Below are 144,179 nucleotides of genomic sequence, written 5' to 3'. Positions count from 1 at the left end.
ATTCTCCCCAATAATTCTCTCCAGTATACCTTCTGCTCCCCTCTCTCTTTCTTCTTCTTCTGGAATCCCTATTATTCTAATGTTGTTTCGTCTTATGGTGTCACTTATCTTTCGAATTCTCCCCTCGTGGTCCAGTAGCTGTTTGTCCCCTTTTGCTCAGCTTCTTTATTCTCTGTCATTTGGTCTTCTATATCACTAATTCTTTCTTCTGCCTCATTTATCCTAGCAGTGAGAGCCTCCATTTTTGATTGCACCTCATTAATAGCTTTTTTGATTTCAACTTGGTTAGATTTTAGTTCTTTTATTTCTCCAGAAAGGGCTTTTATATCTCTTGAGAGGGTTTCTCTGATATCTTCCATGCCTTTTTCGAGCGTGGCTAGAACCTTGAGAATTGTCATTCTGAACTCTAGATCTGACATATTACCAATGTCTGTATTGATTAGGTACCTAGCCTTCAGTACTGCCTCTTGTTCTTTTTTTTGTGTTGAATTTTCCCGTCTTGTCATTTTGTCCAGATAAGAGTATATGAAGGAGCAAGTAAAATACTAAAAGGGTGGCAACAACCCCAGGAAAATATGCTTTAACCAAATTAGAAGAGATCCCAAATCGTGAGGGGTAGAAAGGGGATAAAAAGAGGTTCAAAAAGGAAGAAAGAAAAAAAAGGAAAAAAGAAAAAAAAGAAAAGAAAAGAATTACAAAAAGAAAACAAATAAAGAAAAATATAAAAAAGAAAATATATATATATATTAGATAAACTAGTTTAAAAACTTTAAAAAAGAAAAAGGTAAAAGTTAAAAAAAAATTTTACCAGAAGGCGAAAAAGAAAACAAAAAATGAAAAAGAAAAAAATTAAATTAACTGCAAGACTAAAAAAAAATCACAGGGAAAAGCCATGAGTTCCGTGCTTTGCTTTCTCCTCCTCTGGAATTCTTCTGCTCCTCTTGGTATGAAACCGCACTCCTTGGTAGGTGGACTTGGTCTCGGCTGGATTTCTTTTTTTTTTTTTAATTTTTTATTTTTTTATAAACATATATTTTTATCCCCAGGGATACAGGTCTGTGAATCACCAGGTCGGCTGGATTTCTTATTGATCTTCTGGGGAGGGGCCTGTTTTAGTGATTCTCAAGTTCTTTGCCCCAGGCGGAATTGCACCGCCCTTACCAGGGGCCGGGGTGAGTAATCCGCTAGGGTTTGCTTTCAGGAGCTTTTGTTCCCTGAGCGCTTTCCGTAGAGTTCCAGAGGACAGGAATACAAATGGCAGCCTCCTGGTCTCCGGCCCGAAGAAACCGAGAGCCCAGGGCCCCACTTCTCAGTGCGCCCTCAGAGAACAGCTCCCAGTTACTCCCGTCTGCCTGACCTCCGGCCGCGGTCCGAGCTCACCGAGCCTGCGACCGGTTCAAGGTAACACCGAGCTGTGAGCTTACTGTCGGCTCTGTCTCTGTAGCCGGCTTTCCCGTTCCAATACCCACAAGCTCTGCGACACTCAGACACCCCCTTCTGCGGGACCTGAGGCCATGCTGACCCCACGTGGGCTTTGCCCCGGTTTAGCCTCTGGAGCGATGTCCCTCAGCGGAACAGACTTTTAAAAGTCCTGATTTTGTGCGCCGTTGTTCCGCCACTTGCCGGGAGCCGGCCCCTCCCCCCGGGGTCTATCTTCCCGTCGCTTTGGATTCACTTCTCCTCCAGTCCTACCTTTCAGAAAGTGGTTGTTTTTCTGTTTCCAGAATTGCTGTTCTTCTTCTCTTCGATCTGCCGATGGATTTTCAGGTGTTTGTAATCTTTAGATAAGCTATCTAGCTGATCTCCAGCTAGCTGAAGTAGTCTCAGCCTGCTACTTCTCCGCCATCTTGACTCCTCCCCCATAAATAAAAATCTTAAAAAAAAAAAAGAGTGGAAGAGAAGGAGACCCTAATTTTGAGTAGTGCCTAAAATTCAACTAGATAGTTATCAGATAATTCTGAACACCTACAAAATCAGCCAAAGATCTGAGAAAAGAACTGTTGCTATTCTACAAATAGAAAAGTGACCACTTTTTGTAGGAAGTATGGAGAAGTGAATCTGAGGCAATATATCATAAGATAAATTACAGGGGCTGGGTGTGGGGAGACTCCATAACCCAGGTACTGGAAAGTACTATGAACAGTGCAGTGCAAAACCCGAAATTTAAGGAGTCTGCTTAAAAGGTGCTCAGGTGGCAAAACAGGGTGGAATTCCAGGTAGGACAGCATGGACTTGAAAGAATTCGATAAATACAAAGAGAATGGGGGTGTCTGAGTGCAGCAGAGACCCCAGGCAGTGGAGCAGGGAAACCAGCTGAAAACAGTGAGTCCAAGTGAGGGCTTTCTGCTTGGTGTTGCCATAAACCATGAAATGCTACCAAGCTGGGAGACCACTCTCTGACCAGGGGCCCAGAAAATAGAACATCAGCAAGAGCCGCCTCCCTCCCCAGGGTGTGGGTGCCCACCTCAGGAGTTCATAAAGTTTGGAGAGTCCAAATGGAGTCACATGCCCGAGATAAGGATGCTCAGTCACAGACTGGGTGAACACAGAGTTAGGAGAGAAACCAGGAAGCCTAAGCAATTGAATGCTTTTCTGTGAGGGTATGTGAACTTTCAGCTCCTGGGCTAGAGATCGGAGCACCATTTTCATCCCCCCTATTAGTGCTAAAGGCCTTCAGGCACCAAAACAGAGCCACATAGTGCAATCCAGAGTCCCATACACTGAGCTGGCACTCTTGGCAAGGATGGTGCAACTCCGCCCAGGGAAAGACGCCTGAGAATCCCTCAACAGTCCCCTCCCCCAGAAGACCAGCAAGAACATCAGGCTAATACCAAGTTCACAGATCATAGAGAACTGCAAAACTCCAGTTCTTGGGGAAAACACTATATAGCATTTACGTTTTTTTCTTATTATTCTGTAGTCTTTCAGTTTTATATTTTTTTCCTTTTCAGCTATTTTATTTTAGCAATTCTTTTTAAAGCCTTTTTTAATTTTCATTTTTACATTTACATTTCTTTTTATTTTTGGCTTCCTTCATTGTATTCAATTGTGTGTGTGTGTGTGTGTGTGTGTGTATAAAGTTTTTCTTTCTTTCCTATTTTGGAATATAGTTTCTTCTAACACAGAGACCAAAATACACCCAGCATCTAGTTTATTGTTGTGTTCTATTCTACTTCTTGTTTGATTTTTTTTCTCATGATTTCTTTGGTTTCTGTTTTCTTCTGATTTGTTCTGTATTTTTCAGGTGTTGCTGTTGCTATTTTTACATTTTCTTTCTCTCTCTCATCTATTCATTTCTGGACATATTGACAAGATAGGAAAAAACTCACCTCAAAAAAAATAACAGGAGGAAGTACCCACTGCCAGGGATTTAATCAATTTGCATATAAGTTACCATATCAGAAAAGGAATTCAAACCAACAATTGTAAAGATACTAACTGGGCTTGAAAAAAGCAGAGATGACACTACAGAATCCCTTACTAGAGAAATAAAAGAACTAAAATCTAATCAGGCCAAAATAAAAAAGTGTGTGTGTGTGTGTGTGTGTGTGTGTGTGTGTGTGAAATATATATATATATATATATATATATATATATATATATATATATAAAACTAGAGGGCATTATGCTGAGTGAAATAAGTCAATCAAAGAAAGACAATTATCATATGATTTCATTCATATGTGGAATTTAAGAAACACAACAGAAGATCATAGGGGAAGGGAGGGAAAAATAAAATAAGACAAAACCAGAGAGGGAGACAAACCATAAGAGACTCTCAATTAAAGGAAACAAACTGAGGGTTGCTAAAGAGGAGGTGGGTGGGGGGATGGTATAACTGGATAGTGGGCATTAAGGAGGGCACATGATGTAGTGATCATTTGGGGATATATGCAACTGAAGAATCACTAAACTCTACCTCTGAAACTAATAATATACTATATATTAATTAATTGAATTTAAATTAAAAAAATAAAAGACCAATAAAATTGATAAGCCTATAGCCCAGCTAACTAAGAAAAAAGAAAGAGGACACAAATTATCAATATCAGAGATGAAAAAGGAGACAACACGATAAATCCCATTCACATTAAAAAGATAATAAAAAATACTATGAACAACTCTATATCAAGAAATTTTATAACTTAGTGAAATGGACTGATTCCTTGAAAGACTCAATCTGCCAAAACTCACACAATAAATGGACAATCTGAGTATGCCTACATCTATTAAAGAAATTGGATCAGTAATTAATAACCTTCGAAAACAGAAAGCACCAGACCCAGAAGGGTTGGCTGGTGAATTCTACCAAAATTTAAGGAATAAATTATACCAACTTTCTACAAACTCTTAGAAGATAGAAGTAGAGGGAATATTTCCTAATTCATTATATAAGAAAAGTAAATCACACACCAATTTATCTTATGAACATACATGCAAAAATCTTCAACAAAATATTAGTATGTCAAATACATCATTCGTAACATATAAAAAGAATTATACACCATAACCAACTGGGATTTCTCCCAGGTATGCAAGGCTGTTTTGAACTCAGTTAATGTAATCCATCACATCAATAAAAAAAAGAAGAAAAATCACATTATCATATTAATTGATATGCAGAAAAAGCATTTGCAAACTCCAACACACATTAATGATTAAAACTCTCAGTTAACTCAAAATAAAGGAGAACTACCTAAATGTGATAAAGAATGTCCACAAAAAAACTTATAGGTAACTTTATACTTAATTGTGAAAAACTTGAAGTTTTCTCACTAAAATGAAGAATAAGGCAAGGATGTCTACTTTTACCACTGCTTTTCAACATCTAACTGAAAAGTTCTAACTAATGCAGTAAGACTAAAGAAGGAAGAACTAAAACTGTCTTTGTTCACAGATGACATGATCATCTATGTAGAAAATCTGAAAGAATCACAAAAAGTCTCCTGGAACTAACAAACAATTATAGCAATGTTGTAAAATGCAAAATAAACATAAAAAATTCAATAGCTTCCCCATGTGCCAACAAAGAACAAGTGGAATTTGAAATTAAAAACACAAGAATATATATATTAGCAACCCCAAAAAGGAAATACTTAGATATAAATCTAATGAAATATGTATAAGGTCTATATAGGAAAACTACAAAACTCTGATAAATGACCAAAGAACTAAATAAATGGAAAGATATCTCATGTCAATGACTAGGAAGGCTTGATAGTGTCAAGATGTCAGTTCTTCCCAGCTTGATCTACAGATTCAATGTAACCCCAATCAAAACCTCAGGAGGAAATTTTGTGGAAACCAATACATTGATTCTAAGGTTTATGTGGAGAAGCAAAGATACACAATAGCTGATACCATACATAAGGAGAAGAACAAAGTTGTAGGACAGACATTACCAGATTTTAAGGCATATGATAAAGTTATAGTAATCAAGACACTGTATATTAATGAAGGTATAGTCAAATAATCAATAGAACAGAATAGAGAGCCCAGAGATAGACCCAACATAAATATATTCAACTGGGCCACCTGGGTGACTCAGTTGGTTAAGTGTCTGCCTTCAGCTCAGGTCATGATCTCAGGGTCCTGGGATTGAGTCTCACATCAGGCTCCCTGCTCACAGGGGAGTCTGCTTCTCCCTCTGCCCTTTCCAACTCTCATGCTCTCTCTCTCTCACTTTCTCTCTCAAATAAAATCTTAAGATAAATAAATAAATACATTCAACTGATTTTGAAAAAGGAGCAAAGGCAATACAATAGAGCACAGATACTCTTCAACAAATGGTACTGGAATAACTGGATATCAATATGCAAAAGAATGAATCTAGATATAGGCCTTAAACCCCTCAAAAATTAACTTAGAAACAAAAGTTAGAGTGGAAAAAAGTGTTAGCACCAAGAAAAGGAACTGAAAAGAATTTGTAAAGAACGAAGCTTTCTCTCTATGTAAGTAATTTCATATTAATCCTTGTTACTATGTTCCTCTGAAAGTCACATCCATTCCTTGAGGGGCACCAGCTTGCATTTGGGAAATAACAACCATAGCCAAAGCCAGTGGATTAAAAATAAAATGATTGATTAAAATGAAAAAAAATTAACTTAGAATGGATGGATGATAAACCTAAATATAAAGAAGGTAACATAGGAAAAAACCTAGATGACCTCGGATATGATGATAAATTTTTATTTACTCTTTTAAAAAAAGATTTTATTTATTTATTTGAGAGAGACAGAGATAGTGAGAGAGAACACAAGCAAGGAGGAGAGGGAGAAAGAGCCTCCGCCCTGAGCAGGGAGCCTGACGCCAGGCTTGATCCCAGGACCCTGAAATCATGAACTGACCTGAAGGTAGATGCTTAACAAACTGAGCTAGCCAAGAGCCCCTGATGATAACTTTTTAGACACAAAACTAAAAGCATGATCCATAAAGAAATAATTGACAAGCTGGATTTCATTGAAATGAAAATCTTCTTCTCTTAAAAAGACAAGACACAGATTTGGAGAAAATTTGTGTAGAAGATACATCTAATAAAAGGACTGTTAACCCAAAATACAAAAAGAATTCTTAGAATTTAACAATAAGAAAACAAGCAACTCAGTTAAAAAAAATGGGCCAAAGACCTTAACTGACACCTCACCAAAAAGATATACAGATTGAAAGTAAGCATGTGAAAAGATGGTCCATATCATATATCATCAAGGAAATGCAACTTAAAACAAAATACCACTACACACCTATTAGTATGGCTAAAATCCAGAACACTAACAACATCAAATGATGCTAAGGATGTAATGCAATAAGAATCCTCATTTACTGGCAATGAGAATACAAAATAGTATGGCCACCTTCAAAGACAGTTTGGCAGTTTCTTATAAAACTAAATATCCAACTACCATGCAATCCAAAAATCATGCTCCCCGGTATGTACTTAAAGGATGTGAAAAGTTATGTCCTCACAAAAGTCTGCACACGAATGTTTATAGAAGCTTTAGTCATAATTGTCAAAACCTGGAAGCATCCAAGATGTCCTTTACTAAATAAATTGACAAGCAAACTGTCATACATCCAGACATTGGAATGTTATCAGTGATAACAAGAAATGAACCATCAAGCAATTAAGACATGGGGGAACCATAAATGTATGTTATTAGATGAAATAAGGCAATCCATAAAAGCTTTATACTGTATGATTCCAACTATATGACATTTTGAAAAAGACAAAATATAATGATAGTAAAAGGATCAGTGGTTGACAGGGTTTAGAAAGGGGAGAGGGATGAATTGGTGAAGCACAGAGGATTTTTAGGGCAGTAAAAGTACTCTGTATAATACTATAATGGTAGATACATTTTTCCAAACCCATGAAATGCACATCACCAAGAATGAACCATAATACACCATAAACTATGGCCTTTGGGTGATAATGATGTGTTAAAATAGCTTCATCAATTAAAACAAATGTACCACTTTGATAATGTGTGGAGCATGGCATACATGGGAAATCTCTATACTTTCCACTCAGTTTTGTTATCTGCCTAAAACTGCATTAAAAAATAACATATATATTCTTCTACCCACTTAAGCCTCCATGTTGCATCACCACTTCAAAAAAAAAAAAATAATAACATATATATATATATATATATATATGTTATGTTACATATATATATGTATATATATATATATAACATATATATATATATGTTATGTTACATATATATAAAATAAATATTTATGGGATACATGCATTGAGAATGTCAAGAAACAATGGCTAACCAAATAGCAATGAGCACCTCTTGTACTCTGACTGAATCCTCTGAAATCATTTCCCACTAAAAGGAACCAGGCTTCCGTGGAGAAATGGCTGATTCCAGGTCTGGAAAAGGAATTACATCATGAATTATGGACCAAACTATCCTGTAGGAAAGTAAATTAAAAAGATTCAGAAACCATTCTGAAGGAACTTCCACTGGCCAAATGTAGAACATTTTGAAGACCAAAATAATTAATGATGACAATGGTTTTAGATAGAAAATATAAAGGTCTATGATTTCATGATGACATTCTAATAAATAGCCAAACAAAATAAAACAAACTCACTGTTCAGCTTTGGAGGATTCTAGTAAAATTTTCAAAATCATTATTTTGAAAAATGGAAATACTGTGAAAGAATTACACATTCATCCTTACCTTCCTGTGCAAACCAAGTTTAGCACAACCTAAAAGTTGATGAGCTTAAGTTTCTTTATTAAAAGAATTTTAGCTAATGAATGCAGATGAAATCAGAATTAAAATATCACTATTTTGCAGTCTTTAATGAAATGCAGAGCCAGGCAACAATATTCAGAGATTGCATAAAACATGAGATGAAAAGCACATGGGAAATTTTATAATCAATGGATCAGGCTAAGAATACTTCAACTCAGTGATGAATCTTAACATCATCCCAGGAGACAGCTAGACAAAATGAGCTTCACAGTGTAATACTATAGAACTAAACAACACCACATCTAAGGTACTCTTGCCAAAAAATCTTAATCTAAACAAGTCTCTAAATCAAATTATCAATTTAAAGACAATAAAAAGGACCAGAAGAACATAATAAATAACACAATAAGGATATAACTGGCAGAACCCCAGATTTAAATTCCATAGCACAAAAGATCCAGTTTTTTCAGCAAATAAATTAGAAGGTTAAAAAATGGACCTTCTTTAGATTAAAAGAAATGAAACACTTCAGATAGAGTTAAAGAAAATTTAAAACAGAGAAACTGAAGTTAAAGCCACAGTGACATACTACTTCATGCGCACCAGAACAACAAAAATGAAAAAGATGTTTTTCAGAAAAACAATCTGAGGGTTTTGAAGGGGCGGGAAGTGGGAGGTGGGGGGAGCCAGGTGGTGGGTGTTATGGAGGGCACGTATGGCATGGAGCACTGGGTGTGGTACATAAACAATGAATTCTGTTATGCTGAAAAGAAATTAATTTAAAAAATTCAATAGCTACAAAAAAAAATAAAAAAGATGTAAAATACGAAGTGTTGACAAAAATTTGGAAAAAGTAAGACACTCACACACTGTTGGTAGGAACACACACCGGAACAGCCCCTTGAAAGACTGCTTGGCAGTGTCTACTGAACTCAACATGAGCATACCCTATGACTTAGAAATGTTGTTCTTTAGTATATGTCCAAGAGAAATGAAAATATATATGTCCATCAAAAAAATATGTAAAAGAACATTCATAGCACCATTACTCAAAATAAGTCAAAAATGTAAAAATACGTAAATTCCCAAAACAGATATATTATGAAATATCCACATCATGTACTTCTTACTATACCCCAATGAGAATGAAAAATTTACAACAATGGACGATGATAATGTAAATACACATTATGTTGACTGAAAGATCTCAGTCACAAAAGAGTACATGCTGCATGCATAATTCCAGGAATTTTTCTTCCCATCTCCTTATTTCTTTTTATTTGAAGAGACTTAGTGTCTTTGTATATTACTTGCAGGTTAACTTTATTATTTTTTATTTTTTATTTATTTATTTTTTTACTTGCAGGTTAACTTTAAAGAAGCACATATCCTTTGAGCCCTTAGAGTGATTCACTGCACATAGGAACAAGGATAGTGTTATGTCTGATGTACAGAAACCTACCAGACAGGAGACAAACCTGGCCCCACAGGCTAAACTAACCCACTAACTCTAGGTGACCTCGGGTAAGTCACCACACCTCCTCTAGCTTCAGCTATCAAAAGGGGTCAAATCAGTCCTGCTCTCCATCCAATAAATTCTAGAGCACAGTGCAACATGATTACCATCTGAAAAGCACTTGGAGTTCATAAGAGGGAAAAAAAGTTCTCCATGAAAATCCAAGGAGTTATTTTAACAGCCAATTTGTCTAATGCATAGTAACCATCATGATTATTCCTCTAGACACACTCTTCTTAGCCCTGTTCTTGCCTATACCTCAACCATGGCCAATTAAGTCTTGAACTAAACACTACCATAATCTCTAACAGCTGAAATCTACATCCCTAAGATGACCCTAAATCCCCTTAAAGTGATGGCCTGAGAAAACTCAGGTTGCCAGAAAAATTTACTGTTTGTTCCAACCAGCACCAGAAGATACGGCTCCTCCCTCCAGCATCTGTGAGAGAGTAGAAATCTAACTTGAATAAAGGCCGGTTAGCAAACTCAGATGGGCAAAATTCACATCCTTATTTTTGTAATTTTTTTTTATTTCCTTGACTCTGCTGAGCCCCTACTTACTCACTCTGCTCCTTATTCCCTATACTCCCTTTAAAATGCTCAGTCACCTCTGTACAAATTGAAGTTGTGTTGAGTTTACACTTGACTCTTCCCTGTTGTAAAAGTATATTACTGATTAAGATATGTCCTTACCACTTTAACCAGGGTCTACCTTTGTTCATCATCTATGACACCCTTTTGCTTCTATAATTATTACCTTTTTGTTTTTCTTAAATAAATACCATCTGGAACATTGCAAATGCCTATTGAAGCATAGTTTCTACTCAAAGCGTTACGATGGCCCTGACCTAACATCACCCATTTTAGGCTGACATAGTGCAACAAATGTCTTTTTCTTCTTCCTAAATGTTCTGATTAGGAATGTGGCTTCTGGAGACAGACCAGGCCCAAATCCTAGTTCTGTTGTGAGTCTGAATAGTTTTACTTCACCTTACCGTCACTCAATTGCCTCATGTATAAAATTAGGATTATGCAGTACTGTAGAAGACACAACATTCTTAAATAAATATTGCTTTGTATCTGGTCTTTACAAGGATAAATAGTCCAGAATTCTATTGTTTAAAAAATTCTACTGCAAAGACAGATCAGGAGACCTGGATACCTGGATCTCTGATCTTAGGAGATTGAAAGAAACTGTGCCTCAATTTCCTCTTCTTCTTTTTTTATTATGTTATGTTAGCTACCATACAGTACAACATTAGTGTTTGATGTAATTTTGCATGATTCATTATTTGTGTATGACACCCAGTGCTCATTACAACTCATGCCTTGCTTAATACCCATCATCAGTTTCCTCTTCTATAAAATGGAGAACACAATCACCCCTATGTCATGGGTTGTTTTAAGAATTGAGTTAATACACAAAAATACTTAGAACACTGCTAGGTACACAATAATAGCTCAAAAGGGGTGCCTGGGTGGCTCAGTGGGTTAAAACCTCTGCCTTTGGCTCAGGTCATGGTCCCAGGGTCCTGGGATCGAGCCCTACATCAGGCTCTCTGCTTGGCAGAGAGCCTGCTTCCTCCTCTCTCTCTGCCTACCTCTCTGCCTACTTGTGTTCTTTGTCTGTCAAATAAATAAATAAAATCTTTTGAAAAAAGAGCTCAAAAATGGTAGCTACTTTAAACAAATACAATATAAAAGATTTGTATAGTTTTATAGTTTTCATGTGTATTTAATAAATCATAATTTTTTACCCACTGAATCCTATTTATCAAATGGTGCATCTCGTAAATCAATTTCACCATAACCACTGTTGGATACCTAACTAACTATCATGAGAACATCTCAAAAGCACTTGGAACAACACACATCAAGAAACAGCACCACCATTTCTGCACTTGACTGAACAAAAAGCCAAGGGCTCATCCTTGATTCAGCCTTATCCTCACATACCCCCACTGATGATCACTGCAGATCCCACCTGTCGGATCGCCAACATGCCCTATCCAAGACCAGCCCTGTCCTTTGGACACTGTGGCAGCACTGGGCCAATCCATCTTCATCCCTCCCTTAGACTACTGCAAAATTTTCTTAATATTTATCCCTACAGCCATCTCATCCTGTATAGTCCATTCTCATCACAGCAGCCAGAGTCACCCTGTAAGCACATGAATCAGATCACGTAACTCCCATACTGTAACACTCCACCATTAGAATGACTCTAATTTCCTTATATGGCCCAATTGATGTGGCTCCTATCTGTCCTTTGACCTCATCTCTGACCATCTGCACTTTGCCAAGTTCTTTCTACTCAGGGTCCTCATCTGCTCCTGGCATAACTGGTACCATGCACATCACAAACCAAAGGACCAGCCCAGGCCTGATTTACTTTTATTGTTCAGGACTCAACTCATGTCACTTCCTAAGAAAGAACTTCACTGATCCATAATAAGCCCTGTCCCCATCATTTCCTATTAAATGGATTCATTTATTTTCTTTAAAACACTCACTCCCACATGAAATTGTCCTGTTTGATTTGTTTACCTGTTTATTGCCAGTGACCCTGCCTGTCTTGTTCTGTGCTACATCCTAGTGCCTAGTTCAGTGTTTCATATGTAAATCTCAGAATAACTATTACTTACATGAAAGAATTGTTACTTATTTGACACACAAGAGCAGACACAGATATTTAAAAATGAGTTTCAGGAGAAGCTGACAAGGAAATTAGACATCAAAGGATTAAGAATTTTAAGAAGAGGTTGCTCCAAATTCACAGCAAGACTACTTTTTAAAAGATTTTATTTATGGTGCCTGGGTGGCTCAGTGGGTTAAAGCCTCTGCCTTCAGCTCAGGTCATGATCCCAGAGTTCTGGATCAAGCCCCACATTGGGCTCCCTGTTCAACGGGGAGCCTGCTTCCTTCCTCCTCTCTCTCTGCCTGCCTCTCTGCCTGCTTGTGATCTCTGTCAAATAAATAAATAAAATATATTTTTTAAAGATTTTATTTATTTATTTGACAGAGAGATAGAGAACAAGCAGAGGGATGGGCAGAAGGAAAGGGAAAAGCAGGCTCCCTGCTGAGTAGGGAACCCAATGAGGGACCTGATCCCAGGACTTTGGGATCATGATCTGAGCCGAAGGCCATTGCTTAAACATCTGAGGCACCCAGGTACCCTCACAGCAGGGCTTTTTAAACTTAGACGAGTACCAGAAACAACTGGAGATATTACTCAAAATATCCAATTCTACCTTCCTGTTTTCAATTCAGCAGACCTAGAGTGGGCTCAGGAATCTAGAATTTAAACAAGAACTCACTGATGATTTTGATGAACTCTGAGGACTACAGTTGGAGAAATCCTGACCTAAGCATCTAACATTTGTGTACCATTAATTTTTTTTTAAAGCTGCATTTTTTTTTTAGATTTTATTTATTTATTTGACACAGAGAGATCACAAGTAGACAGAGAGGCAGGCAGAGAGAGAGAGAGGAAGAAGCAGGCTCCCCGCTGAACAGAGAGCCCGATGTGGGACTCGATCCCAGGACCCTGAGATCATGACCTGAGCCGAAGGCAGTGGCTTAACCCACTGAGCCACCCAGGCGCCCTATGTACCATTAATTTTATAACGACCAGAGTTCAATGATATCTGAGTTGTCTCTGTTAATATAATTACTCAAAAGTACACGGTCCTGGGGCGCCTGGGTGGCTCAGTGGGTTAAATCTTTGCCTTTGGCTCAGGTCATGATCTCAGGGTCCTGGGATCAAGCTCCACATCGGGCTTTCTGCTCAACAGGGAGCCTGCTTTCCCCTCTCTCTCCACCTGCCTCTCTGACTACTTGTACTCTCTCTCTCTCTCTCTGTCGAATAAATAAATAAAATCTTTAAAAAAAAAAGTACATTGGTCCTTCCCTCCCACCTATGACTACAGATTGCTTTCCCACATGGCATCACATTTACAGACCACAGTATTACCAGGTGATTGGGAGAATTGGATATTGTTATCCTGTTGTATAGAAAACACTGAAAGAAGGATAGTGACTTCCCTAAATGGTCACAATGATAGGATATTAATCTCTTCACTCTTGGTCTAGGAACCAGTCTAGCATACTCAACATCACACTTGGTTCTGTGGACTCCTATTTCGGGGCTGAAAATCCATAGCCTTGTCTGCTGCTCCACTAGAAGGGAAAGTCAGGGGATCATACAACACGTGGAATACAGAAGAAAGTGAAAGGAAGGGAGAGCATATGAAACACAGAGGCCATGGGTGAGTATGTGCTTGCCTGTCCCCATTCAGGTCACTGGAAGTTGTCCAGTGATGCTGTGCCACTTCCTCAGATCCATTCCATAACCCCCTCTCACACAGCAGTGACACGGAAGCTCTCACATCACAGAAGTGTGGGCTCATCTCTGCTTACTGTTCCATATCCAAGTATTGTCTCTGGTACTCATGCTATAATGTTCATGTCAGAAACATTGCCCTGGGGCACCTGGGTGGCTCAGTGAGTTAAGCCTCTGCCTTTAGCTTAGGTCATGATCTCGGGGTCTCAGAATCAAGTCCTGCATCAGGTGCTCTGCTCAGAAGGGAGCCTGCTTCACCCTCTCTCTCTGCCTGCCTCTCTGCTTACTTGTGATCGCTGTCAAATAAATAAATAAAGTCTTAAAAAAAAAAAAAAGAAACATTGTCTTGACAGAATTGGAATGGAGAAGTAGCATTTACTGAGGACTGACTAGATCCCACATGTTGTAGACATTTTCTCCTCAATTCCTCAAAGTCATGCTCTAAATTGGGCATCATAATTTTCTTTCTGCAGATTAAAAGATAGCCTCAGGGAACAAAGTAAATGTTGAAAGAATTCTAGGGGTGCCTGGATGGCTCAGTCAGTTAAGCGTCTGCCTTCAACTCAAGTTATGATCCCAGGGTCCTGGGATTGAGTCCCACATCAGGCTGCCTTCTCAGCAAGGAGTCTGCTTCTCCCTCTGCCTGCTGCTCCCCCTGCTTGTACTCGCTCTCTCTCTCTCCCTCTCTCTATCTCTGTCAAATATATAAGTAAATACAATCTTTAAAAGAAAGAAAGAATTCTAAGGAAGTGTCAAAGGGACACAGGAGTCAACTTGAAGGGGATTTCATCGGCCAATTCTGAGACATTTGAGCCTAAAAATAAATAATTATAGAATCAGATGGTAACTCTTTCTGAAAAATTAGGAATCTATGAGTTATTCTGATATAAATTTTAAAAACAAATAAATAGGCAGAAGAGAAAGCCCTACTTCTAGCCAAATTTCAGTTAATAAACCTGGAAGGAATGAGGAAATTAGAAAAACAACACTTGACAACCATGATCTTAATAAGGGATTCAGGCTAGAATTATAAAACAATGCTTAATCTCCACCAGATCCCACAGCAGTCATGGAGTCGCCATAGTAACCATGCTGGCCAAATGAAGGTGGAAAAAAACAACCACTGTGATTTGCTTCCTATTATGTGCTATGAAGTGAACACGACTGACATGACCACAGTAAATTAACCTGAAGTATTGCTCACAATAAAGACTCCTGGCAGCTTCCACAATATACACATACATATAAACATACATACTCATATATGTACATGCTCTCTCCTTTCTCTGTGTCACCACTCAAGAATCCAGAATTCATCAGTTCTAAAGAAAATAAAAAGAAAACCTCACTATTCAACTGGTTCGATTCTAACCACACATATAAAGTTGAAAGCTACTATAACTATTTTCTTTTAGTGACTGATTTTTCTGAAGATGACCTGTAGAATTGTCCCTATAACATTGTTCTCCCCAGCTTCAGTACATTGTCAATGATGTTGAAAAGCTGACATAGAAACACAGTCAAATGTTTGTTAGCCATCAGGTAGCTTTTTCATCTTAGAGTAGTCTGTCCTTTCAACCAAAAATACCCTGCAACAGCTATTATTAAACATTGGGTTGCTGACAGTTCAGTGAAAGTATAATATTGGGAATTATATTTACAAAACAATGTCTTTTAAAATAACTTGAAAAAGCATGAAATACTTACAAATCATCTGTCCACAGAAGTGCAAAGTCTGTTCACTAAACACTACAAAACATTGCTCAGAACAATTAAAGAATACCTAAATAAATGGTGAGACAAGTGTCTTCATGGGTTGGACAATTCAGTATTATTTCAATGTTACATCTCCCTAAATATAGATCCATATATTCAATGTATCCAATAAAAATCCTGGCAAATATTTTTAAAGAAATTGGCAGGCCAATTTGAAGTTTATATGGAAATGCAGAGGATCTAGACCATGAAAAACAACTCTGAAAAAGAGTCAAGTTAGAGGATGGACACTTCCAGATCTTAAGACTCTGAAACCTACCATAATCAAGACAGTGTGCTATTGGAATCAAGGGAGACAAGTAGATTGGAAAGAATAAAGAGTCCAGAAATAGACCTGCACATATACAGACAACTGATTTTGAAAAAGGGGCAAAAGCAATTCAGTGGAGAAATGGAAGTCTTATCAACAAATTGTGCGGAGACAAGTGGATATCACATACACAAATAGAATTACGACCCATATATCACACTACATACAAAAGTCCACTCAAAATGGATCACAGATCTAGTTATATATCCTTATATATCCTAATGCTATCAATCTTCGAGAAGAAACATAGGGAAAAGTCCTTGTGATCTTGAGTTAGAGGATTTCACAAAAGAGACACCAAAGCTACAATCTGTAAGTGAACTAATACTTAAATTAGACTTCCTCCAAGTTAAAAAAAAATGCTCTTCTTAAGACACTGTTAAGAGAAAGAAAAAATGAGGTACTAAGTGGGAAAAAATACTTGAAAATTACATATCTAACAAAGGACCTGTATCTAGAATATAGAAAATCTATATAGAAAGTCAATTAGAAAAAACATAGACACTATAATAAATAAATGGAGAATAGACACTTCAACAAACATGTAGACACTTCACCAAACATGTAGAAATAGCAAATAAGCACACAAAAATATGCTAAACATAATAAGGGAATAGTAAATTAAAACTATGATTTGATACCGTTACACCCCATGAGAATGGTTATAATTAAAAAGATTGACCACGCCAAACACTGGCAGGGTTGTGGAGTATGAAATGCACATACACTGCTGGTGGGAAGGAAAAAATGGTACAAGCAGTTTGGTAGTTTCTTAACAATGCCTATCAAATCTACCATCTGATCCAGCCATTGCACTCTTAAGTATTTACCCTGGGAGAAATACTAGAGAAAGAAAGCATATATCAATGTAAAAACGTATACAAAATGTTCATTTGTATACTAGGATATTACTCATCAATTAAAAATTAATCAACTATTGATATGTGCAAAAAAAAAAAAAAAAAGAAGGGGGGTAAATCTAAATAAATGGGCTCAATGAAAAAAGCCAGACCAAAACCAAACAAGCAAAAACAAAACAAAAAAACTTTATGATTCCATTTAAATAAAATTCTAGGACATGAAAACTAATCTATAGTAAGAAAAGATCAGTGCTTGCCTCGGTACATGGATGAGGGGCAGGCTAGGCGAAGGCCAAGTAATAAAGAACTGAAACTGTTATATACTTGGAAAGTATACATAACTATATTTGTGAATACTTGGTTATTATAACAGATATGGCTGGATATAATAAATATTCAATAATAAACACTCTGAAGTATTTTTTAAAATATAAATTCTTATAACTGACATGTTTAATTATTTAAAAAATTTCTGGTTTCTTAAGTGTTTTATTATAAAATGAATAAAAAAGTAGCAGGCAGTTAACTATATTACATTCTCAATCTATATTACATTCTCAAATTGCTAAGAAGACCTTATAATCCAATGTATTTTTCAACACCCATATGGGAGAAACATGAGAATCACTGAATAATATTTCCCCAGGGAGAATAACTTAGGTATATTTATTCCAAATGCACGTTAAAGATCGCATTCCTTCCTCAAGTTGGATAATTCAGTGCTTTACGGACAGAAGACTTCTCCAAGATGGGCCTCAAGGGCTACTACAAACCATGTAACTGCTGAAGGAATGACACTCCTCCTGCTAAACCTCTTCTCTCATGATCAGATCAAAGTAGCTTCTCTAGTTCTAGGCTAGTTTGTGAACATCGCAGGAGCTATTGCACAACATGCTTTTGTTCAGATCTATGAACTTGCTTTGATCCAGGCATCATATTCCACCAGGAATGTGAGGTGTTGGGGTCTCCTGAGGACTGCTGCCCTTGAATTTGGAGTAGAAGCTTCAGCAGCCATCAGAACTCACTCAGGTCCTCAAAACCTGCCTCCCTCAGGCACCTGACATGAGCAGGGCCACTGGTATGAAGAGTTACACAGGAAGAGACAGATACAGCTACCACTATGCTTTACTTGTGTAACTAGGTGCCCTGTACCATGCTCGGTACTAAGTTACTGACAATGACACTGACACAACTGGGCGGAGGGCATAACAACCACATGTTTTAATGGGCTCTCACCAGGGCCCTTTTCTCCTCTTTTTCTTGCCTATCTCCTAACAACAAAATTGAAAAGGAATAAGAAATGGCCTGAATTCATACAGGCATTCCTGACCCTCCTCCCCACTGCCCCAGTAACCACTGGGCTACGGGTTTGCTCAGTTATATCACTGACTGTTCTCAGTGGTCCTGTGGATAAAATATCCTCATCTCCATTGTACAGAGGGGGAAGATGGGGAATTGGGCACAGAATCTTTTTACCTGTCTTCCCTCCCTAGCCCCTGCCTTTTGAGCAAAGCAACTCCAGGACACCCCTGGAGAAAGACCCACGCACATTGGGCAGGACTCCAATGGCTTTACCTATGAGGTAGCCAGGTTAAGCACCCCAAAGCGGGGAAGAGTTGGACCGGGATTCCTTTGTCTCCTCATACCCCCTGGCGGTTCAGCCCCCAGGGCGAGGACCCCCAACCTCAGCTGAGTCTCAAACATCTGAGGGCGGGACCTGTCTCTATGAAAAAATCGTCACGGTCTCCCCGTGACATCAGTTTTCTATGGCAACTGGGAAGCGCAGGCTTCTCCACTCTGGAAATGCTTCTGCAAGACTCACCCACCCCCTGGAATCTCGCTGAATGTAAAAACACCTTGATATTAGAGAGGGCACGGATTGCATGGAGCACTGGATGTGGTGCAAAAACAAGGAATACTGTTATGCTGAAAATTTAAAAAAAAAAAAAAAAGAAAGAAAGAAAAAGAGAAAAAAGCACCTTGATCTTCGGGAAGCCATAGGAATTAGAGGCTCTAGACTGAAAGTAGGGCAGTTGTCGGAACTCTGCCCAGGATGATAGAACAAGGAATATTCCTGTCGTGAGAAATTTTGTTTGCTTTAAAGAGAGAGTAGGGGAACATTATCAGCACACCCACCCCAGGGAGGTATCTTAGGGTTCTTGAAGATGAGCTAGCCCTGTGAGGGTGAACATGTAAAGCTACTCGACATGCTAAGCAGTTAACCGTCTGTGGCAGAAAACTGAAAGATTATCTATAATCATGTGACTGAATTATCAGATACATACACAAAAGATGTCATAGGGTAGGTCTATTTTTAACTTTTATAAATTTTATAATTTAAATTAATTATATTTTAAATTTAAATTTAATTAATTTTATTTGATTTATAAAATTTTTTAAAAAATTATTTAAAGTTCAATTAGCCAACATAGAGTTCATCATTAGTTTCAGATGTAGTGTTCAATAATTTATCAGTTGTGTATAACTTTTCTAAGATTTTGTTTTTATTTATTTGACAGAGAACACGAAAAAGAGCTATCACAGAGGGAGAGGGAGAATCAGACTCCCTGCTGAGCAGAGAACCTGACATGGGGCTCGATCCCAGGACCCAAAGAACATGACCTGAGGTGAAAGCAGACACTTAACCAACTGAGCCACCCAGGGACCCCTACTTTTAACTTTTTGAGGAAGCTCTATACTGTTTTCCAGAGTGGGTGCACTAGTTTACATTCCCACCACCAGTGTAAGAGGCTTCCCCTTTCTCCACATCCTCACCAACACCTGTTATTTCTTGTGTTGTTGATTTTAGACATTCTGGTAGGTATGAGGTGGTATCTTACCATGCTTTTGATTTGTATTTCCCTGATGATGAGTAATGTCGAGCATCTGTTTCATGTGTCGGTTAGCCATCTGGATGTCTTCTTTGGAAAAGTGTCTATTAATGTCTTCTGCCCATTTCTTAACTGGGTTATTGGCTTTTTGGGTGTTGAGTTTGATAAGTTTTTTATGAATTTTGGATGCTAACCCTTTATCAGAAATGTTGTTTGCAAATATCTTCTCCCATTGCATAGGCTGCCTTTTAGTTTTGTTGATTATTTCACTGTGCAGAAACGTTTTATCTTGATGAAGTCCCAATAGTTCATTTTGGCTTTTGTTTCCCTTCCTTCTGGTGACATGTCTAGTATGGCAGAAGTCAAAGAGGTTTTTGCTTGTGTTCTCCTCTAGGATTTTGGTTTCCTGTCTCACATTTAGGTCTTTTATTGATTTTGAATTTATTTTTGTGTATGGTGCTCCAGTTTCATTTTTCTGCATCTTGCTGTCCAGTTTACCCAACACCATTTGTTAAAGAGACTCCCCCCCCATTGGATATTCTTTCCTGCTTTGTTGAAGATTAATTGACAAAGTAGTTGTGGGCACATTTCTGGGTTCTCTTTCTATTCCATTGATCTACCTGTCTGTTTCTGTGCCAGTACGATACTGTCTTGATGATCACAGCTTTGCAATATAGCTTGAAATCTGGGATCATGATGCCTCCAATTTTGTTTTTCTTTTTTCAGAATTGCTTTGGCTATTTGGGGTCTTTTCCAGTTCCATACAAATTTTGGGATTGTTTGTTCTAGCTCTGTGCCTTGTTCTATTTTAATACTCACCGGGGAATGTTCTGAGGATATGGCTTTCCAGGTTGCTCATTGACATTTTTAGCAACAGCATCTTAGTCATCTTATCTTAGTCAGATAAGTTTGACAAGGAGGCTCATCTTATAAAGGAGGATTGCAATTAGAGTCTAAATTCCGAGAGTAGGGTGAAAATCATATATTGTGAAAATTTCCCATGGAGTTTTCTTCAAGAAGGAATTGAGGAAATGCTAAAAAAAAATCAATATCTGCACATAAACCTATATGCAGACAATAGCCAAAATTTTAACAGAATCCCACTAAGCCTTTAGAGATAAAAGAATTCCTATCTTATCCAATGATAATAAACCACAGAAAAACAGGGAGAGTTCAACAAAACTGCATGTTTTGTATATCCATTTTGCTTAAAAGATCACCCCCAAAACAGTAGCTATTTTTATCTCTCAGGATTCTGTGGGTTGACTGGTCTCAGCTGGGTATCTTTCTTCTCTATCTGGTGTCTGTCACCGGGGGCTGCAATCATCTGGAAGCTTCACTCAGCTGGGACATGCAAGAGAGCTCACTCAACAAGGATGACGAACCATGCTGGGATGAGGGCTTGGCTGGGGCTGTTGACTAGAGCATCTTGGTTTTACCCCACATAGCCCTCCATATATAGGGTTGCCAAATTAAATTTAACTCAAATAAATTTAAATTTCAGATAAACAGTAAAGACTTTCTAATGAAAATATGTCTCATGCAATATTATTTTGTTTGTCTGAAATTCAAATTCACTTAGGCATCCTATTTTATGTATGTGTATTTACTAAATCTGACAACTCTGGGGGACAAGCCTGTAAATCTATAATTTTAAAGACCATCTGATATGACTCTTTCAATGGGGAAAGTCAGGGGAACACAAATACATTGAAGATAAAGACATAAAGTCATAATACCTCATGCTGGTGGAAAGAAAGGGCAACAATCACTCACATACACTGTTGGTGTTAAATGGGTGTATCTGTTTTCTGAGGCCTATATTATTATAACTTAATAATTTGAACGGTCTTTGATAGAATCCCTGTTCCCTTTAAAAAAAAAAGATTTTATTTATTTGTTTATTCATGAGAGACAGAGAGAAAGACAAAGGCAGAGGAAAAGGCAGCCTCCCTGCTTGATCCCAGGACCCTAGGGTCTCGATCCCAGGACCCTAGGATCATGACCTGAACCAAAGGCAGACGCTTAACCATCTGAGCCACCCAGGTGCCCCTGATAGCAGCCCTGTTTCCACCAAGGAGGTTTCACGTGATGGTTTGGGAAAGGATCCCAAAGTTGGTCCTGACCTCCATTCAGGTTAATGGGCCCTGCTTGAGGGAGAAATTCAAGGAGCCACATGAGTTTCCTGCTCTGGAGAAGAAAGACTGCTATTATTTATGAACCAGATGGTTGAACTGGGCCCAGGTCCATATTCTTCCCTTAATGGCTGGATTCAATATTCATGACAATCCTGGTAGTGAGGTACCACCATCCTCTCTTCATGATGTATGTCAGTACAAAGCATGTGCTCCTGAACACAGGCACATACAGCAAAGAGGTTGCTCTCCACACCTACTACAGGAGCCAGGGGTGGAACCTGGTATCCTGGGCACCTTTAGTTGCTGCTGGCAGAGCTTTAGCAAAGATATCAAGACACATACTGCTGAGGTGTATAATCTCTGTTCTGCTTTTTTACCCTCCCTGCAGTAGATAGCCAGGTTTGTGCCTCTTTCCCTTACCTCAGTGTATGTAGAAGGTGTCGGAAGCCCATGTTTCTTCCATGCTTTGTGAAAACTTAAGTTTATGGAAAGGATTGGGCTTCTTGTGCCTGGTAGAGAGAAGAAGATGTCTGAGGACCCAAGAATGAGAGGAAGGAAAATTTTACTTAGACAGGGGTAAGATTAGAGATCAATACGTCCTTCTAGGAGGAACCTGAATGCTGTTCCATATCAATGCTTAAAATAGGCTCCATGAATGGTCCACCCAGGCTGACAGCCAGCTATGAGACAGATTGTCCTGTTTGAATTGAGGAATGGATGGCACAGGGTCTGCGGGACTGAAAGTACAGAACCAGATAGGCAATGATCAACTCAGCCCTGAGCAGTGTGGACAGATGAGTAATGATGTAGAGGCCTCTCCACCTACATCAGGAGGATAAGTTCCATAAGTGAGACTGCTTTGTCAAAGAGCATAAACATTTAATAATTTTTAATACCTAACTATCTAGTTGAACTTTGAAATCTATTTACTAATGTGTATTCCAACCCACTTCAAGATGAGGGCACCTGGGCAAATCTGTGCAAACAATGGGTTTCATGGAATTTTTACTACTTGCTAATCTGGTACTTGTTAGAATGTTAGATTATATTTTTGTCTATTTCCTTATAAATGGTACATTTCACATGTCCATTTCTAAGTGCTCAGTTTTATGCTTACTTTATGCTTCCAAAAATATATTGAAATAATTATTGAGTTTCAAAAGAAAAGCTGGTCATTGACTTTGTATTTTTTTCATTGACTTTGTATTTATACTGCATCCTTTTTACACTAAAACTGTGAAGTCATGAGAAATCCATGCACTGCTGGGGGAGAACACAGTGGTACAACCTCTTTATGGAGATATTTGGAAATATCTATGAGAAAAGGTCATGAGGTCTTGTCAGTTACTGCACTCTTCAGTCTGAACTGCAGAGTCCAGGGCACATGTGCAGGTGTCTCATGCTTAAAAATATCAAAACAGTCCCAAGGTTACATTATTAGAGAAATCTTAGAAACACTATTTTCAGAGAGAAAAATGTTTTTAAAAATCTCAATAAACAATACATAAATATATTACTTATATAATTAGATCTAAAAATATATAAAGCAGTTATGTGTTTTGTTTAAGGATGTATTCACATCCCTGGATAATGGCTCTTCCTGGGGGTGAGGCATTCAGAGAGTTACATAGAGCTTCTACTTTCTGTAATGTTTTACTTCATAACTTTGGTTATATACATGTTTACCTATCATAGTATTTATTATAGCTGTTTAAAAGTCTGAAATATAACATATTTGGCATGAATAAAGCTCTAATGGGCTTTATTTCTAGTTAGCAAGTAATGCATCATGCATTTAGAAATGCAGAATGTGCATTCAGATACCAATGTGAATATATTCACAACCTTCAACCACACCATGCACTATAAAAACTGTTATCATGGTAATGTATTTTTCTCTAGTTATCATCTACATCCATACTTCATAGCTTAAACCTATACTCATTTATTAGCTCACAAGTCTGTAGCTCAGAAGCCTAGTACAGGATGATTGTGATTTCTCCTCAGGGGTTCAAAAAGCTGGAATCAAGGTGTCCGTGTAGGTTGGCTTGAGGTCTTTGGAGATTCTGGGGGAAATCCATTTCCAAGATCATTCTTGTTCCTCATAAGTGTTGGACTACAGTCCCAATCTGCTTGATGGCTGTCAGCTAGGGGTGCTTTCAGATCCTAGAGGCTATTCTAATTTTGTGGCACATGAATCCTTCCATATTTGAACCAGCAACAGCGAAGTGAATTTTTCTTGTGCTTTGATTCCCTTACTTCCCTTCATATAAATAGCCAAAGAAAGTTTCCTGCTTTTTTTTTTTAATTTATTTGACAGACAGAGATCACAAGTAGGCAGAGAGGCAGGCAGAGAGAGGAGGAAGCAGGCTTCCTGCTGAGCAGAGACCCCAATGCAGGGCTCGATCCCAGGACCCCGGGATCATGACCTGAGCTGAAAGCAGAGGCTTTAACCCACTGAGCCACCCAGGCGCCCCAGAAAGTTTTCTGCCTTTAAATGGTTTAAGTCAGACCCACCTAGATACTCTCCATTTTATCATATAATATAACATAATTACAGAAGTGATATCTCCTCATATTCATTGATTTCACCCACACTCAAAGGGGAGAGGATTACCCAAGAATGAAAATCACTGGAGATTGTCTTAGAACTATGCCTACCACATGTAGTTTCAGACAAAAAAAAATAAAACAACACAAAATATCTTTCAACCTTCAACTAGTGATGCCCATGCTTAAACTGGGTGTTTCGATCCAAATCTCAGACCACTGTTATAGAATTATAGAGAATCATTGTGTTAGGGCTGAGATCAGCATAGGGAGAGTGACTTCTCCAAGGTTCTGTGGTCAGTGATATGTCTGTTCTCCTGACTCCAGTCTTCCATCCAGCATCCATGTTATTTTGCTTTGTACTGTCTCTTCTGCCTGAGAATCAATGGGAAACTATTCCTCCAGTATCAAAGTAGATGATAAGCTAAAGGTACAAGAAAGCATGTGATTTCTTTTTCTTTATTTATTTTTTATTTATATTCAGCATAACAGTGTTCATTATTTTTTCACCACACCCAGTGCTCCATGCAATCCGTGCCCTCTATAATACCCACCACCTGGTACCCCAACCTCCCACCCCTCTGCCACTTCAAACTCCTCAGATTGTTTTTCAGGGTCCATAGTCTCTCATGGTTCACCTCCCCTTCCAATCTCCCCCAACTCCCTTCTCCTCTCTAACTCCCCATGTCCTCCATGATATTTGTTATGCTCCACAAATAAGTGAAACCATATGATAGTTGACTCTCTCTGCTTGACTTATTTCACTCAGCATAATCTCTTCCAGTCCCGTCCATGTTGCTACAAAAGTTGGGTATTCATCCTTTCTGATGGAGGCATAATACTCCATAGTGTATAGGGACCACATTTTCCATATCCATTTGTCTGTTGAAGGGCATCTTGGTTCTTTCCACAGTTTGGCGACTGTGGCCATTGCTGCTATAAACATTGGGGTAAAGTTGGCCCTTCTTTTCATGACATCTGTATCTTTGGGGTAAATACCCAGGAGTGCAATTGCAGGGTCATAGGGAAGTTCTATTTTTAATTTCTTGAGGAATCTCCACACTGTTCTCCAAAGTGGCTGCACCAACTTGCATTCCCACCAACAGTGTAAGAGGGTTCCCCTTTCTCCACATCCCCTCCAACACATGTTGTTTCCTGTCTTGTTAATTTTGGTCATTCTAACTGGTGTAAGGTGATATCTCAATGTGGTTTTAATTTAAATCTCCCTGATGGCTAGTGATATTTAACATTTTTTCATGTGTCTGATAGCCATTTGTATGTCTTGATTGGAGAAGTGTCTGTTCATATCTTCTGCCCATTTTTTGATATGCTTGTCTGTTTTGTGTGTGTTGAGTTTGAGTTCATTATAGATCCTGGATATCAACCTTTTGTCTGTACTGTCATTTGCAAATATCTTCTCCCATTCCGTGGGTAACCAAAGAGGTAAAGGATCTGTACTCAAGGAACTACAGAACACTCATGAAAGAAATTGAAGAAGACACAAAAAGATGGAAGACCATTCCATGCTCTTGGATCGGAAGAATAAACATTGTTAAAATGTCTATACTGCCTGGAGAAATCTATACTTTTAATGCCATTCCAATAAAAATTCCACTGGTATTCTTCAAAGAGATGGAGCAAATAATCCAAAAATTTGTATGGAATCAGAAGAGACCCTGAATTGCTAAGGAAATGTTGAAAAACAAAAATAAAACTGGGGGCATCACGTTACCTGATTTCAAGCTTTACTACAAAGCTGTGATCACCAAAACAGCATGGTACTGGCATAAAAACAGACACATAGACCAGTGGAACAGAGTAGAAAGCCCAGATATGGACCCTCAACTCTATAGTCAATTAATCTTCAACAAAACAGGAAAAAAGACAGTCTCTTCAATAAATGGTGCTGGGAAAACTGGACAGCTATATGTAGAAGAATGAAACTCGACCATTCTCTTACACCGTACACAAAGATAAACTCAAAATGGATAAAAAAAACCTCAATGTGAGACAGGAATCCATCAGAACCCTAGAGGAGAACATGGGCAGTAATCTCTTCAATATCAACCACAGCAACTTCTTTCAAGATATGTCTCCAAAGGCAAAGGAAACAAAAGTGAAAATAAACTTTTGGGACTTCATCAAAATCAAAATCAAAATCTTCTGCACAGCAAAGGAAACAGTCAAAGCATGTGCTTTAACAGGAAATAGTGTAGTGACCTTTTCTCCTCTTTCTCCAACTTTCACAGGTAACTCATTCTGTAATTCAGAACTAGCACCAAAGCAAATATATTATATTCGGATATATTTTGGTTCTTGCTACTACCTTTCCAGATGCCCTCTATGTCAGTAATGATCTTCGATGGGGTCAGTGTCATCTCCTCTCTAGGAGGGAGGAGGCAGGTGGGGCAGCACTGATATATGCTGAAGTCCTACTACAGCCCATATGTATTTCATATGTTTTCTCATTTGCCTCCCAGGACAGGGTTGTGAGAAAGATATCATAGCTTCTATAATACAGATAACCAAGTTCAGGTGCATAGAATCTAAGTCACCTCTTCAGATAAATGAAAGGAATGGGCGAGGTTCTATCTCTTGCCTTCCCCACAGTATAACAAGCACTGTCCCATTTAGAAGGTAATAGATTAATACTTCCCCAGTATTCTGTCCTCATGAGTATGTACTCAACAACCCCTTCTTGCTGAGTAAGATGATGGTGATTAAACTCTGCCCTTGGGCTAAAAAGTCTGTCTACGGTGTCACATGTCACTTCCCTTCCAGGCAGAAGTGTTAAGAACCACTGAAGGGTATTTGTCTTTCTCTTACCAATTTATTTCACTTAGCATAATACCCTCTAGTTCCATACATGGCATTGTAAATGATAAGATTTTTATTCATTTTGATGGCTGAGTGATATTCCATTGTATCTATACATATATACACCGAATCTTCTTTATATGCAGAATTTAAGAAACAAAACAGATAAACGTAGGAGAAGGTAAAGAAAAATAAAATAAGATGAAAATGGAGGCAAACAATAAGAGACGCTGAACTCTAGGAAACAAACGGAGTGTTGGTGGAGGTGGGTGGGAAAAGGATAATTGTGTGATGGGCATTAAAGAAAGCACTTGATGTAATGAGCACTGGGTGTTTTATGCTGCTGATGAATAATTAAATTCTACTCTGAAGCTAATAATACAATATATGTTAACTAAATTGAATTTAAATAAAGAATTAAAAAATAACCATTGTCAGTACTTTTTTCCCTCTGCCTCAGAAATATCGCAAAAATTTTTATAAGTCAATTTAATTCACCCAATTTTCCAGTAATGCTAGAATGTGATAATCAAGTGATAATATGAACGCTTAGGAAGAGGAAGTTATATAGTTTATACTTAAATTTGACTTTCTGGAAGACCAATTCAAATCTCATGCTCTAAAACTGAATCAGTACCCAGGAGAAGGTGCGAACTTAACTAACATCATGCAGAAAATAGTCAGTCAACAGTTCCTTCTTTTTGCTCCATAGTGTTCTTCAGAAGATCCTTCATCCTTCTTTGTGCTTTTCTGGGAATTTGTCTTTACTGAGTGACAAGATGAATCCAGATACCCAGTTTGTGTGCACCCCTGATGTTAACTCTCCAAGAGACCAAAAGAGGTTAGTAAAGGTATATTGATTTTATGAAAATAAGAAAAGTTGGGGTACCTGGGTGGCTCAGTCTGTTAAGTGTCTGCTTTTGCTCAGGTCATGATCCCAGGGTCCGAGGATGGAGCCCCGTGTAGGGGTCCCTGCTCAGCAGGTAGTCTGCTTCTCCCTCTCCCTTTTCCCCTCCCCCTGCCTGCGCTCTCTATCTCCCTCACTCTCTCTCTAAAATAAATAAATAAAACCTTCAAAAAAAAAGAAAATGAGAAAACAAGTTTTTCCCTATCCCACCTCCATAAAACAACTCTACAACACAGAAGTGGCATTGACTCTTACACATATTGTGGGTCTCTATGAGTTTATTTTCCTTCCTATCAACACATTTTCAGAAGCCACTTAGGACAGACACATTTATGCTGGTTAGGACAACGTAGTTTTGGTTAAAGTCACCTCAAAAGTAAAAGCTAGGAAGTGGGGTGCAAAGAAAACTAACACTTCAAGGGCCTATTACTGGTCAGACATCATATTAGGAACTTTGCATACTGTATCTCTAACTACTTACAACTATTACAATTCTTTAAGTTAGGTGTCAGTATTCCCTGTTAGAGCTCATTCCTCCCCCAAGACATGCTCTACTAATGGTCATAAAGGTTAAATACATTTTTAAAGGTCACATGCCTGGTAGGAGGCAGCATGGTTATTCTAATCCAGGGTTGTTGGTCTTCAAAGTTTAGTTCCACCTTGAATATTTGTTAAATAAATGCAAATGGTTTATAGAATTTAAAGTCATCAAGTCTTTTTCCATCTGCATATCAGTTCAACAACCTGAAGTAGGATCATTCTTATAAACTTCATCAAAATCTGCATTTTCAACCCAACTTTTATTGCTTAGGTTTTGCTTCCTTTATAAAAGGAATACATTTGAAGTGGTAGAACATGCAGACACTGGTTACACTACCACCAGGTATAGCCAGACCCAAAAGTAGTTTCAACATCAAGATAGCTAAATAAAGAGTGAATATCCATAAGAGTCTACATTTCTATGCAAGATACCTTGCTAAATACTTCACTGACATTGACATATTTGATCTACACAGCAGCCCTTTAAGGTTCTTACCATCATTTTTGGATCTTCATCATTATGGGTCAAGGTACAGAGAGTTTAAGAAACTTGTCAAATGTTACAAGACTAGTAGGTAACAAAGGCAGGACCCTAGCCAGGACTGTGTGGTATCAAAGCCCACTGATACTAATCATGAACATATCCTACTGTATAACAACAGATATCTCTAGAGCCCACCCAGGACCTGGAAATCATGAATTTTTGTTTAACTGAACTGAACTTAATATGGCAAATGAATGAAGAATTCCAGTGAACCTATAGTATGAATCTTAAAATAATTCATTGGACTTACATGGAAAAGTAGTTCCCTTCTATAAACTCAAAGTGATTTTCTGGACACGGGTGGCTTTATTCTATGGCCCCAACCTAGCTGGCTGATAAAAAGGCTTATCCTCTTCGATAGGTAAGGCCGCATAGAGTGAGGTCACTAATGCAAGGTCATCCCAGAATAATGAATTATAGTCTGCCACCAGGACCCAAGAAGATATGGCTGTAGTTCAGGGTCCTGCCCAAAATACACAGAAATATCTTTTGACCCTACACAATTCCTCATCTTTCAAGGATTCAGTGGACAAGAGCTCCTCTGATGTTATTTACAGGGAGAAGTAAGGGAACATGACAGCACACGGAACAAGAGAAAATCAGGTGATGATTTTCTTTCTTTTCCCCAATTCCTCCAGGGGAAGAGAGTAGAAATTGTATGTTTTCCAGAGTTCTCTCTCTTTGCTCCCTTTCCTACCTTTTGACCCCATGCTTTGTGAGAGTAGAGGGATGTAGACAGAAGTCAGGAATATGGGGTGCCCTGAGAGGGGAACAGAAAATTGGGAGATGCCTGACAGCCAGAATGGCAAATCAGGAAACAAAAGCACTGGATTCCCATGCTCTAGATGTTGGTTTATTCACCAAGCTCTCAGTCTCCATCTGTTTCTCTTTGCAATGCCATCACTCTACCACATAGCAATGAAGCACACACATGACAAAAATGCCTTTCCAAGGAAGCGCACACATGACAAAAATGCCTTTCCAAGGAAGGCAGACAGGGTGAAGTGACTGACCCATGAGACATGAACATCACAGAGTTATTATTTGAGGTCTGGCATTGGGACATAAGGAGATCTCCTGTTTCTCTTGCTCTGGTGTGCTATCTAGCAGACACAATATTAGGTTTTGAGTTTATCCATCAGGAGCTCAAAGAAACACTCTTTTATACAACAAGTGGGTAAGATAAAGGACTAAGAAAACACAGGAATGGGGTGGGTAGTGTCTTCAGTCCCTTACCCTAAATTCCAGGTGTGAGGTTACAGGACTCAGTTGAATGAAAATGTAATTGTCTTATGCCCTTCCTCCAACTCATCAGAGTACTCATTCCACCACATAGAAATGACACAGACTCACAGTTAACAAAAATAGAAACATGTATGTATTTTTCTTCTTTTCTCCACATTCTCCAGATCATGCTACTCTTTAAATGTATTCACACTGTAAGGGCCTACTAATCAGAGGGAGCCATTTTGTTACAGTAAACTTAGATTGATCCTGTGTAGTGAACTTTGATTGACCCCGCCCCTCCCAGAGGAACTTCCTTGCAAAGCCTAGATACAAGGGCAGGTCAGGTCAGGTGAAAACATCCAATCAGTGGGGCACACATATATCTACTAGGGTAAATTGAAATTCAATTGGCCACCCATGTGTTACCTAGCAGTTTTTTTTCTGTGAGTGGCAGACTTAGCATGACTGTGCAGTGTTCTCTGTATATTGCGATCTCATTGGCCACCTGTGTATACCCCAGCTAAACTACCTCTATAAAAGTCTGTGAGGCTGGGAGGGGTCACCTCTTCGCAAGAGGTGGCCCTGACCAGTCGGTTTGATTCTCGATGCTTGGCGTGAAATAAAGCTTTGCTTGACCTTCGCTTTGTATCAGTCTCTCTTCTTTGATTACGGACCCTAACAATATCTGTAGGCCACAGTCTCCTGCCTCCTCCGCTGCTAGTATGGTAAAGCTCTGCCAGACTCCTAACTCTCTGCAGATCCACCCCCAGAAATTATGAGTCCCCCTTCCTTTTCCTTTCCAGTGTACCACTCATTTTCTGTCTGCCCAGGCCCACTGAGGCTGGAAGGAAAAGAGGCCAAAGCCCCATGTCAGGAAGTGACTGCACTGTCCCCACTGGACCATAGAATGCCACTAGATGCTTCCTGGTGAACATTTTTCTGAGCCCAGCGGATAAAATCCAGAAGAGCAGGGAGGTGGCAAAATCCACCTATGGGAGAAGGCTGTTTCTGGGCAAGAATATGAAATCACAAAATTTGTTCAGTCCAGCAGTTTTAGACATGGAAAGGGTTGGTCAGAGAGTAAGGTGGTTCGTGCGGGTAGATTATTTTTCTAAAATAATTAATTTAAGGTCTTTAAGATCCTAAAAGAATTAATTTAAGGCCTCCTGGCAAAGAGAGGGGAGTTATCTTTATTGAGGGCTGCGCAAAGGGCTCCTGAGAAATTACCCCTGCTCCCTGTGAGCAGTTGTGGAAGCAGATTGGAAAGAGGGCCCTTGGATGAAATCTCTCCTCAAGGGTCCTGAGGCAAGGGGAACCTATGTTCAGCATAATCCACCCAAAGCAAGAGTAAGACTCTGTGGTAAAGCCGAGAAAGAAATAACTGCATGTGGTAAGGCAGTGGTTGGACACTTCCGATGAAAGCTGCAGCACTCCTGATGTGCTGGCAGGAAAGAATCACAACTCATTCTTCAGTACACAATGAGGAACACTAAATAAGTCAGCCAGTGAACATGGTTGTTGTCAAATTAGCAGTAGCTCCTCCACCCAAGGCTGAACTGAAAGCTCTGAGTCTGAGGAGCAGGTCTGAGTGCTAGGGTCATAAGGGAGGTTTCAGGGTGAACACAACAGGCAGGTAATAATGAAGCCCCCCTGTTGCCAGGCCATCAGACATTGAACTCCTCTGGTCACACGCCCTTTAAACCTCTGGCCCAGATCACCCATCACTGTGAATTTAGACTGAGTGAAGAGGGGACAACAACCTTAAGGGTTTGTGGCTGTGGGAAGACTCCTCTTCTAGCACAAAATGATGAACTCCCTGATGCTGGTGAAGTAAAGAGAGCACCTTCTTTGAGTGAACTACCCATCTATCACAATGGGTGGTTGGTCAGATATGATTCCCTATCACTGTTTCATGTTGCAGCTGATTCTTTCTCTTCTGCTCCTCATCACCTTAGCGTCACGCATGGCCTTTCATGTTTGGAAACAACTTTGGACAACTTAACTCCAGGAGAGGCAGCCTCTTTAAGATGAAAGATTCTCAAACTCAGTTGTCATCTGCCACTTTCAGAAGAACAAATAACATGCTGAAAGGGAGAAGATTATGTAGTTCCTTAACATCACCTTTTGGTACTGAATAGCTGGCTCTGGTTTTGCTCACAAAACCATGGATCTCCTCACCATCTGACATAAGAGCAGAAAACATAAAGAAACAGCAGATTTATTTGTCTCTGCCTCTGCGTATTTTTGTCATTATCTACTTAAAAGTTTCTCATTTTGTACAGGTGTTGTAAGTAATTTTTACTGTAAATACTCCTTACTGTGTGACAGGGATTGTGTTAAGTGCTCTTCTTCTATCATCTAATCTTCACCACAAGCCTATGAGGTAGGTACCATTTTTATGCCTGCTTTACCCAAGAGGAAATGGAGTCTGGAGGGCTTGTCCACAGCACAGCTAATTTTAAGTGGCAAGGATGGGACTCATACCCAGACCATATGACCCCCCAGATACACACTCCCAATCCTTGGGATATTCCCTGGTGGGCAGAGTGTGTGACAGTCTTCTGTAACCCTTCGGTGTACAAACTGGGGACATAGGATGATTTCTCTGGCTCCCTCAGCTTTCCCTTAGCTTAACATGAACTCCTTTGGGGCTGTAACCTGGTGCAGACTCAACACAACCAAGCCTCTTAGCATTTCATAAGTAGCCTCATGACACTTGTATAGAGTAGATGAATCCTTTACACATCAGCAAATAATGTTTTATTTTATTTTTAAGATGTTCTTTGGAACATGTTCCTTTGCAAATTCTTGTGGAAGTTTCTGCAACGATAGGGATGGAACTAATAGAGGGTATTATGCTAAGTGAAATAAGTCAATTAGAGAAAGACAATTATCATATGATCTCACTGATATGCGGAATTTAAGAAGCAAGGCAGAGGATCATAGGGGAAGACAGGGAAAAAAATGAAACAAGATGAAACCAGATAGGTAGACAAACCGTAAGAGACTCTTAATCTCAGGAAACAAACTGAGGGTTTCTGGAGGGGAGGGGGGTGGTGGATGGGATGGCTGGGTGATGGACATTGGAGAGGATATGTGTTGTGACTGCTGTGTGTTGTGTAAGACTGAAGAATCACAGGGGTGCCGGGGTGGCTCAGTGGGTTAAGCCTCTGCCTTCAGCTCAGGTCATGATCTCAGGGTCCTGGGATTGAGCCCTGCATCAGGCTCTCTGCTTAGTGTGGAGCCTGCTTCCTCCTCTCTCTCTCTGCCTGCCTCTCTGCCTACTTGTGATCTGTCTGTCAAATAAATAAATTTTAAAAATCTTTAAAAAAATAAAAGACAGAAGAATCACAGACCTGTACCCCTGAAACCAATACTATATAATATGTCAATAAGAAAATAAAATAAAAATAAAATGATAAATGGATAGCAGCAACAACAAAAAATAACAAAATGTAAGTTCTTTCAGGTTTTCTGCATAAGCAATCATATCACCTGCAAATAGAGACAGATTTTATGTATATATATATATAGATAGATAGAGATATAGAGATATTAATACATATACAAATGTATACAAATGTATATGTATAAATATCTATATCTGTATATAAATATAGATATATATATAATTTATATTTAGATATATCTAAATATATATCTATATTTAGACATATCTAAATCTATATATAGATATTGATATCTCTATAGATAGATATCTAGAGATATATAGATATATCTATATATCTCTATAGAAATATGTATATATGTATGCATATATACATATAAATGGATATATAGATATATCTATAGATATAGATATTTATATATACTTAGATATATCTATATCGATACATATTTTATATTTATATACCTAAATATATATGTATATTTAGATACATCTATATCTATATATAGATATAGATGTATATAGATATATCTCTAAAGATATATATGTGTATATATACACATATATATACATATATATACATGTATATATGTATATCTCTATATATGTATATATCTAGATATATGTATGCATGCATGTATATATTACATATATATACATGTATATTTACATATATAGAGATATATCTATATCGATACATATTTTATATTTATATATCTAAATATATATCTATATTTCGATATATCTATATCTTTCTAGAGATATCTAGATACATCTATATATATATTGATATATCTATAATTACATATTTACATATATAAATATAAATATAAAATATAATATAAATATATATCATATATCATATATATCATATATGATATATGATATAAATATACTATAATACATAATAAAAATATAAATATAAAATATGTATCAAAATAGATATATCTAAACATATATAAATATATCTAAATATATATATCTAAATATATATAAACATATATAAATATCTGTATCTATAGATATATCCATCTATATCTAGATATATACATATACATTTGTATATGTATAAATATACATGTATAAATATATATGCATGTATATATAGGTATATATATAATATAATAAATATATAATATATAATTTATAGTATATAATATATAATAAAATATACCAGAAAATTATGATATATATGTATACAAGTATATATTATATATTCATATATATTAATATTATATATTATAATAATATATTATTAATAATATTATATTATAATATATAATATATTATAATATATATAATATGAATATAATATATGCATGTATAAATATATATTATACATATATGTGTATGTATTACATATATATCATATATACATATATATTATACATATATGTATACACATATACATATAATATGCATATACTATTACATATATGTATACATATATGCATATAATATACAAATATGTATATATTATTATATATTATTATTATATTATATGTGTACATAATGTATAATGTATATATGTACGTTTATATACATATATAATAAAATGATTAATTAATAATTAATTATTATTAATGATAATTAATCAATAATAATTATATAATAATAATATATTATATATTAAATATAATATATATTTATTCATGTATAAATATATATTATGTATAAGTATATATTATATTTAATATATATTTATATTCTATATATATAGAATCATATAATAAAATTATATAATTAATTATTATTTAATCATATTTAATTATTAATTAATCATATAACTATATAATTTTATATATAATATATGATCATTAATATATAATAAATAATTAATGATATAGTATATATTAGTATATTATAATTAATAATTATATATTATATAATTAGTGATTAATAACATTAGTATATATTATATACAATTAATAATAAATGATATTAATATTAATATTGATGATATAGGATATATTAATAATTAATAGTTAATAACACAGTATAGTTAATTATATAATTATAATATAAATATAGTAGAAATATATAATATATATATATGATTATATAATTCTCTAATTATAGAATTATATATTATAAATATACATTTATAGATTTATATTTATACATCCATATATAAATGTATATTTATTTATAGATGTATAAATATATATAAATGTATATATATCCATATCTATATCTAGATATAGATATCTATATATCTATATCTATATCAATAAGCCTTTTTTAAGAGAAGTAGAGGTGGGGGGAAGGAGGAACAGAGGGCAGAGGAGAGAAAGAATCTTTTTTTTTTTAAATTTTTTCAATTTATGTATTTTCAGAAAAACAGTATTCATTATTTTTTCACCACACCCAGTGCTCCATGCAATCCGTGCCCTCTATAATACCCACCACCTGGTACCCCAACCTCCCACACCCCCGCCACTTCAAACCCCTCAGATTGTTTTTCAGAGTCCATAGTCTCTCATGATTCACCTCCCTTCCATTTTACCCCAACTCCCTTCTCCTCTCTAACACCCCTTGTCCTCCATGATATTTGTTATGCTCCACAAATAAGTGAAACCATATGATAATTGACTCTCTCTGCTTAACTTCTTTTACTCAGCATAATCTCTTCCAGTCCCATCCATGTTGCTACAAAAGTTGGGTATTCATCCTTTCTGATGGAGGCATAATACTCCATAGTGTATATGGACCACATCTTCCTTATCCATTCATCCGTTGAAGGTCATCTTGGTTCTTTCCACAGTTTGGCGACTGTGGCCATTGCTGCTATAAACATTGGGGTACAGATGGCCCTTCTTTTCACGACATCTGTATCTTTGGGGTAAATACCCAGGAGTACAATTGCAGGGTCATAGGGAAGTTCTATTTTTAATTTCTTGAGGAATCTCCACACTGTTCTCCAAAGAGGCTGCACCAACTTGCATTCCCACCAACAGTGGAAGAGGGTTCCCCTTTCTCCACATCCTCTCCAACACATGTTGTTTCCTGTTAATTTTTTGCCATTCTAACTTGTGTGAGGTGATATATCTCAATGTGGTTTTAATTTGAATCTCCCTAATGGCTAGTGATGATGAACATTTTTTCATGTGTCTGATAGCCATTTGTATGTCTTGATTGGAGAAGTGTCTGTTCATATCTTCTGCCCATTTTTTGATATGTTTGCCTGTTTTGTGTGTGTTGAGTTTGAGGAGTTCATTATAGATCCTGGATATCAACCTTTTGTCTGTACTGTCATTTGCAAATATCTTCTCCCATTCCGTGGGTTGCCTCTTTGTTTTGTTGACTGTTTCCTTTGCTGTGCAGAGGATTTTGATTTTGATGAAGTCCCAAAAGTTTATTTTCGCTTTTGTTTCCTTTGCCTTTGGAGACATATCTTGAAAGAAGTTGCTGTGGCTGATATCGAAGAGATTACTCCCTATGTTCTCCTCTAGGGTTCTGATGGATTCCTGTCTCACGTTGAGGTCTTTTATCCATTTTGAGTTTATCTTTGTGTATGGTGTAAGAGAATGGTCGAGTTTCATTCTTCTACATATAGCTGTCCAGTTTTCCAAGCACCATTTATTGAAGAGACTGTCTTTTTTCCACTGGATATTTTTTCCTGTTTTGTCGAAGATTAATTGGCCATAGAGTTGAGGGTCCATATCTGGGCTCTCTACTCTGTTCCACTGGTCTATGTGTCTGTTTTTATGCCAGTACCATGCTGTTTTGGTGATCACAGATTTGTAGTAAAGCTTGAAATCAGGTAACGTGATGCCCCCAGTTTTATTTTTGTTTTTCAACATTTCCTTAGTGATTCGGGGTCTCTTCTGATTCCATACAAATTTTAGGATTATTTGCTCCAGCTCTTTGAAGAATACCGGTGGAATTTTGATCAGAATGGCATTAAAAGTATAGATTGCTCTAGGCAGTATAGACATTTTAACAATGTTTATCCTTCCAATCCAAGAGCATGGAATGGTCTTCCATCTTTTTGTGTCTTCTTCAATTTCTTTCATGAGTGTTCTGTAGTTCCTTGAGTACAGATCCTTTACCTCTTTGGTTAGGTTTATTCCCTGGTATCTTATGGTTCTTGGTGCTATAGGAAATGGAATCGATTCTCTAATTTCCCTTTCTGTATTTTCATTGTTAGTGTATAAGAAAGCCACTGATTTCTGTACATTGACTTTGTATCCTGCCACCAAAAAGGAGAATTTTAGACCACTATCACTGATGAATATGGATGCTAAGATTCTCAACAAGATCCTAGCCAACAGGATCCAACAGCACATTAAAAAGATTATCATCCAGGATCAGGTGGGATTCATCCCTGGGCTACAAGGATGGTTCAACATTCGCAAATCAATCAATGTGATAGAACAAATTAATAGGAGAAGAGAGAAGAACCACATGGTCCTCTCAACTGATGCAGAAAAAGCATTTGACAAAATCCAGCATCTGTTCCTGATTAAAACACTTCAATGTCTAGGGATAGAGGGAACATTCCTGAACCTCATCAAATCTATCTATGAAAGACCCACAGCAAATATCATCCTCAATGGGAAAAAGCTTGCAGCCTTCCAGTTGAGATCAGGAACAAGACAAGGATGCCCACTTTCACCACTCTTGTTCAACATAGTATTAGAAGTCCTAGCAACAGCAATAAGAAAACAAAGAGAAATAAATGTATCCAAATTGGCAATGAAGAAGTCAAACTCTCTTTGCAGATGACATGATTCTTTATATGGAAAACCCAAAAGACTACACCCCCAAACTACTAGAACTCATACAGCAATTCAGCAAAGTGGCAGGATACAAAGTCAATGTACAGAGAGAAAGAATCTTAAGCAGCCTCCAGGCCAAGCACACAGCCAACCTGGGGCTCAGTCCCACAACCCCGAGATCATGACCTGAGTCGAAACCCGACACCCAACCAACTGAGCCATGAAGGTGCCCTGGGACACTTTTCTTTCTTCCTCCATTTCTTCTTTACCAATTTGCATGCCTTTCATTTCACTTTCTTGCCTTCCTGCAATGGTTAGAACTTCCAGCACTAGGTTGAATAATATGAAGAGAGCAACATTCTTGTCTTGCTGCCTATTTTAGGAAGACAACATTAGGTCTTTTACCTTAAGTTCAGTCTTATCTGTATAATTTGTCAATATTCTGTATAAAGTGGAGGAAGTTTTCTCTATTCCTAACTAACAGAATTAAATGGTTTGAATTTTGTCAAATGCTTTTCTGTGTCAATTGAAACAATAATATTTTTTTACTTCATGGATTACACTAATTGCTTTTTGAATGCTGGGAATCAGCCTTGTATCTCAGGAATAAACCCCACTTGGTCCTAGTGAATACACATCTAGACCCCACATACTTTTATGTATTGTGTCTCAGTTTATTACTCTGTTCTAAATATTTTATAGTTCCATTTGTGAGGCCTTCACTGATCCATGGATTATTTATAATCATGTTTAACTTTCAAATATGAGGATTTTTCTGATATTTTTTGTTATTTATTATTAAATTAATTCAGTTGCCTAGAGTGACCACACTCTAAGATTTTAATCCTCTTATTTTTTTGAAACTTATTTAAAAAATACGTTTGAATGTTATTTAATGTTCCATGTTCAATTGTAAGTAATATTTTTTCTGCTGTTGTTGGGTGGATAGTTCTATAAATTTCAATTAAGTCAAGTTAATAGTGTTGTTCAACTTTTTTTTTCCTTAATGGATTTGGAACAGTTTTAGATTTATAGAAATAGTAAATTGAAAGTATAGAATACCCTTATACATCCTACCCACTCCCAAGATTCCACTATTATTAACATGTTGCATTAGCATGGTACATTTGTTAAAATTGATGAACTAATACTAATACATTATTATTAACTAAAATCCAGAGTTTATATTATGGTTCACTCTTCAGTATTATACAGATTATTCATTTTAACAAATGTATAATTCACCATTATGGATACAGAATAGTTTCACTGTCCTAAAAATCCCCTATGCTCCATCTTTTCAACTTTGCTTTCTTTCCCCTGAGTCCTTAGCAACCACTGATCTCTTTACTGTCTCCACAATTTTGCCTTTTCTAGAATGTCATACAGTTGAATCATATACTGCAGACCTTTTCCAAATTGGTTTCTATCACTTAACAATATGCATTAAAGTAACCTCCATGTCTTTTTGTGGCTTGATAGCTCATGTATTTCTATTACTGAATAATATTCTATTTATGGAGAAAGCACATTTTGTTTATTCATTCACCTATTGAAGGACATCTTGGTGGCTTTCATGTTTTGGCAATTATAAACTAGTATAAACATTTGTGTGCAAATTTTTGTGTGCTGATATTCAGATTTTTATATCCTTATCTTTTTTGATCTACTTGTTCTAACAATTATTGAGAGAGAAGCATTGAAATCTACAATAATTGCAGATTTGTCTATTTTTCTTTTCAGTATTATCTTTGAGCATTTGAATCTATTTATTGGGTGCAACATATTTAGGATATCTATGAACTTTTGATGAATTAATTCTTCTGTCATAAAAAATGTCTTTGTTTTCTGTAGTAATATGGCTTGTTCTGAATATACTTTGTTTAATATGAGTATAACCACTCTGCCTTTCTTATGATTAGTGTTTTCCTTGGAATATACTTTTCTATCCTTTGAGTTTAGCCTGTATGTGGCTTTATATTTAAAGTCCATTTCTTGTAGAGCGCATATGTTTGGGTCTTGCTTTTTATCTGGTCAGACAAATTAGCTTTTTAATTGGTGTGTTCATGACACTTTATGTTTAATGTAATTTTCAACAGAATTTGGTTCAATTTTAACATTATGTTCTTTTTTTCTATTTGACTGTGTCTCTTTTTTCACATTTTCCCTCTTTTCCTGACTTCGTCTGAATTACTTAAACATTTTTAGTATGTTATCTCCTCTATTGGCCTGTTATTATGCTGTTTTATTTTTACTAGTTTCCCTGGTGTTTACGTGCTGTATTTCTAACATATTACTATCTACTTCCAAATAATAATTTTGTACTTCATTTATAAATGTTAAGAATCTTACAATAATTATATTCTGTTTTCTTGTCTTTTATTTATTTTTGTCATATATTTTTTGATATATATATTCTACACTGTATTTATACTATTTCAGTTTTTAAAATAATCATTCAAATATTGAATATAGAGGGACACCTGGGTGGCACAGTCAGTTAAACTTCTGCCTTCAGCTCGGGTCATGATCCCAGGCTTCTGCTTCTCCCTCTGCCAGCCGTTCTCCTTGCTTGTGCTCTATCTCTGATAAATAAATAAATAAATAAATAAATAAAATCTTAAAAAAATAAAATTCAAATACTGAAAATAGAGAAAGAATATATTTACACATATATTTGGTGCTTTTTAGTCCTTTGCACATATTCAAGGTTCTGGCATTATTTTCCTTCAGTCTTAAGTACATTTTAAAAAATATTTCATGTATTGCTGGCTTACAGGCAACAAACTGTTTTAAGGCTTTGTTGAATACTAAAGCATTTGTTCATTATTTTGTTCATAAACATTTGTGATATTTACACAGAATATCTAATTTTAGTTTGACAGTATTTTTAGCACTTCAAATATCTTCCCAATGTACTCTGGCTTTCTATTGTACTTTTAAAAAATATTTTATTTACTTATTTGTCAGAGAGAGACAGAGAGAGCACAAGCAGGGGGAGCAGCAGGCAGAAGGAGAAGATTTCCTGCTGAGCAAGGAGTGCTATGCAGGACTCAATTGCAGGACCCTGGGACCATGACATGAGCGGACGGCAGATGCTTAACCAACTGAGCCACCTAGGCACCCCACCGGCACTGTTTCTAATAAGTAATTTTTTACTTTTCTGTTTTTTACTTTTACTGTTTCTGATAAGTGATTTTTTCTTTGTCTTCCTTCACATTTTGTGTCATATTTATCCAGCTTCTTTTAAGATTTTATCTTTATTACTAGTTTTCAGATATTTCATCATTATACGCTTCAGTGTGGTCTTATTTTTATTTGTGTTTTCCTACATATTTTCAGAGGTTTTCTTAGATCTTTGGGTTTTTCATTTTCCTTGAACTTGGGAATAGTTCTGTCATTACTTTTTTCAAATATATTTTCTGCTCCCTAATTATAGATACATTAAACATCTTGATATTGTCCCACTGAAGAAGTTCTTGATTTTTTCTATTTCTATGCTGCTGACACAATGATCTTTTTTTCTACAGTGCTAATATGCTGTTAATCTGAACAAAAAAATTTTATTCAGAAACTATTTATTTATTTATTTATTTATTTATTTTTATTGACATATAATGTATTATTTGCCCCAGGGGTACAGGTCTGCGAATCATCAGGCTTATACATTTCACAGCACTCACCATAAAACATAACCTCTCCAATGTCCATAACCCAACCACCCTCTCACTAACTCTTCTCCCCCCAAGAACCTTCAGTTTGTTTTGTGAGATTAAGAGTCTCTTATGGTTTGTCTCCCTCCTGATTCCATCTTTAGAACCTGTATTTTTTAATCTCTAAAAGCTTCATTTGTTATCTTTTATATCTGCCATTTCACTCCTCATTATATTAATATTTCCTTCACATCCTTGGGCATATCTATAGTAGCTGTTTTTGTTGATTACTTTTTCTCTTGATTTTGGTCATATTTTCCTACCGCTTGTGTATTGCTAATAATTTTTTATTAGATACTGGCCATTGTAAATTTTATGTGGTTGATTAACTGAATTATGTTTTGTTCATTTAAAGGGTGCTAGATTTCACTCTGGCAGGCAGATCACCTTAACAGCAGGTTTCACTCCATTATAGTATTATTAATGTTGATATAATTTGTATAATATACTTTCAATATTCTCTTAGGTTCACCCTTTCTCTTCTTATATTCAATGTGACTCTTACATAACCATCTTATAGGTTTGCTTTTATTTAGAATAGTGGACAGAGCAGAGATTTAAGTACTAGTACTAACAAGTTCCAACATCTGAACTCTTGGAACTTGAGCTATATTGCTTCCCTAATTTTGCAAATACTCTCTTTTTAGTCTCCATGTTCAAAAACATTTAAGGGATCCACTTACCTTTTATCTCTCCCATAAAATATTCATTCATTCAACAAATATCTATCTTCTCCCCATAGGCTGAGTAGGATGTTAATTTTCTACTGGATAGCTTTTCTCTGTGTTTTTATTTCTTCATAGTTTTTGTTCCCCCCTAATTTCATCTTTCTTATAAAAGATTGACTTACAATGATGACCTCTCTAGTCCTTAGTACCAGAGACTACATTTTTTCCCTTTGCTTCTTTCCTTGTTGGTTTCCAACATCGATTGCCCGATATCTCCATTATGCTCAGTTTTTTTCAATATGAGAGAATGTATGATTCCTTTTAGAAGAAACAATGGGATTAGGATTTGCCACTAATATATCTAGAAAACAAAAAAATTAAATTATATTTCAGAAAATAGCTAACAGCATCCAGCTATTCCAATAATCAATTTGATGGATTTATTACTTATTTTATTAAGAGCATGACAGCACTGATTCTGGTGCCCAACAGTTTTGGCCAACTCTAGGTTTTGCAACCTAGTAGGTTTTGCAACTTACTAGCTATACAAACTCAGGTAATCTGCTTCATCTCCAAGTGGACACTGGGCAATGAGATCTGTGATCCCTAAGAGACTGGAACAAATGAGGTTATTCTTATGATTGCCCCAGCCTACTTCCTAGAGAAAGTTTTCAGGCTGCAGTGCAAGGAATGGAAATCCAGGGAGAGACCAGTGGTATACCATAGATCAACATAAGAAGTTAGGAACTAGGGAGGCCAAAGTGCTAGAGTTTGAAGGGCAGAGTATCAAAAAGAAAAGAGCTCACAGAGAAAGAATTCCGATGATCGGCTCAATGTCCTATTTGAATAATTATCTGAGTAGTCTATAGCCATACAACCTTGAACCACCCAATCTCGTCTGAATAATTATCTGAGTATTCATCATTAAATGGCTGTGAGAAAACTACCCCACGCCAAGAAAAGAAACACCCCAAAATGATTAAAGGGAACAATTTAAGTTCACACATGTTTAGGAATAGTGTTACATTCCTAATAGCCAGACATGAAGACCTCATAATTCATGGGACATCAGATAGAGTACTCAGAAGGATTTTCCTCATTAGTGGAGTACAATTAACCCTAAACACTACTCTGGTGCAGCCTTACAAAGATTAAAATCAAGAACCTAAAATATCAAACTGTTTACATGTAATTTAACTGTCGCCCAGAATAAAAACCAATATATTTACAGGGATCCAAAAACATCTCGCACTCAAAAATTAAAATTAACAATGTCAGGCATCCAAATAATACCCAGGCCTGCAAAGAAGCAGGAAAATCTAACCCACCATGAGGAGAAAAATCAATCAAAACTAAGATATTAAAAAGATGGCAAACTTAGACAAGGGCATTAAAAGCGATATTATAACTGAATTGCATATGTTCAAGAAGCTGTGGGGCACCTGGGAGGCTCAGCTTGTTAAGCTTCTGCCTTTGGCTCAGGTCATGACGTCAGGGTCCTGGGATTGAGTACCACGGGGGTTTCCTGCTCAGCGGGGAATCTGCTTTTCCCTCTCCCTCTCCCCTCCCCCACTCCATTCATGCTCTCTCCCTCAAATAAACAAATAAATAAATAAAGTCTTTTTTCTAAAAAGCTAGAGGAAAGTCTTAATATGTTTAGTAGAGACATGGAATATAAAAATATATGAGAGACCCAAACTGAACATCTAGAGATTAAAAACTACAATGTCTGAAATGGAAAACATATTAGACCTCGTTAAAGGCATATTAGACATTGCAGAAGAAAAGATTAGTGAAGATGAACACATAGCAATAGAAATAATTGAAAATGAAGTATAGAGGGAAAAAGACTGAAAAAAATGAACAGAGCATTAACAGGTTGGACAATATTAATGATTAATGCTCTAAATGAATATGGTCTAAGCCCTCTAATCACATGACAGAGATCATCACAATGGATGAAAAACAAGACTCAGCCTCTAATATCTGAATATCTGAAGAGAGGACTGGTTGCACACACACAAAACCACAAACACATATTGGAATAAAAAAAGCCTTTTTGTTAAAAATATACATATACCATGGTCCAAGCATCACTAAGATAGTACCCACATAAACTAGTCCTCTAAATCAAGTAGATAGTCTTCATGTACACATCCGTAGGAGACAAACTGGGATATTGCCACGTTAAGCCATCCAGAGAAATCTATAGTGATGTGGTAGGGTAAGGTGTGTGTGTGGGGGTGGTATATGGCTCACCCCAGCAGAGGAAGAGTGTTGGTTTGTGGCACGTACTTTGGATGCTACTTCCAACAACCAATAGGAATCTGAAGGACTTGTATCACGCATGGGCTGATGAACATAAGAAGCAGTTAAACACAGCTCACTCACATGCTCTTTACCTCTTTTGGTTCTCACAGCAGCCCTGGAAATTATCATCTCCATTTTACCAATGAACAGAGTAAAGTGAAATGAGGAATTGTCATGGTACTAACTACTAGGTTTATATTACTAGCTAGATAATCCAGAAGTAATTTGATATTTATTATTATTGTTGTTTTTCAACAGTTTTCATAAAGTTCTTCACTATCTTTGATTGACATATTTAGTTGCTTCCCCTTTTAAAAATTAAAGCTTAATATAATTAGAAAGTAAGGAGTATTTATTAGAGGAAATAATGAAAACCTAAAATTGATTTATACTCATGTAATCTCAGTAAACAGGATGTTGAAAATAAGATTTAAACTTTTCCTTAATACATTTTCTCTTCTGTTCCAAAGCAACAACAACAAAAGCCACTTTAGAATGCATATTTTACAATCCAAAACACAATAAAGCTCTTTTCATTTGTGGGAAAATGATTATTGACATACATCTGAGGATTTCTCTCTTCATACAAAATTAACTAAACTATTTTTTGTCAGCTTGTGCAAGGAAAGAGTAATTCTCTAAACACACAAATTGTAAGTTTTCAAACAACATTTGGGAGAAAATTTAAAATACAAATAAATGTTAAGATTTTTGAATTGATAAGGATGTCATATTTATTTGGTTATGTATATTTATATATCTTAGAAAGCATTACAACTGATTATACATGATATAGTAACTCCATTACATGCAAATTGCCTTAAAATTTTAAAATGGAGCCCTTCTAATAAAAATCAGCATGTTTATTACATGATATATGGAATGTCAGGAAAGGAGACAGAGATTAGACATGGGATTTTGTCCATTTCATTCATGTATGCTAGTCCTTTTTCCACTCATGGGACTTTTAAGTTTCATAGATAAATAGTTCTGTCCTGTTTTATTAAATATATTCACTCGATGGTCCTAAATTTGCCAACTGAGAGTGGACCTGCTAAAATGTGATGACTTATTTTCACAGTTTTGAAAAACAGAAGCTAATTGAAAGTTGGTCAAATGTGATCCAATTAGTTTTGATGAGCGAAGAAAGATGAAAAAATAAACATAAAAAGCTAACTGTCTCATTAGAGGGCTTTGAAAGAGGAAGTATTCCTCTTAAGAGGCTGTGAGCCTGACTTTATCAGAAGTAAATATAATAGTAAAAAAATTTACAAGTATTTTCCTTGGATAACTGACTGACTTATGGTTTTGTTTATATTCTTCCTTGTATTTTCTGCATAATCCAAATATGTATAATGACCTTGTATTACATAAATTATAGAAGTAGTACATTTTTTTAAAGTTTTTATTTATTTATTTGACAGAGAGAGAGATCACAAGTAGGCAGAGAGGCAGGCAGAGAGAGAGGGGGAAGCAGGCTCCCTGCTGAGCAGAGAGCCAGATGTGGGGCTCCATCCCAGGACCCTGAGATCATGACCTGAGCTGAAGGCAGAGGCTTAACCCACTGAGCCACCCAGGCACCCCTAGAAGTAGTACATTTTTAAATGTTCCTCACAGAAACTTTTAAAACATGAGGGTGCAAAGAAATAAATCACCCATATAGATCAAATAATTGTTAGTACATTATATTAGATAAATTACAATTAAGTAATTTAATATTAATAATCAAATTAACAAAAGAATAATTAAATGATTACTATTAAATATTTACTATAGGGGAACCGGTGGCTCAGTCAGTTAAGCATCTGCCTTTAGCTCAGATCAAGATCCCGGACTCCTGGGATGGAACCCTGCATGGGGCTCCCTGCTCAGAGGGAATCTGCTTCTCCCTCTTCCCTGTCCCTCCTCCCCACCCCCGCTTGTGCTTGCACACACTCTCTCTCTCGTTCTCAAATAAATAAAATCTTTTTAAAAATAATAAATAAAATAAAATATTTACTGTATCAGGGGCCATACTAGAAACTGAGCTCCAGGTTAAGATAAAATCAGTGGTGTAAAAGGGCACAGGCTTGCACAGAAATGATAATGCCTAGCTTATTTAATAATTTATTACTTGTTAATAATAGATTCATGATAATGCATTAATTTAATAGGATATTTGGAAATATAAAAAGCAGTACTAGAGGGACACCTGGGTGGCTCAGTCAGTTAGGCAGCTATCTTCAGCTCATGTCATGATCCCTGGGTCCTGGGATCAAGTCTCATATTGGGCTCCCAGCTCAGTGGGGAGCCTGCTTCTCCCTCCACCTGCTGTTCCCCCTGTTTGTGCTCACTCCCTCTTTCTCTCTGCCAAATAAATAATTTTTTTTTTAAAAAGCAGTACTAGTTTATAGATACATATTGATTTTTTAATGCAATTTTTGGAATTATATTTTAGAAAGGCATATTCATTGTATTATCAAATAAGCAAGGTAATTTAGATCACAGTTTGTAAAATGCCGTAATCACTGTTAGTATTTCCCTATCCTATGTTGTCATAACTCTGATGCATCAGAATCACCTGAGGAACTGTCAAAACAGTAGTTCGTGATCAGGTGATTCAAGAGGTGATAATGGGGGTTGAAAGTGGGAAGAGCACCCAAGTGTCAGCATTTTTAACATTTTCCCTAGGTAATTATGATGCAAGTAAGGGGTCTGTGTTTACATAAATACGGGTATATAAAAGATTTTTAAAAATAAATTACAAATCTTGGGGGTGCCTGCGTGGCTCAATCAGTTAAATGACCAAGTCTTGGTTTTAGTTCAGGTAATGATCTTGTGGTGTGAGATCAAACCCTGCATTGGGGGGTGCCTGGGTGGCTCAGTGGGTTAAAGCCTCTGCCTTCGGCTCGGGTCATGATCCCAGGGTCCTGCTCAGCGGGGAGCCTGCTTCCCCCTCTCTCTCTGCCTGCCTCTCTGCCTACTTGTGATTTCTGTCTGTCAAAAAAATAAATAAAATCTTTTTAAAAAAAAGAGAGAGAGAAAAAAAAAAAACTGCATTGGGTCTCTCCGTCCCGCTCTGCCTCTCCTCCTGGCTTGCTCTTGCTCTCTAAAATAAGTAAAATCTTCTTTTTTTAAAGAAGAAATTACAAATTTTGGTGGATCTCTTATTTTATTTTATGAGAGAGAGAGAGAGAGAGAGAGAGCGCATGTGAGAGTGAGCAGGAGGAGGAGCGGAGGGAGAGGGAGAAAGAGAATCCAAGCAGACTCCATGCTGAGGTCAGAGTCCGACGCAGAGCTCCATCCTGAGACCATGAGATCACGCCCTGAATTGAGACGAAGAGTTGGACAATTAACCGACTGCACCAGTGAGGTGCCCCAGAAATTACAGATTTTGGTTTAGAGACTTTTCTTGCCATGTTTCTCTGGAAATTAAAAGTAATAATTTCCAGTAACTACTTGCCTTAGTACACTTAATTAAGGATAGTCCGTTAGGAACAATATTAAGCTGGGTTCCTAACTCCACTATAGTTAACCAGTCAAAATGAATAATTAAGTATCCGTTATTTCAGGCACTACACTAGAAACTGAGCTCCAGGATGTTTAAGACATAATTGTTGTCTTAAGTAGGGCATGCACTCACTTAAAAATTATAATGCCAAATAAAATATTTAATATAATGCCAAGTATTTAATAGTTCTTAAGAACTTACAAAGCAATTTCATGTTTCAGGTGTGGAACAGATAAAACAGGAGTGTTTCAGCTGAAAAAAAATGTGTCCGCCTAATGTAATTTGTGTATCTTCTGGGTAAGTCTGTTAAACTGGTTGGGTAGGTCTGCCCAGATTCTCTTTTGAGAAAATCCCCCCAAAGGGTAAAAACACAGGAAAAACAAAGCTTTCAGCCTGTTTGTGTTTGGGAGGTTTGAAGTAATGTTAATTCCAGACACACGATGGTGGGACATCTAGATATATCTCTTGAGCTAGGGCCCAACACATTCATGTCTGAGTTCTCTGAAGAGGAAGAGCAAAAAATACCAAAAAGGGCTATTTTATTAAGAACCAACAAAAGACCAAGAACCATAGGAATGGTACTCTCTTGAATATAACTTTAAAGGTGGGGGAGAAAGACATTCTCCAGACTTCTATAGGAATGAAAGGGGCAAGGTTTAGCTTACCAGGGACTCAAGAGAAATCAATGGGTTTTTATTACCTTGAGGACTCATATCAGCAATGGAAACAGAATCAGAACCCAGAAGGTTAAGTATGCTTCACCTACATGGTACTAATTAGGGGAGAAGTATAGCAAATATCAGAGAAATGACAAGGTGGAAGCCATCTATTTTTGCCCTTTGGACTTCAGAGCATAGGTGAAAACTCCCTTTATTCCTTCCCAAGTACCTGATGGAGTTACATAGCAGGCAGCCCAACAGAGTTCCACAACTCATTTATTCCACTCAGCTGCCCTGTAAGGCAAGCATTATTCCCCATTTCACAAAAAAGATCGATTTTTAAAAGGAATGTATCTCGGGGCACCTGGGTGGCCCTATCAGTTAAGCATCTGCTTTTGGCTCAGGTCCTGATCTGAGGATCCTGGGATGGAGCCCCCCCACCAGGCTTCCTGCTCAGTGGAGAGCCTTCTTCCCTCTCTCCTTCTGCTGCTCCCCCTACTTTTCTCTCTCTGTAAAAACATATAAAATCTTTTTAAAAAATAATAAAATGAATAAAAGAAATATATCTGTAATAAAGGGAGGGTTTATTCTTTCAATGAAAACTGGAAAGTTCTTAAAGTTCACTCAAAGTTTTTTGAACCAGTATTATATACCTGTACTATATTTGGACTCCCTGAAAATGTTTTTGCTTCTAAAACTCCAGATAATAAAAGGAAAAAGTCACATATTATCCAACTATAGAGAAATGGGACCTAATTAACATCTGAGATATCTTAATTCTGATGGGGGGGTCACAGAATATATACAGATGCTTTTAAATGAAACAATAATAAATGTATAGATTGCTTTTTAATTGCTTTATTAACTTGACACTTTTTCATGCAATTGGGTAACTCTACTGTTGACAGAAACTTAGACTGGGTGCCAAGGCAATCTTCAACTGGAATCTGGTAACACAGAATCCACCTGACACACGGAAATTACATAAGGTTCACAGCAAACGGATCAGTAAAGATATCAGGAAAATGCAAGGAAAAAGAAAACGGTGCTGAATCACAGTATTAATCCCATGGAAAATGGCAGGAATTAAGGCATAAGGCAAAATTCATCATGATGGTCATGGTGATTAGAAAGCTCCCCCATCAGGATACGCAGACAATTCCTCAACTGCAGCTCCCTAAGTTTTCTCCTGATTTCTCTCATCTCCTCCATGAACATTTCCATATCATCTCCATCTCCACCCATCCCATCATTGACCTGCCTATTGGGTATGGCCCATCGGAAATTAGGGGCAAGTCGGCGAGCCTGTCCCCGTCTATTATTTCCTGCAGGTTGGTGTCCTTCTCCCCCTCCCAAAGGGCGGTCTTCCTCTCCATTCTGCATGGGCTGCTCCATTTCTTCGTTTTCCTGGTGGATATTTGCCATGAGATTTTTTTTTCCTGGTTGTTTTTCTTTGAACACAAGTAAGACAAAGGCAAGGAGAGAGACTGAATGCTTGGTGCACTGACCAACAGAATTCAGAGCTCTGATATCTAAGGTTTTGTAAATTTTTATTTTTTTCCCACCTTAGGAGCTTCAGGCGTCCTCTAGGAGGCCTCCGAATCGAGCCCCTCCCTCCAGCTCTCTCCTTTTCCCCTTCCCCCAAAGCCCACCATTTTTCCTTTCCCAAGATTCTTTCCCCGAGCTCCGCAGGCACCAAAATGGAGGACGGGGTGGCGGGGAGGAGATGGGGTAAATGGAAGGGGGGTCTCAAACTGGGCTCTGCACCTGCCCCCCACATGTCCCCCGCACCGACCTGGGCCTATCCGTGCTGCCTCCTCCTTCTCCCGATTCTCGCAGTGAGTGTGCCGCCGCGACACTTGACACTTACACCCGCAGACCTGCAGAGGGCCGACGTGGAAAGAGCGGAGTGTGGCCAAGCGCTTGGCGCCGACCCGCCACCACCTGGTCCCTTCCGGGTCCCGGGTCCCCCTGGCACCCCCAAGTGCATCTCCCGCCCTCACCCCTAACCTCCCCCCCGCACCCCGCCCCGGAGGTTCACCATTTTCCTGTAAGAACTCGGGGGGTGATTTCCAATCGCTTTTAGTTGCTCTGCTGCCCTCCCGGCCGCCCCAGCACCTCCACCCCAGGGGTCCACTACTGATGTTCCCCAGAATGCCAGGTGTGGAAAATGCTGGTAGGGACCCGCTGCGCCAATCCCCTGCGCTGGCCTCCGAGGTAGGCCGATCACAGCCGCCCTGGCCTCGGCGCGCGGGCTCCGGAGCCCTTACCTGCTCCGCTTTCCTCGGGCCCAATGCCAGCCCGTCAAGCGCAGGACAGCGGGGAGTCAAGCGCAGGACAGCGGGGAACCGATACCCAGACGCGAGTGACGACTGCATCGAAGGTTGCGTCGCTCTGCAGCTCCAGGTCACGTGAGGGCCCCGCGTCACCAAAACGCTCGCCCCCCCAACTCCAGCGGCTTGTGCAGCGGGAATACCCGCCCCTTACCCTAGCCTCGCGCACCCGCACAGGCAACCCCCTCCGCCTGTTTCTGCTCAGCTGCACCGCGCACTGCCTCGTCACTCAGCTTGGTCGTCTCCAATTTGAGGGCCTGCTAGTGCCTCACCTCCCGGCGCTTGGAGTCTACCCTTCTCCGGTTACCGGGGAGGGTCTGCAACAACCTCTACCCCTCCCGCTCCTGCCCCGGACCTTGAGTTTGGACTCTTCTGGTTTCTCTCCCCTTTCGCTGGCCGCCCTCATCCACCCTCGAGTGCGCCGCCACCATTGCCATTGCGTCTCCTGAATTCAGATCCCTAGGAAATTTAGAATGGGGGCTGGGGTGGGGTGAGAGCAGAAGACTTGTCAGAAAGAGAGGCCAGGAGATAGAGTGAATTCTTCCAAAGAATTTCTCTTTTATTTCCTTTAAAAAAATCAGCATGCCTCAAAAAAAAAAAATAATTGTGAGATTGCACTTTCGAAAGAAACGCTTCCTCTTGCAGGATGAAAAAGCCTCATTTTTAACCCCCAGTTATATTCACCTGTATCACACAGAAAATATTTTCTGAGTTCCACACATTAACATCCCTTTTGAAACATGCTAGCTTGTTTCAAATTTCTATTTTGAAAAAAGAGGCATCTTTATGTAAACAGTTGGTATTTTCAAAACGATCTGTAAAGTAAATCTTTAGGGAGAAGTCCAATTGTCAGATATTCGCCATTTAATGTAAATCTGTGGTGTTTTTGATGCCATAGTCTTTGGAGAAAAGGAGCCTTTTTACTCCCTGTTTTCCTTTACAAACTTTCCAAACCAGCCCTACAGATATCTTCTTACAATGATCAGAAGTATACAATATGCAGAAGTTAGTTTCACAGCCATCTGCCTTTTGATGTAAATGTAATAAATATTAGAAATAAGCAAAGGATTATGATCTTACTGATACGTGGAATTTAAGAAACAAGGCCAAGGATCATAGGGGAAGAGAGGAAAAAATGAAATAAGATGAAACCAGAGAGGGAGACAAACCATAAGAGATCTTTAATCTTAGGAAACAAATAGGGTTGCGGGAGGGGAAGGAGGAAGATGGGGTAACTGGGTGATGGACACTGGGGAGGGTATGTGCTGTAATGAGCACTGGGTATTGTAGAAGACTGATGAATCAGTCTGCTGTACCCCTCAAACAAATAATAAATTATATGTTAATTAATTAAATTTAAATTTAAACAGAAAGAAGCAGGGGTATATGAAGCAATTGAATTTGAGACTAAAATTCACCTTGAGTGTAAATGTTCCTTTCTCCACCTTGAGGTAACTTAACAAATTTTATTACAGTTAGAAAACAAATGTCTTTAGGAAAGCAGCATTTATTATTAAAAGAATATTTAGTAGGTGTTTGTTGTGATAAAGGAACCAAAAGAGTTACATGCACTGAGACCAGACAGGCCTATTTTAATAAACAAAAGTGACTAAAAATTTGGGGAACAGGATTGAGATGTGGTTAAAAAAATCTCATTACCCAGTAGAAAAAGGGGGAGGAGCTTGACAGAAAGAGTACTATTGGGACAGCTACTGGGGGAAAAAAAACCTGTTGTGTAATTTTGCCTTAACTAGTTATCCCTTAATCGAACCGTGGAGATGTCAGATTAGTATCCCATCAGAGGAAGCTCTTCGCTGAAATCTTTTTCCATGTCACCATCATATAGCTTACATGTATTTGGCTAGAAATGCGCCAATTGTATTCTAGTTATTATCCTATTTTTCTCTCATTATCCCCTCCTGCATGAATTCCAGGTTTGGGAGATGATGGGCTCTGTGTGGGTATCTCTGTTCCAGCCTAGAATAGTTCTCTGTGTGTCTTCTTGAGGCTTTGTTGCTGCAATCTTACTATAGTTCTCTTTTTCTCTAAATTTTAAGCAATTACTGTTAAATTGAAACTAAGTATTAATAATATAGGAAATTACTCCTACTCTAACTTGTCTGAAATAATAACAAACCTATAAGACTAAGATGTCTGAATGTGAAAGCAACTAATATTCAGCACTTCATTACCTATTAGAGAGCTTTTCTTTATTTCAAGGACTACAAATATCTTGAGACACCAGAGACCCATGACCATTCACTCTTGTTGTTTAAGACTCTGGTGGAAAAGAAGTTCTGTCCTGTATAGTATCCTAAAGTGATTAATTGAGCTGGACTATATATGGGCCAAGAGCATTCCCTTGACACTCCTAGCTTCATATTTTAGCTAGTACCTTTTCTACCTTCCCTTAGACTTTGGGATGAACTTAGAGGAATAGTAGGAGACTTACTTATCATTGTTGATGAGATGACTTTACCTTGCCTTACTTTTGCTAGTCTCATGTAAATTCCACTGATAATACAATTTTAGCACTCACATGGTCCTAGGGCGCAGTAGACTCTTTTAGCTCAAGGATTGTGACTCACATGTCACGGGTAACATATATGTGAGTGAAGCCAGCTGAGCAGTAATCTGGTTAAACTGGAGAGCACATGCTCTATCAATATGGGACAGTCTTATTTGTTTTCTCACCTTTTCTCACACTTGCCCAGTTCCATTTGGCTGACTTGATAACACATTGGCTTCATGACTATTGTGTGCCTGTGGCTGTCATCTGCAGCATAACATGTAGCTCTTCCAAGTTTCTACTGATAGGTAAAAGCTTTCCCAAAATTCACTGGTGTAAACTACAAATGATGTTTATGCTTACAGATTCTATGAGTCAGAAATTCAGAAAGTACATATCAGGGACTACCATTCTCTACTTCAGGACATCTGCAGCCTCAGCTACAATGGCTTGGCTGAGGATACCTTGAAAGGATATAAGTGACTCAAACAGCTGAATCCTACAACAGCTGAGACTGAGATGGCTTAAGGACAGTTTCATTTGGGACTATCAGCCAAAGTTCCCATACATAGCCTGTCCAACATGGCCATTGAATGGCTTTTAAAGCAAGTCTTCCTGTAAACGAGGTGGAAGCTATATGGCCTTTTATGACCAAACCTTGGAAGTCTCATGGGATCAAGTTTGATACTCCTCTGGTCAAAATAATCATAAGTCCTCTTCTAAGATTCAAGGGGAAGGACTATAGATTCCAACTTTTGATGAAAGGAGTGCCAAATAACTGGTATCCATGTTTTAAAACCATCACACACCTTATGGTTATGTGCCTCTTACAATCCTTTTTTTACCCTCCAGCTAGACAAGGCAGTCAATATGTTAAGAGACACCCGTTTGATTACAGTTATTAAGTATAAAATAATTTTTGAGTAGGACTTAACATGGAATTTCCACAGCCTTTTTCCACCCATATTTTCCTACCTTAAGGATTTCTAAGAAATTAATTTTTTAAAAAGATTTTATTTATTTATTTATTTGTCAGAATGAGAGAGAGAGTGCACAAGCAAAGGGAGCCACAAGCAGAGATGAAGCGGGCTCCCTGACAGGCAAGGAGCCTGATGTGGGACTTGATCCCAGGACTCTGGGATCATGACCTGAGCCAAAGGCAGTGGCTTAAGCAACTAAGTCACCCAGATGTTCCCTAGGAAATTAATTTTTACTAGAAAAAAGTTTAAGATGTTTGTCTACAACTATCCACCTGTGTACTGATTGGATATTGATGTACAAAGTCATCAGAAAGGATTGGAAATAGAACAAAATAAACTGTGAGGCCAAAAGAATGGATTAACCAATTTACAGAACATTAGATTTTATAGTCATGTTTTCTATGCCTTTGCCTAATTTTGGATTTACAGAGTATGATTCATAGTATCACTGGCAGTCCTAAGCTTTCACAGATTATGTATTGTTAAAGCTTGAATAACCTCGGAGCACCTGGGTGGCTCAGTTGGTTAAGCATCTGCCTTCGGCTTAGGTCATGATCCTGGGGTCCTCAGATGGAGCCCCTGCATTAAGGCTCCCTGCTCAGCAGGGAGTCTGCTTCTCCCTCTCCCTCTGCCCCCCATCCTCTCTCTCTCTCACTCTGATCTCTATCTAAAATAATTAAATAAAATCTTTTTAAAAACCTACAAAACCTTAGAATTATTTTCATTCATGAGGCTATTTTAGAAATTGGGAAACTGAGAAAAAGTTAGAGTCTTGCCTAGATTTACCAAAGAAGATAAGTGGCAGAACTAGAAATAGAGCCACCTATGCTTTCTTGGCTAATACTGTTGATTTGTTTGTTTATATCTGTGTGTGTGTGTGTGTGTGTGTGTATCACATACCTTGTAGGTTTATGCATATTGCATATAAAATTAAAGAAATTAAAGGAAATGCACTAATATTTTATTTATAAGTGCTCTTGGCTTTTGTGGTGATGGATGATAAGCTATAATAATAAATCTTCTAATTTATGATTATCCACATTTTCCAAATATTATTCTACAATAAATAAAGACAATAAATAAGATCTGAGAATAAGAAGAAATTATTTTTAAAGACTAGTAAAACCAGTAATTTTTATGTGTTGGTAGTACAGTTGATTTTTATGTATCTCTAACAAAAGAGTAAACTCTGTCACACACACATGGGCACACCTCTTCTCCTTCTCCCTTCTTCCTCCTCCCCTTACACCCTTACTCCAGCTCCTGAGTCAGGGGCTACATTTCCTATCATGTCTCTGAGACTCAAGCATTAGTCACATGATAATATCTTGTACCATATTTTATACTTAAAAACCTGTGCCTAGTGACTTGATGCCCTTGCTTCTCACTCATCCCTTCCCATTTAGCTGTCCTCATCTTTGAGATGAAAAATGCATTTCTGATGCTGGTCATCAGGTGTTGATTACCCCTATCAGCTAAATCATCTTCAAGGAAAATGTATCCTTTTTGTAAGTAGAAGAAAAAATAATTATTTTTTCTTTTAAATTCAAGTTATGAAATAGCATGTACAGAATTAGCCCAGTTTTTTAAAACATATATAGTGATGAAAATAAACAACATGACCTAGCAGTTGCACTACTGGGTATTTACCCTAAAGATACAAATGTAGTAATCCGAAGGGACACATGCACCATAATGTTTATAGTAGCAATGTCCACAATAGCCAAACTATGGAAAGAGCCTAGATGTCAGTCAACAGATGACTAGATAAAGAAGATGTGATATATACATCTCTCTCTCTCTCTCCCATATATATATATATATATATATATATATATATATATATATATATTGCAGCCATCAAAAAACCCTGAAATGTTTCCATTTGCTACAATGTGGATGGAACTAGAGGGTATTATGCTAAGTGAAATAAGTCAGTAAGAGAAAGACAATTATCATATGACCTCACCAATATGAGGAATTTGAGAAACGAGACAGAGGATCATAGGGGAAGGGAGGGGAAAATGAGACAAGATGAAACCAGAGAGGGAGACAAACATAAGAGACTCTTAATCTCAGGAAACAAACTGAGGGTTGCTGCGGGGTGTGGAGGGGAGGGATAGGGTTGCTGGATGATGGACACTGGGGAGGATATGTGCTATGGTGAGTGCTGTGAATTGTGTAAGACTGATGAATCACAAACCTGTACACCTGAAACAAATAATACACTATATGTTAATAAAAAATAAAAATAAAAATAAAATAAACAGCATTGGGATGCCTGGGTGGCTGAGTCAGTTAAGCATCTGCCTTTGGCTCAGGTCATGATCCTAGGGTCCTGGGATTGAGTACTGCATTGGGCTCCTTGCTTAGCTAGGAGCCTGCTTCTCCCTCTGCCTGCCACACCCCCTGTTTGTGTTCTCTTGCTCTCTCTCCCTGACAAATAAATAATAAAATATTTTTTAAAAAAGAAAAATAAGCAGCACTTATATAAATGCTGATATATGCCTTGCATTTTGTGTATGTGTGTATATATATATATACACACACATTAATATATACACATATATTATTGTATTATATTATACATATACACATATAATATATACATGTATGATGTATGATAATATATGTATATATAATAATATATATTATATATACTCATTATTGCATTTTATTCTCCCCCAAATCCTATGAGATAGGTGCTAAAATACTATCCTCCCATTTTATAAATAAGAGTATAAGACAGCAAGGGTAAGCAATAGATAGGAAATGATAGAACAGCAATTCAAATTCATATAGTGTGGTTCCTAAGTCCATGCTCTTAACCTCTACTCAGTTTCATTTATTAATAAGTCCCAAATCTATATCTCATTCATTCTTTTATCCATCCATTGTTTAAGCCCTTTTCTGTGCTAAGCACTGCCTGCCCATTTCATATCTCAGCTTCACTACCATATTTAGGAGTGATTCTAAGAACATAAGACTTTCCATTTAATAAAAATGTAAGAACTATACTTTCAGTTCAACCATAATTGATTGAGCATCTACTACATGCCAGGCAAGGCCCTGGAGATATAAAAGAGAACATAGTAGATATAGCTTTTGTATTCTTTTGGAGTTCATGATTTAATGGGAGAAATCCAGAGAAAGAGTATAATAAGCACTTAAGGGGCAGTTGGAGTACTTAAGAGAACTTAATCCATTTGCCAAGGAAGTCTTCCAGGAATAAGCAATGTGAAGAAGGTCAATTTCTGGAGTGACAGTATGAGGAGTTCTATAGACTTGCTCTCTAGTGAAAACTGTTAAAATTACAAAAACAAAACAAAACAATTTAAAGCTTCTGGAAATTGTCTTAAGGGCATATATCAAGTAGAGAAACATCTATTTAAGAGAATCTATTAAAATTCCATAAGACGGGTGCCTGGGTGGCTCAGTCGTTAAGTGTCTGCCTTCGGCTCAGGTCATGATCCCAGGGTCCTGGGATCAAGCCCCACATTGTGCTCCCTGCTCAGGGGGAAGCCTGCTTCTCCCTCACCCATTCCCCCTGCTTGTGTTTGCTCTCACTTTGTCTTTCTCTGTCAAATAAATGAATAAAATCTTTTTTTAAAAGTCCATAAGAAAGTGAGAGTCTGTGGTATTTGAACTTAGACCTCTCACTACCTTCTCACTCCCAGGTCAGGGAGGCATAAACTGCACTCCTCACCATCAGCGAAGAACATAGGGCATCCTCTTCCTACAGCACCCAGGTATGGATCTTTCTTCCTGGGAACAGGAGAACATCAGCATTTCTCATCCTGTCCTAACTACTGATATTGTAAAGTTAAGCTCCAGGTGAGTGCATTTGAGAGGTGAGTGCTCTCTCCTTCCAGCAAGCCCCCACTGATAGAATGGAGGCTGTCTTGTAAGTGTGACATCACTGAAAATACTGGGGCACTATTCCCTTCTGGCTTAGCTCATAAGGTATGGTTTCACACTATGAGAAGCAAGCTGAGAGGACATCAGGCTGCTGTTTCCTCCCTACCTCAACTGAGAGGGCATTCTTGAAAAGAATAGATGAATCAGTCGGCCATTAGAGGAGCCTAACATCTGGGTCCAGTCAGGGCTGTGGCCTTTGTAAGTACTCCTCAGTCCCCCACCCCACCCTTAGGTGAGACATGATAGCTAGTGGGGCTTGGAGTTGGATATTTCCCTTCCTCCAGATCAGCTGGTCTGTGATAAAATTCTAGTAGTTTAGACTTCATGAAAGTTTCTCTTGAGTGGAAAGCCTTCATAGGAGACTAGAATGTTCCAGATGTATTTAAATACAGTGACCTTTTCCCTCCCCATGCCAGAAACATGAAGGAATTTTCTAGAGAATATACTCTTACTATGAGAACCTCATAGGGCTCCTGGAGGTAAAAACTCATAAAAGTGTGGGAACACCCTCCTAAGACCAGCCTATCTGGAGTTTTAACTCTAAGATTTGTCCCCAATGACCTTCTGGCAATTTGTAAATTGTAGTTTAGGTTTTTCTAATAATTCAACAGTAATAGATAATTCAATAAAAATAAAATAAAAGATAATTCAACAAGAATATCTGGGAGACTTTAATACCATCCTTTAGTAAAAATAGACCAAATGGGAAGAAGATCAACCAGGAAATAAAAGACTTGAGGATACTCTGCACTAACTAGACCTAATAAATATGTAGAATATCCCACCCAACAACAGAAGAATGGACATTCTTTGAGTACACATGGAATGTATCATGGTAGACCATGTGGTAGTCCGTAAAACAAACCTCAAATAAATTTAAGGGTTAGAAATAGTATAAGATATGTACTTTGAACACAGTGGAATAATATTTCATATCAATAACAAAAAAATTAGAAAACCCATGAATATCTGCAAATTAAGCAAAACACTTAAATGGACAGTGCATCAAAGAAAAATCAAAAAGGAAGTCCTTTTTGGCAGGCAGAAAATACTTTGAAATGAATGAAAATGAAACATAACATATGACATAGCAAAACTTATGGAATAGAATTTTGGTATCTTAAGATACAATATACCAGATCTTATGGGATGTAGCTAAACCTGTGCTTAGAGGGAAATATACAGCTTCAAATGTCTATATTAAAAAAGAAGAAAGATTTCAAATCAATATCTTAACTTTCTACCTTAAGACACTTGGCAAAAAGTTGAAATAAACATAAAGCAAACAGAAGATAGGATAATAATAAGGAGAACATAAATTAATGAAATGGAAAATGGAAAAAGAGAAAACTAGTGAAACAAAAGATCAACAATATTGACAAATCTTTGCTAGACTGATGGGGATGTGAGAGAGAGAGAACTCATTTTACTAGAATCAGAAATGAAAGGAGTCATTACTACTGACCTTATAGATATGAAAAAGGATTATAAAGGAATAATATGAAATACTGTATGACATTACATTAGATAACTTAGATGAAATTGACAAATTACCCAAAAATCACAATCTGCCAAAACCATATCAAGAAAAAATAGGCAATCCGAAAAGACCTATAACAAGTGAAGAAATCAAATTAGTAGTAGTAGTAGTAATAATAATAATAATAATAAAACTCCCCATAAAGGAAAGTTCAAGCCCACATGGTTTCACTCCTGAATTCTACCAAACATTTAAAAAAGAAGCTTTCACGGACTCTTCTAAAAAATAGAAAATAAGAGAATACGCCTCTCATTTTATGAGACCAGTATTACCTTAATACCAAAAGCAAACAAAGATATTGTAAGAAAAAGCTGTAGACCAGAATCTCTTATAAACATGGATGCAAACATCCCCAACAAAATATTAGGAAGACAAACCTGGCAACATATAAAAACAATTGTACATCATGACTATGCAGGAATTCTCCCAGAATGCAAGGTTGGTTTAACATCCATAAATCAGGAACTTCCTCAACATGATAAAGGGCATTACTTAAAAAATGCTGCTGACATCACACTTAATGCTGAAATACTGATGCCTTACCTTTAGGATCAGGAACAAGACAAAGATGTGTATTCTTACCACTTCTTTTCCACATTGCTCTAAAGGTTCTAGCCAGAGCAATTAGGCAAGAAAAAGAAATAAAAGCCATCCAGATCGAAAAATAAGAAGTAGAACTATATTTACAGATGACATGATCTTGTATGTAGAGAGTTTTATGGGATCCGCTCATACACTAACAGAACAAACAACTTCAGCATGGTTATAGGATGCAAGATCAATATACAAAACTCAGTTGCACTTCTATACACTTGTAGTGAACAATCTGAAAAGGAAATTAAGAAAAGAATTCTATTTGTAATAGAATCAAAAGAATAAAATACTTAGAAATAAATTTAATAAGGGAATTACAAAATTTATACTCTGAATACTGTAAAATACTACTGAAAGAAATTAAAGAAGATGGGGCATGTGCCTGGCTCAGTAAGAAGAGCATGCAGCTCTTGATCTTGGGGTTGGGAGTTTGAGCCCCATGTTGGGTGTGGACATTACTAAAAAAATAACATAAACCTTGGGATGTCTAGCTAGTTCTGTCAGTAGAGCATGTGACTCTTGATCTCAGGATCGTGAGTTCAATCCCCATGTTGGCCATAGAGCTTACTTAAAAAAAAAAGAATTAAATCAAAAGAATCTCATGTTCATGAATTGAGAAATTTAATATCATTAAAATGGCCATACTCCCCAAACTGATCTATAGTTTCAGTGCAATCCCTTTCAGAACCCCATCTGATTTCTTTGTAGAAACTGATGGAATGATTCTAAATTTGTATGGCACTGCAAGGGATTCTAAATAGCCAAAACAATCTTGGAAAAGAATAAAATCCATCAACTCTCATTTCCTGGTTTTGAAACTTACTACACAAAACAATGGTAATCAAGACAGTGTGATACTGGAACAAGGTAGACATATAGGTGAGTGGGATTGAATCACGAGTCTAGAAATAAAACCATGTGTCAACTGACTTTCAATAAAGGTACTAAGATCATTCAATGAAAAAAATCATCCTTTCACAAATAGTGCTGGAACAACAAGATAGCAGTAGCAAACTAATGATATTAGATCTCTACCTCACACTGTATACAAAAAAAAATTAACTAAAAATAAATTAGAGACCTAAATGTAAAAACTAAAATAATAAAACCATTAGAAAAAAAAGCATAGGGGCCACCTGGGTGGCTCAGCCAGTTAAGCATCTGTCAAATAAAAATCTTAAGAAAAAAAAGCTTATGGGTAAATATTTATGACCTTTGATATGACAAAGAGTTCTTAGATATGATACCAAAAACATGACCAACAACAACAAAAAACTACATTGAACTTCGTCAGGGACACCTGGGTGGCTCAGTGGATTAAGTGTCTGCCTTTTGCTTGGGTCATGATCCCAGTGTCCCAGGATCAAGTCCCACATCAGGCTCCCTGCTCAGTGGAGAGCCTGCTTCTCCCTCTCCCTCTGCTGCTCCCCCTGTTTGGGCTCTCTCTACTTTCTGTCAAATAACTAAATAAAATCTTAAAACAACAACAAAAAAAATGGAACTTCATCAAAACTAAATTCTTTTGAGTATCAAAGTGCACCATCAGGAATGTGAAAAGACAACTCACAGAATGGGAGAAAATATGTACAAATCATATATCTGATAAGGAGCCTGTACCCAGAATAAATAAAAACTTACAGCTCTATAATAAAGAGGCAGATAGCCCAACTTAAAAGTGGGTAAAAGATTTGAATAGACATTTCTCCAAGTAAGATATACAAATGGCTAATAAATACAGGAAGAGATATTCAACATCATTAGTCAATAGGGAAATGCAGATAAAAACCACACTGAGATACCATTTCATCTCTGTTAAAATGGCTAGAATCAAAAAGTCAGATAATAAAAAGTGTTGTTAAGGATATGGGGAAACTGGAACCCTTACACACTGCTGATTGGAATGTCAAATGGTCAACCAGTTTGGAAAACAGTATGGCGGTTCCTGAAACAATTAGGCATAGAGTTACTATATGACTCAATAGTAATTCAATTCCTAGATACCTACCCAAGAGAAATAAGAACATGTGTCTTTACAAAACCTGTTCATAGTAGCACTATTCATAATAAGCAAAAGATGGCAACAGCCCCAATATCTATCAATGGATTAATGGATAAACAAAATGTGTCATATCCATTCAATAGAATATTGTTTAGCCATAAAAAGAAAGAAGACCTACTTGTTACGCAATTGATGAACCTTGAAAACATAAGCTAAGTGAAGAAGCCAATCACAAAATACTACATTTTATATGAACACACTCTTATGAAATGTCCAAGAGAGGAAAATCTGTAGAGACAGAAATATTAGTGTTTGCTTAGACCTGGAGGCCTGGAGGCATGGAGGATGGGGCATAGCTAAGGATATGGTGTTGGTTTTGACTTGAAAATGTTCTAAAATTAACTATGGTGACAGTTGCAAATAACTGAAGAGAATAAAAATAACTGAATTGCACATTTTAAGTTGGTAAATTGAATGGTATTATGTGATTTATATCTCAATAAAGTTGTTTTAAAAAAAAAAGAAGTAACAGGGGCACCTGGGTGTCTCAGTGGGTTAAAAGCCTCTGCCTTCGGCTCAGGTCATGATCCCAGGATCCTGGGAATGAGTCCCTCATCGAGCTCTCTGCTCCATAGGGAGCCTGCTTTCTCCTCTCTCTCTGCCTGCCTCTCTGCCTACTTGTGATCTCTGTCTGTCAAATAAATAAATAAATAATCTTTAAAAAAAGAAGAAGAAGAAGTAACATCCCTGAGGTGGATGAGTAGGGGTTATTCACACTAAGTGTGTGAAGAGTGATTAAGAGAATGTTTCAGTCAGGGGGAACTGTAGGAACCAAGATCAGGACCCAAAAGGGCATGGAGCTTTGAAGAAACAAAGGGAATTCTTTAAAAACGATGTTGTTGTTATTGTTGTTACTATTTAGTAAATATCAACTGTTGCAGAGTAGAGATTAAAAGCAAGAGCTTTGACCTTAGGCAGGCATTTCATTTAATACCTGGGTTGCCTTGACCAAGACACTTAATTTCTCTTAGTTTCACTTTCCTTTTTTATTAAATAGTAGGCTAACAACTGGTGCAATCACTCTGGAAAACAATATGGAGTTTCCTCTGAAAGTTAAACATAGAACTACCCTATGACCCAGGAATTACACTACTACATATTTGTCCAAAGGATACAAAAATTCTAATTTGAAGGGCCCCAATGTTTATAGAAGCCCTATAAAAAATAATCAAATTATGGAAGGAGCCCAGATGTCCTTCGACTGATGAACGAATAAAGAAGATGTGGTATATGTATACAATGGACTATTACTCAGCCATCAAAAAGAATGAAACCTTGTCATTTGCAATGACATGGAAATTCAGTCAGAGAAAGACAAATACCATATGATTTCACTCATATGTGGAATTTAAGAGACAAAACAGATGGACATAGGGGAAGGGAAGGAAAAATGAGATAAAAACAGAGAGGTAGGCAAAGCATAAGAGACTCTTAAATAAAGGGAGCCTGGGTGGCTCAATTAGTTAAGTGTCTGACTCTTGATTTCAGCTCAGGTCATGATCTCAAGGCCCTGGAACTGATCCCCAAGTCTGGGTCAGTGCTTAGTGCAGAGTCTGCTGGAGAATCCCACTCCCTCTGACTCTGTTCCTCCCCCTGCTCGCTCGCGCTCTCTCTCTCAAATAAATATTTTTTGAAGTATTTTTTTTAAGAGTTTATTTATTTGTCAGAGAGAGAGAGAGAGAGCACAAGCAGGCAGACAGAGGCAGAGAGAGAAGCAGGCTCCCCACTGGGCAAGGATCCTGATGTGGGACTTGATCCCAGGACCCTGGGATCATGACCTGAGCCAAAGGCAGTGGCTTAACCAACTGAGCCACTTAGGCGTCCCTCAAATAAATATTTTTTTAAAGAGACTCTTAAATATAGATAAAAAACAGGGTTGCTGGATGGGAGGTATGTGGGGGTTGCTAGAGGGGAGGTATGTGGGGGGATGGGTTAATGGCTGATGGGCATTAAGGAGGGCACTTGTGATGAGCACTTGTTATTACATGGAAGTGATGAGTCGCTAAATTCTACTCCTGAAACCAATACTAAACTCTATGTTAACTAACTTGAATTTAAATAAAATCTTAGAAGAGAAAAAACAGTAGGCTAATGATACAATACCTGGAAAAGGACTAAAAGTTCATTGAAGGGAAAAAGGACTCTGTAAGTTCAAGAAAATATTTTGACAGTTACAAAGCAAAAATAATAGAATTATCCATTAGGAGAACATTTTTTAAATATTTATTTCTTAAACAACCAGATAGCAGGAGGTATGGTGAGATATCAAAATGCCACTTAAAGATCATTTTCTTTAGTGAGCTAAAGGGAATTTATTATTTAATTATTTGTGGGGATGGGTATGTATTTGTGTGTACATATTTTTATACTATACCTCTTGTCTTTCATTTGTCTTTTAATCATGGCTGATTAAAGTGTAGTACGTATGGATCTACCTTATTCCTTTAAATATTCCTTACCCACACTATACTGAAAATATTGATGGGGGTACAGGCAACATATTTGAATAGACATTTCTCAAAGTAAAATGTAAAAATGGCCAATAAGCACACAAAAAGATATTCCATACCCAATTAAATTATCCATCCAATGGTTCAGCTGTTTTTGCTAAGGCTCTTGCAAAACACTGGTGTCAGAGTATCAAATAACTGCTTTTGGACACTGTTATGAGAGGCCCCACCCTCCATCAACCATAACCCTACATTGAACTTTCCTTGTAGAGGGAACAGATCAGCTTTTCTCTTGGCTTTTGCCTTTTCCTTTCATAGAGGTGTGGTGACTATGTGTGTATGTGATCTGAGGCTAATTTTCAAACACACACTCTTCCTGTCAGTTTCTCAGTGAAAAATTTTGCAAAGGATTACTCCGTCATTAGCATCATGATAAATAATCTTGCTCCTTTTATTTTGTTCATCATGGTAGCTATGTCTTATTGTAACTTTAAAGTTCTTCATAGACGATTTACTTTTAGTTTCTTAGTTTTCTTTTAAGTTTATTAGAATTCGTTCAAAATCCTATGTATTAAGTAAAAGCTGGAAAGTTACAAATGCCCTGTTTACACTCAACCATATAATGCATTATCTATCTTTTAAACTTGGAATTATAAATCCAAATTTGTGCTGTTAAGAAAGGCTTACCATTCACATTAGGATTTATTGCACAGAGAAAACTGTTACTGGAAGTCAATCCACCTTGGATCTTGATCATCCCTGCACATTTTTATTGCATATACAAAGAATGTAAGACCCTGACCACTCTTTATGCAGGCAGGCCATGTCTCAGAGTTGTGTTTGCCACAAGTAACTTTGATAAATGAGGTAACATCTTTCCTGGATACAGAGCAGGCTTGCTTCTGTTTACAATAAAAGCAATGAATTCTCCAAGCACAGGGTTTCTTTCCTGTTACACAATGCCCTACATGTGCAGACATCCATAAAACGGCCTGTGTCACCCCATAGGATTTGAGGATCATGGAGAAATAATACAAACCAACATGAAGCTCTGGCTATGACTCTTGCCATGAGTAGTAATGTCCTTTGTCTCTGACCCAGGATTCTAGTGTCTTCTGCCAGTGTCCATTAAACAATAGGAGGTTAACTTGTTGAGTTTATGTAGGGTAAAATCTCAGATCACCTAATTCTTTTTTTTAAGATTTTGTTTATTTATTTGACAGTCAGAGATCACAAGTAGGCAGAGAGATGGGCAGAGAGAGACGAGGAAGCAGGCTCCCCGCTGAGCAGAAAGTCCCATGCGGGGCTTGATCCCAGGACCCCGAGATCATGACCTGAGCCAAAGGCAGAGGCTTTAACCCACTGAGCCACCCAAGCACCCCAGATCACCTAATTCTTGACAAGTTCCAGGTATTACCCCTAAATCAGTTATGTGAGAGCAATGTTTCCCACTAGGATTTTTGCTGTCTGTGTACTGCCTGTGCTCTTAGTATTGTGTTTTACTTCATGTCTGTCTTCAAATTGACTTGGTGACTTAATTGAATACTTTTTTGAGAAGGGAACTTTATACTGTGCTATATCTATACTATCATCATTTGCCTGCAACAGACCATTTATTCACATTGAAATAAACACATGAATATCACAATATTTTGGGGTACTCTCTAAAATCATCCCCACCCACCATCAGGCCCTCTGATTAAATCCCAAACTGACTGCATCCACAGGAGTTGTGGCAGGGACAGACTATCTCAACCAATGTTTTTAGTTAGTCCACTTTGAGGTCTTACCTTCTCTCCCATAAAAAATTCTCATCAAGCCCCCTTGTGAAGGAAAAAAAGGGAGAAACTAAGTCTAGTGCTCTGACCTACTACAGGGATAGTTGTCATCCTCCAGGTTAAGTGTGTCCAGGACAATTTGGCCACCAGCCTCAGAGAGTCTGGTGCCTGCTGCAGGCTAGAGCAGAGAAACCAAAGAGAAATGTAACTTGGATGAGCCTTTACACATACTACTTGAGCACTGCCCCTCTGAGCACGGGGTGCAGGGGGGTGGATTCACCCTGTCTTGTCAACTGGCAGTGAGCTGCTGCAAGCTTATCTCACTCCAGTCAGAATCCAGCCCGACCAGCATCCATCAGGCTGTTGCAGCCCTGAAGAATAGTCTGGAGTCATGAATTGACCCAGAAAGAGTATCAGAGGAAAAATAAAATAACACACAACTGAGAAAACTATGAGCCATTGATATGTATAGGTAGATACATATACAGATTTAGGCTTCAATAGCACTTTTGCATTTCCAAGCAAGGAGGGCAGTATCCCCAAATCTGACTTGAACCTCCCTTTAAAATTTACACAGGTCTAGAGGCATCTGTGGAACTGGCAAAGAGGGCTGCCACCAGTCATCTGGGAGATCACTCACCCTAAGGAAATCATCAAAAGATAAAACCATAATCTTTAGGCTCAAAGTGAAGCAATTCTGACTAAAGCATAATGTCTGTTACTCAAATTTGCCTTCTGGTCCAATCCCCAAATTGACCCATCTTGTCAGTCTTATGGGGGAAGTTCAGGCTTGTGGCTAAAATTCCTCACTGTCGAGATATCTTTAAGATATCATGGCCCAAGTTGCCCTTCATAACTATCTATCTAAACTGAAAAAATGGACATTCTTCCCACTTCTGTAGGTCATAGGTCAGTCTGAGGATTCACCCAACTGGGCTTCACTATTTGAGAAATCCAGAACATCATGAGCAGATAGGTAGGGGCCTGGATGAAGGGGACAAGCTACCCAATATACATGATAGTAACAAGGGGAGAAGAAAGGGAGGTGGAGCAGGCACCACAGGAAAGAAACAACGGGGCACCCACCTAACAGCTGCCTGGATTTTTTTTTAAGATTTTATTTATTTATTTGACATTGAGAGAGATCACAAGTAGGCAGAGAGTCAGACAGAGAGAGAAGGGGAAGCAGGTTCCCCGCTGAGCAAAGAGCCTGATGTGGGCCTCAATCCCAGGACCCTGGGATCGTGACCTGAGCCGAAGGCAGAGGCTTAACCCACTGAGCCACCCAGGCGCCCCTATCTGGATTTATTCTTAAGCTCGGGTAAGAACTGCTTTATCCATCGTTCCAAATAGCTGATACAAAGCCCTTGGCAGTTGGGATCCTATCTGGGCAGATGGGGGAAATAACCTGTTAAAATAGAGCACACAGTCATTACCTTATTTGGTCCTCACATGATCCCTTAGAGATTATTATCTCTATTTTATGGATGAGAAAAGATAGAAAAAATTTATTCTTCTAAGTAGTGGTCTAGTGGTAACTTGGAGTTCACGTTTGCTTCTAAAATTCTGTCCACATATATTAAGTGCCCCAGTACCTTTAGAAATAAATTGATTGAGTCCTGAAGATCACTTCTTTTTTGTTATAAAACTTTTATTATTTTAGCAATAATGTGTGTACATTCTAGGAATAAGGAAAAATACAAATAAGCAGGATAAAAAATTACTCATAATCCTACCACTGACTATACTTTTTGTCTTTCATCCTTCACAATTTTTTTCTGTGCATATATGTAATATACAGATGTAGTCTTCCTTTCAAAAATGTGACATTTACATATTACCAAGTAACCTTTTTTTTCATTTTATATCCTGTTAGGAACCTCTTTTTGTACAAATGAGTAAAGCTCTCCTAAAATAAAGACTTGTATATTGGTTCAAAATATGATAAACAATGAGATGCAGATTAACAAGAGATACATCTAAAATCACTAATAGCAACAAATTAAAAGTAGAAAGATGGACAAAGGTATATCAGGAAAATGCAAATCAAAAGAAAGCTATATGACAATGTTAATATCAGAAAAAATTAAAATCAAGGCAAACTACATTAAATAGGGATAAGGATGATTTCGGTTAACCTTCCAACGCATGACTATAAGTTTGTTTCTTACTCTCCTTATCTCATCTATTTCATTCACTTCTCTAAACATATCTTCCTTGCTTAAATGCCTGTTGTGTATATCTTCTTTAAATTCCTGGAGAGACTGAATCAGCCTCTCTCTAAAAGTTCCTTCTGTTTTTTCCTCCTCCTGGGGCTCTTCTTCCTCCTCTGGCTTTTCCTCAGGCTTTGGCTCTTCCTCAAGCTTTGGTTCACTCTCATTTTCTGGTTTTCCTTCAATTTTTTGACAGGGTTTCATCTTGTGAGTTTCTCTTTCTTCCTTCTTTCCTTTCCTCTTCCTTTCTTTTTTCCTGCTTTATTCCTCTTTGAATACAATTACTTCTAGAAAGCAAGGTGACCGTTAAGTCAAAGGCTTGGTGAATGAACCAGTGCTCTGGACAGAAGTCTCTCATCATTTACTTTCTTCGATTCAGAGCTATCATTAAATATCTTCCACTTGGGAGACTTAATTAGCAATCAGGGCTTCCCTGAGCCTGAGGTTCTAACCTCCACGTTCCACCTCCTTCCCTCTCTCTCCTCCCTCCCTCCAGCCCTTTTCAAGGCCCTCCCCAACAAGTTTCTTCGCACAAGGCAAAACGCAAGATCCTCCTAGAACGGAATGGGTAGGGAGAACAGGCGCGGGGTGGGGATGGGGTGGGGGTGGGGTAGAACAGTGGAGCCCACAACCTCTGTCCCACTCTCGCCCCACTCCACCTCAAGGGTCTTTAAAATATTCCCCTCACCTACCTGTACTGATCCGATCGGTTTCTTCCTCCCCTTTTCTAGCCTTGTGTAGTGCTCGGAACGACAGACCTGCAGACCTGCGGACAAACGGGAAACGCTAGGGGTAGAGGGAGGGTTGGAGAAAGGGGGAGGGGGAGGGAGGGGCGAGCGCTTGGTGGGCCCACCCGCACCTCGTACCTTTTTCCTTATTAAGGTATTTGGTTATGAAAACTTCCCCACTTTCTGTTTCTCCCACTTCTCTCCTCGACCCACAGTGCAAGTTAGCTCGAATTTCCCATCAGACAGGGAGTAGGAAAAACAGATTATTTCCAAACTATCTTTAAGACTGAGGCGCGGGTTGGCGGGGGAGGGTAGGTCTTGGGAAAGCGGCAGAGGATGATTATTTTTTAAACAATCACAGGTCTCCTTGTCCTTCTCCCGGGACTCCTAGTCCCTTTCCCAAGAGTCACCATTCCCTGCAGACTTGGAGGAGGGCGGTGGAGGGATGGTTTTGACCAGGGTTCCCTCACAAGTTTCTGCGCTAGGCCACTCCCACCCTAGAAATCCCCAAGCAGTACCTATTTTGACACCAACCTGCAAAATTCCGAGAAGTTGGCTCCTCTTTTCCCTGGCGTCAGGCTCCACCGTCTGCACTGCTAAAGGAAATCTGGTACCCAGACGGGAACAAGGACCAGACTAGCAGGACTTCTGCACACGTCGACTCCTGGTCACGTGAATTGTACGTCACCAGTGAGCTCTGGTCCCCAATCTCCACTCCCACCAAAAGCGCGGCAGAAGTGGGCCCGCCTATACCACCCACCATACATCTGACTTGTCATTCTTTGTTATTGTTGCCTATCCCGGAGGGCAAAATGTTATTCGTCTTTCTGTGACTACTAGGGAGGGGCTGCATCTTTTTTTCTGGAGCTACTAAACTTTTCTATTTCTTTTAAGAATTGTCACTTCGGTGCCTTCAGCTCTCAGGACAGAACTCCTACATCCGTCGCCCCTCCCCTAGACTCCATTTCATCTGTAGCCTGGTTCCTGGCTGTTGTGGAACAGGGTCGGTTTGGCAGCGGGGTGTGTTAAAAAAAAAAAAAAAAGAGACTGGGACAGGAGTGACATTTTTAAATTTAGTTTTCACTTTATTCTCAATACTTGTACGTTCTTTTCTTAAACAAGAGTAACATTTTTGTTATAGTCAGAAAAGACTAAAGCAAAATTACTTTAGTTAAATGACTTAACACACGTACAGTCCCAAGAATAGTTCCCTGGCCTGTTGTAAGGGTTCTAAAAGTGCAAGCTATTTCTTTAAAAAAAAATTTAAAAATAAATAAAAAATAAAAGTGCAAGCTATTATTATAATTATACTGGGATTTCATTTGGGGAAAATGATACAAAACTTTTTTTTTAAGATTTTATTTATTTATTTGACAGTGGAGCACAAACAGGAAATGGCAGGCAGAGGGAGAGGAAGAAGCAGGCTCCCCTTGAGCACAGAGCCTGATGTGGGTTTCCATCCCAGGTCCCTGGGACCATGACCTGAGCTGAATGAAGGCAGAGGCTTAACCCTCTGAGCTACCCAGGCACCCCGATATAAAACTTTTTAAAAAACAAAATATGTTTCACTTCCAAGTCCTGATGGCAGTATTTCCTAGGCAGCTGCACTGCCTGCAGAATGGTCAGCTGTCAAATTACACATTAGGATCCCAAGTTTCCTCATGTGAAAGGACATAATAAGGGTACACCTCATAGAACTGACTTTTGGGAATTCTAAATGATACCTGGCTCATATTATCTTCAACAGATACAGATTACCTTTCAGCCTCACTTCAGTCTTTTCAAATTCACAAATTTGCCAATACAAATTACATAGTTCTCAGAGGCAACATTTAAAAGATAACAGGAGACATACATGTATTTTTGTTTTGTATCAGTTAGAGTGCCCCTTTGTGAGGCAGAATAAAGAGCTCAACAGATTTTGTAGAAAGAAAAAAACCTTAACCCCATGTTGTTTTTATTTCACTTGCCCTTCTGTCACATTTTCTCTAACTTCTGGGAAGAGTATGTATTTGAGTAACAGAAAACCCAAGATAAAATGGTTCGGACCTGCCAAACAGAATACCGGTGTGACAGATGTTAGTCCCAGTGCCAGACCTAGATTGTGTGACCCTTACTAAGTCACTCTCCCTGCACTGGCCTTACCTACCAAACAGGAGAGCACAGGCAAGCTCTCAGAACTTTAGAAAGAAGCTTGTGATTGGTAAAACGTTTCAATATATTGTCCGTAGGAAAACTGAAACATCCTGAATATCAGCTGCTTTCCTTTAGCTTGAAGAAAATAGTTCCAGAAATCCTTAGAGTGTCCTGAAAAGTGAAAGATGCTTTACTGCCATTATCTCATTTTATATTCTCAAACCAACCAACCACAAGGAAAATATTTTCATTTCTATTTTATATAATTCATTTCCATTATGTATACATATACACACATTTCTTATTCTAAACAAAGAATTAAAACAATATGCCCAAAGGCATTGTCTCCTTATATCTGAGCAGAAAAGGCCTCAGCCCAAGGGCCCACTTTTAGAGGGTCAGCATCTGACCCTCTTCTGGATGGCTTCTTCCCCAGGTTAGTGAAGAGTCAGTGGGGCAAGATGTTTTTACCTGGAGCCCTCATTTATTTCCTTCTAGACCACACTCTAGATACCTAAGACCCTAGAATATCCTGCCCAAAGGACCTGGAGTGCAAATCCAAGTCCCACTTGTGCCTCTTCTCTAAGTCTATCCTGAGAGTGGGTCACATTCCCTGTGGGTTCACACTAAAGGTAGAATCAATGAGATAGCTGAAAAGTCTCCTTCACACAAGGCTATTTCAAGAAATCTAAAGGAAAGAGTGGATGGCCAGGCCAACAGGAACTCAGAGAAGTCAATGACCAGTTAGCCCAAAATAGTCAGAGAAAGCTTCAAGCAGGGAAAACAAAAACAAAAACAAAAACAAAAAAAATATGAAAAAAACAAACAAACAAACAAACAAAAACTTGACCTGAGCCTCAGAGGGTGGGCAGGACCTAGATGGAGGGTGGGCAGGAAAGAATAGCAGTCGGACTGAACCTAGGCCTTGTGGTCTTATCATCACCCTAGCCTGTCTCTTGCTGCCTTGCTGGGTAGAAGTCCTCTTGCTCCTCCTTAGGGGGGTTTAATTCTATTGCCAGTGGCTATCATCTGAAAGCAGGGTCAGTGTAAGGACTTTCTGACATGTTCTGCACTTACCCCAAGGATTTTCTCACCTATTTCCAGGTCATGGAATCTGAATTGGTCAACATTTCTGGACAGGAGTTAGTTAAGCAATTGCTAAGTATTTGAAATACGCATTCTCTTGACCCTATAAAGCCATTTTTTGGTACCCATCCTAAGAAAATATTTAATGGTACTCACAATGATTTGCCACACCAAAGTCCATAGATCTGAATTCCTAGCATCAGTCCTTTGACTTGGACTTGGATAAACAAAGAGAAGCCCCAACTGAAAAGCAGCAATGAAGGAACACAGAGAGAGAATTGTTCTAGGCAATAGCAGATATGTACCCAAGCATGTGCACGTGCACATTTACACACGTGTGTACACATTCTCATGAGCCAAAGATTTTCCCAGATTATTTTGATAGGGGATAAAGAAGGCAAACATCATGGATTCTGTTAAAACAATTCAAACTACACCAATGGTATGTACCAATTAGAAATGGAAAGTAACCATTATATTGTGCATACATATAAATAAAAAAAGATGAATTAAAAGTTAAGATATCTAGAACTGCATTTCTATCACAACATACATATATTTATTTGGGAGCATTTAAAATACAAGCATATAGGGGCGCCTGGGTGGCTCAGTGGGTTAAGCCTCTGCCTTTGGCTCAGGTCATGATCTCAGGGTCCTGGGATCGAGCCCCACATTGGGCTCTCTGCTCAACAAGGAGCCTGCTTCCCTCTCTCTCTCTCTCTCTCTCTCTGCCTGCCTTTCTGCCTACTTGTGATCTCTGTCTGTCAAATAAACAAATAAAATCTTCTTTTAAAAATAAATAAATAAATAAATAAATAAAATATGAGCATATAATTAAATTGCACCATAATATACGTATAGTCCACAAAATTAATTCCTATAAAATTTCAGGTTGTGTTATTAAAAGATGAATGAATGATGTGAGCCTCTTTGGTTAGCTGGGTGCAAAATCCAAATCCCTCAGGGACTCCACTGAGTTCTGAGGCCACCTTGTAACAGTTGTTTACTCTACACTGGTGCTTAAATGTCATCCTTCCATTTCTGCCTTTCCCCATACCCCATCACCCACCATATTATATCCAATGCCATCTTATTGTGGGGTCTTATTGTGTTTCTATATCATAGTAGAAATGCGAATGAATATACACTGAACTATTCCCACAGGATATATTTGAGAATGAACATTTAATATAAAGGCAACTTTTACTTTCTAAGTGTTGTATTTATATATTTAAATTTTCTCTTTAATAGTCATGTATTAATTAATAATATTCAGAAAAATTAGAGAAACCTTTGTAAACATGCAGAAGAAATAAAATACCTTGTCAACCATAGTTTATTGAAATGGAAGTGTTTTTATAATATATTGGTGTGTGAGAAAGGCAGGTTACAAAATATAACTTGCAGAGGATCTAATTTTAAAAAGCAATATGCGTGTAGCTACTTATATGTATGTATGCATAGCAAATATTATGGAACAATATACACCAAAATATTAAAAGTGGGTACGATTGGATGATTGGTGGGCTTATGGGTGATTTGTGCTCTCTTTTTATATACTTCTTTGTGGATTCTTTTACATTTTCTCAGTGGGGGTGTGTAACTTCTATAATAAAGAGTAGTCTGTAAACAGTGCAATCTTATTTCATAGCACATATTTCACATATATACTTCTTCTGTAGTGGAGTAGGATCTGATATAAGAGCTCCACTACCTTTTTAAGGCCCTTGCAATGGTTGAATTCTTCATATTTGGTTCCCTTGCCTTGTTTGTGAGTAATATACATTAAAATGAGACTCTTCTTATTTTTCTGACTATGCCTTCTCCAATCTAAGTTTGAGATAGTCAAGCTGTAACACTAGTCATACATAGGAAAGGGAGGAATCTCTTCCCTAAATTTTACCTGGTGAGAAACCTTTCTTCCTAAGATAGTGTTTTGCCAGAAAGAGTAATATTGTTAGCAATAATATATTTTGAAAAGTTTTTTAAAAGATTTTATTTATTTATTTGAGAGAGACACACACAATGAGAGAGGGAACATAAGCAGGGGGAGTGGGAGAAGGAGAAGCAGGCCTCCCGCTGAGCAGACAGCATGATTTGGGGCTGGATCCCATGACCCTGGGATCATGACCTGAGCTGAAGGCAGCCGCTAATGACTGAGCCACCCAGGCACCTAGCAATAATATATTTTAAGCAGATTATAAAATAGTTTTAGTTACCAGTTCACCAATTCAATTCTTTTTTCTTTTTTTAAGTAGGCTCCATGCCCAGTGTGGAGCCCAGCATAGGGCTTGAACTCACAACCCTGAGATCAAGGCCTGGGATGAGATCAAGAGTCAGACGCTTAACTGACTGAGCCACCCAGGCACTGCCCACCCGCCTGGAACTCAATTCTTTTAGAAATACACTTGAATAGAAAAAGAAAATATTTTATTTTTGGCTCTGCTTGACAAATAGCATTTATCTATAGTTCCCCGACTTTTTTTCCAATGAAAATTTTTTTACTTTTACAAATACACACAATAGGGACGCCTGGGTGGCTCAGTTGGTTAAGCAGCTGCCTTCGGCTCAGGTAATGATCCCAACATCCTGGGATCGAGTCCCACATCGGGATCCTTGCTCCGCAGGGAGCCTGCTTCTCCCTCTGATTCTGCCTTCCACTCTGTCTGCCTGTGCTCGCTCTCACTCGCTCTCTCTCTGACAAATAAATAAAATCTTAAAAAAAAATACACACAATAAATATTATTATTTAAAAGCAGGCTATAAAACAATGTGTATAAAATTATCTTAGCTATATTCAAAAATACATTTGGAGGAAAACCCTCAAAAATCTACACTCAATTTCATTTATCTGATGACTCTCAAACATATATCTTATTCCCTCATTATCAGTAAATATTAATTAGGTGCTTACTAGGTGTTGTCAACCCAAATCCACAGGTCTCTTCCAGACTTTTCTTCTCAATTATCATCCCAGATTGGATGTGTTAGTGCAATGAAGTTGCAGCTGGCTGGATTCTAAAGTCAGCATAGGTCAGTGAAATCCTACCTAGTCAAATTTACCTATGAAATATTTAGATCCCTACTTCATAGCATATTAACATAAGTTGCAATGTTAGTGGGGGAAAAATCATAACAAAGTATTTAATCTTATCAGTATATAAGTTTTATGATAATGTGGATTTTTAAAATTTTATGTCTATAATTCTTAAATATTTTCTAAATTCATTTGTTTATCTGGATTACACACACAAAACAATGAAATACACATTTTTAAGATAACTCAACTTGTTCTTACTGTATTTCATCATGTTAAAATTAACAGTAATTAAGTCAATTCTCTGCTGCTTAATATTTAGGTTTCCTCTACATATTTTTTCTATCATAAGCCAAGCCATCACTGAAATCTTTGCACAAAATCATAGTTACTCCCTAAGGAAAAATTTCAAAAATTGAAATTGCTACGTTTAAAGGTTTGAAAAATCTTACGAATTTTAAATGTATATTGCGAAAGGGCCTACAAGTTAATTTAATCAATTTACAAGTGTACTGAGAGTCCATATGCATAACCTCACATAAAATAGCTAGTATGATTTTTAAAAAAATTCCTCAGTTTGACAGGTGAATAAGAATGAAGTTTTCATTTGTATATTTTGACCACTAGGGAGTCTGAAAAACTTATACTTGGTTCTCCACATAGATGTCTTCTTTGGTCAATAACTTTTTGATGTCTTTTCACCAGTTTTCAGGTAGTGATAACTACTGTTATTCTGTTGAGTTTTTTAAAGAACATTTTATTACAGAAAACTATTGTTTCAGTTCGTCTCATTGGTTGTAAGGAATAGATACTTAGGCTAGCTCAGCTGAAACAGGATCCATGATAAGTATTTATGGGGCAGTAAATAGCACTATGATGTTAAGGGAATCTGAAAACAAATAGTCAGTTTCTAGTGGACCTCTAGGCGCCAGAACCAGCACACTATAGTGCTCTGCCATTAACTTGGCTCAGCTGCTGTCTCATTCCCCCTTCCTCTAACATCCCCTTCCCCTTTCTGTGTCTTGGCTCTACCTCATAGTTTCAGCTTCCTCATAATGCCACCCTGCTCATGTATTAGGCTTTCTCAGGTTCCTATGGTACAACAATTTCCCCCCAAAATTTCATGTACCTCACTAGCCCTAAACATGCACAAACTTGTTTAGAATTTTAAGCCATCCATAGACCTCCTGGGTTGAGAACACTTGGTCTAGGTTAATTGATACAGTCAGTGAATGGGGGATGCCTGGGTGGCTCAGTCTGTTAAGTGTCTGCCTTCAGATTGGGTCATGATCTCAGGATCTTGGGATGGAGCCCTGCATCAGGCTCTCTGCTAAGGAGGAAGCCTGATTCTGCTGCTCCCCCTGCTTGTGCTCTCTCGCATTCACTCTCTCTCTCAAATAAATAAATAAAACATTTTTTAAAAAGCCTCTCAAAAGTGGAAACATTAGATCATTTCTCTAAAACAGGACAAAAAAAGACACTTAAGCTCTATAGACATTAATTTACTGAACATGTACAGTGTGGATTTGTTTTTGAAAAATTTAGGTTTAAAATTGTCTAATTAGTCTGTATTTTCAAAAAAAATATTTAGGAAGCATTATTAGAACATTTTCTAATTGACAAATACAAACATGACCAAGTTATGAAGGACTTCCTATTTAATAAAAAAATTATTTTTTTAAATTATTTTTTTAAAATTTTATTTATTTATTTGACAGAGAGATCACAAGTAGGCAGAGAGGCAGGCAGAGGGAGAGAGAGGAGGAATCAGGCTCCCTGCTGAGCAGAGAGCCCGCTGTGGTGCTTGATCCCAGGACCCTGGGATCATGACCTGAGCCGAAGGCAGAGGCTTTAACCCACTGAGCCACCCAGGCACCCCCAAAATTTATTTTTTTAATTCTAAATTACTTTTCTCCCCAAAGAGTCATACTGTCTTAAACATTATGAACAATTAGCTCTTTCATTTGTAGCTGATGCAAAATATTTTCTATTGGTTATAAGTTAATTTACTCAAATAACAAGGCACTCCTGCGAAAAGAGAAATCTTGGGATACTCATTCTCTCCCTCACCCAAAATGTAAGTATTGTATTTCTATAATGTAAAAAACCAAAGAATTTTAAATTTTAAAAAATGGAACAGAAAAGTACACAGAAGAAAAGTTAATGTTCCACTTTCCACTCCCAGCCTCCTTTCCTGATACCTAACTTTATGTCCATTTAGGTGCAAGCAAGGGCCTCAGGAGAAAAATAATGACAAGGGTGAGAGGACACCAGGAGAAGGAACTGGTTGGGGGGCAGGGGAAATGAGGAAAGGGCTAATTCCACAAGAATTGCAAATGGACAGTGACTCAAGAGAAAACGCTGCCTCTTGCTGATGATTAGAGAAAGCCAAAGACTCTACCTGGCCTCCTGAAATGCCAAAGTGGAAAAAGAGACATTCCAGATCCAGTGTGACAGGAGAAGGAGGGGATGAAGTTTTCCCACCGCCCTGCTTGAGTGGAAGGGAGGACTGGAAGTCTATACCCCCACTGTGACGTGGCTGTCACATGACTGGAGTCTATCTGGGCCCAAGTCCCTTTCTTGCTTTGTATCCTGAGTAAAGACTCCTGTTGCAGAGGAGGAAAAACTTCAAGTCAATGAATGGGGGCAAAACAATTGTCCAGGAACGCCCTGGATTTGTGTTCTGGCTTGAGCTGATTGGACTAACTCTGGCACCAGGATGGCTGGCAGCTGAAGGCAGAACCACTAATTGGGATAGCCTTCGTTCTTGACACCCCCTACTTACCCAAAGTCCACTGTGGGTTGTCCTGGGGGCAAGCAGTGTATGAATATGGATACACGGGTACACTCTGGAAAGCTTTCAACTTACACAAGCCCCGCTCCCTGTGTCCCATGCCCTTTTGGTGCAAAACATTTTGGTAATAGAGGAGTGGAAATGAATCAGAGCAGAAGGCAACAGAGATACACAGAAGGTAAAAGTTCTGTTTTAAGTAGTATACCCTCTTCCACCATTGTGGATATTTAAAAGACCAGGAATACTGGAGGCTAGGGTGGCTTTGGAGAAAGAAGTAATATAAAAAGTGACAAAACTGGGACACAAGGTGCTGGGAGGTGAGGGGCGAGTGGAAGGTCTGCAGCGAGCTCTTGGCTGCAGTTGCCAGGGATCCTCCCACCCCGTTCCTCTGCGGGTCAGCGGTCAGGGCTGCATGCCTCCCAGCAAGAATGCGTACATGAAAGGGGAAAAAGACAAGGATAGGCTCGGGTCGGTGCGAGGAACAGTGGTGGAGATGGGAAACACACCCTTTCTAGGGCTCCCCTCCGGGTCTTCCTTTTTGGTGAATGCAGTAAGTCCCGGGGAAGGTATCTACAGGAAAGACGGTGAGCTTCAGAGGAGGGAGGAAAAGAGGAGCGAGCTGGGAGAGGGGTGAGTGGAGGAGGGGCTGTGACTGGATGTCCACTAGAGGGCGCAAGAGTCCTCTCAGGTGGGAAAAATTGAATTGAAAACAAAACAAAACAAATCCCTCCTGATATGGGGACATTGAAAGGCACACAGTAGGGCCCCTGTCCTGGGTCCTAATCTTTCCACCAAGCATTCAGTCCTTTCGTTTGCCTTTTGTCTCCTAGGAGTAATGGAGTCTAAAGAAAATAAGCGGGCGGGTCCGGGGAGGGATTTCAACATGGAAAACATCCTCCAGGAAAGAAAAGGGAAAAAGGAGGAGAAACAGGTCTCTCTGCAGAATGGAAAGGAAGACACCACCACCACCCCCGCCCCCATGAGAGGGAATGAAGACAAAGAGCCTGAAGGCAATAATGGAGTTGGGCTCCACTTTCCCCAGGTTTTAGAATAGGAGTGCCCAATTGTTGTGTCAATAACATCAACATGGTAGATGTAGATGACATGGAATGGTTCACGGAAGGGATGAGAGAGTTAAACTCAGGTAAATAAAGTTAAGGTAGAGTCCACATGGCCTTAATGAAATTACTCTCAGCATCACCACCATGATGAGTTTTTCTTTATGCTTTAAAAACTAAGGTTTACTCTGGAGTTACTACTTTTCAAGTATGGCTTTCTGTTTCTTCACCTTTTCTTTCTTTCTTTTTTTAAAATATTTTATTTATTTGTTTGACAGAGATCACAAGTAGGCAGAGAGGCAGGCAGAGAGAGAGAAGAGGAAGCAGGCTCCCCACGGAGCAGAGAGCCCAATGTGGGGCTTGATCCCAGGACCCTAGGATCACGACCTAAGCAGAAGGCAGAGGCTTTAACCCACTGAGCCACGCAGGCGCCCCCTTTCACCTTTTCTTGATATTATTTTGCTGATTCAATTACTTCAGAGCTTTTAGTATTGCCAACTCCTATTTGAATATTGCATTCCGAATAAATCAAGTCAGCAGAGGTGTTTCACACATTTGAATAGAAAGATGGTCAATATTTATTTATTTGAGTATAGGTGACACACAATATTACATTTGTTTCAGGTGTACAATTCATTATTGATTTTATTTTATTTAAGATTTTATTTATTTACTTGACAGAGAGAGACACAGAAAGAGAGGAAACACAAGCAGAGGGAGAGGGAGAGGCAGGCCTCCCACAGAGCAGGGAGCCCAAAGGGGAGCTCAATCAAATCAAGACCTGAGCCAAAGGCAGCCACTTAATGACTGAGCCACCCAGGTGTCCCTCATTATGGATTTTTTAAAAATTTTTTATTTTTTATAAACATATATTTTTATCCCCAGGGGTACAGGTCTAGAAGAATCATTATGGATTTTAAAATGAAAAAGTTACAGAGCAATGTGTAAATTTATTGCTACTTATTTTTAATTATGTATTATATATATATGAACAGTCTTAAATGTATCTACTAAAATGGGGCTGTTTATCTTTATATGTCATACTTATAGATGGTTTAAAATTTTTTGTCTTTCATACTTTCCAAGGATTTGTATATATTACTTGTATCCTTAAATATAATAAAAATAGTTAGGGTTAGTAATGTGTCAATCACCTTTTTTAGTGCCATTTAATATAAACTTGTTGAAAGAATTTTAAAAGTGCATTTCAAATTACTTTTTTTTTAGAATTTACTTAGCATTATAACTCCAGTACTTATTACCATAACTTTAAAGGGTCACTCTTGTGACCTGTGAAAAGTGTTGGAGGCTACCGCATGGTTTGGGGCTACGGCATGGCTGGAGTCAAGGATCAAACCAGGCCCTGACTTGTGTCTCCTTCAAAGTCTGGACACCTTGACAAGGTTAAGAATGGGAAAGTTGAGTAACACTGAGAAAGGGTCTGTGCTATGTGTCCTGCGCTCCCCTATGTGACTTCCCACACACTCTCCCTATAAAAGGGAACAATGTGGTCAGGGTCATGAATTCTTAGTTGGTCCTTGTTGTTCCTGTACCTCCCACAACCCACTCCCTGGTTGATTGTCTTGCTAATGTCTTTAGCTGAAACTACCTGGCATCAAGAGGTTTGCTTGTAAGTTGATGTAAACTTGTTGTAAAAACTTGCGGTCATCTGACTAGGTACCCATGTATTACTCCTCCTATTGTGGTTTGCCTTATAAATGATTGTAAGATGTGGAATAAAATCCGTACTGTTGGACATCCTCCTCAGTGCTCCTCCTGCCCCCATCTCTTTGTCTCTTAATTCTTTTCACCATCCTCTTAACCCTCACGTTTTCCTGGTCAATTTGTTGCACTGGCCGTGACAGAAAAGGAATACTATTTGCCTCCTAGAGCTGCTGAGTAAATCAGATGTGGTACTGAATGTGTGAACTGTGTTGACTTAGACCCTACCCCGTGTGCTTGCCTTTTCAGAACTGTAAACCCCAGAGATACTCATGGAGGGTTGAGAGATATCTAACCTGTGTCCAGGAACAAGTTCAGGTAGCTGAAAAGTGGGTGCCACCCTTCCCTGGATTCTGCCATGTCTTCTAGACTCTACTGTCACCTCTCATTCATCTTTTTCCATATGCTAACAGTGGTTGATGTTAGGGTCTTCAAGGTGACAAAACCCCACTGATTTCTATGAGATCATTGTCACACTTATGAAGGTGGGTACCACAAAAATGTGCCTCAGTAATTGAACATCTTAGTCAAGATCTTAGTAAAAATAGGCCTTTTCTGTTTTACTTATGAGTCCTCTGCTCTCCAGAGACTCAGACATGATTCCATTTGGATGGAGAGTGTTGGGTCAACACATGAATATGAGACTTCATTAATAAAGTAAATGATGAATAAAATAAAATGATAGCTTAAACAATTGGAGCCAGTCATTTATTATCTTAATTATAATAAAGACTATGTTGGTTTTCTATACATTTTAGTAGTGGAAATTTCAAGAATAACACAACATTGGCTTTTTATGCCTCCCACGTTCTTGCCACAGTTGACTTCTGGGCAGATCCACCCACTAGGGCAACAGGCATACATGAAGTATATAAATTCCAGGCATTTTCACCTTCTTACATCAAAGCAGAGTAATACCCCCAAAACCTGATCTTGTCCCTACATGAAGGAGTTTAAAATATTTTATAAGATTAAAAAATCCATAAAAATGTTATCAATTAATCCTCTGCAAAATTGTGTCATTCTTAGCAAGTAGAGTTTCTTAATCAGCCTTATATTCCTAGTGCCTATTGTAATGTTTGACACATTGTAAATGTTGAATAAATGTTCACTATGCACATTATGACTCTGTGGGGATCCTTGTCCTTGAGGCAGTTCTAACTCTTAACTAAAGAACAGCAAGTAAGTAATTTTATTTCTCTAGAGGCCAACTTATATTTCCTAAGAAGCCTAGTAGGGTCTGGATGGCATGCCAAATTAAAACATGAATAAAATTTAATTTGATTTACAAATTAAATGTGTCACATAGACTGCCTGCTTTAGAATTTTCTCTCTCTCTTGCTAACAATGTAGACTTTAGCACCCCTTCCTATATTCCATGATTTAAACACACTTCTAACTGGGCCCCAAAACATACATTATTATCATGCTTCTCTGAGAGAATCTAATGTGGACTAACACTGGAGAACCATGGTAGTGCAGTAGAAATACAATTATATTGAGTATTGACTTAGTCTGTTTGGGCTGCAATAACAAAAGTACCATAGACTGGGTGGCTTAAATAACAGAAAATTATTTCTCGTAGTACTGGATGCTGGGAAGTCCAAGATAAGGCCCTGGCATCTTGATTTGACGTCTGGAGAGGGTCCATTTCATGTTTCAAGTCTCCTTGCTTTCCATATCACATAAAGAGCAAGGGAGCATGCAGAGGTCTCCCTTATAGGGGCACTAATTCCATTCACAAGAGGTCCACCTTCAGGACCTAATCACTTCCCAAAGGCCAAACCCCTAATTACTACCAAGGTGGGGATTAACTTTCAACATATTAATTTGGCAGGGGGACACATTTAGTCTATGGTAAGTACAAATATGCCTAGAAAAAGACTGCAAGGAAATACCTCAAAATGTCAGAGATCCTAGCAATGCATATATCACATGACCTAAACTGTTTTATTCTATTATTAGTATCTGTTTAAAAAAAATCATTCAACATTTTTCATATTATAAAACATAATAAAATATGTATGTAGATTATATGTGATGGTTTTATTTTTTTCTCAAAAAAAGTGTTTCTGAATCAATGGTATATGTTGCTGATGCTGCAATCTAATAATCAAGAAAGTTAGGTATATAAATATATAGAGAAGTGTGCATACAAATAAGACCTAAAGAAACTCACCACTGGTGATATTTGGAATGGATGTGTAATTGAAGGCAAAATTTTTGTTGTATGTACGTCAATGTCAGGTTCTTTTTTTTTTTTAAATATTTTATTTATTTATTTGACAGACAGAGATCACAAGTAGGCAGAGAGGCAGGCAGAGAGAGAAGAGGAAGCAGGCCCCCCGCCGAGCAAGCAGAGAGCCCTATGTGGGGCTCGATCCCAGGACCCTGGGATCACGACCTGAGTCAAAAGCAGAGGCCTTAACCCACTGAGCCACCCAGGCGCCCCAATGTCAGGTTCTTATATTTTATTTTTTTCTACAGTTCCAATCGTATTGCAATTAAAACAATTCTGACTATATGTCATCATATTAGTTCAGAATATGCAGAAAACAATGGTAATAATAACAATATTCATAATGCAGAAAAAGCATTTGACAAAGTACAACATCTATTCATGAAGTAACCCTCAACAAAGTAGGTTTAGAGGGAGTATACCTCAACATAAAAAAGGCGATATATGAAAAACCCACAGCTAATATCAACCTCAATGGGCGAAAACTGAGAACTTTTCCTCTACAGTCAGGAACAAGACAGGGATGTCCACTCTCATCGCTGTTCTTTTTAACATAGTGCTGGAAGTCCTAGCCACAGTAATCAGAATATAACGAGAAATAAAAGGCATCCAAATCAGCAAGGAAGAAGTAAAACTTCCATTATTTCCAGACAACATGATACTCTATATAGAAAACCCAAAAGGCTCCATCAAAAACTGCTAGAACTTACCAACAGATTCAGTAAAGCTGCAGGATATAAAATCAATGTACAGAAATCTGTTGCATTTCCACACACTAATAATGAAGCAGCAGAAAGAGAAATTAATGGAATCAATCCCATTTACAATTGCACCAAAAACAATAAGATACCTAGTAATAAACTTAACCAAAGAGGTGAAAGAACTGTATTCTGAAAACTATAAAACACTGATGAAAGAAATTGAAAAAGACCCAAAGGAATGGAAAGACATTCCATGCTCATGGATTGGAAGAAGGAAGAACAAATGTTAAACTATCTATACCACCCAAAACAATATACATATTTATCACAATCCCTATCAACATACCAACACCAACAAACAATCCTAAAATTTGTATGGAACCAAAAAGTACTCTGAATAGACAAAGTTATCTTGAAAAAGAAAAGCAAAGCTGGAGGCATCACAATTCCAGACTTCAAGTTATGTCACAAAGCTGTACTAATCAAAACAGTATGGTACTGGCAAAAAATAGACACATTGATCAATAGAACAGAACAGAAAACCCAGAACTAAAGGCACAGTTATATGGTCAATTAATCTTTGACAAAGGAGGAAGAATATGCAATGGAAAAAAGACAGTCTCATTAACAAATGGTATTAGGAAAAATGGACAGCTACATGCAAAATAAGAGTTGTAAAATTGAACAACTTTCCATTTTCTTATGCCATACACAAAAATAAATAAAAAATGTATATATGTAAATGTGACACAGGAAACCATCAAAACCCTAGAGGAAAACAAAGGCAGTAACCTCTTTGATATTGGACAGAACAACTTCTTTCTAGATATATTTCCTGAGGCAAGGAAAACAAAAGCAAAAATAAACATTGGGACTTCATCAAAATAAGATGCTTCTGCACAGTGAAGTAAACATCAAAACTAAAAGCCGACCTACAGAATGGGAGATGATATTTGCAAATGACATATGTGATAAAGACTTAGTATACAAATGATATAAAGAACTTCTAGGGGTGTCTGGGTGGCTCACTTGTTAAGCATCTGCCTTCTGCTCAGGTCATGATCCCAGGGTCCTGGGATCGAGCCCCGTTCAGGCTTCCTGATCTGTGGGAAGCCGCTTCTCCCTTTCTCATTCGCCCAGCTTGTGTTCCCTTTCTCGCTCTCTCTCTCTCTGTCAAATAATTTTAAAAAAGAGTTTCTACAACTCAATACCCTAAAAATGAACAATCAAATTAGAAAATGGGGAGAAAGCATGACGATTCACAGACCTGGGGATAAAAATATATGTATATAAAAAATATATGTTTATAAAAAATAAAAAATTAAAAAAAAAATAAAGTTAAAAATTTTTGAACATTTTGAAAAAAAAAAAAAAAAAAAAAAAAGAAATTTCCCCAAAGAAGACATCGAGGGACCCACAGACAAATCAAAAGATATTCAACATCACTTATCATCAGGGAAATGAGAATCAAAGCCACAATGAAGGATCACTTCACACTTGTTAGAATGGATAAAATCAACAATACAAGGAAGAACAGATATTGGTGAGGACATGATGAAAGGGAAAGGGAAGCCTCTTGTACTGTTGGTAGGAATGCAAGCTGGCGTAGCCACTCTGGAAAATGGTATGGAGTTTCCTGAGAAAGTTAAAAATAGAACTACTCTATGATCCAGCAGTTGTACTACTAGGTATGTACCCAAAGAATACAAAAATGCTAATTCAAGGGGATACATGCACCCCAAAGCATATAGAAGCATTATCTACAATAGCCGAATTATGGAAATAGTCCAAATGCTATTGACTGATGAATGGATAAAGAAGATGAGGTATATGTATATAATGGAATATTACTCAGCCATAGAAAATAATGACATAATGCCATTTGCAAGGACATAGATGGATCCAGAGAGTACAATGCTACCCAAAGTCAGTCAGTCAGAGAAAGACAAATGCCATATGATTTCACTCATATGTGGAATTTAAGAAACAAAACGAACAAAGGAAAAAAGAGAGAGACAAACCAATCATATGATACCTGTCAAGAAATAGGCTCTTAACCATAGAGGACAAACTGATGGTTACCAGAGGTGGGCAGGAGGATGGGTGAAATAGGTGAGGAGGATTAAAGAGTACACTTATCATTATGAGCAGTGAGTAATGTATAGAATTGTTGATTCACTACAGTGTATACCTGAAACTAATGTAACACTGTATGTTAACAATATTGGAATTAAAACTTAATTTAAAAAGGTATATTATGCAAACTGTGTCTATAAAAAAGCTGTTGTTGCTTTTTAAATATCAACCAAGATAGAATTTAAGGCAATGGAGATTTATAAAAAAGGATATTTAATAAAGAAAAAAAGACCAATCCACCAGGATTGTATTATGATACCTAATTTATATGCACCTAAAGACATAAAGCAAAAATAAAAACCAAAATAAAAGGAAGAGTAGAAAAATCCACAATCATAGTGAGAAAAAATAACAGAAGTTTCTTGGTAACTAATTGTACAGTCAGAAAAATATCAGTAAGGATATAAAAAAAATTACCCATGATAGCCTCAGGATACTTGTAAGAGTCCAGGCATTGGAACAAAATCCACGCACTGCCTCTTACTAGTTGTGTGACCCTCACTATTTTTATATCATAAACTCCCTTCCTAAACTAATGAGAACTATAGACTCTCTTCTTAGCATATACATACACCTTGAATAAATGGATTCATCCATCCCTACGCACATATGTGCATTTAATTTTGAACACAAGTTTAAGGGGATCCACAAGTAGCCTTTATTAAGGCTTTGTAGTCCAGTTTAATCAGTAGGAACCTAGATAGGAGGGTCAGATAGAAAACAAATAGTAAGATGAAAGACATACACACAGATCAATAATCAGAGTGAATATAAACAGACTAAACACTTCAAATCACACTTGATAGAAGTAATAAATCAAATGCTGCTGCAAGAGACACAACATGAATTTAAGGACACAGAAAGACTGAAAGTCAAAGTAAGCCATAAGCCAAGAAATATTACTATATATATATATATATATATATATCAAATTAATTAATCAATTAATATTTATTATTTATTTATTTATTTTCAGCATAACAGTATTCATTACTTTTGCACCACACCCAGTGTTCCATGCAATCCGTGCCCTCTCTAATACCCACAACCTGATTCCTCCAATCTCCCACCCCCCGCTGCTTCAAACCCCTCAGATTGTTTTTCAGAGTCCATAGTCTTTCATGGTTCACCTCCCCTTCCAATTTCCCCCAACTCCCTTCTCCTCTCTAACTCCCCTTGTTCTCCATGCTATTTGTTATGCTCCACAAATATGTGAAACCATATGATAATTGACTCTCTCTGCTTGACTTATTTCACTCAGCATAATCTCTTCCAGTCCCATCCATGTTGCTACAAAAGTTGGGTATTCATCCTTTCTGATGAAGGCATAATACTCCATAGTGTATATGGACAACATCTTCCTTATCCATTCGTCCGTTGAAGGGCATCTTGGTTCTTTCCACAGTTCGGCGACCATGGCCATTGCTGCTATAAACATTGGGGTACAGATGGCCCTTCTTTTCACGACATCTGTATCTTTGGGATAAATACCCAGGAGTGCAATTGCAGGGTCATAGGGAAGTTCTATTTTTAATTTCTTGAGGAATCTCCACACTGTTCTCCAAAGAGGCTAAACCAACCTGCATTCCCACCAACAGTGTAAGAGGGTTCCCCTTTCTCCACATCCCCTCCAACACATGTTGTTTCCTGTCTTGCTAATTTTGGCCATTCTAACTGGTGTAAGGTGATACCTCAATGTGGTTTTAATTTGAATCTCCCTGAGGGCTAGTGATGATGAACATTTTTTCATGTGTCTGATAGCCATTTGTATGTCTTGATTGGAGAAGTGTCTGTTCATATCTTCTGCCCATTTTTTATATGATTATAGAGAGATATATTTTATGATGATTAAACTGTCAATCTTATAGGAAGGTACTAAAATTGTAAGTCTGTATCCTTCTACTAACATTGCTTCAAAATATACAATACAAAAAATATCAGACATAAAAGGAAAATTAGAGAAATGTAAAGTTGTGGTGGAACATGTAAATATACCTCTCTAAATAACTAATAGGATAATTAGAAAAAATCAGCAGAAGTATTAAAGATTTAAGCAATAAGACTAACAAAGCTGACCTAATTTACACATATAGAGCAATACAAACTACAATTGGAGAATATACATTTTTTTTCAAATGCAAACAGGAGACATTTGCTAAAATCAACCTTTTACTCAGTCTTTTAACCAAGTAGTGACAAATTTTAAAATATTAAAATAATTAAGAATATGTTCTCGGATGACAAATAAACCTAATAATGACAAATGGAAACAACAAAAATCTCAAAGTGTTTGGAAATTAAGCAATACATTTCTCAGTAATTCATGAGTAAAAACAAAAATTACAATCAAATTTAGCATTACCTTTATTGAATGATAATGAAAACACAACAAATGGAAACCCGTGGGAGGCAGCTATCTGTGCTTAATAAAATATTCTATGGCTTTAAATGAATATGTTAGAAAAAAGAAAGACTGAAAAATAATCTTAAAATTTAAAATCTTAAAATTAAAGAAAGACTTAAAAATTATCTTATGTTTGCCTTAAAATAAATTTTTTGGGGAAAACAAATCCACATGATTCTTAAAACAAGAAATAATTAAGAATAGAAATTAATAAAAAAGAAATGAAACAAAAAAAGAAGCACACAAAAGTTAATTGCATGTAAATACTAATGAATCAAAAATTGTCCAAGAAAAAAAGAGAAGACATAATATAAGTCCCAAGGATAAAAGAAAGAAGAACAGTACATATTCTACAGATTTTAAAAATATAATAATAGAATAATAAGAAAAATGTCATTCTAATAAATTTAAAATTTAGATTAAATCCATGAATTTATAAAAAACACAACTTACCAAAATGGAAAAAAAGAAGAAATAGAAAATCTAACCAGTCCTATATCTATTAAGTGAAACTGCATGGCAATTTAAAAATTGACATAATTCCCACTTTTATGGTGACAACAGGAAGAGCTATGAAGACCCACTCAACAATTAAACATTTAACCATTTAATAAGTCTTTAGGAATTATCCTAAAGGAAAATAGCCCATGAAGAAACATTCATTAAAGGAAAATCTACCAAAACTTGGTAAAAACAATAAGGGTTCCTGGCATTTGAACCAAGACCTGCTGCCTCCTTCCTCTTCACCTCCAGCTCAGCTTAACAGAAACTATACTCTGGAGGCACAGCCAAAATTACAGAGCTTACTTTCCCCCTCAGTTCCCAATCAAGGTTTATGTCTCACTGGGAGGGCAGGTCACCAGAATTTCTTACCTCCTCCAAATTGGAGTTGAAGAAGCTAAATTCTTAGTGAATGTGACCAAGAAGTCATGGGTTCCTTTCTAGTAACCAGTCACTACCCAAAAGACGGTTGTTTTACCCAACAAGGCAGACCAAGAATAAAGGGGTCCTAAATGCCCTCATCATAGATTCCTCTTAGAGCAGAGATTTCATACCAGGAAAAGCAATCAAATAAATAAATAAACAAATAAAACCAGAGGCTACAGTCCTGCCAAAAGTAGCAGTTCACAGTTTTTGCCCGGGGAGAGAAGTAACCCATAAAAATAGCTTCTCAGCTATCCCCAAAAGAGAGGACTCAATTTGAAACACAATCTGGGGAAGATAAAGCTTAAACTTACACTAGAAAACATTAGCTTTCCTTAAATAAAAGCAACAAGTTAAACTAGAGGCCAGCTAGTACACCAGAGAAAATTAGGGGGAGAGTTAATAAATAAGAGTCTCCTGAGGGTCAGAATAAACTTGAAAGACTGGCCTCAAAAACTATACCTGATTGAATTTAATTGGATCAGACTTTTAAGCATTTTATCCCCCAGGGCTTTGTTGAAAACAGATCAATCAGCCTATAATTAGCGGAGCCTAATAGGCCAAGTGTAATACCAAATGAAGCAAACAGCTTAATACAGAGATCAGAGAAAGAGACAGTCAAAAAGTGTGTTGGCAAAAACAACTGTAATTCCAGGATGCCTGTATATGTGCCTGTTTGCACCCTCTGAGGAGTGATACCCAAAATGTTCACACAGTGGGGGAAACAGCTTCACTAACATAACCTAGTTAAGTCACAAAACAAGCAAGCAAACAACAACCAAACCAAAGAATGCAGAAGGTGGGGGAGTGTTAATTTGTATTCAAATATGTTAAAATATACTACCTAACCTGTGCAGATTTCAACAAAAGTTACAAAATACTCTATCAAGAAAATTGCATTGTACAGAGTAAAATATGATAAGATTTATTCCTTGAGATTGAACTTAATTCCAACTACTATAACAGGGGCAGCAGGGGATTTTTATAATCAATACACAAGGAGAAAAAGTCATTGGATTAAAATTACTAACAGGAACTTGATTAGATATCAAGGGTGGAGGAAGAGGAACTTAATTGACTTTCAAGGGTCGAAGGATTCTTACTAAACTAGCTTACCAGGATTCTTGCTAAAATGAGGATGAAACTAATCTTGACAAAACTAAAACTAATCTTGACAGTCCAAGGACAGGGCCTAATCAAGAAGAAGGCTTGGGATGCCTGGGTGGCTCAGTTGGTTAAGCATCTGCTTCCGACTGAGGTCGTGATCTCAGGGTCTTGGGATTGAGCTCCATGTTAGGCTCCCTGCTCAGCGGGGAGCCTGCTTCCCTCTCCCTCTACCCCATCCTCCTCCCTGGCTTGTGCTCCTGAGCTCTTTCTCTCTCTCTCCCTTTCTCTCTCTCTCTCAAATAAAGTCTTATAAAGAAAGAAAAAAGTCCTTGCATATAAAGTCAGTACAAAGAAAGAAGAATATGAGACCCATGTACAGGAAAAAGGAGGCAACACAAACTATGCTGTGAGAAGTACCAGATGTCAGACTGAACATACAAAGATTTTAAAGTAGCCAATATAAATATCCTCAAAGAACTAACAAACAATGCTTAAAGAAATAATGTAAGATATGAAGACAATGTTTTATATCAGAGATATAAATAAAGAATATCAATATATAGAGAATATCAACAAAGATTTTTAAAAATAAGAAAAACAATGGAAACTCAATCAGATGAGTATAATAATGAAAATGAAAAATTCACTAAAGGTGCTCAACAGATTTCAATAGAAGAAAATATAAGTGAAGTTGAAGAATGACATTGTGCAATCTGAAGAACAAGGATAAAACAGAATAGAGAAAAATGATCAGAGACTCAAAAGATGTAAGACACACCAACATATGTGCAATGGGAGTACCTGAAAAAGAGGAAAGAGAAAAGAGTAGAAGAATATATTCAAAGAAATAATGGCTGTGGATGCCTGACTGGCTCAGTCAGTAGAGCATACAACTCTTGATCTCAGAGTTTTGAGTTCAAACCCCAAGTTGGACATAAAACTTACTTAAAAAAAAAAAAAAGAGTGGCTGAAAATTTCCCAATTTGCTAAAACAAAAAACAAACAAAATCTGGAAAAAGAAGAGCAAATTCAACTGAAAGCAGCCTGAAGGAAGAGTATTCTAAGGATTACAGAAGAAATTAGTGACATACAGAAAAGAAAATATAGAGAAAATTAACAATATTGGTTCTTTGAGGAATGAAATTGACAAAACTTAGGTAGACTGAAAAAAGAGAAAAGACAAATTACTACAACGAAAAATAAAAGAGGGGACAATACTATCAACTTTACTGTTATAAACTGGGTTATAAGGGAATATTATGAACAACTAAATGCAACAAAGTCAATAACTTAGATTAAATGGACACATCCATATAAAAGACAGAAACTACTGAAAGTGACTCAAGATGAAATAAAAATAATGGCCCAAACTACTTAACTTGGTGAAAAACATTAAATCTCCACATCAAAGAATCTCAACAACTCCAAGGATAGAGCAAAAAAGATCTACACCAAGACATAAAATTGAACCATTGAAAGAAAAAGAGTCGAAGTCAATAAGAAGAGTGACTTATCACAAGTTAAGGATACTCAATAAGATTATCATCTAATTTCTCACTAGAAATCATGGGGATCAGAAAGCAGTGCAATGACATATTGAAAGTACTGAAAAGGGGCACCTGGGTGTCTCAGTGGGTTAAGCCTATGCCTTCCACTCAGGTCATGATCTCAGGGTCCTGGGATGGAGCCCTGCATCAGGCTCCCTGCTCAGTGGGGATCATGCTTCCCCCTCCCACTCTTCCTGCCTCTATGCCTACTTGTGACCCCTCTCTCTGTGTCAAATAAATAAAACCTTAGAAAAGAAATAAAGAAATGAATAACAAAGTATATATATATCTCTTTAAATTTTGTATTATTTTATTTTTTCAGTGTTCCAAAATTCATTGTTTATGCACCCCACCCTGTGCTCCATGCAATATGTGCCCTCCTGAATACCCACCACCAGGTTCACCCACACTCCCACCCCCTTCCCCTCCAAAACCCTCAGTTTGTTTCTCAGAGTCCACAGTCTCTCATGGTTTGTCTCTGATTCTGATTTCCCCCAACTTACTTCTCCTCTCCATCCCCAATGTCCTCCATGTTATTTCTTATGCTCCACAAATAAGTGAACCATGAGTTCTATATCTGGTACAACTGTCCTTTTAAAATAAGGGAGAAATTAAGACACTCTCAGAAAAGCAAAAGCTAAGTGAGTTTGTTACTAAGAAAACTGCCCCACAGGAAATGCTAAAAGGTATTCAAATGAAACGACCTCAGTCATATAAGAAATAAAGATCTCTGGTAAAGGTAAATGCATGGGCAAATATAAAAGCCAGTATTACTACACTTTTAATTTGTAACTCACTTTTTATTGCCTGCTTGACATAAGAAATATGCATAAAAATAATTATAAGTTTATGTTATTAGATACACATGGGTAAAGACGTAATTTGTGACAAAACCACAAAAGAGGTAGACAAAAGAATACCAAAGGAAACTGAACACAGGTACACATATATTTGCACATGAATATTCATTGCAATCTTATTCACGATAGGTAAAAGGTGGAAAATCCAAGTTCTCATCAACAGATGAATGTATAAACAAAATGCAGTATATATATCCAATAGAATAATATTCATTTATAAAAATGAATGAAGTTCTGAAACATGCTGCAATATGGATGAATCTTCAAAAAATTATATTAAATGCAGTCAGCCAGGCACAGAAGGACAATATCGTATGATTCCATTTATATAAGATATCTAAAATAGACAAATTAATAGAAACAGATCGTAGATTTGGAGGTTACCAAAACTGGTGGAGGGAAAAATGCAGAGTTATTGCTTACTGGATACAGTTGCTGCTTGGGCTCCTGAAATAGTTTTAGAAATAGATAGGAGTGATGCTTGCATAACTTTGTGAGTGAAATTAATGTCACTATTCTGTACACTTAAAAATTATTTAAATGGAAAGTTTTATGTTATATATGTTTTACTAAAATTTAAAAAAACTACCGAATTGACATGATCTGAAAATCTGTTGTGACTATGTTGCTTCTCCCAGTATTCAATCTCTTGACTGAAGCTTTGTTTGTATTCTCCTTTTTTTTTAAGATTTTATTTATATAGTTGACAGACAGAGATCACAAGTAGGCAGAGAGGCAGGCAGAGAGAGAGGGGAAGCAGGCTCCCTGCTGAGCAGAGAGCCCCATGCGGGGGGGCTCAGTCTCAGGACCCTGGGATCATGACCTGAGCCCAAGGCAGAGGCTTTAACCCACTGAGCCACCCAGGCACCCCTGTATTCTCTTTTGATCATTAGCTCACTCTTAGTCATTTTACTTAATTGTATTTAGTTCTTAGTGCCCCTCCCTGGGACATTCATTATCCTTTCTCTGTTTACCAGAAAGGGGCTACAATTCCTTTTAAGGCTATTGGCTATTAGCACGTCGTCTTTGACAAATCTTTATTTCCTTTGCATCAAAGATATGTGTGTGTGTGTGTGTGTGTGTGTGTGTGTTATAAGCACGAGTGTTGTATTTTTGTAGTGGTGTCATTCTAGTAAAAGAACATATGCAGATATTTGTAGTGATTTAAAAAAAGAAGTTTTACTATGATTCTGGATCTTCAGCCAGCCCCACTTTGTGCTGCTACTTCTAAAATGGTAAAGGTATATCTTGTTTTATTGTGCTTTGCTTTATTGAGCTTTGCAGATATTGTATTCTTTACAAATTAAATGTATGTGGCAACCTTGCTTTGAGCGGGTCTATTGGCTTCATTTTTCAACAGTATTTCCTCACTTTGTATCACATTTTGATAACGTTTGTAATATTTCAAACTTTTTCATTATTATATTTGTTATGGTGATCTGTGATTAGTAATCTTTGCTGTTATTGTTGTAATTGTTTGGGACACCACAAACCGTACCCATGTAAGACAACAAACTTAACTCATAAATGTATGTGTGTCCTAACTACTCCATCAACCAGTCGTTCCCCATCTCTCTCCCTCTCCTCAGGACTTTATGCCCTGAGACATGACAATATTGAAATTAGGTCAATTACTATCCCTACAGTAACCTCGCATGTTCAAGTAAAAAGAAGAGTTGTACGTCTCTCATTTTTAAAGATATGATATGATTAAGTTTAGTAAGGAAGGCATGTAAAAAGTCAAGATAGGCTGACAGCTAGGCCTCTTTCACCAAACAATTAGCCAAGTTGTAAATGCAAAAGAAAACCTCTTGAAGAAAATTAAAAGTGCTACTCCATTGAGCATGTGAATTAGAAAGTGAAACAGCCTTACTGTTAACACGAAGAAAGTTTTAGGGGTCTGGGAAGAAGATCAAATCAGCAACAACATTCCCTTAAAACAAAACCTAATACATGGGGAGGGTGTGTGCTTTGGTGAGTGCTGTGAAGTGTGTAAACCTGGTGATTCACAGACCTGTACCTCTGGGGATAAAAATATATGTTTATAAAAAATAAAAAATTTAAAAAACAAACCTAATCCAGAACAAAGCTCTAAGTCTCTTCACTTCTCTAAATGCTGGGAGAGGTGAGGAAGCTGCAGAAGAAAAGTTTGAAGCTAGCAGAGATTGGTTTATTAGGTTTAAGGAAAGAAGATGTTTCCATAACATAAAAGTACAAGGTGAAGCAGCAAGTGTTGATGCAGAAGCTGCCCCAAGTTATCCAGAAGATCTAGATAAGATAATTCATGAAGCTGGCTACACTAAACAACAGATTTTCAATGTAGACAAAATAGCTTTCCGTTGGAAGAAGATGCCATCTAAGACTTTTGTAGCTAAAGACAAGTCAGTGGCTGGTTTCAAAACCTCAAAAGAAGGGCTGACTCTCTTGGTAGGGTTATTGCAGTGACTAACTTGAAGCCAAAACTCAAGTACCATTCTGCAAATATTAGGGCCCTTAAGAATTATGTTAAATCTACTCTGCCTGTGCTCTATCAATGGAACAACAAAGCCTGAGAGCCAGCACAACTATTTACAACATAGTTTACAAAATGTTTGAAGCTCACAGTTGAGACCTACTGCTAAGAAAAAAAGATTCCTTTCAAAATATTACTGCCCATTGACAAATGAACCTGGTCACCCAAAAGCTCTGATGGAAGGTTCCTGGGTGGCGTGGTTGGTTAAGCATCTGCCTTCGGCTCAGGTCATGATCTCAGGGTCCTGGAATCAAGCCCCGCATCAGGCTTCTCCCTCTCCCTCTGCCTGGCCCTCTGCCTGCTTGTAGCCCCCTGCCTTTGTCAAATAAATAAATAATAAATAAAAACATTTTTAAAAGTTCTGATGGAGATGTATAATGAGATTCATGTTTTCATGCCTGTTAACACATCATTCATACTGCAACCCATGGATAAATGGGTAATTTCCATGTTCAAGCCTTATGATTTAAGAAATACATTTCATGATGCTGTAGCTGCCATAGTGATTCTTCTGATGGATCTGGGCAAATTAAATTGAATCCTGTAAAGGATTCACCATTCTAGATACCATTAAGAACATTCATGATTCGTGGGAAGAGGTCAAAATATCAACACTAACAGGAGTTTAGAAGTTTATTTCAACCCTCATGGATGACTTTGAGGGGTTTAAGACTTCAGTGGAGGAAGAAAACTAGAATTAGAAGTAGAGACTGAATGGAACTGAATTTCTGCAACCTCATGATAAAAATTTAATGGGTGAAGAGTTGCTTCTTATAGATGAGCAAAGAAAGTGATTTCTTGGGATGGAATCTACTCTTGGTGAAGATGCTGTGAAGATTGTTGAAATGAAAACAAAAGATTTAGTACATTACATAATCTTACTTGATGAAGCAGCAGTTAGGATTTGAGAGGATGGACTCCCAATTTTGAGAGAAGTTCTACTGTGGGTAAAATGCTATTGCTTGCGACAGAGAAATTGCATAAGAGAAACAGTCAATGCGGAAAGCTTCTCATTGCTGTCTCTTTTAAGAAATTACCACAACCACTCCAAATTTCAGCAACCATCATCCTGATCAGTCAGCAGCCACCAACATTGAAGCAAAATCCCTTACTAGCAAAACAATTATTATGAATCACTGAAAGCAAAGATGATGGTTAGCACTTTTTGGCAATGAAATTTTTTTTATTATGCATGTACATATTTTTAGACATAATGCAACTGCACACTTGATGGACTATAGTAGAGCAGAAATATAAACTTTTATCTTCACTGGGAAAACAAAAAATTCATGTGACTCTCTTTATTGCAGTATTTGCTTTGGAGATATTGCAATATTTCCAAGGTATGCTTATATACGAAACATGGACAGGATACAGGTAAGACATATGCTTACTTATTTCTAGTACGTTGTTTTACCCCACTCCTGTGTAAGCTCCCTGCCTGGTGAGCTGGGCTAGAACTTTGAAAAAAAGCACTCTGTAATATAGCATATACTGTTTAGAATGCTGACAAAGCAATTTTTGTTGGCTAGACAATTAACGAATAGCAGCTTTCTGGATGTGCTAGCATGCCCAATAAATGTCTATTGCTCACAATAGCTATCATTTTTTAAAAGAATGAAAGTTTTCCAGGTGATATATGTATGTAGATCATGAGGTAGATACTACAGATAATATTCCCATTTTACAGGTAAGTCTATCATGGTTCAAGGAGGTTATACAGCATACTTAAGTTCACTGAGCTAAATGAAGAGTCACATCTAGAATTTATATCCAGGTTTGTCTGACTATATAGCATGTGATCCTAGACACAAGTTCCATTGTCTCTATTTAGAATATATAAAACTTCCATCTGGATCTTCCACAGACATCTCAAACTCAACTTATCCAAGTATGATCTTGCTATCTTTCTCTTGCCCTTATAACTTTCCCTCACACCATTCCTTCTCCTTTTTTTCATGAACCTTATTTCAGTAATTGGTGTCAACATACCACCAACTTTGATGCCTTCTCTCTCATCCTATACAATCAATCAACAAGTCCTGGAGACTCTGACTTTTATTTGGGTATGATCCCATTTGTGTATATATATTTTTTAAAACAGTCTTTAAAAAACGTTTTTAGAGCAATTTGAAATTCACAGTCTTCCAAAGTGGCTATACCATTTCACATTCCCACCAGCAATAAGTAAGTGAGTGTTGCTGTTGCTCCACAACCTTGGCAGCATTTGATATTCTCAGTGTTCTAGATTTTTGTCATTTTAATAGATCCATAGTGGTATCCTGTTGTTGTTTTAATTTGCATTTCCATGATTACATATGGTGTGGAGAATATTTCCGTATGCTTACTTCCCATCTATATATTTTTTTGGTGAGGTATCTGTTATGTTCTTTGGCCCGTGTTTTAATTGGGTTGCTTGCTTTTTTACTGTTGAATTTTATGAGTGCTTTGGGTATTTTGGATAACAGTCCTTTATCAGATGTGTTTTCTGCAAATATTTTCTCCCAGTCTGCGGCTTATCTTCCCATTCCATTGACATCGCCTTTCACAGAGCAGAAGTTTTTCACTTTAATCAAGTCCAACTTATCAATTATTTCTTTCGTGGATTATATTTTGGAGTTGTATCTAAAAAGTTATCATCTGGGGGGCCCGGCTGGCTCAGTTGATAGAACATGTGGCTCTTGATCACAGAGCTGTAAATTCAAGCCCCACATTAGGTGTAGAGATTACTTAAAAATAAAATCTTTAACAAAATGAAATGAAAATAAGAAGTTATTATATCCAAGGTCATATAGATTTTCCTGTGTTGATTTCTTTGCACTTAGTTTTATGATCCATTTTTTATTTAATTTTTGTGAAGGGCATAAGGTCTATGTCTAGGTTCATTCTTTTATATGTAGATGTCCAGTTGTTCCAGGACCATTTACTGAAGTACATTTCTTTGCCTTTGTTCCTTTGTCAAAGATCACTTGACTATATTTTGTAGGTCTATTTCTGGGCTTTTTATTCTGTTCTACTGATCTATCCATCTATTCTTTTGCCAATACCACACTGTCTTGTTTACTATAGCTTTATGATAAGTCTTGTAGTTGGATAGTAGTGTCATCAGTCCTCAAACTTCATTCTTCTTTAACATTGTGTTGGCTTTTCTGGGTCTTTTGCCTCTCCCTATAAACACTGGAGTGACTTTATTGACACCCACAAAATAAATTGCTGGGATATTTATTGGGATCTAACCTTTAAATATGTCTCTAAAACTAGTTTCCCTCACATATGGCTTCACAGGGAAATTCTACCGAACATTTAAAGAATAGTTAATATCTATTCTTCTCAAAACTTTTAAAAAAATGGAAGAGTGAGGAAAGCTTCCAAATTCATTCTATGAGGCCAGCATAACCATGGTACCAACACAAGATAAAAACACCACAAAAAAGAAACTGCAATCCAATATCTCTGATAAATACAGATGCAAATATCCTCAATAAAAAACACAACCCACCAATATGTTAAAAAAATCATTCACCACTATCAAGTGGGATTTTTTCCTGGGATATAATGGTGGGTCAATATTTGAAAATCAATCAATATGATACATCATATCAATAAGAGAAATTATAAAAACCATACAATTATTTCAACAATAGTTGTAGAAAAAGCATTTTCAAGTACAATAGCCATTTATGATAAAAAGTCTTTGACAGTAGGTTTAGAGAGAACATACCTCAACATAATAAATGTCATAAGTGAAAAAACCCACAGTGAACATCATACTCAATCGGGAAAAAATGAGAGCTTTTCCTTTATGGTCAGGAACAAGACAAGGATGTCCACTCTCACCACTTTCATTCAACATAATTGTGGAAGTCCTAGCCACAGCAATCAGACAAGGAAAATAAATAAAGGCATCCAAATTGGTAAAGAAAAAATAAAACTTTCACTATTTGCAGATGACATATAAATATATATTGAAAACCCTAAAAATGCCACCAAAAAACTAGTAGAACTAATAAATGAATTCAGTAAGGTTTCAGGATATAAAATCAATGTATAAAAATCCATTTCACTTCTATACACTAATAATGAAGCAGCAGAAAGAGAAATTAAGAAAACAATCCCATTTATAATTGCACCAAAAATAATAATATATCAGGAATATAAAATTAACCAAGGAGGTGAAAGACCTATACTCTGAAATCTATAAAACATTTATGAAAGAAATTAAAGATGGCAAAAATTTTTACTACATAGTGGGAAAATATTCTACTACACTGTGGAATATTACTCAGCCATTATTACAAGGAATGAAATCTCACCATTTGCAACAACATGGATATTCCATGTTCATGAATTGGAAGAACAAATATTATAAAAATGTCCAAAGTAATCTATAGATTCAATGCAATTCCTATCAAAATCCCAAAAGCATTTTTCACAGACTAGAACAAATAATTCTAAAATTTGTATGGAGCTACAGATCTCAAATAGCCAAAGCAATCTTGAAAATGAAGAAAAAAACTAGAGGTACCACAATCCTCAGATTAATCCCAGATTTCAATTTATACTACCAAGCTGAAGTAATCAAAACATGGTATGGTACAGGAACAAAAATACACTCATAGATCAATGGAACAGAATAGAGAGCCCAGAAATAAACCCATGATTACTCTCTTCAACAAATGGTGCTGGGAAAACTGGACAGCTACATTCAAAAGATTAAAACTGGACCACTGTCTGACACCATACACAAAAATAAACCCAAAATGGATTAAAGACCTCAAAACCACAGAAATTCTAAAAGAGAGCATAAGCAATAATTTCTCTGATATTGTCCATGACAACAATTTTCTAGATATTATCTCCTGCAGCAAGAAAAGTAAAAGCAAAAGTAAACTATTGGGACTACATAAAAATGAAAAGCTTCTGCACAACAAAGGAAACAATTAACAAAACTAAAAGAAAACCTACTGAATGGGAGAAGATATTTGCAAATGACATATCTGATAAAGGCTTAGTATCGAAAATATAAGGAGAATTGATACAATTCAACACCACAAAACCAAATCCAATTTAAAAATGGGCAGAAGAGGGGCGTCTGGGTGGCTCAGTGGGTTAAAGCCTCTGCCTTCGGCTCAGATCAGGATCCCAGGGTCCTGGGATCAAGTCCCGAATTGGGCTCTCTGCTCAGCGGAGAGCCTGCTTCCTCCTCCCTCTCTCTCTGCCTGCCTCTCTGCCTACTTTTGATCTCTACCTGTCAAATAAAAATAAATAAAATCTTTTAAAAAATGGGCAGGAGACAAAAACAGATATTACTCCAAAGAAGACATACAGATAATAGACATACGAAGAGATGCTCAGCATCACTTATTATCGGAGAAATGCAAATCAAAGCCACAATGAGATAGTACCTCACACCTGTCTGAATGGCTAAAATCAACAACACAAGAAATAGCAAGTGTTGGCAAGGATGTGGGGAACCCTCTTGCACTGTTGGTGGAAATGCAAACTGTTGGAGCCACCATGGAAAACATTATGGAGATTCCTGAAACTTTACAAATAAAATTACCATATGATCCAATAATTCCACTACTGGGTGTTTACCCAAAGAAAATGGAAACACCAGTGGGAAAAGATACATCCGCCCCTATGTTTACAGAAGCATTATTTGCAATAGCCAAGTTATGGAAGCAGTATCCATCAATAGATAAATGGATAAGGAAGATGTGGCACACCCCTCCACACATGCACATGCACATGCACACACAGCGGAATATTACTCAGCCATTAAAACGAACGAGATCTTGGGGCACCTGGGTGGCTCAGTGTGTTAATCCTCTGCCTTTGGCTCAGGTCATGATCCCGGGGTCCTGGGATGGAGCCCCACATCGGTCTCTCTGCTCGGCAGGGAGCCTGCCTCTCTCTCTCTCTCTCTCTCTGCCTGCCTTTCTGCCTGCTTGTGATCTCTGTCTGTCAAATAAATAAATAAATTCTTTAAAAAAAAAACGAATGAGATCTTGCCATTTGCAACAACATGGATGGAGCTAGAAAGTATAATTCTAAGTGAAATAAGTCAGAGAAAGACAAACACCATATCACCTCCCTCATATGCAGAATTTAAGAAACAAAACAAACAAGGGCAAAAGAGACAAACCAAAAAACAGGCCCTTCAGAAAACAAAATGATGGTTACCAAAGGAGAGGTGGGTGGTGGGTGGGTGAAAGAGGTGAAGGGGATTAAGAGTACACTTATTGTGATGAACACTGAGTAATGTATAGAATTGTTGAATCACTGTATTGCACAACTGAAACTAATAGAACGCTTTATGTTGTGATGAGCACCAGTTGATGTATGGAACTGTTAAATTACTATATTATACACCTGAAACTAATATGACACTGTAAATTAACTAACTGGAATTAAAATAAAAATTTAGGGGTGCCTGGGCAACTCAGTCGGTTAAGCTGCTGCCTTCGGCTCAGGTCATGATCCCAGAGTCCTAGGATCGAGTCCAGTATCGTCCAGTATCGGGCTCCTTGCTCAGCGGGGAACCTGCTTCTCTCTCTGCCTCTGCCTGCCACTTTGTCTGCTTGTGCTCTCTCTGACAAATAAATAAATAAAATCTTTTAAAAAAAAGAATGTGATAGCTTTAAAATAAACATTTAAAGTAAAGAAAAAAATAATACAGCACTGCATGTTAAGTATACTGGAATTAAAATTTTTTAAAAGGAAAAAATTAAAAAACAATAAACAAAAAGGTAAACAATAAAGAAGACTAGTTTTCCTCTCCAACTCTTCTACCACTACACATTTAAGCCACTACCATGCTTCCTGTTTAAATGAATGATGCCAGCATACTTTTAAATGCCAAAGTCAGAAACATGGATATTATCCTTCACTTTTGTTCCCTTACTTCCCTCAATCTCCTCAATAACCAGTTCCTGAGAACCCAACATTTTAATTATCTTCCACCTCTGTCCACTTTTGTTTTCCAATCTTACTGTCTGTTATTGCCCTGGTTCAGGTTCAGGACCCCTCCCCCCCAGTCACTTCTCTCCTGGAATAATGTGAAAAATTACCTGCTGGCCTCACTGTTATGTGTTGTTACCATCTAATGGATTAATTTTTTCAAAATAAAAAATCTTATAAAAATCACTGCTACTCAGTATTTTCTTTCTTTCTCCCATGGCCCTGTGAGACATGTACTGTTAGAAAAAAATTTTTTTTCGGGGGATGATGTAGTGAAGAAGAAACCGCCACCTTCTCCAGAATAAAAAGGAACTTTGAGTTATTTACATATGAGCGTTTAGCAGCTTGCGGCCTTGTTATCATGGAATGCTGAGAGAATATGCAAGAAGTACATCTTTTGGTTATTTAGAAGATAGGAGTCCAAGATCTTATGTAGGATAATTACTGTAAAAATGTCAATTATGCATAAATTCATAATTTAAATCACAAAGAGTGTATTTTGGAACTTAAAAATGTTCAAAAATTCCTCTGAATTACAAATGCTCATAAGAAGCAAAGAAATTGATGAAAATAAATAATAAAGGTGAACTTGTAGTGCCAGATAAAGTAATACATTTTTATCTTTATCTATTGTTTTTTAAAGATTTTATTTATTTATTTGACAGACAGATCACAAGTAGGCAGAGAGGCAGGCGAGATAGAGAGAGAGAGAGGAGGAAGCAGGCTCCTTGCTGAGCAGAGATCCCAATGCAAGGCTCGCAGGGTTCAATCCCAGGACCCTGAGATCATGACCTGAGCCAAAGTCAGACGTTTATCATGACCTGAGCCGAAGGCAGAGGCTTAACCCACTGAGCCACCCAGGCTCCCCAAAGTAATACATTTTTAAAAGTGACTTCTTGACAATAGAGAAAATAACTAAGGAAGAGCATTTGAAGTTGACAGATCTCGGAACAACTTGGTTTTTAGAATATGATAAAGATAGCCTTTCAAATTCAGCAGTAAGAGCTAAATAATTTTTTTTATAATGCTCTAATATTATGCTCACTTGGACACCAGACAATCTGGACCCAGACTTCTCAACCCAAGGGACAAGAGTTCATTGCCATCTTTATCCTCATCAGGGAGTACCATTAAGTAAACCTCTATATATTCACAACATAGTATGGCCATCATAACATGAATGTATAGATATTGACAGGTAGGTCTCATCAATTCATAGGGAGGACACATGGAAAAGTAGGTAAATTGGAGCTAGAATCTCAGGCTTGACTACTCCAGTGTTAAAAGGCATTGCATAAAATTTTGAAACTGCTTTTTCATCTGTAAAGTTAGAATTATATCTACAACATAGGTATAAGTCCATGGTTCTAAATGTAAAAAATACAAATAGAAATCACTGTATTTCTAGCACTGAGCTATGTTTAAGAGGACATAACTGACCTACTGGAAATGACATTTGGCTGACATTTTGGCTAAGTAGTTAAAACCCATTGACATGAACATATTTTGAGGATGATTATGGACTACAAGGAATAGGACAAGAAGAGTTTAGAGAAATTAGCAGTTTTCATGAACTGGTTTAGTCTGAAAAGACTACAGGTTAAAAAGGTTTTTAATATGGTCCTGGCTATGATGAGATGGAATAGATACTCCCATGCATTGTTGATGCAACTGTTAATTGGTATAGCCTTTTAGGAGCAAAATATGGAAATATTTCTAATAATTAAAACATGTTTAATATTTGTATTGAGGTGAAATTCACATAAAATAAAATTAACTATTTTAAGTTTATAACTCAGTGGCATTTAGAATATTCACTTTGTTGCGCAACTGTTCACTTTTATCTGGTTCCAAAACATTTTTATTACCCCCACAAATGAGTCCCTTTACCAATTTACCCATTCTGTTCTCTCTTCAACCCTGACAACAACTAATTCATTTTTTGTCTTTATGTATTTACATATTCTTGACATTTGATATGAATGGAATCATCCAATATGTGACCTTTCATGTGTGGTCTCTTTTACTTAGCATATTTTTTTTTTCAAGGTTCATCCTTGAACCTTGTAGCATGTTATCAGTCTTTCATTCCTTTTTAGGGTGGAATAGTATTCCATTATATGAATACATTACATTTTGTTTATCAGCTCATCAGTTGATGGGCATTTGGCTTGTTTCCATTTTGAGTTTTATTTTTGGAATAACATGAGGCAGGGGTTTGATCTCATTCTTCTGCATGTGGATTTTCAGTTGTCTCATCACCATTTGTTGAAGAGCTTATTCTGTCTCCCATTGAAAGGACTTGTCATCCTTGCTCAAACTCAATTGACAATAGATATATGGGTTTATTTCTAGACTCTCAGTTCGATTCCATTGATCTACATGTCTATTCTTATGCCAGAAGTACATGGTTTTACTATAAATTTGTAGGCTTTTAAAATAAGAAAGTGTGAGTCTTCTTACTTTCAGCATTTTTTATTTATTTGGGATTTCTCACAATTCCATATTAATTTTACTCTCAGCTTTTCTATTTCTCAAAAATAGACTTCTTATTTTGATAGGAATTGCATTCAATTCTTTCATTGCTTTGGGAATTATTGTCGTCTTAACAAATATTGAGTCTTCCAATCCATGAACATGGAACATCTCTGCATTTATTTAGGTCTTATTAATTACTTTCAGCAATTCTGTAATTTTCAGTGTACAGATCTTGAGATACCTTAAATTTATTCTTAAGTATTGTATTCTGTTTTGTGCTTTTGTACATAGAATTGTTTTCTTAATTTCATTTTTTGATTGCTCATTCCTAGTGTATAGAAATACAACCAATTTGGAAGAGCTGATTTTGTATCTGGCAATTTGCCAAGTTCATTTATTAGTCTTAGTAGACTTCTTACATATTCTTTAGCATTTTCTATATACAGGATAATGCCATTGGCAAATAAAAATAATTTTGCTTCTTTTGTTCCAATCTGGATTCAATTTTTTTTCTTGCTTAATTTCTCTAGCTGGAACTTTCAGAACTAAACTGATGGAAGCAAAGATCCTTGTCTTATTTGTGATCTCACATGGAAAGTTTTCAATTGTTCACTATAGAGTATGATCTAGCATTGAGTTTTTCATAAATGCCCCTTATTATGTTGAAACAATCTGCTTATATTCCTAGTTTGTTGAGTGTTTTTATTATGAAAGGGTATTGGAGTTTGACAAATGCTTTTTTTTTCTCTATCAATTGAGACGATAATGTGTTTTTCCTTTTCCTATATTAATATAAGATTTTGACATTGATTTTCATATGTTGAATAACCCTTGAATTTTGTGGGTAAACCCCAATTCATCAGGATATAAAATCCTTCTGCTGGCTTAGTTTGCTAGTATTTTGTTGAGGATTTTTCTTTTAAGATTTTATTTATTTATTTGACAGAGAGATAGTGAGAGAGGGAATGCGAGCAGGGGGAGTGGGAGAGGGAGAAGCAGAGTTCCTGCTGAGCAGAGAGCCAGGATCATGACCAGAGTCAGGGCCCTGGGATCATGACCTAAGCTGAGGCCAGAGGCTTAACAACTGAGCCACCCAGGCAGCCCTTGTTGAGGATTTTTGCATCAATATTCATCAGGACTTTGGAGGTGATTGATATGTTTATGGTATGCTTTGTGGTAAATAAACAAACCAACAAAAATATGTACATATCACATGATCCAGCACTCTCACTACTTAATATTACCATGGAGATATATGCACACAGGTGCACAGGAAAGCATAGATAAATGTTTATTATGACATTGCTTGTAAGAACCAAAGTATTGGAAATAGCTCAAGTCATCAAAATGGAAATGTTAGGGCGCCTGGGTGGCTCAGTGTGTTAAGCCTCTGCCTTTGGCTCAGGTCATGGTCTCAGGGTTCTGGGATCAAGCCCCAAATCGAATCGGGCTCTCTGCTCAGCAGGGAGCTTGCTTCCCTTCCTCTCTCTCTCTGCCTGCCTCTCTGCCTACTTGTGATCTCTGTCTGTCAAATAAATAAAATCTTTAAAAAAATGGAAATGTTAAATAAACTGTGGTCTATCTATATCAAGGAAACTACACAATAAATAAAAGGAATAAGATTCTTATACTGACACACCTCCAGGAATATTGTTGCATAAAAACAACAGGGCAATAGATGTAATTTTACAATATTTAGTTAAAATGCAAAACAGAAATATATAAATTTCTAGATGGATATCCATCAAACTAGTGTGTTTAATTGTGGGAAGGGGATTGAAATTGGAGGTGTGGGTAAAACAGTATATTAAGATGAAATAGACTATCTCAGTGAATTTTAAGCAGTTTATTACTCATTCACATCATAGTTTAATGAGAGTTATTGGTTTTCCTGCATGGCTCTGCTCTATTGATTATTCAGGTATCTAGCCTGCATTCATCTCACAGTCATGTGTTCCAGATGGTACACATGGTTTCCAAGATCACTGAAAGGAGATGGAAAGATTACCGAGCATTGTTTTAGAAGTGTCTTATATTACGTTTGGTAATATAAGATATTACGCTGGGACCCCAACATATGTGCAAGGGAACTTGGAAAATCTAAGAGATCACATACTTTTTGATCAAGCAATCTTACTTTTCAGAATCTATTCTGTAGAAATACAATCACCAGTAATTTGAATATATGTGCAAACATTTTAGTTGCAGACAGCATTGTTTTTAGTGGGCAAAGTATAGAAATACATGTTGAGTGATGGGGAACAATTTTAATAACATACAGTACATTCATACTATAGAAAATAGATTCATTTGTATTTATATTTGTGGACCTCTGGAAAGTCCTATAGGACTTCCATGCTGAGAAGAAGAGAAACAATACAAGTAACTCAAAGTCATATAAAGAAATAAAGGACAACAGTAAAGGTAGCTACATAGGTAAATATAAAAGCAAGTAGTTTTTCATATTTGATTTATAACTCTTTTTTTCCTATATGACTTAAAAGACAAATGCATAAAACAATAATTATAAAGCTATGTTAATATGCACACTCACCATTCATCCTGTTTCAGCTGAGTTGTGCAGAAGTCTCCTTATAATGGTTTATGATTCCTAATTAAGGGTTCCTGAAAGTCACAATGTAGTATTATAATATGTAATTAAAATGAAAAACAGAAATACATAAATTTCTAGATGGATATCCATCAAACTGAGAAGTGTTATAGGGAGGAGATTGAAATTAGAGGTATGGTTAAAGCAGTATGAACCAGGTAATTAATTATTTATGACGATATTATTTGTGACAATAGAAACATAAAGATACATGACGTCTTTTCTTAAAGATTTTATTTATTTATTTGAGAGAGAAAGAGAGCAGGAGCTGGGAGGGAGGGACAGAGGGAGAAGCAGACTCCCTGCTGAGCAAGAAACCCAACATGGGGCTTGATTCCAGGACCTTGAGATCATGACCTGAGCCTTAGGGAGATTCTTAACTGACTGAACCATGCAGGCACCCCAAGATGCTTTATGTCTTTACTTAAAAATATTCCTATATTGATGCTTTAATATAAGAATCTCATTCGTTTTAACTCTTGTGTAGTTTTCTTAGCATAGATAGACAACTTTTTATTTGACCTTTCCCTTTTAATGACCTAGGCTATTTCTAATATATTGGCACTTACAATGACAGTAAACATCCATCTATGCTTTCCCACGCATATGTGTACATATATCTCTATGGTAATACAAAGCAGTGGAAGTGCTGGGTCATATGGTATATACAAATTTTTACTGGTTTGTTTATCTTTTTTTTTCCATCTGTAAAGTCTATTGGGGTTATAGAGATATTTTCCCACTATTTGTCATGATATTGAAAATATTTCTTCACAGGCTGTTTCTTCTCTTTGCACATTTTATATTTTTTTCTTTATAATTTCTGGATTTTTTTTCATGCTTAAGAAGATAATGACATCACAAGACTATACATGTTTTTAGTTAATTTTCATTGCAATATTTTATTCTTGTTCTTCACATTTACATTCTTTCTCTCTTTTTAAAAGATTTTGTTTCTAAGTAATCTCTACACTCATTGTGGTACTCAAACTTACAACCCTGAGCTCAGAGTCATATGTTCCACCAGCTGAGCCAGCCAGGGGCTCCTTGTTCTTCGTTTTCATCTTTAGTCCACCCGGGGTGTATTTTTGTGTATGTGGTGAATAGGAATCTATGTTCATTTCCTTCTGATTGGATAGCACATGTACTTGATTCTTAGGTTTAAAAAAATCCTTATAAATATGTGAAATCCTTAAATAAAAATTGTTTATAGCTAAACATTTGCTCACTACTATGATTATTTCCTTAGGACACATTCCAAACTGTAGAAATATTGCATCATGGTATATGCAATATATACAGCATTTGGTACTTACTGTGAATAGAAGCAAAAAAAAAAATGGATGTAGCAATTTACTCTCTCAACAAGTATGAGAATGCCTACATCCTCAACAAAACTGAGTATTGTAAGCAAACATTTGTCTATTTGATAGGCAATTTTTAAATTTTATTTTCCATTTGATTTTTCATCTCCTACTGAGGCTGAATAATGTTTATTGTTCACATAGACTTACTTGTTAGATACACAATTTTTAGGCTATGATAACCACCATTTTGACTTTCAGGAGCCCTAAGTTATGAATTGTAAACCATTTGACTCTTTGATTATAAGGAGACTTCTGCACTGCTTAGCTGAAACAGGGTCTATGATGAGATTATATGAAGCAATAATGGAGACCATGATATCATAGGAGACCCCAAATGGAGGGCCAGGGCAAAATGCAGAGATTCTGATTCAGAGTAATAGTATCAGTGTGTATGGGGACATGTGTCCAAATTTTGCATTTTTAGCAAGTACTCCAGATGATTATAATGTAAAGAGTTATTTGAGAAATCAGTTATGCAATGTTACAATAATTTTATAGACTGAATATGAGAAATAATCCCTTTCCTGTTGGGTCCTACTTGAAAATGCAAATTATAGTTTGCAGTGAAATAGATTATTGCCATTTTATGCAAACAGAAGTAAAACTGGGCCAAGAACACTAGATTTTAAGTAAAAATTTATTACATATCCACTATATATGTCACTAATCAAAAGAAGTATAATGAAATACATGATACGGTATTTACTTTGAGATGCAAAATGCAAGAAGTCCAATTAGGAAATAATGTTTAAATATATATATATATATATATATATATATATATATATACCTATATGTATATATATACATACATATATATATATATGTATGTGTATAATATATATAAGTATAGCTATGTGTGTGTATATATGTGTTTTTGTAAGACTAAACATATATATATTTATATATACACACACATTTGCACTAAATATATGTACAATACATATTGTACATATGTACACTAAAAAGTACATATACATATATAGACATATATGTATATGTTTATATATAATGTTATATATATTATATATATATATATTAGTCTTACAAAATTTTTCCATGTTTCAGGAAGGAAAGTAATAGAAAGATGGGGATAGCTTTCTTAGATCTATTTTCTGCATTGTTTTGTGCAATTTATACCTGTCCCCTGAGAGTCTTCTGACCCAGCAGGGCAGGCCTGCAAGGAACCTTCAGGAAGAGATCATCTCAAGAGGAGGAAGACAAAACCTTAGTCCTTAGACCTAAGGCAACTCTAACTGCAGGGGTTTTTTTAATTCTAACTGCAGGGGTTTTTTAAATTCTAACTTGTACCTTGGTCCAACTCCAAAAACGGCTTCATCATGTCCGACCCCTAACACAGAGGAGGGGTCCTGGGATTGAAAACAAAAGAGGCTGTCTTGCTAGGAACCCTGCAAGGCATTGTGGCCCAAGCAGTCTCACCTGTGTGAAGGGTCCCCATGAAGCAGAGAGGCTTCAGAATACAGAGTGAGGGGTTCAGCCCACTAGGGACTCCAGAAAAGTGAGTGAGTTTTGGCACCTGGGCGGACCCCAGTGCACCAGGAACAGTGAGGGCCAGCAGAGAACAATGGTCCCAGCAAAAGAGGCAGCAGGTGCCCAGCAGGGGAGAACCCAGGGGACAGAACCCAGGGGAAGAGGAGGGCAGGGCTCAACAAATACTGGCATGAAGCCCCCACTGCCTTGCCTACTAATGGACTTGTTCCTGACCACAGGTGAGTTGTGTCAGGGCCCGCCCTCAAATAACTGATGCTCTGCAGCAGGTTGGGGTTCTATATGCACAGGTGGGAACAAGAGTCCACCAAGCGCAGCTCAGAGTCACCTCATTTCTTCCTCACAGCAGCCCTGTGAGCCAAATGTTTTCCCTGTAAAAAAGACTGAGTCTTAAAGCAAGTATATCTGTAATAATTGCCATTTTATTCCTCTGGCTAAAAGATCCAGAGGTAATTTGAAGTTTACATTTCTTTTTTATAGTTCTGTTGTCAGAAGTTTATTAAGTGTTTTACTGTCCTTCAAAGGTGATTGACAAGGTTTTTGTGTCTGTTTATTTTAGTTTTTTGTGACACAATACACACACATACACACACATATATATTCATTTTGTGGAAAACGAGAAGATGCCGATAGTCAAAAAAGAAATGAAGTACAAATCACACAGAGGTTCACTGTTAACCTTTTGGTGTATAATAATTCATACTTTTTCTTTTGCATTTTGTCATATATAAATGTACACATATGTGTATATATATATATACACATATACACACACTGTTTTGCAACTTATTATTTTTACTTTACAATATAAATAAGCATCTTCCCATGCAAATGAATAAAACATCCTCATTAAATGAGTGCGATTGGGTCAAAAGATGAGACGTTGGTAACAGGAGTCATATGCAAATCAAAGGAACACTGGAGGATAGGAGTAAAAAGGTAGCAATATCTAGCAAGAAAATGCAGACAAAAAGACGCCAATGGTGGTAATATTAGTAACAGAAAATAGTTGAATTCAGGGGAGAAATGCATTAAATGGGATAGGGACGGTCCAGGGAATGCCTATGGTTAGAATGCAGAGCCCTAAATTTCTTTCTCAGACCCCTTATCTCTTCCAAACACCTTTCCATCTCATCTCCCTCCCTCGTCATTTCTTCATCTTTAAAGTGCCTATAGTCTATGTCCTCTTTAAATTCCTCGAGGGACTGAAGCAGCCTTTGCCTAAAATTCCCCTCTGTTTGCTGGCGTTCAAATTCTCCATAGGGGCGTTCTTCCTCTCTCTTTGGCACGCTGTACTTGGGCTTTCCTTCATTTTCTTTGCAGGGTTTTTGCATGATGTTGTTTCCAGCTTAAGCCCGGGGAGAAAATGTAGAGCGAATTGCTTCATTTCTTTTGATTCAGGTTTGTCAGTTTCTCTTTAAAGCAAGATACCTAATCTCCCACCCGCTGCCACACAGGTCCAGCCCATTGAAGTTTGAGATACCGCCCCTTCCTCCCGCACTCCAACTCCGCCTCTTTTCTCCTCCCTCTGCAACCCACCATTTCCCCAGCAGACAAGGCTAATGGCCTCTCTGACGGGCCCGGGAGAAAGGGAGCAGACCAGTAGTTAAGCTGTGAGGCGGCAAATTTTACCCAGCTCTAGCCCTTCCCAATTTCCACCCTCAGAGACCCGGGCTGAGTGCCTCCCTCGCACTGACCTGTGAGGATTCGGGATAGTTTCTCTTCTTCTTGCCTCGAGATGTCTGTGAACACAGACCCTTGGACCTGCAGACAGAAAGGAAGGGAGCGGGGAGAAAGGAGCTCTCTCTGTGGATCCACCAGTCCGAGAGACAAGACACTCATTATCTTGAGCCCGGGATCCTCACAACCGTCGTTGTCCAAAATTTCCTACCTCCTGGTTCCTCCTCCTATCCTTATCCCTTCTTCCTGGATCCCTGCCTCCACCCCCAACCCCTCACCCTTTTGGCCTAGCCATTGCGAGGGCTGCTGTCCCCTCGCCACCCCCACCCCCCACTGCAGGACCCACAGGCAGCCACTGAATGAGAGGAAATATTTTCAAGTTAGTCTAAATTTCTGCCTCCACCACAGGATTCTAGCCATTCCCCACACAACAGCCCACACCTCATTTCCTCAACGGAACTGGAGGAAGAGGAGGATAAACGGAAAGCGTGCCAATCCCAGAGAAGCCAATTATTTCTAAACTAACACTCTATCTGTAGGTGTCTCTCCGGAGACTTCCACCTACTCCCCACCGTCCTTTCAAACAAATAAATAAATAACAATCATCTCCCAACGAGTTTGCAGGGATTTGGGCAAAGTGAGCCTGGACCTATTCCTGTCGCTAGATTCAGCCACTACCACCCGAGGCGTCCCAGCAGTTTCCTCAAACCAACCTTCTGAGATTTAATGAATTTAAGTCCTCTTTCTCTTGGCCACAAGCAGGAACGCCTACAGGACAGTAAGGAGCTGGTACCCAGAGGAGGAAGAAGCCCGGGAATATAAGGACTTCGCAGCAGCTGCTGGTCACGTGAGGATTATGTCATCCTCCAACTCTGGCCCCCACTTTCCCCTCCCACCAGCTGTGCTGTAGAAATGCAATGGCATACCAACCTCCCACCTCCCCACCACACCAGGCCCTGTCACTCATTTTCATCACTGCTAATTCCGGAGGTCAAAAGTGACACCCTTCTCCCTGTGGCTGGAATTTGCCTTTCTCTGATTACCAGAGAAGGGCTGCATCTTCCCATAGTCATGTTAACCACTGTTACTTTAGTGGTTGTGTTGAGAGGATTGCACATCCTCTTCTAAGCTACAACAAAAAAGGTAGCAGTTTTCCCTCCACTAACACCCTCCCCCACTCACCAATAGCCACCATTTGCCTTGCTGTTCATTTCTTGAAATCAAAGTAGAGGGGGTGGGGTAAATTAGGAAAGTAAGTAATGATTGAGATTGTGGTTTTTCACTTTTGTTCTGATAATTTCCTACTCTTCCATTTTTCCATCAATTTATTATATTCTTTAATCAGAAATATAGTAACAATCAGTACATTCGGAAAAAAGACTCAAGATAGGAGGGAAAAAAGACCCAGCCACCTGTTTCTTCTGCTGAGTCATAAGATAAATATAGACCCTCCAGGCAGACACATTTTTGGAAGTTTAAAACATACAGGGCAGCTGGAGGCTACTACTCTTCTGAGGAGCTCCTAAGCATGTGAAGCCCTTTGGTTAGGTGAACTACTGAGACCATAACCCAACAGCACTTTGCCCCTAGAATTTCAGATCTCAAAAATCAGTCGTAAAACTTTACTGGTTTGATCTCAGTATCAAGCTCTCTCTCTCTGTTTATACTATGCAGTTTCTTTAGTTCCTATATGCAAGAGATCTTACCTTTCCTCCATACTCTTATTAAGAATCAAAGAGTTTTTTATTTCTCCCAGACACTGTCATCTTATTAATGTTTTCTTAGACCTCATTCAGCCACACTGAGGAATTAAGACTAACAGAAACTGGTCACATTACCAAATTTTTTGTTGCTAAGGATTTTCGTACTAATCTAAGTGAATTAGTTTGGGTGATATGTTAGTTTGAAATATATACAACAGAAAGAGGGATGTGTTCTTTTTTCCCTTTGATTTTTTTTTAATATTTATTTAATTCAATTTAATTAACATATACTGTATTATTAGTTTCAGAGGTAGAATTCAGTGGTTCATGAGTTGCATAAAACATCCAGTGCTCATTACTTCAGGTGGTCTCCTTAATGACTATCACCCCAGTTACCCCATCCCCTCCTACCTCCCCTCCAGTAACACTCAGTTTGCTCTGTATATTTAAGTGCCTCTTATGGTTTGTATCCCTCTGTTCTTACCAATTTTATTTTTTTTTCCCTTCCTCTATGTTCATCTGTTTTGTTTCTTAAATTTCTCATATGAGTGAAATCATATGGTATTTATCTTTTTCTGACTGACTTATTTGCTTAGCATAATACCCTTTAGTTCTATCCATGTCATTGTAAATGGCAAGATTTCATTCTTTTTGATGGCTGAGTAATATTCTATTATATATATGGTGTGTGTATATATATATGAATATTGGTAATGTATATATTATATATGTGGTATCTTTATCCATTCTGTATATATACAATGTATATTGGCATATATATATTACATATATACAATAGATAGATGTCAATACATATATAAATAGATAAATGCATATATATAATAGATAAATATATCTATATCTTTGTCTATATCTACATAGAATGGATAAAGATAGCAAATCTCCTTTATCCATTCATCTATCAGGGGACTTTTCCCACATTTTGGCTATTGTGGACATTGCTGCTATAAACATGAGGATGAAGGTGCCCCTTCGAGTCACAATGTTTGTATCTCTTGGATAAATACCTAATAGTGTCATTGCTGGGTCATAGGGCAGCTCTATTTTTTAGTTTTTGAGGAACTTCTATACTGTTTTCCCAAGTGACTGCACCAGTTTGCATTCCCATCAAGGTGCAAGAGGGATCCCCTTTCTCTGCATCCTCACCAACATCTATTGTTTCCTGAGTTGTTAACTTTAGCCATTCTGACAGATATGAGGGGGTTTCTCATTGTGGTTTTGATTTGTATTTACCTGATGCCAAGTGACACTGAGCATTTTTTCACATGTTTGGTGGCTATGTGTATGTCTTCTTTGGAGAAATGTCCGTTCATGTCTTCTGACCATTTCTGGACTGGATTATTTGGGGGTTTTGGGGTGTTGAGTTTGGTAAGTTCTTTATAGATTTTGGACACTAGCCTTTTATCTGATAAAACATTTGCAAATATCTTCTCCCATTCCATAGGTTGCCTTTTAGTTTTGTTGACTGTTTCCTTTGCAAAGAGGAATGTGTTCTTAAAACTTGTTTTTAGAAAAACTGTAGCTCATTATGAATGAAAAGTTGCCATTAACAATTTTGATATAAATGATTCCAGAAAATACTTAAAAGAAAGGGAAGAGGTCTTAAGAAGAGTGAAGCATTGTTGTCGCAGTTATTACAAAATGTTGGGTCGGCAGTTCCAGGAATGCAGGAGGAACAATAGAAATGACCGCGGTGGCCACCATCTTCCAGTCCCCTCCCCACCCCCTTCCTTAACCCTAGACTCTCCAGCCAAAAGGGTGTATGCCCAGGTCATGGCTCCATAGGTAACCCAATACCTATGCAGGAAACAGGAGTATCAGGAGCCCTCATCCCATACCTTCCGATCACCAAATATGGATGTGAGCCCATGCCCTGCCTTGGCCCGGTAAAAGATCCCCACCAACTCCCAGTGTGACTTCCTCTACTCCCCTTTCAGGAGTTGAGGAACCTCGCCCAAGGGTGCCCACCTCCTCCCAGTGTGACTTTCTTGGCTCTCCTTCTCCTGAGCCCTGAAACTTCGCCAGAGAGTGTCTTTAATAAATCTTGCCTTGCGCCCACCTTGCCTGGTGTTATGTTTACCTCGCCCGCGAAACTTAACACAAAATGTTAAGTTGTGATAGAGGCATAAGATTTATTGATAGGGAGGGGAATTCCTAGATCCTCTGTGAACAGCTTTTCATGCAGATGGTTAGACTCTTGGTTTTCATGACACATGGAAGGATCCAAGTGCTGAAGATTTTAGCACTGTGTTGAGAAGCATAGCTTTGAACAAATCTGAGTTTCAATTAATTGAATTTATCTACATGTTGTATAACTTGGATCTAAAATTCAGATATTAAAACTTCCCTGTGTCTCATCTACAAAATGAGGCTAATGCTTCATAGAGTTGTTGGGATTATTTTTTTTTTAAAGATTTTATTTATTTATTTGACAGAGAGAGATCACAAGTAGGCAGAGAGGCAGGCAGAGAGAGAGAGGAGGAAGCAGGCTCCCTGCTGAGCAGAGAGCCTGATGTGGGACTCGATCCCAGAACCCTGAGATCATGACCTGAGCCGAAGGCAGCGGCTTAACCCACTGAGGCACCCGAGTTGTTGGGATTAAATGATATAATTTATATAAAGAATTTAGTACATGACTGAAAAATACCAAGTGCTCCAATAAATGACAGGTCCCAATGATTACCTCCTAAAGATCTCAGGAATCCTTCCAGTTTCCATTATACCTCTACTGCCACTCCCCTAATGCAAACAGCCACAAACTCCAGGACAACCACAATATTTACTGATCTCTTTGCCTTACATCTTGCTACTTTCCAAAAGAATGATGATTCCAAGCAACAAATACGATCATATCACTGTCCTGAATTATTTTATTTCATCCTCCAACAATCTTACTAGATAGGAACTTCTTTTGTTGATCTTCTGAACATTTCACGGAATACATCTCCCTTTCCTTTTTAAAGATTTATTTACTATTTGAGAGAGAGAGAAAGAGAGCGGGAGGAGGAGGGGCATAGGGAGAAGGAGAGAATCCCAAGGAGACTCCCTGCTGAGTACAGAACTATAGGGCTCTATGTCACAACACTGAGATCATGACCTGAGCCCACCTAAGCTGAAGCCAAGAGTTGGATGCTTGACTGAGCTCCATTTCTTTTTCTTTTTTTAAAAAAGATTTTTAAAGATTTATTTATTTTGACAGAAAGAGACACAAGCAGAAAGAGGGGCAAAAGCAGAGGGAAAAGCAGGCTCCCTGCTGAGCAAGGAGCCCGATGCAGAACTTCATCCCAGGACCGTGGGATCGTGATTTGAGCCAAAGGCAGATGCTTAACCGACTGACCCACCCAGGCATCCCTCTACATCTCTATTTCTAAGTAGAAGCTTGTATGAAAATGCATGCAAATACAAGAAAAGTAAGATATTGAGTTAGATTTGTCTTGTTTGCCTACTATAAACTGATGGGACTCACAGGTGAGGACAAAGAGTCATTATATGTCATAAGAAGAAACTCCAACAATTGGGACCAGATACCTTCATAAGAGCTTGCAAAAGGCATCTAAGCCAGCTCTACTACCTATAACAATCATCCTAGTCTTCCTTCCCCCAAGTCAGTATAAGGAGACAGATAAGGGTAGGAGGTAAAGAAATGAAAATGTGGGAGCCATTGACTTTGTGGAGAGGGCATTGTGGTTCATTATAACACCAGTGATACAACTTATTTATACTTCTTATGTACTGCTTAATTCTTCTAAGCACTTTTCATATACTAGCTAAATTAATACTTATAATGTTGTTATTAGGAAACTAAGGAGTACAAATTCCAATTTGACTTTACATGGGGAGAGGGGAATCTAAGCAACTTGTTTTAGAATTTTACAAAATATGCTAAAATAAACCAAATGACAAAAATTATGGGCAGACTGGGATCAGGCATATACTCCAGCTTTGAAGAACCAGATAACTGGACAAACATATAAAACAACTAAAACTGTTTTCAGACTCTGTGCAACTGAGAGTACAATGGTGTGGTCCCTGACAGAAAAGAATCAGGGTGAGCTTTATGATTGCTTTGGATTTTAACTAAAGATACCCACTTATACTGGCCAATTTAAGGGATATATAGAAAATAACAGCAAGAAATTCAATATACCACTTTTAATAATAGAATAAGTATGCAAAAGTTAAATGAGATGGAATCTATCAGCTAGACCTAATTATATATATGCCATATGGTAAGCAATTAAAAAGCTTCAATAACATTTTTAAGATTGGCACTATACAAAGTATATTCTGTGATCACAACAGAGTGAAATTAGAAATTAATAATGGAAAGAAATTTGGAAAGTTGAAAATATGTAGAAATTAATATAATTTGAAATAATGAACATCATTAGAAATCACAGGGAAACTAGGAAATAATTTGACGCAAATGAAAATTAACTCACAACATACCACTATTTATGGGATTCATGTACTTAAAGTGAAATTTATATTTGAGTACATTGAAAAAAAGAAAAACCTCAAAGCTGTAACTTCCACCTTATGAAATGAGAAAAAGAAGAGTATAGTAAATCCAAAGGAACCAGAAGTAAGGAGATAATAAAGATTAGAGCAGAAATTAATGAAATAGAAAAGAGGGAAAAATAGAGAAATTCAACAAAACCAAAATTTTTTTCTTGAAAAAAAAAAAACAACAAAATTAACAGACTTTTAGTTAGACTGACTAAGAAAAAGAAAGGCAAGAAGACTCTATTTGCTAAAATCAGGAATGAGAGCAGCCACCACTACTGCCTTCACAGAAATTTTAGAAAAAAAATTGTAAGAGAATACTATAATCAATTGCATGCCAGTTACTTAAATAAATCAGATGAAATTATCAAATGCCTAGAAATACACATACTACCAAAACAAACCCAAGAAGAAACAGAAAACCTGAATAGATTGATAACAAAGAAATTAATGTAATAATTTTTAAAGCTTCTCAGTGAGGAAAAAGTGGTCAATATCAGCCTGATCCCAGAACCAGACAAAGACATCACAAGAAAACTACAGATCAATAACTTTTATGCTATAGATGCAAATATCCTCAAAAAATACTAGCAAGCTGAATTTAGAAACATATCGAAAGAATTATAGACCATTACCAAGCAAAGTTAATCTCAAGAAAGTCAGTATATGTATACACCATACTAATAGAATAAAAAACCTCACCACATTACCATTTCATGTCATCATTTCATTTCCGTGAACTGCCCAAAAAGTTTTTTAAAAACACAACTCTTCATAATAATAAAGAAAACTCTCAAAAAAGTAGGAATAGGGGCGCCTGGGTGCCTCAGTGGGTTAAGCCACTGCCTTCGGCTCAGGTCATGATCTCAGAGTCCTGGGATGAGTCCCACATCGGGCTCTCTGCTCAGCAGGGAGTCTGCTTCCTCCTCTCTCTCTCTGCCTGCCTCTCTGCCTACTTGTGATCTCTCTCTGTCAAATAAATAAATAAATAAATCTTAAAAAAAAAAAAAGTAGGAATAGAGGGAATATCCTTAACCTGATGAAGGACATAGAAGGAAAACCCACAGTTAACCTTACAGTTGGTGGCAAAAAACTGGATGATTCCCTCCTATGAGCTGAAGCAAGACACAAATGCCTGCTTTCACCACTTCTAGTCAGCATTGTACTGGAGGTTTCCGACAGGGCAATTAGGCAAAAAACATGAAATCAAAAGGATCCACATTGGAAAAGGAGAAGTCAATCCATCTATATTTGCAGGCAACATTATCCTATACATAGAAAATCATTTAAAAATCTGTAAGAAAGCTACCAGAACTCATAAATGAATTCAAAGCTGCAGAGTACACAGATCACCGAACAAACCCAGTAGTGTTTGTATACACCTATGATGAACAATCTGAAAAGAAAATTAAGGAAACAATTCTATTTACAGTGTCATAAAAAGGAAAAAATGCCTAGGAAGATATTTAACAAAAAAAGTGCAAAGTTTACGTTCTGAAAATTACAAAGAATTACTGACATACATTAAAGACCTAAATAAATGGAAAGACATTCCATATTCATGAATTGGAGGATTAAATCTTTAAAATGGCAATACTTCTCAAAGAGATCTACAGATTCAATGCAATCCCTACCAAAATTTTAATGAACTTTTTTGAAGAAATGAATAAATTGGGGCGCCAGGGTGGCTCAGTCCCTTAAGCGTCTGTGTTTGTCTCAGGTCATGATCCCAGGGTCCTAGAATGGAGTCCCACATGGAGTTCCGCATCAGGCTCCCTGCTCAGTGGGGAGTCTGCGTCTTCCTCTCCTCCTGCTCACGCGCTCTCTCTCTCTCTCTCTCTCTCTCACGCATGCGTGGGCGTATGCTCACTCCTTCTCTCTCAAATAAATTTAAAACAAAAGAAAAAGTAGATTTTCTTTTTTAAAAAAAGATTTTATTTATATGACAGAGAGAGAGAGCAAGTAGACAGAGCCACAGGCAGAGGCCGGGAGAGGCAGAGAGAGGCAGGAAGCCGGTGAAGCTGGCTCCCAGCAGAGCAGGGATCCTGACCGCTGTGGAAGGGGGGGGGCTGACCTTGAGACCCCCTCCCCCCAGGTCAGGACCAGAGACAAAGGCAGCTGCTTAACAAACTGAGCCTCCCAGGCACCCCTAAAGTAGACCTTCTATTACATAATGGAATTGCAAGGAACTTGAAATAACCAAATAATCTTGTCAAAGAAGAACAAAGATGGAGGAATTACATTTCCTGATTTCAAATCTTACTATAAGGCTATAATAATCAAAATAAGATGGCACTGACGAAGGATAGATATACAAGTCAGTGGAATAAAATTGAAACTCTAGAAATAAACCCATATGCTATGGTCATTTGATTTTTGGAATGGCACCATGATAATCTGATGGGGGAAAAAGTTGAATTTTCACAAATGTTACTGAGAAAATGAGATAACCACTTGCAAGAGAATAAAGCTAAACACTTCTCATCATGTACAAAAATTAACTCAAAATGAATCAAAGACCTAAATGTAAGAAACAAAACTATAAAGCCCTTAAGTTTTTGTGACCTTGGATTAGACAATGGTTTCTTAGATATGACAGCAACAGCACAAAAAAAAATTAAAAAAATAAATCAGACATCTTAAAAATTAAAAACTATTATGTTTCAGAGGATATTAAGAAAATGAAAAGATACTCAACAGAACATGAAAAAATTTCACATCATCTATCTGACAAGGAGCTTGGATCTAAAATACGTAAGGAGCTATTATATTGAATAATAAGAAGACAACCTAATTAAAAATGAGCAAATGATCTGAATAGACATATATCAAAGAAAGTATAAATACGGCTGACAAACATATGAAACAATGTTCAATATCATGATAGTCATTAGGAAAATGCAAATCAAAACCACAATGAAATATCACTTTATACCCATTAGGGTGGCTAACCAATGTTGATAAGGATGTGGAAAACTTGGGACTCATACATTGCTGATGGGAATGTAAAGCAGTGCAACCGCTTTGGAAATCATTTTCGCAGTTCTTCAAAAAGTTAAATATAGAATTAACATATGACCAAGCAATTTCACTCCTAGTTATATACACAGAGAAATAAAAACACATGTCCACATAGAAATTTGTTCATGAACGTTTATAATAGTCTTATTCATATTAACCAAAACTTGGAAACAACTCATATGTCCATCAACTGATAAATGGATAATTATAATGTGGTAGGTTGGTACAATGGAATATTATTTGGCAATAAAAATAAAGTACTAATACATGCTACAACATGAATGAACCTTGAAAACAATAGAGTAAGTGAAAGAAGACTGTCAAAAAAGATCACATTTTGTATGATTCCATTTCTATGAAATGTCCAGAATAGACAAATCTATAGAGATAGAAATTAGATTAGTGGTTACATAGGCTTGGTAGCTTGGAGAGAAATAGGGAGTTACTTCAAGTAGGTTTCCTTTAGAGGTAATTAAAGTGTTCTAACATTGACTATAGTAATAGTTGCACTATTCTGTGAACATACTAAAAAAGCATTGACTTACACACTTTAAACTGGGGAATTAAATGATATGAATTATATCCCAATAAAGTTCTTATTTAAGAACAGTCAATGAACACATGGCAATAGAAACTATGGAAACTGCACCACAGTAAAAAATAAATGAGAGGTTGATCAATACAAAGTAGTATAACTGGAAATATGCCTCAGACAAAGAAGAAAGTATGTGAGACAAAAAATAAATTGAAAAATATAAAGGCTGGGTGCCTGGGTGGCTCAGTCAGTTAAGCACCTGACTCTTGATTTTGGTTCAGGTCATGATCTTGGGGTTGTGAGATTAAACCCCAGGTCAGACTCCGCACTGAGAATCTCTCTCTCCTTCTGCTCCACCCCCAGCTTACACTCTTTCTCTCTTACATAAATAAAATCTTTTAAGTTAAAGAAAAATATAATGGCTGAAATAGTTCTAAGTTTTATGAATATTATAAACTCACAGATCCAAGAAGCATAATAAACCTCTAGTAGGAGAAACAAAAAGAATGTCACATCACTCTCATGTTCAGTTAGGATTATTTATTATAGCTAAACTATGGAAACTAATTATTCATCAGTAGGTGAATAAATAAACAAACTGTGGTATATATAGACAATGGAATGTTATTCAGCTATAAAAAAGAAAGAAATCTTCCTATTTGTGACAACATGGGTGGACCCTGAAGGCATTGTACTAAGTGAAATGAGTTAGAGAAAGGCAAATATGATATCATCTTATTTATATGTGGAATATTAAAAAAAAAAGAAGAACCCACCAAACTCATAAATATAGACAATCAATTAGTGGTTGCCAGAGGCATGGGTTGGGGGATAAGTGAGAAAAATGGGTGAAAACAGTCAAAAGGAAGTCAAAACTTCCAGTTATAAAATAAAGAAGTCCTAGGGTTGTAATGTACAGCATGGTGAGTATAGTTAATATTACTATATGATAGGAAAAAATGTAAGATATCTCATTCTTATTTTGATTACATGTTGAAATGATCATATATTGTATATAAGGGGTAAATAAATGGAATTATAGTGAGAAAAATACTGTACTGTGTATTTTAAAGTTGCTAAGAGAGCAAATCTTAAAAGTTTTCATCCAAGGAGGAAAATCTGTATCCTGTCCTTATTGGTCAGTTTCCCCCACTGAGTTGGTGGAGTAAGGTTTTAGCACTTTGTGAGCAAGATGATTTACTGGTAGTTGTTAGAAGTAGTCATAGGGAAAAAAAAAGAAAAAAATGTACGTATGTGTGTTGATGAATGTTAAGTAGATTTACTGTGGTATTATTTTGCAGTATACCAATATCAACTCATTATGTTGTACACCTGGAACAAATATAGTATATCAATTATATCTGTACTTTAATTTTTAAGATTTTATTTATTCGTTTCACACACACACACACACACACACAGAGCATAAGCAGGGGGAGCAGCAGGCAGAGGGAGAGGGAGAAGCAGTCTCTATGGTGAGCAAGGAACCCGATATGGGGCTCAATCCCCTGGGATCATGACCTGAGTAGAAGGCAGACGCTTAACCGACTGAGCCACCCAGGCGCCCCATATCTGTACTTTGAAAAGAAGGCCACATCAAAGTATATCATAATCAAAGTCCTAAAAAGCAGTTACTAAGAGAAAATCTGTATAGAAACCTCAGAAAAAGGTTGTGTTATAGATGAAAATATAAATTTAAGCGTGATTCCACACAGTACGAGAATTTACAAGAAGACAATGAAATTACAACTTTAAAAGACTGAAGGAAAAAATGTAAACTCAGAATTCTATATCCAGTGAAAATATCCTTTAAAAATCAAGATGAATAAAGGCTTTTCCCAACAAACAAAGGTCAATGTATTCGCCATCATGCTACTATAAGAAATAATAAAGGGAGTTTTGAGGTGGAAGAAAATGACATTTGCTGGAAATGTGCCTCTACATAGAAGAAAGAAGTGTACAGAAAATGGCAAATATGTGGCTATATACATCGGAGGTTTGGAGACCAAAGAAGTGCCAGTGTAGCAGTTCAAGCTCAGAAGCCAACTGCTGGCAGAATTCCTTCTTGCCTGGGGGAGGTTAAGTCTTTTGCTTCATTCAGGCCTTCAACTGATTAGATGAGGCCCACATTATGGAGAGTGTCACTCAAAGTCCACCAACTTAAATGTCAGTCTCATCCAAAATGGCCCTCACAGAAACATTCAGAATAATGTCTCAGTCAATAGTAGAAACTACCATGGGAAGGGACAATTAGAAAAATAGTTTGTTTCAGGGTGCATGGCTGACTTAGTGGAGGGTGTGACTCTTGATCTTGAGGTTGTGAGTTTGAGCCTCACACTGGGTATAGAGACTACTTAAAAATAAAATCTCAGAAAAAGAAAAATAGTTTGTTTGACTTAATATTTTAAAATGAAGGTTTTATTCCTCCTCTTACCAAGGTGTACTTTCAGTGCTATTTGGACTTGCATGAATAGCACTTACAGAGTATGTTCTCTGACAACAAAAAGTTAATTAGTTAAAAATAAGAAATAAAAAATATCTAGAAAAAAACACCAATGTTTTAAATAACACTTGTAAATAATCCATGGGTCAAAAAAAATTCATCACAAATGAGAAATATTTCAAACTCAGTGATAACATATTAGATAGTTGCTAAAACAAAGCTTAGAGGAAAATCTGTACTTATAAATGTCTATATTAGAAGAGACATTTAAAATTAATGATCTAAATTTCCATCTACAGAAGCTTACTTTTCCAAAGTAAATAGAAGCAACGAAATAGTAAAATAAGGCAGAAAACAACAAAATAAAAAACCGATTTTTTAAAAAAGCAGAAAAAATCAACAAAGCCAAATATTGGTTCTTTGAAAATACTATAAAAGCATTAAATGTATAAGAAATGAATCAAGAAAAAAAAGAAATCACAAATTATCAATATCAGGGTTGAAATAAGGCTATGATCACACATTGTACACACATAGTAAGGAAATATTGTAAGCAACTTCATGCCAATAAAGTCAAAGACATAGATGAATAGATGAAATAGTAAAATTACTTGAAAAGAAAAACTTTCCAAACTAACTAAAGAAGAAACAAATTTGAGTAAATTTTTTGAAGGACGAAAAAATATGTATTTTGCAAAAGAATCAGATTCTGGCTTTAATATATTCATGTATTTGTAAACTGATGTTAAAATGCTCTCAAAATATTATTTAGGAAGGCACAAATTAGTAGCATCAACTTTTCATTTATAGCTTTTTCTAAGGAAGATTAAAAGAAACTGCCACTTTAATTTTTCCCTTCCAGTACTTTAAGAACTTCAAGGTTCAAAATGAACTGTAAGTAAAACTCTCATTCACAAACTACTAAACTAAGAGTTAATAATACATTGGATAGTGAGTGGAATATGAAAGTGCAGCCTACCTTATCAAAAGAGAAAAGTTCTTATGGCATTGGATTTAGAGATTAGTAAAGAATTTGGGACAAAATCTCTCATGACTGTGGAAAATCAGAACTCTTCTTGAGGTGAATGGGGTTTTAATATCTAAGCAATAGAAACTAAATGCAGAAGTATGAGATAACATTATAGTTTTCCTGAACATCAAAAGGTAACAGTTAAAGCATTACAAATAAGGTATGGTGAAAACTGAGTTAGAAGAGCTCAGTTACCACTCTAGGCTAGAAACTAATAAATAAATTTGTAATTTCTAATTTTAAAAAGTTTGGCTTCACATTTAATTTTTTAACAGTATATAAATTATATACAATGTTTTCCCATAACTCAGACTATAATGGTCAAGTCTATAAAAAGAAGTTTATTTCAGAAATGCTCAAAAGCCCCACTAGTCCCTTTTCTCCCTATTTATAAAATAAATCGGGGCTCCTGGGTGGCTCAGTGGGTTAAAGCCTCTGCCTTCGGCTCAGGTCATGATCCCAGAGTCCTAGAATCGAGCCCCACATCAGGCTCTCTGCTTGGTGGGGAGCTTGCTTCTGCTCCTCTCTCTGCCTGCCTCTCTGCCTGTGATCTCTGTCAAATAAATAAATAAAATCTTAAAAAAAAGAAAAATGCTCAGTGGTTCACCCAAAACATCAAGTCCATATCAGTAGGTAGCTTCTCATAAAGTAATCCATTATGCTGTATTCTGTAATATTATATGGTCAAATACCCTATTGATTTATGAACATTTTTCACGGGCAAGGATAATTAAAGAAAATGGGATCAAGTTGACTATGTTGCTATTCACTTTGAATACTAAATTGGGCTTGCATCCTAAAAGTTCAGTAGCTGCAATAAGAAGAATATAAATGTCCATGTGTACCATATACTAAAAATTAAAAGCCTAAAAATAACAGAATGAAAATACCTTATGATAATTGAAAAATTAAAGATGAGAAGCAATAACAATTGGTGATGGCATATTTTAACCTTTTTAAAAAAAGATTTTATTTATTTATTTGACAGAGAGAGAGACATCAGAAGTAGGGAGAGAAGCAGGCAGAGGGGGAGGGGGAAGTAGGCCCCCCGCTGAGCAGAGAGCCTGATGTGGGACTCAATCCCAGGACCCTGGGATCATGACCTGAGTGAAGGCAGAGGCTTAACCCACTGAGTCCCTGAGGCACCCCGGCATATTTTAATCTTTTGTTCAAACTTGAAGTTGTATGAAATTGCTAACCAAATTGAGGTAAAGGTGGGCTCTAATGTTACTCGTTTCATGTGTCAGACTCAGGTCTCTCACTTTAACCTGTATGCATTTTTCCCTAATTATATAAACATGGTTCAACTTGAAATATGATGATAGAAAAATTAAAGGATCATTCAAATGGGTTTTTATACAAAGTTCTTAATTTCTAGCTTAAAAAGGTACTTATAAAAATGTACATAATAACTCAATGTTCTTCCCTTGAGTCGTAAATATAGTTGTTTTTCCTTCCACCATAAAAAAGAAAAGTGGAGAAACTGCAAATATTATCAGCAGTCGTGTAATGAAGACACTGGAAAGTAACTAGTAAAATAACAACATTTTGCCTTGGTGTTTGTCTAGTTTTCCTCTTTGAAGGATTAAAGCTTACACATAAGCTTTAATTCATATTAAATTGCCTACTAAAGAAGACTTACATTCCATTAAACACAAATCTGTTCCCATTTTAAAGCACATACAAGTACTATGTGATCAGAGGGATGGGAAACACTAGATAAGGCCTGGTGGGTGGTAACTTCTTCAAGACTAGGTAATGGAATCACCTATTCCACCTCTGGAGCATTTAAGTCAATGAAAATGTAATCCAGACATCCAAGAAAACCACCAACCGAATTTGTGTAAGCAGGTTCACCACAAGCACTTTCCAGTTTGAAAAAAAAATGGGTAGGGACATGTTTCACCGTTCCTCTTCCCCATTTACCAAAAAAAAAAAAAAAAAAAAAAAAAGATACATTCCTGTTGTTGGGGTACTATTGAAGCCTCCACAAAACATAACCCATATGCCAGGATACAGGTCACACCAGACATGTCTAATGTGAGCCAAGGCTACTGCCATTTGAATGAGAGAAATGTACCTACCTTTTGGATGCCCTCGTCGCTGTCTCCCTCTTCACTTCCTCCTAGTTGGAGGGAGACTGCAGCACCGCGCTGTCCACGTGGAGAACGTCTTCATCCACAGCCTCCTCCCGGTGCTACAGCTTCAGCAGGGGTTCGCATGCTGCAGCCTGCTCGGACCCAGAACCCTCCCGCATAGGCCACGTCGCCATTTGCACTTGGCCCGTTCTTCCTGCCAGCGTCCACCTTAGCGTGGCCTTTGAGGTTGCATTTGTTGCAATCCCGCTGAGGGACCAACCCAGTGGCTCGCTTTGTCGCACCGCGTGTCTTTGGCCAGCACGAACGACAGGTTTAGTTTAGGCTCCGAAGGCACACTGAGCACTACACCGCGCTCCAAGGCGCCTGCCACTGTCTGAGTAGCCGCCTCTGAGCGAGCGAGCGGCTCCAGGGCCGAGCGGCCCCCACGAAGTGTGGCGCGGGAGCCTGAGAGGCTTCACGTGAACCTGGTGGCCCAGGGGCTGCCAAGCGTCAGATCTCAGTAAATTTATACCTATAAAATAAAATAAATTCTTAACCAAAAAAAAATCTTTCCACAAAGATTGTACTGGTGAGCTCTATCAGTCATTTAAAAAAAGAAATACTGCCTACATTACAGTCTTTCAGAAACTGAAGGATACAAAGCACTCTGCAACTCACTTTAAGATAAAAGAATAATCTTGAGCGCCTGTGTGGCTCAGTCAGTTAAGTGGCTGCCTTCGGCTCAGATCATGATCCCAGAGTTCTGGGATCCAGTTCTGTGTCATGCTCCCTGCTCAACGGAGAGCCTGCTTCTCCCTCTCCCTCTGCCTGCTGGGCTGCCTGCTTGTGCTATCTCTCTGTCAAATAAATAAATAAATTCTTTTAAAAAAATTAGAATAATCCTGACAATAAAACCTGTTATGGATATTATAAGAAAAAATTATAGAACAATATACTCCTGAACATATATGCAAAAATTCACATAAAATTACTAGCATATAATATCCATTGATGTGTATGTAAGGATGAGTACCAGGCGAAGTTTACCCCAGGAATATAAAGTTGGTTTAACATTCAAAAATCAAGTAATGCACTCCACTTATTTATAGAGTGAAAGAGAAATAACATATTATTATTTCAGTAGATGTATAAAAATATGTGACAAAAACCAACACTCATTCATGATTAAAAAAAAGAAAATCAGAGTGCCTGGGTGGCTCAGTCAGTTAAGCGTCTGCCTTCGGCTCAGGTCACGATCTCCAGGTCCTGGGATTGAGCCCTGTGTCTGGCTCCTGGCTCCACTTGAGGCCTGCTTCTTCTTCTCCCACACCCCCTGCTTGTGTTCCTTCTCTCGCTGTCAAATAAATAAAATCTTTAAAAATAAATGAAAATAGAAAATCAGCAAACTTTCCCAATGATAAAGGAAACCATGATAAACCTGCAGAAAATATACTTAGTCATGAAATAGTATACATTTTCCCCATAAGGGCAGGTTCTTCACTTTCATCATTCTTATCCATCATTGTACTTAATTCACAGATGACACAATTTTGAAAAGAAAAATTCTAAAGAATATACAAAAAAGCTACTAGAACTAATTGAGTTTAGAAATGGTGTAGGATGCAAGGTCAATATGCAAACAGCAAGTGTATTTCTTTTTTTAAGATTTAATTTATTTGTTTATTAGTTGGTTTATTTATTTATTTATTTATTTATTAAGATTTTATTTATTTATTTGGCAGAGAGAGAGATTACAAGTAGGCAGAGAGGCAGGCAGAGAGAGAGGGAATCAGGCTCCCTGCTGAGCAGAGAGCCTGATGCAGGTCTCAATCCCAGGACCCTGGGATCACGACCTGAGTCGAAAGCAGAGGCTTAACCCACTGAGCCACCCAGGCACCTGGTTTATTTATTTATTTATTGAGAGAGAGAGAGAGTGTGTGTGTGTCTGTGGAGGGGTGCAGAGGGAGAATGAGATTGAGACTCTCAGGCAGACTCCAAGCTGAAAGAAAAGCTTGGCTTCCAGCTTCATCTTACAATCCTGAGATAATGACCTGAGCCAAAATCAAGAGTTCGATGCTTAACTGACTGAGTCACCCAGGTACTCCAGCAATTGTATTTCTGTATACTAGCAGTGAACAATTGAAACTGTGATTGAAATTTTTAAATAAAACAAAATCAATATCATTAACAATAGCTTGAGAGTCTTAGAGACAGGGCTGGCAAAATATGTAAACATGGACATTAGAAACTACAAGACAGTTGAGAGAAATTTAAAAAAATCTAAGTAAATATAGAGATTTATCATGTTTATGGATCAGAAGACTGATTATTGTTAAAATGTCAATCCTCCTTTCTAAGTGATCTATAGATTCAATGTAATCACAATCAAAATCTGAGAAGGCATTTCTGTAGAAATTGACAAGATGACTCCAAAATGTATATGAATTTATAATAGCTAATAATTGCAAAAATGAAGAACAAGTCAGGAGGACTCAAATTTTTGATGATATGAGATAGCTACAGTGACAAGGCAGTGATGGTGGGGTGCAGAATTGATATATAGATCAGTGGAACAGAATACATAGTCCAGAAATACATCCAAAAGCATATAGTCAATTGGTTTTCAACAGAGATTCCAAGATACCTCACAGGGTATTCTTGATCTTCATCTGATATCTCGCACAGAAAATAATTTGAAATGGATCATATACATGAATATAAAACCTAAAACTATGAAACTTGTTTTTCATGAGGTCACTAGGAGATTCTAAGATCTCACTATCACTGCCCTTGTTATCATGTTAAGATTTTTGAAATGGTGTCTTGGGTCATATTTATGTAAATAAAAAGAAATCTCATGAGTTCTAAGGCATTTTTATTATAAAATGCAACCCAGAAAAATTAAAAATGTAAACATTAGTGAAATAGCATAAGATGAACCCTCTTAATAACCACAACTCAGATCAATAAATAAAACTTACAGCCTCCCTAGAAGCTCCTCTATATGCCCCATCCTAATTGAAGCCCCCCTTTTCTACCCTGAAAGTAACCACTATCCTGACTTTTTTAGTAATCATTTTCTTTGATTTCTTTTTGTTTTCATCTTCCAAGTATGCATACCTGGACATTATATTTTAGTCTTGCCCTTTAAAAAAATGTTTACATTTATTTAAAGTCTTTACTAATGTACAGGCTTTTGCTGAATTTCTTTTTCTTACACATTAGCTATGGAAAAACTTGGGCTGTTTGATTTGTGGACTTTCTTAGAGTCTAGATTTTGCTCACTGCCTACATATAGTTCAACCTGATCCTCTTTCCTCTAATTCCTGCAAGTTGGCAACTTAAATAGGAGATTAAAATATTGACTCTAACGGTTTGCCCTTATCAGATACATTTGGTGACTACAGGTCACCAAATTGGGACTGACTTGACTTTCAAGTCTTCTGTTGATATTTTAGAGTTATCTTTGAGTGAGATCCTGTGCTCTTAACATTAATTAATGCAACCTGCCATATTAATTTGTCTAGTGGCTCTGTCTTGATATGTCAGAGTCTTGTCTGACTCTCACCCCTTCCATAGCCAGTAAGCCCGTCATTCTTCACTGTGACAACGGAATTCATCATTATCCTGTTTTAGGCCCTCATGACCTTTTATCTGAACTACTAGGGCAAACCATTCTCTGGTGCTCTTCCTTCTATCCTCCCCCCTCCCCTTTCGAGATACTTAAGTAAGGTTACACAGCTGGTTAATGTTGAATCAAGGAACCAACCCAAGTTTTAGAATGAGGATTGTCTCAAAATGTTCCTATGTTTTCTCCCATCTTTGTTCACTGATGAGTTATTTTGGGGAGCCCTTCTCACACCCAGTACTGCCTTGTATGTTCTGAATGATAAAGACTAGGTCTCAAGAGAAAGGCACAACATTGGTGAAACATATACTGTCTCTGGGTAAACCAAATATCCTTTCACGTGAGGCCATTTAGAGACTGCTAAACAAAAGGGTGAACGAACTATCTGACCAACAGAAGCTAGAAGAAGGAAATGATCAGTGTGGCCTAAAATAGAGAAAGCCTCGAGGAGGATAAGGACCTTGACCTGAGCCTCAGAACACGGGAAAGATCTAGAAATAAGGTAGGAAAGAGAGAAAAGAACTATCTGACTGAGCCCAGGCCCACCCCCATCTTTACCATTAATCACTCTGTCCTGTCTCATGCTGTTTTGTGGGTACAAGTCCACTTACTTCTCCTCTAGAGGTGCTTAGGTCTACTGATGGTTTGTGATCACAAAGCAGGTTCAGTGCAAGCTCTCTATGACATGAAGTCAGGAAATCTGTGTTCTGCACTTCCCCGAGGGCTTTCTCACTTATCTTCAGGTAATAGAATCCGAATCTGTTAACTTTTCTGTATGGGAACTGAGGCATGCGCATTTAAAATACAGGTGCCTCACTGAGTCTATAAATCCATTCCTAAGCATCCATCCTAAGGAAATAATGAATAACGCTCACAAAAATCCTATAACAATGTTATAATAAATATGGATGATCAAGTTCTCCTTATACTGTAATGATATTCACCCAGTTGATTTTTCTTAAGTATGAATAGAGAAAACCTTATACTTTGCAAACTGGTGCAGCCACTCTGGAAAACAGTATGGAGCTTCCTCAAAAATGTTAAAAATAGAACAACCCTATGATCCAGCAATTGCACTGTACCATTTTTATCCAAAAGATACAAAAATACAGATTCCAAGAGGGTGCATGCATTTCAATGTTCAAAGCAGCATTACAACAATAGCCAAACTACAGAAAGAGCCCAAACAACCATCAACTGGTGAATGGATAAAGATGTGGTATATATACACAATGGACTATTACTCAGCCACAAAAAAACAAAAGAAAGAAATCTTGCCATTCACAAGAAGGGGATGCAACTAGAATGTATTATGGCAGGCAAAGTAAGTCACAGAAAGACAAATACCACATGGTTTCATTTATATGTGGAAATTAAGAAACAAAACAAATGAACATATGGGAAGGGAAAAAAAGAAAAAAGAGAGGGAAACAAACCGTAAGGGACTCTTAAAGATAGAGAACAAACTGAGAGGTGATGGAGGGAGGTGGGAGAGGGATGGCTAGGTGGGTAGTGGATATTAAAGAGGGCACTTGAGGGATGCCTGGGTGGCTCAGTCAGTTAAGCATCTATTTTGGCTCAGGTCATGATCTCAGGGTCTTGGAATCGAGCCCTGCATCCAGCTCCCTAATCAGAGGGAAAGGTTCTTCTCCCACTCCCTCTGCCCCTCCACCCATGCTCATGCTCTTTCTCTCTCTCAAATAAATAAAATCTTTTTTTAAAAAAGAGAGCACTTGATATTATGAGCATTGGGTGTTGTATGTAACTGATCAATCACTGAATTCTACTGTATGTTAACTAACACTGTATGTTAACCAACTAGAATTTTTTTTTAAAAAGTTGGAAAAAAAAAGAATACTGCCTACTCCAAAGTCATGAAGATGATTTCCTGTGTATTTCTGTCACTCCTGTAGAATGGCATTGTCTTTCCCATTTAGATCTGCAGTTCACTGGGAGTTTATTTTGTGTGTTATTTAGGGTAGAGTCCGCATATACTTTTTTCACATATGGCTATCCAACTGATCTGTTACCACTTTTTAGGGAAAAAAAATCTTTTCCCCATTTCACTGCAGTGTCATCTTTGCCATAAATCGACAGTATGTGTAGGTACATTTCACAGGTCTGTGCATGCATGCATGTGTACACAAATGTATTAATCTTTGAGACAATATTACACTATTTATTCAAAATTTACTCACTATAGGACTGTATTAAGTTTCGTATCTACTGGTGGAGGTTTTGGTGCTCCCTTCTTTAAGGTTCTCTTGGCTACATTTTTTTTTTTTGCATTTCCATATACATAGTTAGAATTTGCTTGTCAATAAAAAATAACCAGATGAGATTTTTTATATGGATTGCATTGGATTGCATTGAATTTATAGTTCAATTTGGGAACAATTGACGACTTTAAAATATTGAGTCATTCAATCCATGAACCCAGTATATCTCTTCTTTAATGTTTCTCAGAATTATTTTATAATTTTTAGTGTAGAGGTCTTGCAAGTATTTTAATTAGATTTACTTATTTTTTAAGATTTTATTTATTTATTTGACAGAGAGAGATCAAAAGCAGAGGGGCAGGCAGAGAGAGAGGAGGGGAAGCAGGCTCCCTGCTGAGCAGAAAGCCTGATGTGGGGCTCGATCCCAAGACCCTGAGATCATAACCTGAGCCAGAGGCATAGGCTTAACCCACTGAGCCACCCAGGTGCCCCTAGATTTATTTTTAGATATTTGATTTTTAATCAATTTATTGGGATATAATTTACATAAAATAAGATGCATATATTTTAACTATACAGTTCAGCGATTTCAACAAATGTGTTTGCCTGTGGAGTCACTACCCCATCAAGACACAGAACATTTCCCACAGCTAAAAAAGTTATTTTATTTCCCGTTTTATACTTAGAAAAATTTCAACCTTCAAGCCAGGCAAACACTGATTTTATCCAATCTGTATCAACATAAATTAGTTTTGCCTCTTCCAAAACTTTATATAAATGGAATCAAACAGAATGCACTCTTTTGTGTCTGATATATTTCCCTGAGTATAATGTTTTTTGAGATTTATCTATGTTACTGCTTGCACCAGTAGTTTGTTACTTTTTATGTCTTTGTAGTAACCTAACATATGAATACATCACAATTTGTTTATACATTTACTTGCTGATGGACATTTGGATTATATCCACTTAGGGGCTATCCTAAATGAAATTGCCATGAACATTCCCATACGAATTTTTTAAAAGATTTTATTTATTTATTTGTCAGAGAGAGAGAGATAGCACAAGCAGGGGGAGCAGCAGGCAGAGGGAGAACAGACTCCGCACTGAGCAGAAAACCTGATTCCAGTCTTGATCCCAGGACAGTGAGATCATTACCTGAGCCAAGGCAGATGCTTAACCGACTGGAGCCACCCAGGAATTTCCCTATATGAATCTTTTTGAGGAAATATGGTTTGAATTTTGCTTGGGAAAATTTTTAAGAGTGGAATTTTTTAGACATACAGTAAGTGTAAGTTTAACTTTTCAAGAAACTATCAAAAAGCCTTTTAAAGTGGTTGAACTTCTCACCAGCAATGAATGAAGAAGATTTCCAGTTGTTCCATGTCTTCAAAAATACTTGGGATTGTCAGACTTTTTAATTTTAGCAATTCTGTCGGCTATGTTGTGGTATTTCATTGTTTGTTTTACATTTTCCTGAAGATTAATGACATTGAGCATCTTTCCATGAGCTCTTTGGTGATTTATACATATATGTACTTTAGTAAAAAACTTGTTCAAATCTGTTGATGACTTTTCATTATATTGTTTACCTTATTTTGAATTTTAAGAGGCCTTTATACATCTCCTGGATACAAACGCTTTGTTGGTTACACCTATTGAAAATATTTTTTCTCAGCTTCCCAGGTCATTTTCTTAACCATATCTCTCACAAAGCAGAAGTTTTTTTATTTTAAATTCATTGTCTATGTAAACTCCACTACTATACTACCTTTATTAGTGCATCTTCAATCTGGAAATCAGGTAATATAATTTCCAACATTTGTGGGTTTTTTTTCAAAATTATTGTCTATACTAGGTCCTTCAAATTTCCATATAAATTTGGGGGTAATTTTGTCAAGTTATACAAAGATGCCAGCTAAAATTTTGATTGTGACTGATCTAAATTTATAGATTAATTTGGAGATAATTGATGTCATAACAGTACTGAATTTTCTGATCCAACACCTTGGACTTTCTTATATTTATCTTTACATGTTATCTATACATCTATATTTATCTATCTATGTAAAATACATATAATTTCAATTTACAATTGTTCATCACTACCATATGAGAATACAATTGAGTTTTTAAAAAATATCCATCTATAGCTGCAACCTCACTGAATTAAAGTACTGGTTCCATAGCAGGTTTATTCCAGATCCCTTAGTATTCTCTAAATACATGATCATGTGATTTGCAAATAAAGACTTACATATTGCCTTTTGAACTAGAAACTTGTGAAGGAATTTTCATTGCTGGTGTTGATTTAATTCTAAAATTTCATTAAGACTGCTGCACTACTGACTCATTGGCACTTCATGGAAGGATCTCGTGTATCTAGGGGCCCCTAACAAGAGGAGCCATCAGCTGCCCTGCGTTTTTCCAAGTTCTAAAAAAAGAAGCTGCCTGTAGAGTCTATATTTATATAATGATTTAACAGAAGAGACGGTTGAGTTTTTCCCCTGGCTATAATTCTAATTTTCAAATTAAAATAACTTTCTGTCTCCTTAACAAAAAAAGTATATTGGGGCGCCTGGGTGACTCAGTCGGTTAAGCATCTGCCTTCCAGGGGCGCCTGGGTGGCTCAGTGGGCTGAGTGTCTGCGTGTCTGTCTTCGGCTCAGATCATGATCTCAGGGTTCTGGGATCGAGCCCCGCGTGGGGCTCTCTGCTCGGCGGGGAGCCTGCTTCCTCCTCTCTCTCTGCCTGCCTCTCTGCCTGCCTCTCAGCCTACTTGTGATCTCTGTCAAATAAATAAGTAAAAAAAAAAAAAAAAAAAAAAAAAAAAAAAAAAAAAAAGCATCTGCCTTCCACACAGGGCATGATAGGGAGTCCTGGGATCAACTGGTCCACCCACTCCTTGCACCGCGGAAAGCCTGCTTCTCTCTCTGCTTGCTCTGCCAGGGTGTGCTCTCGAGAGCGCAGCCTGGTGCTGTTAAAAAGGACCCAGCACAGGCACCTGGGTGGCTCAGTGGGTTAAAGCCTCTGCCTTCCTCTCAGGTCATGATCCCAGGGTTCTGGAATCGAGCCCCACATCGGGCTCTCTGCTCACTGGGGAGCCCGCTTCCTCCTCTCTCTGCCTGCCTTTCTGCCTACTTGCAATCTCTGTCAAATAAACAAAATGTTTATTTAAAAAAAAAAAAAAAAAAGGACCCAACAGCAGAGGGGAGCTGCGTTGGCCAACTGCCTGTGCGCCACCCTGTGGGCAGAAGCCGGCACGGAATGGGGGCGGTGCCACTCGCGGTGACGAAGGCCTCACGTGAGCCGCCAACGCTGACTCGCTCACCTCGCTGTAGCGTCAGAGCCGGCCTTCGCTCGCTCACTTCTCGGTGTCTACACCCGGTGGCCGTGCGGGCGCGCGGGCCAGAAGCGGTCCCCAAGAGTCAGACGCAGAGGGGAAGCAGGTAAGGGACCGGGAGGAGGGGGAGCGTTCCCTGGTCTGGGTGTGGGAGAGCCCACGCGGCCGGCCGAGCCCTGCTGGGGGCCGGCTGCCCCGGAGCGAAGCGGCGCAAAGGACCGCAGCGCTCACGCCGCCCAGCAGCCCACGTTTGGCCGCAGAAAACGGTAGGCCGAAGGTTGGACGCCAGTGAGGCGACGACCCTTCGGAAACACCTGCCTCTTGCACTCCCGCCCCGCCCCCGTCCTTCTTGGTGTGGAAAATGGTGGTCAGCGCTGGGGATGGGACGGCTGGGTGTGGGGGCGAGGCGGCCGTGGCGGGTCCTGGCGGAGCTGGGTAGCTTTGGGTCGGCGGGGAGCGCTCGGCTGCAGCAGCCCCCGCTGTCCCCACCCCGGCCCTCTGCAGGTGTGCAGGTCTAAGTGTCGCGGCGGCGCACTCTCGGCGAGAATCGGGAGGAGGAGGAGACTGCAAGGATAGGCCCAGGTCGGTGCGGGGGACAGTGGGAGCCGGGGGTGGGGGGAACGTGTGGAAAGCCCTGAGACCCCAGATTCCCTCGCGCCCCCCACCCCTCGCCCAGCCCGTCCACCATCTTGATGCCTGCAGAGGCCTGGGCAGGGATTGGCAGGGAAAATGGTGGGCTTGGTGGGGGGGGAGAGGAGCGACAGGGAGGTGCGAGGGGGAGGGCTCGGATCTGGGCCCCCTAGAGGGCGTAGGAAGCCTCTGATGTGGGAAAATGAAATTTTAAAAAGCCTAAGAGATCCAGGGCTCTGAGTCTTGGAATGTGCGTAGTAGGGCCTCTGTCCTCGGTGCTGATCAGTCCCACTAAGAAAATAATTTCTTCTCTCCTCTTTTGTCTCTCAGGAGCAATGGCGTCCAAAGAGGAACAAGTAGTAAAAAATCTCAATGTGGAGAATGCCAAACAGGAAAATGAAAAAAAGGATGAAAAGGAGCAAGTTGCTAATAAAGGAGAGCCTTTGGCCCTCCCTTTGGAAGCTGGTGAATATTGTATGCCTAGAGTAAATCGTAGGCGGTTCCGTGTTAGGCAGCCCATCCAGCAATATAGATGGGACATGATTCAGAGGCTTGGAGAACCACAGGGAAGAATGAGAGAGGAGAATATGGAAAGGATTGGAGAGGAGATGAGACAGCTGATGGAAAAGCTGAGGGAAAAGCAGTTCAGTCATAGTCTGCGGGCAGTTAGCACCGACCCTCCTCACCATGACCATCATGATGAGTTTTGCCTTATGCCTTGAATCCTGATGTTTTTCCTGAAATTAATAGGAAGACACACCTTCCTAAAGTTAATGTTCTCAGTGTACCTTTGTTGTCAACCTTTTGGGTTTACATGTTTCTTGTGGGTCTCCTATGACCAACTTCTAACTGAATGTTGTATTTTGACCCAAAATGTAAGATTCTGTCAGCAAGGGAGTTTTACCCTATTGCATGGCAAGATGTTCAGTATATATTGTGAAATTAATAAAGCAGTTTAAAAGACATTCTCTGTATTCTCTTTTAGTTTAGATCTTCTATATTTTATACATGAACACACAGTCGAAGTATATAAAGTAAAAAGTTAAAGTGTTCATCTCTTTATGGTAGAATTATGAATAATTTTTATTTTTTATCTATATTTTCTCATTTCAGAACTAAATACCTATTACCTAGTGAAAGGGCTTGGCCACCTGATAAAAGCAATGTGAGCACTTACCTAAACAGTTCTGACACAATCTGTTTTAGCTTACCTCTGGATCTCATATTTAGAAGTATAAACCTAATAATGATAGGAGACAGATCTCTTTAAGAATCATACTTATATTAAAAAAAAGAATCATACTTATAAAGAAAAATCATACTTATCAGCAAGATGATAATAGCTCCAAGAGCTGCCTTGTATACTTAATGAAGCCGTAAGTTTCTAAGTCCCCACTGGAATGTGCATGACCCAACATTTTAATCCCTTAAGCTATTTGGAAAAGTTTCCAAAGCCAGGTCTTTATGTGATCTAAGGGGTAGGTCCTTCTGTTCCTTTGCTACTGTGCCCCATTTCCATCTTCACTCCTGGGTATTAATGTTCAGGAATCCTCAAGGTGAGAAAGTCTAACTGATTTTTTTCTGGAACACTCAATAAATTGCATCCTCACTCTTACGAAAGTGTGAATAAGTCCCCTCTCCGTTTTTAGCTTCATGAAAAGACCATATCTGTCTAGTCCTCTCTTTCCTTAGATGTGTAGTCCTTTTCTAAGAAACCTCAGTTCAGGGACACCTGGGTGGCTCAGTTGGTTGGACGACTGCCTTCGGCTCAGGTCATGATCCTGGAGTCCTGGGATGGAGTCCCGCATCAGGCTCCCAGCTCCATGGGGGGAATCTGCTTCTCTCTCTGACCTTCTCCTCGTTCATGCTCTCTCACTGTCTCTCTCTCAAGTAAATAAATAAAATCTTTAAAAAAAAAAAAAAGAAACCTCAGTTCATTATACTATATTAAAGATGCGTAATGGGACACAGGTCACTTTCAATCTGAGACAATCCTTATCACAGCCCCCTGAAACCTATGAGTGTAAAGAACTAACTTACATTGAGTTGGATACCAGGAGATTATGTCCATGAATTCAGTGGATAACCAAATGTGGGTAATTATGAGAAGTCCATTGGAGGACTATTGGGTTTAAATGTCCCAGTAGAACTTGAGAAATGAAATTGCCTTGGAGTATGCTATGTAGGTGAAATACATATGTATGAAGACAGTTTTGTATGGGAATAAACTTAGAAGTTAGGATTCTCGGGTGCCTGGGTGGCTCAGCTGGTTAAGTGACTGCCTTTGGCTCAAGTCATGATCCCGGAGTACCAGGATGGAGTCCCACATCAGGCTCCCAGGGAGTCTATTTTTCCCTCTGACCTCCCCCTCCCCCCCCCTTCTCTGCTCTCTCTCACTTTCTCTCAAATAAGTGAAATTTTTTTTTTTTTTTAAGTTAGGATTCTAAAACAGAAGTTGGCAAACCACACAGTCCATGAACCAGATTTGGCCTGTTGCTTATTTTTGTGGCCAATGAGTTAAGATCAAGTTTCACATTTTTTTTAAAGATTTTATTTATTTATTTGACAGAGAGAAATTACAAGTACACTGAGAGGCAGGCAGAGAGAGAGAGAGAGAAGGAAGCAGGCTCCCTGCTGAGCAGAGAGCCCGATGCTGGACTCGATCCCAGGACCCTGAGATCATGACCTGAGCCGAAGGTAGCGGCTTAACCCACTGAGCCACCCAGGCGCCCCAAGTTTCACATTTTTAAATGGTTAAAAAAAATCAGGAATATTTTTTATATGTAAAAATTACATGAAATCAAATTTTTGGTGTCCATAAATAAAATTTTATTGGAATATAGCCATATGAAAGAATTGATATACTATCTGTGGCTGGTATTGTTCTACAGTAGCAGTGTTGAGTAGTTGCAAAAGAAACAGTATGGCCTGCCTGCAAAGCCTACATACTTATTATCTGGCCTTTACAGAAAAAGTTTTCCAAACCCACTCTGGAATATAACATCACAATAGCAGTTATGAAACCAAAGGTAAAAACAGATAGGCAGGTGAAAATACGTAACACAGCAAACCCCAGACAGGAATCAGATGCCTAAGTAATTCCAAAACTCTCCCTCCTCCAGGTCCTTGAGACACAAGAATATTCATGCAGGACAGAAGTTTATAAAGATAAAGGCCAGAGTTGAAAGGGCAGGAAGACTGATGAACAGAGAAGCTTATGCCCTACCATACTTCCTATACTTGATTGTCAATATTAGCACCAGCTTTCCTGGAATACAGAAGCATTCTGGTTTCACTGACCTAACAATATTCAGCAGTTCCTTGAGGAAAAACTCGAAATTCACATGTGAACTCATGGCGTATTGTCATAGAAGATTAGGTATGCATATACCCCCCAAAATGTACATCTTTCTGTGTAAGGCAAATCCAAGTTGCCTTGTTAACTTCAGAGATCCTAGTCTCTGGGGAGAGCCAGACTGCTATTAACCAGCTTCCCTTGGTTCTTAATAGTGTTTGGGATCTGAAGGGGCATCTGAGGGAGTAGTGTAGTAATGGTCAGGCTCGACATAAAATGTTAGGGCAACAACCAGCAGAAAGTGAGCAAAAGCCCATAAGAGAATACGGTATGAGGTTCCTTCAAGGGAAATAGCCCATAGCTAAGTTTTTAACTGCATTTGCCTATCTATATGATTTCTGTTATGTTATGTGGTAAGCCTTCTTTTCTCCCTGAGTGGCCATTCTCCACTGAAAGATGAGCAAATTATTCCTGTGAATGCCTACAAATTTTAGCAAAGATTAGGGATTCTGCCCTGGTTCTCAAAAAAGAAAGATACTGGGCCATTGGAGTTTTAGCACAGAATGTACATCTAGTAGATATTAGGTGAATGAAAAACTCAACAAAATAAGTATGATTTACTGGTATTCAGCAAATGATAAGTATGCACATCTTTGAATCCTTATGTATTTCTTTTTTTTAAGGTTTATTTATTTATTTATTTGACAGAGAGAGAGAGAGAGAGAGAGATCACAAGTAGGCAGAGAGGCAGACAGAGAGAGAGGGGGAAGCAGGCTCCCCGCCGAGCAGAAAGCCCAATGCAGAGCTCTATCCCAGGACCCTGGGACCACAACCCGAGCCAAAGGCAGAGACTTTAACCCACTGAGCCACCCAGGCGCCCCTCCTTATGTATTTCTAACAGAACTGAGATGATAATGCACATAATGTCTCGTGACTTTTGAATAAAAATAATTACCTTTTTTTTTTTCTTAAAAGAAGATCAAGTCAATTGAAGGAAATCAGAAAATGAATTTTAAAGGCCACCTTGTAACCAAAGAAAGCAATGCAGTTTGAACTTTCTAGTCAGAGGCAGAGCAGGGAGAATACACAGACACTGGACTCTTCCAGGAAGTCCAGATAACAAAAGAACTTTGGTTGGAGGTGAAATAAAACCTTCATGATTAACTAACATTTAAGACACCAAGCTGCGGGGCACCTGGGTGGTTAAGCGTCTGCCTTCCGCTCAGGTCAGGATGCCAGGGTCCTAGGACTGAGCCAGGAATAGCATATGCTCCCTGCTCAGCGGGGAGCCTGCTTCTCCCTCTCTCCCTCATTCCATTCATTCTCTCTCTCTCTCTCAAATAGATAAATAAAAACCTTTTAAAAAATAAATTAAAAAACCAAGCTACATTTATGCTTCAAATAAAAATAGAATAACAGGGTCTGGATTTAACTGCCTAACCAAAACAATGAAAACCTGCACAAAATACATGAAACAACAGTTCTCAGTTATTTAACCTCAGACAACTGGAGGGGAAGTTCCTTGAGAAGGTAGAAGCAAATAATATGAGCATTCTGATTACCCCCAGCTTACTCCGGATTGGATTTGTTTATAACATACGGAGAAGTAAAATGTATGTCAATAGCACAAAGACCAGAAAGAGGGAATGGAAGTTTTGAAGTTTTGAAGTTCTTATTCTACACATTAATATCATTTGAAGGTAGATTCTGAAATGTTAAAAATGTATATTACAAACCTTTCAATAATCATGAAAAAAGTTGTAGCTAATGAACTAACATATGAGATAAAATGGAATCTTGAAAATAGTCAGTAGAAAATATCAAGGAAGGGATGCCTGGGTGGCTCATTTGGTTAAGAGTCTGCCTTCAGCTCAGGTCATGATCCCAGAGTCCCGGGATCAAGTCTTGTCTCGGGCTCCTTGCTCAGCAGGGAGCCTGCTTCTCCCTCTGCCTGCCACTCCACCTACTTGTGCATTTTCTCTCTTTCTCTGACAAATAAATAAATAGAATCTTTTAAAACGTTAGAGAAAAAAGAACAAAGAGCAGATGGGACAAATGGAGACAAATAGCAAGATGGTTGATTTAAACCCAAACATATCAATGTCAATAATCACATTAATGTAAATGGTCTAAATACCTCAGTTGCAAAGCAGAGACTGTAAGATAGTATAGAAAGGAAGGCAAATATATGCTGCCTATAAACACCTTATTTT

The 144,179-nt window shown here is 37.7% G+C and overlaps 4 protein-coding genes across 10 annotated transcripts; 1 reads left to right on the top strand and 3 right to left on the bottom strand.

Moving 5' to 3' along the window:
- Positions 1-50,384: 50,384 nt before the first annotated feature.
- BEX3 (brain expressed X-linked 3) lies at positions 50,385-52,259 on the bottom strand. Of its 3 annotated transcripts, none has more exons than XM_059158026.1 (3): positions 51,813-52,259; positions 51,338-51,422; positions 50,385-50,993 (listed from the first exon to the last, which is right to left on the bottom strand). In XM_059158026.1, exons 1-3 carry the CDS (start codon positions 51,918-51,920, stop codon positions 50,629-50,631), a joined length of 558 nt encoding a protein of 185 aa, XP_059014009.1. In that variant the 5' UTR covers positions 51,921-52,259; the 3' UTR covers positions 50,385-50,628. The 3 variants fall into 3 exon arrangements, with proteins under 3 accessions (XP_059014009.1, XP_059014010.1, XP_059014011.1); XM_059158027.1 differs by having other exon boundaries at positions 51,338-51,434; positions 51,814-51,855; XM_059158028.1 differs by lacking the exon at positions 51,813-52,259 and having other exon boundaries at positions 50,385-50,949; positions 51,338-51,434.
- Positions 52,260-69,333: 17,074 nt separating this feature from the next.
- TCEAL9 (transcription elongation factor A like 9) lies at positions 69,334-114,302 on the bottom strand. 5 transcript variants are annotated; one of them, XM_059157937.1, is made up of 8 exons: positions 114,229-114,298; positions 113,533-113,599; positions 108,903-108,973; positions 74,023-74,109; positions 72,794-72,951; positions 71,179-71,308; positions 70,609-70,682; positions 69,334-70,203 (listed from the first exon to the last, which is right to left on the bottom strand). In XM_059157937.1, the coding sequence occupies exon 8, from the start codon at positions 70,118-70,120 to the stop codon at positions 69,806-69,808; it is 315 nt and encodes a 104-aa protein (XP_059013920.1). In that variant the 5' UTR covers positions 70,121-70,203; positions 70,609-70,682; positions 71,179-71,308; positions 72,794-72,951; positions 74,023-74,109; positions 108,903-108,973; positions 113,533-113,599; positions 114,229-114,298; the 3' UTR covers positions 69,334-69,805. The 5 variants fall into 5 exon arrangements, with proteins under 5 accessions (XP_059013920.1, XP_059013924.1, XP_059013922.1 ...); XM_059157941.1 differs by having other exon boundaries at positions 69,334-70,200; XM_059157939.1 differs by lacking the exon at positions 74,023-74,109.
- On the bottom strand, positions 111,376-114,293 carry TCEAL7 (transcription elongation factor A like 7). Its single transcript, XM_059157942.1, has 3 exons — positions 114,229-114,293; positions 113,533-113,599; positions 111,376-113,183 (listed from the first exon to the last, which is right to left on the bottom strand). The coding sequence occupies exon 3, from the start codon at positions 113,167-113,169 to the stop codon at positions 112,867-112,869; it is 303 nt and encodes a 100-aa protein (XP_059013925.1). The 5' UTR covers positions 113,170-113,183; positions 113,533-113,599; positions 114,229-114,293; the 3' UTR covers positions 111,376-112,866.
- A 23,689-nt stretch (positions 114,303-137,991) lies between the features above and the next one.
- LOC131821912 (protein BEX1) lies at positions 137,992-139,636 on the top strand. The gene is made up of 3 exons (XM_059158277.1): positions 137,992-138,147; positions 138,546-138,623; positions 139,002-139,636. Exon 3 carries the CDS (start codon positions 139,007-139,009, stop codon positions 139,391-139,393), a length of 387 nt encoding a protein of 128 aa, XP_059014260.1. The 5' UTR covers positions 137,992-138,147; positions 138,546-138,623; positions 139,002-139,006; the 3' UTR covers positions 139,394-139,636.
- Positions 139,637-144,179: the final 4,543 nt, after the last annotated feature.

Source organism: Mustela lutreola, chromosome X, assembly GCF_030435805.1.
Source record: "Mustela lutreola isolate mMusLut2 chromosome X, mMusLut2.pri, whole genome shotgun sequence".
Lineage (NCBI taxonomy): Eukaryota > Metazoa > Chordata > Mammalia > Carnivora > Mustelidae > Mustela > Mustela lutreola.
Note: the sequence above shows the minus strand (reverse complement) of the source record. Positions and strands in the feature narration are given on the sequence as shown.

Coding starts and splice junctions, on each gene's coding strand:
- TCEAL9 (XM_059157940.1), bottom strand. CDS start 70,120: ATGAAACCCTGTCAAAAAATTGAAGGAAAACCAGAAAATGAGAGTGAA.
- BEX3 (XM_059158026.1), bottom strand. CDS start 51,920: ATGCAGTCGTCACTCGCGTCTGGGTATCGGTTCCCCGCTGTCCTGCGC. Junction 51,423..51,812: donor GCCCGAGGAAAGCGGAGCAG/GTAAGGGCTCCG, acceptor GGCCCTCTGCAG/GTCTGCGGGTGTAAGTGTCA. Junction 50,994..51,337: donor GGCAGCACGGATAGGCCCAG/GTCGGTGCGGGG, acceptor TTGTGTTCAAAG/AAAAACAACCAGGAAAAAAA.
- LOC131821912 (XM_059158277.1), top strand. CDS start 139,007: ATGGCGTCCAAAGAGGAACAAGTAGTAAAAAATCTCAATGTGGAGAAT.
- TCEAL7 (XM_059157942.1), bottom strand. CDS start 113,169: ATGCAAAAACCCTGCAAAGAAAATGAAGGAAAGCCCAAGTACAGCGTG.